This window comes from Haliotis cracherodii, unplaced genomic scaffold, assembly GCF_022045235.1.
Source record: "Haliotis cracherodii isolate W230 unplaced genomic scaffold, xgHalCrac1.p SCAF_9, whole genome shotgun sequence".
Taxonomy (NCBI): Eukaryota; Metazoa; Mollusca; class Gastropoda; order Lepetellida; family Haliotidae; genus Haliotis; species Haliotis cracherodii.
In genome coordinates, this window is record NW_027266343.1 from 1,648,867 (window position 1) to 1,793,045 (window position 144,179).

General features: G+C 41.9%; 5 protein-coding genes across 6 annotated transcripts; 3 read left to right on the forward strand and 2 right to left on the reverse strand.

Moving 5' to 3' along the window:
* Positions 1–9,825: 9,825 nt before the first annotated feature.
* Positions 9,826–29,088, forward strand: LOC139452869 (salivary peroxidase/catechol oxidase-like). The gene is made up of 13 exons (XM_071234509.1): positions 9,826–10,006; positions 11,037–11,166; positions 12,020–12,222; positions 14,502–14,684; positions 15,671–15,743; positions 17,512–17,618; positions 19,527–19,628; positions 20,215–20,328; positions 22,602–22,762; positions 23,706–24,250; positions 25,607–25,776; positions 27,145–27,238; positions 28,643–29,088. The coding sequence occupies exons 1-13, from the start codon at positions 9,826–9,828 to the stop codon at positions 28,956–28,958; spliced, it is 2,379 nt and encodes a 792-aa protein (XP_071090610.1). The 3' UTR covers positions 28,959–29,088.
* Positions 29,089–31,040: 1,952 nt separating this feature from the next.
* On the reverse strand, positions 31,041–52,568 carry LOC139452580 (stAR-related lipid transfer protein 7, mitochondrial-like). The gene is made up of 8 exons (XM_071234102.1): positions 52,061–52,568; positions 41,849–42,006; positions 40,537–40,586; positions 39,161–39,271; positions 37,760–37,804; positions 36,063–36,200; positions 35,466–35,550; positions 31,041–33,327 (listed from the first exon to the last, which is right to left on the reverse strand). Exons 1-8 carry the CDS (start codon positions 52,483–52,485, stop codon positions 33,182–33,184), a joined length of 1,158 nt encoding a protein of 385 aa, XP_071090203.1. The 5' UTR covers positions 52,486–52,568; the 3' UTR covers positions 31,041–33,181.
* Positions 52,569–52,834: 266 nt separating this feature from the next.
* On the forward strand, positions 52,835–101,561 carry LOC139452449 (cilia- and flagella-associated protein 43-like). Of its 2 annotated transcripts, XM_071233934.1 has the most exons (40): positions 52,835–52,944; positions 55,285–55,535; positions 56,133–56,226; positions 58,354–58,521; positions 60,368–60,623; positions 62,034–62,157; positions 64,040–64,122; positions 65,502–65,633; positions 66,049–66,165; positions 67,066–67,146; positions 67,701–67,849; positions 71,048–71,151; positions 73,045–73,188; positions 74,487–74,671; positions 75,877–76,026; positions 76,682–76,809; positions 77,983–78,157; positions 80,383–80,493; positions 81,150–81,227; positions 81,665–81,790; positions 82,246–82,350; positions 83,026–83,142; positions 84,567–84,611; positions 85,248–85,289; positions 87,910–87,982; positions 88,943–89,034; positions 89,795–90,001; positions 90,657–90,827; positions 91,105–91,233; positions 92,294–92,413; positions 94,106–94,213; positions 95,565–95,740; positions 96,173–96,398; positions 96,716–96,828; positions 97,793–97,952; positions 98,381–98,454; positions 98,833–98,923; positions 99,738–99,818; positions 100,128–100,281; positions 100,509–101,561. In XM_071233934.1, exons 1-40 carry the CDS (start codon positions 52,916–52,918, stop codon positions 100,676–100,678), a joined length of 5,139 nt encoding a protein of 1,712 aa, XP_071090035.1. In that variant the 5' UTR covers positions 52,835–52,915; the 3' UTR covers positions 100,679–101,561. The 2 variants fall into 2 exon arrangements, with proteins under 2 accessions (XP_071090035.1, XP_071090036.1); XM_071233935.1 differs by lacking the exon at positions 85,248–85,289.
* A 3,597-nt stretch (positions 101,562–105,158) lies between these two features.
* Positions 105,159–113,555, forward strand: LOC139453309 (aldo-keto reductase family 1 member B1-like). The gene is made up of 9 exons (XM_071234965.1): positions 105,159–105,242; positions 105,967–106,128; positions 107,923–108,039; positions 109,103–109,225; positions 110,233–110,339; positions 110,908–110,989; positions 111,507–111,590; positions 112,244–112,326; positions 113,522–113,555. The coding sequence occupies exons 1-9, from the start codon at positions 105,159–105,161 to the stop codon at positions 113,553–113,555; spliced, it is 876 nt and encodes a 291-aa protein (XP_071091066.1).
* Positions 113,556–115,637: 2,082 nt separating this feature from the next.
* LOC139453322 (vitelline envelope sperm lysin receptor-like) lies at positions 115,638–127,839 on the reverse strand. Its single transcript, XM_071234989.1, has 10 exons — positions 127,784–127,839; positions 126,105–126,156; positions 124,685–124,727; positions 122,936–123,117; positions 121,900–122,054; positions 120,171–120,319; positions 118,931–119,018; positions 117,434–117,587; positions 116,868–116,910; positions 115,638–115,708 (listed from the first exon to the last, which is right to left on the reverse strand). The coding sequence occupies exons 1-10, from the start codon at positions 127,837–127,839 to the stop codon at positions 115,638–115,640; spliced, it is 993 nt and encodes a 330-aa protein (XP_071091090.1).
* Between the last annotated feature and the right edge of the window lie 16,340 nt (positions 127,840–144,179).

Genomic DNA, 144,179 nt, shown 5'->3' on the forward strand with positions numbered 1-144,179 from the left:
CTCTATATTCCCAGTTGTCACACCCCTCCATATTCCCAGTTGTTACACACCTCCATATTCCCAGTTGTCACACACCTCTATATTCCCAGTTGTCACACACCTCCATATTCCCACTTGTCACACACCTCTATATTCCCAGTTGTCACACACCTCTATATTCCCAGTTGTCACACACCTCTATATTCCCAGTTGTTACACACCTCCATATTCCCAGTTGTCACACACCTCTATATTCCCACTTGTCACACCCCTCTATATTCCCAGTTGTCACACCCCTCTATATTCCCAGTTGTTACACACCTCTATATTCCCAGTTGTCACACCCCTCTATATTCCCAGTTGTCACACCCCTCTATATTCCCAGTTGTTACACACCTCTATATTCCCAGTTGTCACACACCTCTATATTACCAGTTGTCACACACCTCTATATTCCCAGTTGTCACACACCTCTATATTCCCAGTTGTCACACACCTCTATATTCCCAGTTGTCACACACCTCTATATTCCCAGTTGTCACACACCTCTATATTCCCAGTTGTCACACCCCTCTATATTCCCAGTTGATACACACCTCCATATTCCCAGTTGTCACACACCTCTATATTCCCAGTTGTCACACACCTCTATATTCCCAGTTGTCACACCCCTCTATATTCCCAGTTGTCACACACCTCTATATTCCCATTTGTCACACACCTCTATATTCCCAGTTGTCACACACCTCTATATTCCCAGTTGTCACACCCCTCTATATTCCCAGTTGTCACACACCTCTATATTCCCATTTGTCACACACCTCTATATTCCCAGTCGTCACACAGCCTGGGAGGAGGTCTGGGAGGAGGCCTGGAGGGGATTACCACTAAGCCCAAGGTACACATGCTGATTGCCAAGCTGGAGGTTTAGCACAAATGTTATTGTGAAATGTTATGATATGACTAAGAGGCAACTAATTTGTATTGATTGTATGGTTAATCTGTCTTACAACAGTATATATGAAACAATAAGATATGATGATTGTTAATATGTCTTACAACAGTATATATGAAACAATAAGATATGATGATTGTTAATATGTCTTACAACAGTATATATGAAACAATAACATATGATGATTGCTAATATGTCTTACAACAGTATATTTGAAACAATAAGATATACATTTGTTTGTGTATTTATAACTTTCACTTTGTGTGAGTTCAGTTGGTAATGACCGTATGGCAATCGCGACGACGTTCAGACAATGATGGGCTAAACCGTCAGTGTTTACGTCATTTCAAGAATTTCTCGTGTAAAACATATGAATGTACAAAATGTGTCGTTCATACGCTCATGAATCTCAGTTTCATGGTCATGTGTCCGTATCTCGTGTAAACTTCTCATAAAGAAATAATAAACATATCCAGCACAAGCGCTTAGATCCAGGGCACGATTCTCCCCTTGACATAATTTTGGAGCTATGGTTCATAAGATAATATAGATCCGAGGTGGATCACAATGTACGGTGGCCCATACCCGCCACTGGTGAGATCATTTCCCCCTGTAAGCCTCTATATTTTATCTCAGTGGAAGTATCTGGCGGTTGCCAAAACAAATAGAGGCATTCAGTGAAAAATGATCTCACCAGTAGAAGTTTCTGGCGGCCGCCAGATACAATATAGAGGCATTCAGTGAAAAATGATCTCACCAGTGGAAGTTTCTGGCGGCCGCCAGATAAAATATAGAGGCATTCAGTGAAAAATGCAGCAGGAAGAAGAGCACAGTTTGGGGATATCTATTCCCTGCCTAATGGTCCAGTAGGGACTGTCAATTACCCGGACATACAGTTTGGGTTTTCCTAAAGCTTCATTGCTAGTCCTATTGTTTAGCAAATTGGTTGTTGTACTAAATGTCCGGGTTTAATTGTAATCATGTCAATTTCTACTGTTTTATAAATGTCCTACCCCGACACATTACATGGATGTTATCAATGAGGAAGTTCAGAATTTTATCATATTGTTTTCTCCGAAAAAATCAGATGATTTGCTTTCGTTTTTGACAAACTGTCCTGAACCTCTGAAGATAAATGTGCATTTATATACTGTTACGACATTTTGTAACAAAGACCCCATTCATCCTTTAGTTTGTCATGTGGAATTGTGGTGTACAACGTTGAAAACGAAAATATTTTGACAGAATTGAACTTGGTTCTTTGCTGAGATTGCAAAAAGTTAAGCAAATCTTTTGACTTTTTAAGAATCCACATAGTATCAATTCCATTTGTCCAAAATTCTTTCTGTGAATATGAGGAAAGTCCTTCCCGGATTGTGTTTAGGATTATGGTTATTCATTGAGACAGGGATTTGTCGGTACACTCTTCAAATATAAGAAATGCACTGGTAGATCTTTAGTTAATTTATTGTACCTAATAAAGTCGATATATTTAATTTAATATCAAAGATACAAATATGACATTTTGGAGCTAGGCAGTCACATGTTGTCGTTGTACAAAGGGATTGAAAACTGTTCATTGTCATGTCACATAAGGCCACAAGATTGCGTTGAACTCAGTATATCGTGTGACAGCCCCGGGCAGCAATCACGGCTCTGCATCTCCTAGGCACTGACTGGATAAGTGTTCGAATTCTGTCCTGCGGAATTCTACGCCATTCTGCTTGTAACGCGTTGGCCAGTTGTGGGAGTGTCTGTGGCGTGTTCCGACGTTGACGTACACGTCGATCGAGTTCGTCCCAGAGGTGTTCGATGGGGTTTAGATCTAGATATCTCGACGGCCAGGGCAAGTCGTTGATGTGGCATTATGGAGGTTGTTTACCGTGACACGAGCTGTGTGCGATGGAGCGTTGTCCTGTTGAAACAGCTCCCTCTGGCGGTCAATGATTGGAAGAAGGTGAGGTTGAAGAATTTGATTTATGTAGCGACTCGCTGTCAAATTTCCCTGAACCACAACAAAGTCAGATATCGTGGTGTAGGATATGGCCCCCCCACACCATGACGCTAACGCCACCGAAATTGTCGAATTCAAGTACGCAATGTGGAGCAAAACACTCATTTCGACGACGATTAAAACGTTGCCTCCATCTCGCCGGTCAAGAAGAAATCGCGATTCATCGCTAAACCACACACGTCCGCAGTTTCTCAAATTCCTAGGCTGTAAGGTATGACACAAACGCCAGCATTGCTACAGTCTCCGTAGCTGAGGCATTGCGATGAACAATCGAATGTAGCGATGCTGTACAGGGGTGGTAACTCTTGGTCCATCGGTTCTCGGACGGTCTGCAGTGGAATTTACTGTGTGTATCGGCCCCAAAGGCATCAAATGTTCCTGTGGTGGACATTGAAGTGGCGTGCAACAGAAGACTGGGATTCTCTCTTTGGATACGCCTTATGGCGATTTTCCGATCGGCAGCGCTGGGTCTCGGCATTTTCGAACATGACAAATGTTGACAATTGAATGGCAAATTATTGGCTCATGCTTTCCTTTTTATAGCCACTAGCACAAGTTACGAATGACATAACTTTCACGTGCATTTTGCTTTACTGTTTTCCTCCATGACATTTTTGAACAAGTGTGAAAACAATGCCGTTTAAGATATAATAATTGCAAATCGACAATGACTGCGTTATGACGCACCGTCTGTCGAATATCAGGCCATTAACACTTTTCCAATAACATATATCCAATTTATATACCGGGTTTTTTGTGTAGTCAGGTTCAATGAACAACATACTACCTGTGCGTTTCTTTTTTTGAAGAGTGTATGTATGGAATGTGATAGCGCTTTGGAATCCAGTACAAAAGAGGAATGAGCATGTTTTCTGGAGTCTAGTCAACAGTCGATGGTACTGATGCCTAGTTATTAATCCTCAGTTAACATACTGGCCAAAGAAAGGACACAATAAATCCAACCTCAGTTTAAGATACAGTAAACTACGTTTATAACGAACTGACGGATACGATTTTTTTGTCCCGACCATTTGCTGTACATATGTTGTATATGCTTAAAACGAACTACGGTTATAACGAACTAAAATTAATGGTCGCTTTGAGTGATATAGATCTCCTCATTTATCAATGCCTTGATAATTAAATATCTTCACCGGATGTATCCAGCAGAGTGGGAAATCAAGGAAACAATTGAGAAACCATATTCAGTGTCCTATATGATCTATGTGTAGATATTTAAAATGATGGAAACCTCTGTACCTAGCTGCATGACAAGAGGAATGGTTCGGCAGATAATCAAGACTGATTATTCCCAGGCGTTGAGTATTGAATTGGCATGTGTTCGACAACAACCTGCTCGTTTGAGCAATCAATTCACAAAAAGGCACTTTCAAGTAACTCGTCAACACCATGCTCGTTCCTGTAGCTCAATAACCAGGACACTCGTCAGTTACTGGCAATGTTTTTGTTCCTTCTACTCCCCCAAGAAGGGCTTTTCAGTTATTCGTCAATGCCGAATTTTCGCCAGACTCTCCCCAACAGTAAGATTTTATCAATAACATAATAAGGACATATTTAACAATTAACTTTTGGTTAAGGAAATATAATCTCGGGAGCGATTAATATGACTAAAGGTAGAAACATCCTATAATCAACTTTCAAATCAAATAGAAAAAAATGGTTGAACCAAGTATGCATACAGTGTTTTTTATGTTCATGAATAATAATGGCGCTCAACTCGAATCCCTGTCTGTATGGCGTCGTGAGTAAATTGATATGTTTCGTGTTCATGGAGAGACGTAAAACCTGGTGTGCACACTTTGCATAAATCCGCTTCACTAGAGTGAACACTCGCTTGTCAGGACCCCGTTTATCCGAGAACCCTGCCTCCCGAAAACTACTCCGGGGAAAGTTTACTTGTGTACCAAGGGACATAACTCGCTTGCCGCGATTGTTAATCCGGATTTCGAATGTCCTCTGAAGTGTACTGAAAATACATTATGTGACTTGCTTGACTTCATCGTTGATAACATCTATGGGACATTTGGGGATAAGGTATGTAGGCAAGAAATAGACACCCCTTGTTGATGATCTGTTTCTTTATATAGTCAAACACCGATGTGTCGAAGTTGAAGGGAACTGCGTAAACAAATCGTGTTATCTAAAGTTCGACATAACCACAAATGGTGAATAAAGAAGGATTACGCAGAAGCTTTTACTTCGAGACAACCGTAAGCTCGACACAACCGTGTTTGACCGTACATATGAATCGGAATCTCCGCTCAGATTGGCATATTCAAAACAAGGGAATTTGGCCAAGAAGTTTACCATTGATAAGCTTCGGGTATTTCGATAATCGGATTTCTTCACAATGTCCATCAAGTAGCCAATTCCCTTCCACTGATTTACCTTTCTAAACTAGAAATAAAGGAGACACGTGAGACCGCCTCGTCTGTGTCATGTTAGATCTGTGTATAAAGATTCAGAGTGACAAAACTCTCTCCACAAAACTGTATGACAAGAGGGATGACTCCAAGTTTCCAATGGTCAACATTCTCTTTATGTTGAGCAATATTCCAGCAGCTCCAGCCTTTGGTTGTTTACATTTCACAACTTTTGAAGTACAGTTGCATGTGTTTACATGGCAGGACTCGGCCTCGCCGGGATCTGTGACCTTCCCGCCAGCAAGATATGACGTATGTCCGTAGCTCGCATGTATCTGGCCGCATACCAGTAGTCTATTTCAAGGTGAGGTGAAATGGGGTTTAACGTCGCGTCCAAGATTATTGCACTTATATAGCGACGTGCATGTACGTGTGTGTGTTTGTGTGGCTGCTTGTACTAGTCCGGACTGATGCCGATTTATAGTGCTAGCTCACTGAGATACCATGCCGCAGTTTAACATGAATACCCCGCTCGGACACAGTACACTGACTCAGAGCCGAACAGTCCTTGTTTAAGCCCCTTAATGCCGAGCGCCAGACAGGGTAACAACAAGTACCATCTTTTAACGTCTTTTGGTATAACGCGGTCGGGGATCGAACCCAGGACCTTCCGCTCTCCGGGTGGACGCTCTACCATTAGACCACGGAGGCGGTCTCTATTTGAAAATAGCGTCTTCGTGTAATATTTAAATCTGACCACAGTTCGTCTAGTCATGGAGTCTGCAAGTGATCTGTTATCACTAGATATGAAGTAGCGCTTGCACGGTCCATCAAAATATAGCATGCTATATTGATACATTTATCTGTCTACAGTACTTACAATTTAAACAAGATGTTCACCATATCCGTTACTTTCTTAACATGACATATTACGCATTTGATGTCTCAAAACTGATGAAAATAAATCTTTGTAAAACAAACCTCATTGTACTAAATATGTCATTATTTATTGTAGATGTACGTTTTTGTAGAATGTATACGTAGCTCTGAAAGTTATGAAGGCAAGTAACGGGATATTGTTGTTGAGATTTCATCATTTGGTTTTGTCAGTCAATAGGATGTCAAGTGTATTCGTCCAAGTAATTAAACATGGGTTTATCTTTAAATTACATCTAAAAACAGGGTTGACTTATGGATTTCAACTTCTTTATTGCTTTAATGCAAAAGAAAATGAAGTTGAAACACGTAATTTAAGCCTATTAAATGAAATCAAAACCGCATCAACAAGAAATAATAACGAGTTGGTCGTACATAACAGTCGAGTAAAGTATATTTCCGTGTAGATATATATTCAAATCTTAACGTATATAATTAGCAACATATACACAATATCTGTGATAATTCCCGTATATGTGGCACAGTACATAAGAGGTCTTGTTCAAAGTACACAAGCGAAGCAAATGTTAAATATGATTATTCTCGGGTTTTATTGAACATAAATTCTGTATAAAACGATATAGTCACTGCATCGTTAGAGGGGTGCGTTCATGTGTGTATTAAACACTGCGGGGAGCACAGCGTCAACGATCCCGTTACCAGTACTCTTATAACCCTTTCTTGAAGGAGCGTACACGCATCCGGGATGTTGATGGTCAATTTACACAGCAACACAAGGAACTGTTTGCTGAATTCATCAAAAACCAGTCTGTGCAGTGTTTGTGTTGAAGCTACAGAGAGTAGTGTTATTAACATAAAAACTGAAAAATTGTAAATACTTTCTTTGTGAAAAGGTTGCACACAACACCCGAAAAAGCATCTACAGTTTAAAAATGTACAATGGTATATTGTGTGCATATATGTCACTTAAAACCCAGGGAGGGTGATGAATATCCCCCTGTGATGTTTTACCTTGTTCTAGACCCATGAAGATCTGGGGTAGAATAGGTCTCCAGCAACCCATGCTTGCCGTAAAAGGCGTCTATGTTTGTCGTAAAAGGCGTCTAACGGGATCGAGTGGTCAGGCTCGCTGACTTGGTTGATGCATGTCATCGTATCCAAATTGCGTGGATAAATGCTCATGACATCGATCACTATATTGTCTGGTCCAGACTCGAGTATTTACAGACCGCCGACATATAGCTGGAATACTGCTGAGTGCGGCGTTAAACAAACAAACAAACCTTGTTCCAATTAATATTTCAACTGACACTATTATATGGTGGTGTTTGGATGGTTTCAGAGTTGCTTCTCTTACATATGTATACAGTTGTGTTCTTTAGACATTCTAGAATCCGATGATTGTCAGTTCGAATCCCAGATTAATCCTGATTTTCCTTGGTTTGTCGGCTCCATACCTGGGCTCGTTGATCCGTAATGAAGAAATCATGAGAAATTGTTGATTCTACCGGAATCAATATATTTGATGGATTTCTCTGACCATGTCATGGTTGATACATATTTTCTCTGTCATTTTGCATAATGACCTATAGTTGCGTCAGTTTTTAGTTAGCGTCTACACTTTGTATAATAAGAGAGTCATTGTTGTCACATACTAAAACCCTAGAAATGAGTGAGTGAGGTTTTACGGCGTTAAGCAATATTCCAGCAATATAACGACGGGGAACACCAGAAATGGACTTCACACGTACCCATGTGGGGAATCGAACCCGGTTCTTCGGCGTGACGACCAAACAATTTAACCACTAGGCTACCCCACCGCCCACTAAAAAGGAAGACACTACTAATGCAAAAAAATACCAACAAACATTTGAGCCAATTATATAAATATTACGAGGGCGTATACGTACACGACAAATTAAATTGACTGCGATGTTAGGGCGTCGCCATGAACTAGAAATGAATTGATATGAATGATGTCGTTTCTGATTGGGCATGTTTTAACAGAAAATGAACTATTGTATAAAAAGGCTTGAACACAATCGTTGAACAGTCTGGTTTGGGAAACACCATCAGGTAAGTCGAAGAAGTGCTGGCTATACCTGTATGATGTCCTATATGTCTTTACACAATGAGACAAGTTGGTAATACTTATGTACTGACGGACAAAAGAAAGTATACACCTAACTTTGATGACAGCTAAAAATTAAACAAACAAGAAATGGTTTTTCGATAATGATGTATTTGATACGGGTATCACAGTTGTGTTATAAACTGTTTTCAGCCCAGTAACGTTTTGATAACGTTACTTAATAAGCATTTCGCCTTGTGTGTTTATGGGACATATCTCGCAAACATTTATATGTTGGTCGTAAATATTCTTTCATTCCAAAAGGGAATAAACCTCTCGGGTACATTTTCGAAGATGTTCAGCTGATACGCGAAAATCAAGAGATACCTTTCTTCCGAACGTTCTGTATTCTACTGAGGTCTATGGCTTGTTTCAGAATGAATGGGGATTATAACATTTTATTATACAATACATCGTAATGCGCTTCCAATAGTAGAAACACCAAACTGTTTTTCAAGAGTGAGTGAGGGAATTCTGTTTAACGCTAAGTCAGCAATCTGTCATCTATATCACGGAGTCCTATATACAGTCGAACCTTGGCCAAGAAAACCAGTGACTGAAAGAATGAGTAAAGACCCACGCCATCGGATTTCACGGAATCAACCAAATTACCGATCCCACTGCACATTTCAGTCGTTTCTGTCGACAGCCATGAGGTAATGGCGACTTAGACGTGCATGTCCCACAGGATGCTGACTTTTATTACTCTGAGACTGTGAAATATGCACCAACAAAATGCGTCCAAGACGACTTGAATCATATTATTCTACGGACCAAAACACTAGACAGGAATATTTTTATAAACAAAGTCATGTCTGACATACACATATTTTGTACCGTTGTTACCCCGTTGATCTGACCGGTATCTACATGTTGCATAATAGTTTAATACATAAGTACATTCAACAGGATGACTTCAAATTACCTATAATCAATTTTCCCCTTATTTTCGTGCAATATTCCTGCAGCTCCAGCCTTTGGTGTCTACATTTCACAACTCTTGGGGTGAAGTCGAGGTACAGAGCGTCAGACAACGCTTGCTCAAAAGTTTTTTCATCAGGGTTACAGCTTTCAAGGCCTCAGTAAAGCTTTCAAAACATTTTATGGTAGACATGCGGAGGGGATTTTCAAATTTGAAGCATCGGTGACAAAAATCATGCCCGATGCAATTCCCTGTTCCAGTGGTATTTTCAATTGAAGAATTGCCTTGCCTTTGGATGTGTTTGTGACGGGTGCCTCCGATGGGTCATTTTCGCGAACACCTGATATCATCACTACCTGATAGTGATTCATAAACACATGCTCATGGTATAGTCAGAATCGCACAGCGGACTTTGAGCACAGATGTCTGCTAGCTCTGGTTGTAATCCTGGCGACAGTAGCCCTGGTTTTGGGTGTTGAGCCACGTAATGCTACATGACAGCTAATTCCGACTGTTCTATCTGCTGTAGACCTACAGGACGCCATGCTAGCTCTGGTTGTGAGTGTGGCGACAGTAGCCCTGGTTCTGGGTGGGGAGCCACGTAATGCTGCGGAACTAAGAGCCAAGTACTACATGACAGACAGAGACTGGCTCGTATGTGAGAGCCGGGCGTATGAACGCATGCTCATTGAAGAAGAGGAAGCGCGTGATTATTACAAATCTGGTAAGTGTTATGCCTAATCATTTACATTTACATGTACATTTACATTGTATACCTTCATTCAACTCTAGACCCAGTTCAACCAAGTTTTACAGTGTACATGATGGAAAAAATCATGACGTAAACCATTTTACGATTGAAACATAATTTCTCTATCATTTTGCATGTCATGGTTGATATATATTTTCTCTATCATTCTGTATAATGACCTATAGTTGGGTCAGCTTTACTTGTTTAAGAAGCACGTTCAGTGTGACGTGTGAATCATAACTCAGCGTCAACTGCAAGAACAATACCATGGTTTCACTTGAAATGTAATATGTTTTTTAATATTAATTAGTTCCACAGCTCAACATGTCCTTAGTTGAAATCGCCCAGTGTTATCACGTCCAGATAACGGTGGAGGTACGTTTAGTGCAAGTAGACAAGCAGAACATTATTAGAAGTTTGCAGGAAATTTTAAAATTACAAAATAATGTACTGTGAAAACTCGTTAAATATGAAACTTATATATGCATTATACACCCTACTTGTTTCGAACTACACGTAATTCGATAAGTGTACTTCGAGTCAACAATGTATTCCTGTACTGAGGGAGATGGTTAGAGTTTAATACAGTGAGTGAGCGGTTTTTACGCCGCTTTTAGCAATATTCCAGCAATATCACGGCGGGGGACACCAGATGTGAGCTTCAAACATTGTACCATGTGGGGAATCGAAACCCGGTACTTCGAGCCAACGCTTTATCCACAGGACTACCTCATCGACCCGAAAGTTTAATATATTCTGACATCTTAGTTCGTGTCGTGTTAGCGACAGGATAGTTTTACGATCTCATCACCTGGCGCTTGCTAGCCTGGCGCTTTTGACTGCTTGCCCACTCCGCCCTTATCTAGAGTGCCCCAAAATCAACGCCCCTTTTCACAAAACATACCGTGTCTAAATCGAGATCGTTCTTTCATGTTTTTAACCTATTTTTTTCGGATAGTCTAAACCAGACAATGAAGCAGCAATGTTCCTGTATTTGCTGCAGGTGTGGATGATTTGGTAGCGGGGTCGACCACCGCACAGCACCGACAGGTCACAGCTACTCTGGGGAACAGCATCAAGATGGCGGAGCATCAGCGCATTTTCACTCTCTCTGTCGTTGAAGCCGTGAAACTGTAAGCCAATAGGACATTTATAACAGTACTATTTCAGTTATGTCATTATCCATTTCTATTTACAATATAGGCGGATCAAAAGACAACGCAGGGTGCCCCTACCCCCCCACCCTTTTCCTTCAGCAACCCATGCTTGTCTTAAGAGACGACTAACGGGATCGGTGCTTGTCATCGTATCCCAATTGCGAGGATCGATGCTCATGATGCCAATCACTGGAAATTCTGGTCCGGATTCGAATATTTACAGACCGCCGTCATATAGCTGGAATATTGCTGAGTGCGGTGTTAAACAGCTAACAAACAAACAAACGTTTGAAACAATCTAAACATTTCCTTGGAAGCCTTATATGCAGTACGGAAAAGGAAGATGGCTCTCCGGATTGTGATCACATGATGTTGCCCTTCTATTCAAAGAAGCTGTGTACGTGCTCGCTAAATAAAATATGACCCTTAATCCTTTGGAACATAATTTAAATATAACGCGTTGTGTTCAGTAAACATACCAACTGTGCATTCACTATACAGTTGACGGGGCGGTCGGGTAGCCTAGTGGTTAAAGCGTTCGCTCGTCACGCCGAAGACCGGGGTTCGATTCCCGACATGGGTACAATGTGTGAAGCCCATTTCTGGTGTCCCCTGCCGTGATATTGCTGTAATATTGCTAAAAGCGGCGTAAAATCATACTCACTCACTCACTCACTTATTGTAGAGTTGTCATCCGTCGATTTGATAGCATTTTGAAATTCATGGTAGAATTTATTTTATTTCCCATTGTAGTTTATTTGTTTTATTCCGCTGTCTGGGTCTATCCCAAAATTGTCACGTTTCATTTCTGTCACGTTATTTGCTTCAGTCGTTCTGTTCCCGACAAGGATGTACGTGATCTGTTGCTTAGCGGGTTCGGACCCCATCTGGAGTGTGGGAACAATTCAGTGTGTTGCGAGAACACATACCCATTCAGAACGGCTAATGGACGATGTAACAACCTCCTCAACCCAAACTGGGGCGAGTCCTTCATCCCCTTCCGGAGATTCATGGAGCCGCGGTACGGCGATGGTAAGCGCACCTTCTGAATTGAAGGTTGGTTGGTTGGTTTGTTGTCTTACGCCGCGCTCAGCAATATTCCAGCTATATGACGGCGGTCTGTAAATAATCGAGCCTGGACCAGACAATCCAGTGATTGACATCATGAACATCGATCCACGCAATTGGAATCGATGACATGCATCAACCAAGTCAGCGAGCCTGACCACCCGATCCCGTTAGTCGCCTTTTACGAATTGAAGGTATGGGGCCATTGCATCATTAGCAGGACAAACTTAATATTACCAGGTTACTGACAGCTGTGTGCTGTTTGTTTGTTTGTTTGTGTACACTCAGCAATATTTCAGCTATATGACAGCGGTCTGTAAATATTCAAATCTCGGCAAGACAATCCAGTGATAGATATCATGTGCATCAATCCACGCAATTGGGATGCGATGACATGCATCAACAAACTCAGCGAGCCTGACCACCCGATTCCGTTAGTCGCCTCTCACGGCAAGCAGGGGTTGCTGGAGACCTGTTTCAACCGGGATCTTCACGGGTGGACTGACAGCTGTGCATTTGTTGTATAGATTTATGAAAGAGACCATTCGAATTTCTGTTCGTTTCGTGAATCAGCATCACCAAACCCCGCATTGTTCTTATTGACGAGGCGACTGTTACGGGTATGGCCTCTAACTGAAAATATATCCCTACTTTTAGACTGTGACAAAATTTTCTTTTGTGTAAAGTATCTGAAAAAATATTAGAACTCTATTAGTAGTGTGTATTTATACTGTGTGAGTGTTTATACTTTTGGTGATGCAAGTGAAATGTTCTGTGCAGCTGTTGCACATACACCAAGCTCCGTCGTTTGTTGTTCTCCACAATGAATGTCACAAAGGTCTTTGCAACTTCGTGGGGTCCTCAATGGATATTTGATCAATTGTTTGCACGTTTTAAAAACATCCTGACGTGGATAAGTAGACATCTAGAGCCCAGAGCAAGAAACGTATGTTAATCCTTTCCTTTGTTTTTCTCAAAAAAGGTTTATCTACTTTACATCAGTGAGTTTGGTTTAACGCCGCTTTTAACATTATTCCAGTTATATCGCGGCGTGTCAGCTTAATGTGGGCGGAAAGCCCGGAGTGATGCTGGTGTCAGATGTTTACCACTTCGGTGAAGCCCACGAGCACGGGTATGATGCTGACAAACCTAGAAACATAATCGGGGCGAACCGGGTTTCTGGCGTGCCCAAGTGACGCAACTCTGCACAGCTAATCGCGGCGCCTTCGACGTTTCGGCCACCCGTGCCCCCTTCTTTACTTTGAACATCGTGATGGGTCATATGATGTGACATATTTTCTAAGCTCTTAAGGATTCCATAAATATTTGAATATATTTAATAGTTAGTTTCATACCGTTCTGTCAACTGCTGCTGTAGCCGAGGTAGATTGTACATGTCCGCAAATCATACAATGCGGGCTCAAGACATACTAGCGATACATGTTTTCGGAAAAATAATTATTCACTTGAGTGTCAAAATCATAAAGAATAGTTCCTTCAATTCCAAGTATACATTAACTGAAATGTAGGCCAACAGTGTAGGCATGAATAAATGACAATATCAATTCATGAAAATTAATGGATCATTTAAAAGCATTAGAATGATATCACTAATGTGTTTTATGAAACGTATGACGTTTTTTTTAAATACGACTGCATCCAATCTTGGGAAAAAACTTCGAGCAGAAAATTGAATACAGTAAACTACATTTATAACGAACGGATATAACGAATAGATATTTTGGTCCCGGCCATATACGCTTACAACGAACTCGATTATAAGTAACTAAAATTAGTTGTCCCTTTGAGTTCATTTTAACCGTAGTTCACTGTAGTTACATTTTAATGGCGTGTGCTCCGTTTGACAAAGCGGCCTCAGCGTTACGACATTCGTTACCCCTTTACCTGTTAACATTAACATAAACCTATGGTATTTGTAGAGCTTTTCGAAACAGAATCCAAGTCAGAACCTGAAGACTACGTGAGACAGAGAACACCTCAGTTGCAGGCGCCATTAACGCTATCGTTCTATGTACATTTTTAATGTCTGTCCCGAAATCCAAATGTAACATCATTATGCTGAAATGTAACAAAGGGAACACGTTCAGAATTTGTTGCAGAGTGCGGCTATCAACTGAGAAAGCAGCGGATAGACCAATGGGGTTTTACTCGGATGGTATGAGAATCACACACACACTCTCTCGGACCTGTTAGAGTTTGTATGACCTCCTGTCTTTTTCCAGGCATTGCGTCCCCGCGAACCAGGTCCACGGACGGTGTTAGTGAACTGCCCAGTGCCCGTCTGGTCAGTACCACGATACACGAGGCCTCGACCCCGGCCACACTCAGTGACATGTTCACGCTCATGCTGATGACCTGGGGCCAGTTCCTTGACCACGACGTCACCCTCACGCCCGTGCAGCTGGGTAAGTCGGGGGAAACTGCTTGTGATACAGTCGTTGATCGTACAATGGAGCAGAGATTTCTTATGATTATTGAATTGATTTTTGACGCTTTTATTATCTAGTCTCCCTAGGCAAAAGGATGTCGTCGTCGTCATGTAAATGCTGACTGATCAACTCTGACCTTTGTTTACATACGATTTTCGAATTCGATTTAGTTAAACCCATCAATATTTGACACCTTTCAATATCATTAACCAAGCGATTTTGCTGAATAAAGTGCTTGATCTGTCTAGTAAGGGGGCTATTGACATGTTGAAATCATTATCGACCTGGTATCTGTATCAAGCCATGGTAGACATATTTACATGTTTACATGTTTACCTTTCCCCTACCTAATGCTGACCACTCGAAGTTGATCTACCTACAAGAAACTAAACTGTCAGGCAAAAGAAAGTATACACTTGACAATAGGATTTCATCAAAAAATAACAAATGTCAAAACGTTAATCGGCTGAAAACAGTCTAAAACACAACTATGATACCCGTATTAAATACATCACCATCGAATAACCATTTCTTGTTTGTCTCATATTTAGCCTCCAGCAGGCATGGGTGTATATTTTCTTTTGCCCGGCAGGTTATCTAATGATAAATATGGTTCAATCTGATTCAGGGGCGGTGGGGTAGCCTAGTGGTTAAAGTGGTCGCTCGTCACGCCGATGACCCGGGTACAATGTGTGAAGCCCATTTCTGGCGTCCCCCGCTGTGATATCGCTGGTATATTGCTAAAAGCGGCGTAAAAAATATACACACTCACTCAAATGATTCATATTTTAATCATTACACCTTATATTTATGACCGAATGTCAAGTCTTGATATTTACCGTGTTGTGGTGTATGCTCATCGGGAAATGGATAAGTGAAATGTATCGCAACATCGACCACTCGAACAGACGTAGTGTCCCACACTGTAGCCACCCATGTAACAACCATCCGCTGTCCTACAGGAGCCTACGATAGCGGCGTCAGTTGTTGTGCATCACCCAGGGTGGCGTTCAAACAAGCAAGACTGAGTGCAAGGTAAGGCGTCAGTTGTTGTGCATCACCCAGGGTGGCGTTCAAACAAGCAAGACTGAGTGCAAGGTAAGGCATCAGTTGTTGTGCATCACCAAGGGTGGCGTTCAAACAAGCAAGACTGAGTGCAAGGTAAGGCATCAGTTGTTGTGCATCACCGAGGGTGGCGTTCAAACAAGCAAGACTGAGTGCAAGGTAAGGCATCAGTTGTTGTGCATCACCCAGGGTGGCGTTCAAACAAGCAAGACTGAGTGCAAGGTAAGGCATCAGTTGTTGTGCATCACCGAGGGTGGCGTTCAAACAAGCAAGACTGAGTGCAAGGTAAGGCGTCAGTTGTTGTGCATCACCCAGGGTGGCGTTCAAACAAGCAAGACTGAGTGCAAGGTAAGGGGTGAGTTTTGGTAACGCCGCTCTGAACAGTATTCCAGTTATATCGCGGCGTGACAGCTTAATGTGGGAGAAAAGCCCGAAGTGATGCAGGTCTTAGATGTTTACCACTTTTCTGAAACCCATGGTAAGGCCATGGTGAGAAGGAAAAAAACTAATCAGGCCTGACCGAATTTCGAACTTGCAGAAATCGGTTTCTGGCATGCCTAAGATCGCAACTCTGCACTGTGAACGAGGACGACGCAAATAGACAAACTGAGAAAACAAGATGAAACTTATCCCGATTTGGAGAGTAAATGAATGAATATCTATGGCGTTTATGTTTTTTGTTGACATATTTAACTAAAAGTAATAAAATGTAATATACAACTGTGATGTTTGTATTAAATAATAGATGATGTTCGGGATTGTCAATTATAATTAGTTACAAATTGTGTGATCGGGTTTTCAATTTATTGAAGTAAATTTTTAAAGTCAAAGCAGAATAATTAAAGTTAGGAAGGACCCCTTTGCTTTCTTTGGGAACTATTTGGTAATACACTACAAAAAGGAAGCGAATAGGGGGTGAGAGGTGGGGGAAGATGTTTTCATTCCTAAATTTAACATCGACAAGCCTCAACAAAATCTCATCAGAATCGGCGCACTATCCAGTTAGTTCGTAAAAAAAACACGCATTTTTGCCTGAAAGGATGACCCAAAGGATTTTCCTAGTGTTTTCAAGAATTAATTATGCTTGTGGCTATGGACTGTAGTAATCCTTTGCATTATAACGGTATTACAACGGTAACAGCATACGGTATTATAACGGTAACAGCATTATAACGGTATTATTAAGGTAACAGCATACGGTATTATAACGGTAACAGCATACGGTATTATAACGGTAACAGCATACGGTATTATAACGGTAACAGCATACGGTATCATAACGATAACAGCATTATAACGGTATTATTAAGGTAACAGCATACGGTATTATAACGGTAACAGCATTATAACGGTATTGTAACAGTTACGGTAAAAGCACTAATACGGTATTATAACGGAAACTGCATCATAACGGTATTATAAAGGTAACAGCATCATAACGGTATTATAATGGTAACTGTATCATAACTGTATTATAACGGTAACAGCATGTTAACGGTGTTATAACGGTAACAACATTAATACGGTATTATAACGGATACTGCATTAAAACGGTTTTATAACGATAACAGCATTAATACGGTATTATGACGGAAACTGCTTTATAACGGTAACAGCATTATAACGGTATCATAACTGTAACAACATTATTACGGTATTATGACGGTAACAACATTATTACGGTATTATGACGGTAACAACATTATAACGGTATATTGCTCCCCCTCTCTACCCTCAGGCCCCAGTGTTTCCCGATCATGATCCCCCGTGGCGACCCGTCATTCAACAACAGCTGCATGGACTTCGTCAGATCCGTACAGGTGGAAAATGCCAACTGTCGAGCAGGTACACGAGGGCTGAGGTGGTACAGGGGATTGAGCGTTCGCTCGTCACAGTGACGATGTGTCACGTACAGGGAAAGAGGTTCCCGATGTTCACACCTGGTTATATGTTATCCTGGCTGACATTCTCACTTATCACGTAACTCATTCGTGTGTTGTCATATATACCTGTATAACAGTTAAGATCTTGTTGCTCTGGCAACAGATATATCGTCAACAGATTCGTAACGGTACTTTCAAATCATCACATAACCTCTGATAAAAAGATTCATCAATTTGTCCACCGTATTCATCGTCGTAAGTGCGCATCCCGTTAAGATCTAGGCATTAGTTGGTTTTCAGCAACCCATCCATGTTGTAAGAAGTGACTAAGGGAATCGGGTGGTCAGGCTCCCTGACTTGGCTGATGTATATCATCGTATTCCAATTGCGTAAATCGATGCGCATAATGTCAGTCACTGGATTGTCTGGTCCGAGTTGATTATTTAAAGACCGCACTCATAAAGCTGGAATATTGCTGAGTGCGATGTTAAACAACAACACACACGCACGCACGCACGCACGCACGCACGCACGCACACACACACGCACGAACACACACACACACACACAGTGACGAGACAAGGGCAGGATGTGGTCTGGCATTGTCATCTTCCAGTTCACAATTTCTGTTGATAATTCTAGCGAATGGAAAAACGATATGACGCAAAGTTTCATCAGCAATTTGCTGGCCAGTCAAATGTCCATCCACAATAACCAAACTAGTTGGCCTGTCATATTCGATACCGCCGGACAACATGATACAACAGCCCCCATACCGATAACGGTCAAGAATTGTTGCCCGGCACACCACTCGCCGCTACGTCGCCAAAAACGTTTTCTGCCATCTGTGAATCAGAAGCAAAACCTTGAGTTGCCTTGCCCAACCCAATCTTTGCTGCCTGTGGGAAGCTGTTTGGGTCCTCTCTATCGTCCCCACATCGCGTCACTTTGTCTGTTCATTAATATACTGTCTCGTAGGCTTTTTCAGTGTGTGCTTAGCTCAACTGCATTCTGTGTGCATGTGCATCACGTGCTGATCATGCATGATGTGAAATTTCATTGTGATTAGACATTGCGTTCAGATGCAATGCCACGGTATTGTAAATGAACCACATTCAAATCATTAGCTCAGTCGGTAGTACATCATCTGTGTCTCAATACGTATTACGTCAGAGACCCTTCATCGTCACAGATATCAATTCCACTTCCTCTGCATCAGTATAGGTGTCTTATTATCTCTTTTCATCAACAGGCACATTTTGTCACATCCTCTTCATCTTTTGACAATAACTATCATTTCATAACGTCATAACGTCATATAGTTTAGTGTCAACTGTACCCACAACACCCCATGTGTAACCTTGTTATTATTTTATTTCTTTTTGGAGTATACAAACAATAAAGTTTACCGAATAGTTCACATACAATCTTAAATACATACAAGTAACAAAGTATATATATATGGATAATAACACACAAAAATATTCCAGTGTCAGGATGGCAAGACAGAGTGACTAAACTTTTATTAACTGTGTGTATTTACGTTGTGAATATGATATATTTCTGTCGAAGTAATATGAGTTGCTTATTTTTTGTTTGATGTGTTGGACATTTGGTAGGGAGTCGGAAATTTTTGATTTGAATATGTTTTGCTTTGTTACGATTATAATATGATTTATAACATTATAATTTTAGTTTTTCTTGATATCCTAATAAATTGTCAATTTTGAACATTCTACTTCTGTTCCAGTTTTGTCTTTGATCCATTTTGCAAGGTTGTTCCGGACATGTTTTACAATTTCACACTCAAAGAACATGTACATTAAGGTTTGTTTTTCTCGTTTACAAAAATAGCTATCTCTCTTCTCAGCACCGGTTGAGCAGCTAAACCAGCTGACGGCGTACATCGACGCCTCACAGGTGTACGGCTCCACCCAACAGCAACAGAACAGTCTCAGGACGTTTCAGAACGGTAGGGACATCACTGTCGCCGTGACATCATGATCATGAACCATCCTGCACTGTGTTAAACATTGTACATCCTCACCCGTTTTATTAACACGTGGTGTCAATAAGCATACCTCATGCGTGTCGTGGAAGTTCTTGAGTTAATCACTCGCAGTTTGGACTTGGTGTTCGTGTGACAGAGACAACGACAATCCGGTGGATCGAATGTTTCCTCGGGTTTCCTCGGGTTTCCTCGAGTTCGAGCCAACTCAGATTAACTGTATACGTATGTAAATTCAAACGTCAACGCCAGAGAGAAACCAGTCTCGATTATCCGTCGAAACAGATTCCAGTTGGCGTAAAAGGCAAACGAGTAGTGAAAATTATATCAATAGATCAGTGATGACACCAGGTGTTCGCAAAGTTCACCCGGATACATAGCCTGCTTCAGGTCAAGACACTTTCGTTTACCCGGTCTTATATTTGTCTGTTTGTTTGTTTCGCTTGTAAATAAATACCCCTGTTGTTTCGTGCTGCTGTGACCTACAGAGCTATGTATACGTTCAGTTATTCAAGCAGCCTCACTGGAAACTGTCATGTCTGTTCTCTAGGACTGCTGCGAACGTACACCCCCACCACAGGTAGAACCCTCTTGCCCAAACAATCGGCCACAGATGCTCCTAACTGTGTGACCAACTCTGGGAATGCGTTTTGTTTCAAGGCAGGTGAGGAACAGGTTGTGACATTCAGTTCCATAATCCATGTTCTCAGTTCTGTATTGTTGCGATAGGGCCCCAATACGGTAAATTAGATGACTGTATTGTTGCGATAGGGCCCCAATACGGTAAATTAGCCGACTGTATTGTTGCGATAGGGCCCCAATACGGTAAATTAGCCGACTGTATTGTTGCGATAGGGCCCCAATACGGTAAATTAGATGACTGTATTGTTGCGATAGGGCCCCAATACGGTAAATTAGCCGACTGTATTGTTGCGAAAGGGCCCCAATACGGTATATTAGCCGACTGTATTGTTGCGATAGGGCCCCAATACGGTAAATTAGCCGACTGTATTGTTGCGATAGGGCCCCAATACGGTAAATTAGCCGACTGTATTGTTGCGAAAGGGCCCCAATACGGTAAATAAGCCGACTGTATTGTTGCGATAGGGCCCCAATACGGTATATTAGCCGACTGTATTGTTGCGATAGGGCCCCAATACGGTAAATTAGCCGACTGTATTGTTGCGATAGGGCCCCAATACGGTAAATTAGCCGACTGTATAGTTGCGATAGGGCCCCAATAAGGTAAATTAGCCGACTGTATAGTTGCGATAAGGCCCCAATACGGTAAATTAGCCGACTGTATTGTTGCGATAGGGCCCCAATACGGTAAATTAGCCGACTGTATTGTTGCGATAGGGCCCCAATACGGTAAATTAGCCGACTGTATTGTTGCGATAGGGCCCCAATACGGTAAATTAGCCGACTGTATTGTTGCGATAGGGCCCCAATACGGTAAATTAGCCTACAGTATTGTTGCGAGAGGGGGCCCCAATACGGTAAATTAGCCGACTGAATTAAGCACCGGGGGAGGGGGGGGGGGGGGGGTTCAGTGTGTTAGATGATTTGGCATTTGGCTCAACGGCGCACGCACGTGTCTGTCTGTATGTCTGTGTCTGTCTGTCTGTCTGCTTGTACTAGTCCGGACTAATGCTGGTTTCATAGTGCTAGCCCACTGATATACCATGTCGCAGTTTAACATGAATACCCCACTCAGACACAGCATACTGACTCCGAGCCGACCAGTTTTATCACCTTAATCCAAGCGCCGGCCTGGGTAACAAGAAGTACCATCTTATAACGTTTATATGGTATGATGTGGTCTGGGATCGAACACCGACTTTCCGCTCTCAGGTTAGACGCTCTACCCACTAGACCACGTAGGCTGGGATTCCAGTGTGTGTTCAGCAGGCTAATTGTGTGTGAGTCCCGATGGCTTGGGGGTTAACCACTGGAATGTCTGTCTTTATTTTCAGACTGCCATGATATAGCTGGGGTGTCTGTATCAGATTTTTAAGCGACCAACACTTCACTAAATTTAGCTGTTTTCAAATAACAAGGATTTAACACACTGGAACATAACCTGAATATCTTTCATTTTATTTCAAATTTTAAGCCCGCGAATCCAGTAGCTAAGCAAAAGCCATCTGGAGTTATTAGGGTTCCAATTAGGTTATGTTAATGATTATTGACAGTGGAGTTCAGATAGATTAAATATACAATATATAAACAGTGTTCGGGATACATAATTGCATGTTTGCCGCCGGAGCAGCACAAGGACCGGCTGTCGGGACTGCCCTCGGTGGTCGCTTTTGTTATCACTTCCAACCCAAAATGCTTCGTACTAAATTATAGAAGAAACGATGTATCTCAAGAAACTCGCAAAGCAGTAGCGGGACGACGTTGCCATAAAAGAACTCGCTTCTGCAAGTGTCAGTAAGGGGTAGTAACTCTAGCCACATAAGGTTACCCTGCTTTGTCATGTCAGAATATATTTGTTTTTTATTTTATTTCCCTACCAAACTGAATTTTGTGGGCGAAAATTCGTAAATCAACTAAAAATTCCTTACTATATGTCACGGGCTAATTTTGTTATTATGTGTTGATGTTCCCGTGAAGATCCGGGGTAGAATAGGTCTTCAGCAACCCACGCTTGCCGTAAACGGCGATTATGCTTGCCGTAAGATGCGACTAACGGGATGGGTGGTCAGGCTCACTGACTTGGGTGGTCAGGCTCGCTGACTTGGTTGATGCATGTCATTGTATCCCGATTGTGTGGATCGATGCTTATGATGTGAATCACTGGATTGTCTGGTCCAGACTCGATTATTTACAGACCGCCGTCATAAAGCTGGAATATTGCTGGGTGCGGCGTTAAACAACAAACAAACAAACCTGTCAACACAAAGACCAGCACCGATTGATATATTTGTGCAGGTGACGAACGAGTGAACGAGAACCCAGCCCTAACGAGCATGCAGACGGTGTTCTTGCGGTGGCACAACCTCGTGGCTACGGATCTGAAAAGGTTGAACTGCCACTGGGGAGATGAGAAACTGTTCCAAGAGGCGAGGAGGATTATCGGGGCTAGCATCCAGGTTTGTGCTTTTCTGCATTGGAGTATGACAGCTAGTGGTGAGGCGTGCTATCAGTTACAGACCCTATTACATTTCTTTTTCGTTGTTTAACGCTGCACTCAGCAGTATTCCGGCTACATGACGGCGGTATGTGAATAAGTAATCGAGTCTGGACCAAACAATCCAGAATAAACATCATGAGCATCGATCAACGCAATTGGGATACGATGACATGCATCAACCAAGTCAGCGAGCCTGACCACCCGATCCTGTTAGTCGCCTCTTACAACAAGCATAGTCGTCTTTTACGGCAAGCATGGGTTGCTGAAGACCTATTCTAACCCGGATCTTCACGGGTCTTCTTTTACATAATAGGTGCAGTCACGAATGTCCAGACTTTCTAGCTGTTGAATGACTTGTGTGGGGGAGTTGTCCGTTCTTGAATCCAGAAAGCAGTCTTGGAAGCAGGCAGAAATGTCGGCGCTTTCAGAGTTATCGCGTCCGCACTGGACACGTAGATAAGATCGTAGAAGGCCTCGATTCGTCCTCGTCTCCCTCTTATATAAATACAGCTAGTATTCTAGGAACGTCCTGAACAAAGTCTGTCCAAAGGTCTATACGCAAAGGTGCAGAACTCACAAGTACGCTGGTTGTCGTAAACCGTCAGTCAAAAAAAATCTGGATACAACGGTAATTGACATTTTACGTGCGCTTCAATCTGCTGCCTCTAACAATCATAGAAATATAACCTTGCCACATATACTGCTACTAACAGCTGCGTAAATCCCAACCCTAATGATCTTGCTTTTGTTAAAAGTATTCAGTTTGTATTTATTTATTATTTTGTAAAATGCCTTCATGAAAATAACTTTTCCTGGAGAGGTATTAACAAAAGCCTTCTTTGCTTGTTAACCGATCCAGATTCATTTGAATAAAAATATGTTTGAATGTAATGACATTTCAGGTTATCACATATACCGAATACCTTCCTATTCTGCTGGGCCCTACAATAATGACTCAGTACGGTCTAACGTCCACGACGTCGGGTTACGCCAACGTGTACAATCCTGCCGTTGACGCCAGCATTCGCAACGCCTTCTCTACTGCCGCCTTCAGGGTCGGTCATACAATGGTCAACGACTTCCTTGGCAATGCCGATGCGAGTGGCATGAATACTGGAAACACCGTCCTCAGTACCAGCTTCGGGAACACTGACATCCTCCTGAACCAGCCTGGCCGGACTGTGGGCAGCTTCTGTCGGGGTCTTGCACGTGACAGCACCCAGCTGGTTGACCGCTTCATGACCTCCCAGTTGACCAACAACCTGTTCCCTGACGACGCGGGGAACAAACTGGACCTAGCGTCCCTGAACGTCCAAAGAGGTCGGGACCACGGCCTGGCGGGATACGGGTACTGGAGGAGGTTCTGTGGGCTGTCGCCAGTCACCAACATCATGGCAATCACAGAGATACCATACGACGTGCGTCTCAAACTGGCCTCTATCTACTCGTGAGTAAAAAGCTGTGTGACACACCAGGAGACCAGGAACCTTATGGGTGGTACGTTACAATTGTGCTGTGACGTCATTAAGACGTTTGACGTCATCCTATTTAAGTAAAACTCGCCATGTTTGCGAACTGCACAAAAAATATCTTATTTCTCTCTCGTTAGTTCATTGTGTATTTAAAAAAATACTTCAAAACCTTTAAGCATAAATGTCTACTTTCAATTAATCAGATATATCTAAAGACTGCTATTATTACCATGGGCGGATACAGAGTGGTGGTGGTAATATAATGAGAAGTAAAAATGTGATTTTTCACCCATAAGGTCCCTTATCTCATGGTGGGTCATAGACAGTCATCGCCGCGTGAACTAGAATCACGAAATATCGCGATGATTATTTATATTATGAAAACAAGCCATTCCGCCGATAAGAATATTGCTTACAGTAATGGCAAAACTTGCAAAGTGCGCTTTTTAAGAAACATCCATTTTGCTTACGATAAACATCACCGAGTTTTCATCACGTGGTTACCATCCGGGTAAGACAGTCAGGTGACTGCGAGCGGTTACGTTGAGCAGGGAACTTGGTCAATAGCGCAATAAATACTACATCTGCATGGGTTGTTTTCTTTCAGGTCGTGCTGGTAATTTACGTACGTCACACACACGGCTAAATATAGCCTAAATATAGTCAGGGACCTGAAAGGACCCGTGAAGATCCGGGGTACAACAGGTCTTCAGCAACCCATGCTTGCCGTAAAAGGCGAATATGCTTGTCGTAAGAGACGACTATCGGGATCGGGTGGTCAGGCTCGCTGACCTGGTTGATGCATGTCATCATATCCCAACTGCGTGGATCGATGCGCATGATGCCAATCACTGGATTGTCTGGTCCACATTCGATTATTTACAGACCGCCGCCATATAGCTGGAATGTTGCTGAGTGCAGCGTTAAACCACCAACCAATATTTATGGAGGTACAATATGCGTACACGAAAAACCCGCGTGCAATTACGCGCACTGTATGTGCGCACCGGGTTTACCTGTACACCTCCATGATCGCAAAAACATTTTGAAGTCAATCATTAATATTATAAATAAAAACGCCAAAATTAAATTCACAGACTGCCTATTTATTCATTAACTGTTCGAAATCACTGACATTGTTCAGGGCAATAATCCAAAAAAAGCCCCGCCCATTCTATTTCCAGCCAATCAGGAAACAGTAGTCCTTTAGCGGGCCTAGTTCATTTCGATATGAACATGAACGCAAATATATCTTGATTAGCCAATCAAATGAAATGGAATCACTTGTAATGTATTCATATCAAGATATATCTGACGGTGATGTTTTACAGGTCTCCCAATGACATCGACCTGTTCACGGCAGCCATGTCGGAGACCCCTGTTTCTGGCGGGCTGGTGGGACCCACACTTGCCTGTTTACTAGGACGACAGTTCCAAGCTCTCAAAACTGGAGACAGGTTTTGGTTTGAGGAGGACAACGACTTCGTCAGGTTCACCCCAGGTACTGCATTTCTGCTTGTTTGTTTGCTTGTTTGTTGTTTAACGACCCACTCAGCAATATTCCAGCTGTATGACGGTCTTTAAATAATCGAATCTGGACCAGCCATGATGAGCCTCGATCCACGCAATTGGGATACGATAACATGCATCAACCGAGTCAGCGAGCCTGACCACCCGATCCCGTTAGTCGCCTCTTACGACAAGCTTAGTCGCCTTTTATGGCAAGAATGGGTTGCTGAAGACCTCTTCTACCCTGGATCTTTACGGGTCGCATTTCTATACGAGTTCGAGGTCTATGTAGTACCAAGCGGAAAACGATAAGCAATGATTATTCAGTCCTTTGCTCGGCACGCCGCAATCTTAGCCCATGTTGGTCATCTCGGGAAACGTTTGAAGGAATCCATGTCGAATGACGCATGAGGCAAGTAAAGGGACAGGGTGGTCAGTCTCCGTGACTTGGTTGATGGCGTACCCCGACGTCGTGGAACAGCGCTCATAGTGTCAATCACTGGATATTCTTGTCCAGATTCGATTAGTTACAGGCCGCCATCATACAGGTGAAGTGGTGTGCGGCGTTAATAAGAAAACAACACACGAGAGCTATCTTATGACACAACACATGAAACGTTTACAATTGTCTCACACAGTATACTGAAGTAACAATACCTGCTTACGTTCAGCATAACCTGTTTTCAAAAAACGGCCATCATGTTGTAGGGACTATAAGAGGAGGGATTTGGCGGTATGCGGCTTACAGTGACGACATGTAATATCAATAACCCCGGTTTCATGTTGTTAGCGGATGAATCAGCCGAATGGAAACGAGACACGTACAAATAGAAGCGACAAAACCCTTTCCATAATCATGGGTTTAACGTCGCGTCCAAGATTATTGCGCTTCTATAACGACGTGCATGCACGTGTGTGTGGCTGCTCGAACTAGTCCGGACTGATGCCTATTTATAGTGCTAGCACACTGAGATACCATGCCGCAGTTTAACTTGAACACCCCATTCAGACACAGTATACTGACTCCAAGCCGACCAGTCCTTGTTTTAGCCCCTTAATGCCGAGCGCCAGACAGGGTAACAACAAGTACCATCTTTTAACGTCTTTTGGTATGACGCGGTCGGGGATCGAGCCCCGGACCTTCCGCTCTCCGGGCGGACGCTCTACCACTAGACCACGGAGGCGGTCGATTACAGTAGAGTCCAGTGTACAATTGCGACTATGTCATGAGCATGTGTTTATTAAATGTGAGTGTACATTTAGTTAGCAGGATGAACGAGTCTTCACTTGATGTATGGTGAGTTCTGTTATGTCATACATATATTTTCCTATTGTCTTCCATGGTGGCTAACCTTTCCAGCCCAACTGGAAGAGATACGGAAGGTCTCTTTGTCTCTGGTCATTTGCCATGGCACCAACACAGAGCAACTTCAGGCCCAGGCTTTCATAAAGAGGTACTTGCACATCCGTTATCCTTTCGAGGTAGAGATTTGTCAACATTGAGTGAACGTGAAGTATTTTCCTTAATGAACTTTGACAGACATTATGTTCATGCCAGTTTTCACAGAGGCACGTGGTACCATGCAACTTTGTGGAACCAAACCTTTTGTGAGGTGAGGTGCTGATTTCGGTCGATTGCAGGATTTACAAAGCATGTGCATCACCAACTCGTTGTCAACAGATATTTTCCCTATCTTTTCATGATTTTAATCAAGGTGCTCGCGTGATTTGTTGCACTTTGCGATGTAAGACCCGTTTTATCACAATATAGATCTTGATTATCATCAGATCGTCTTGACTGGGCGCAGCCATTTTGTTTGAATCAAATGCAAGTGACACGAGAGGTGGAATCTGATTGGTCCATAGGAGAGGTTTAGAAGGGACATAACTCGTAATAACCACTGGTGGCGCTACGATCGCCTAGGAATTCCAGCCTTGTTTGGCAAGGATGGACACTTGACTTTTAAAGTCAGTTAACTCTCTTGCCTCGGGAAGATGGTACTAGTCCGGATTTATGCCGATTTATAGTGCTAACCCACTGAGATACCATGCCGCAGTTTAAAGGGCAAGTTCACACGGAAATGAACCATTTTTTCTTGTACTTTTTCCACATTAAAACTGTTAACATAGAAGTGTCATAGACAAAAATATAAAAACATCATATTTAATAAACATATTTTTTGCACTAAAACGATTTATATTTTTCACATTTACCAAGTGTTCTATTTCCATAACAAAAACACCATGGCTTATGCCCCTTGCAATATGACGTCATTGGTGCCAATTGACAAACATTATGACGTCATCATGCTTTGTTAGAGCCGCTTTACGTGGTGTAGGTACAGTTTTGTGATTCTAGCATCTCAGATGCCAGCCAGAATTGTGTTATGCTGAGTCACCCTGCGCCGGAGTGTGTCGTAGACCATATTGTTTCACCGCAAACTGGTCCTTGATATCTTTTGCGTTGAGAATAGACAGGGACCCAGTTGAATTGGCACCAATTACGTCATAATCTAAGGGGGATAACTCAGGCCTATTTCGCTCGTAAAACGAAGGCCTCATAACGGCATATCACTTTCACACTATTGTGAGCTTCCTACTTTCACTGTGAAAAAAATGAGTGTATATTTTCAAACACAGATACTAACTAATTCTAAAATTGCGTTTTGTTTAGAAAAAGAAAGAAAGTGATTTTTGCGTCTACACTTCCCCTTTAACACCCCAGTGAGACACAGTATACAGACTCCTCCACGGTGGAGGTCTTGAAAACATCCAGTTAAGCTGCATGGTGCAAACTAAATATTCGTATCAAATCCTGTATATTGCATTAATTCACCTCTTAATAATTTTCCTTCCAGTTCAACATTGATGGACTGCGATAGTATTCCCACACTCAACCTGGAGCACTGGCGGGAGGCTGACGGCAGCTGGTCAAGCTGGACACAGTGGTCACCCTGTCTGAACAACATCCGCACCAAGACCAGAACCTGCTCGCCCTGCTTTGCAGGATGTGACGGACTGAATGCCCACAGCGAGGCTTGTGGGGATTCCTGCAACTGGAATTCATGGGGTACGTGGGGTACCTGTATCAATGGTTCTGAAGAACGAAGCAGAACGTGCAAATGCTCGGGCAATTTTACGCAGTGGAAAACTTGTCCAAAGTCAACATTTTAAATTGGTAACCATTCTGTTTTGGCGTGTATCTTGATGTTATACCATTTACCAAATAATGAAATAATATACGCCAAAGATAACCACTCTTGGGCTTCAATTATAGTAAGGTTCAGATGAAAGCATATTAAAAAATAACCGATCTAAATTTAATATACAATCATATGGAATAAACTGTGTTGTGCATTAAGGGTAAAATACAAATTGTTTGTAGAGATTCACTTGAAAACGAGTCATCTCCAGGACATTTCTAGATGGTATTTCATAACTGTGTGGCTGATGTCGTATAAAACAGAACTTATTTCTAAAGTTTCTTCAGAATAAACTTAGTACTGTGAAGTAAATGTGTGTTTGCCTTAGTTTAGATTTTGAATACGATGGGTGTATAACGACTGGTCGTTGATGAATTTATCCACGAGCAAAGTTAGATTTGTTTGTAAGTTGTTGAATGCCGCACTCCTCACAGTATTCCAGTATATGACGGGGGTCTGTAAATAATGGAATCAGGACCAGACAATCCTGTGACTGACTTCATGTGCAATTGCAAATGGGACACGATGACATGCATCAAACCAAGTCAGCGAGCCTGACCGCCCAGTCCTGGTCCTGTTAGTCGTCTCATGACTTCGACAATCAGCTGTTTTAATCAATGCCGCACTGCACTACTTATACACCTAATATCATAAGTTGGGTTTTAGGCTGCTTTTAGCAATATTCCAACAATATCATGCGAAGGGAACACCAGAAATAGGCTTCACATATTGCACGCATGTGGGGAATCGAAACCGGGTCTTCGTTCTGACGAACGCTTTAACCACTAGGCCACCACAAGGCATAATAAAAAAATACTGCTTATCATTTACTTCAGCACCCCTATTACCAAAAAGGATTTTTCGGAATTTGTTCATGAATTATCCATCACTAATCAGTTACCCCCCTTTATACCAACACATTCTAGTACTAACAATACTGACCCATGAAGATCCTGGGTAGAATAGGTCTTCAGCAAACAATGCTTGCCATAAAAGGCGACTAAGAGGGATCGGGTGGTCAGACTCGCTGACTTGGTTGATGCATGTCATTGATCACAATTGCGTGATTGATGCTCATGATATCAATCACTGTATTGTCTGGTCCAGACTCGATTATGTACAGACTGCCATCATGTAGCTGGAATATTGGTGCGTTTTAAACAACAAACCAACCAACCAACAATACTATTGTACTAGTAGTACTGAATGGTACCACAGAAGTGTTTTCTTTCCTTGTTGTTTTCGCCCCACTAAGCAATATTCCAGCTATATGACCCTCATAAATAATCGGGTCTGGACCAGACAATCCAGTGATTTACAGGCTGAGCATTGATCCATACAATTAGGATATGACGTGCATTGACCAAGTCAGCAAGCCTGACCACCTGATCCCCAAAGTCTTCTCTTACGACAAGCATGGGTTGCTGAAGAGCTATTCTGCCCAGGATCTTCACGGGCCAGTAGTCTTTCCTGCACTGCAGCTACAAGTTTTCCAGCAACACATGGCCTGATCCAGTCTTGGCCATGCAAACCAGTGACTGAAAGCAAGACCATAGTTCCACACCATCAGGACAGCATAACATGCAATCGGGGAACAACTTGGCCACACAATCCCCATTTAGTTGGTTATTACAAGCATTAGGTTGAGTGAACCTATTCCGACCTGTGACTCTTCTACAAAGTGATCTTAACCCTAAGATGATCATGTCTCTAATGATAATCGATATTTGTATATGAACCCGTGAAGATCCGGGTTAAAAATGGTCTTCAGCAACTCATGCCTGTCGTAAGAGGAGACTAACGAAACGGGTGGTCACCTCGCTAACTTGGTTGATGCATGTCACCGTATCCCAAATGCGTAGATCAATGCTCATGATGTCAATTACTGGATTGTCTGGTCCTGACTCGATTATTTACAGACTGTCGTCATAAAGCTGGAATATTGCTGAGTGCGACGTTAAAAAACAAACAAACGATATTCGTATAGCTACAGTCAATCATAAAGCTACTTTTTACGTCTCAGCTCATTTCTCCAAGGAACACAAACACAACATTTAATCAATACCAATATATTTTATCAAAACATGATGCAAACAATGATCAGTGGTACCAGAGGTGGCCAGCTACCATTGCATCCATAACAACATCAGGGAAAACATGCTTCCTAACAACTTACAACCTACCAAAATCGGCAGACATCAATGCACATGGACTGAAATTCTGGTTCATCTTACACACAGATCACCTAAAACTCCACTCTTGAGAGAGACATTCTGAGTGTATAGACAGGATAAATCTGACTGCATGTTTGGTGGTGTTGGCCAAGGAATGGGATGCGATTTGGGCATGTAACTGACTTCACACTTCATCCAGTCAGATTTACCCCCCTCTGGCCCCACTTGCACAAAGCGATCTGAGCGCCGAGATAATTAAAACGCCCATACATTTACATAGGCTTACGATAATCTTAGCGCAAAGATCTCTTTGTGCAAGTGGGCCCAGGACCATCAGAACTTCCCCATCAAACGTTGTGAAGAGAATGTAGACAACAACTATTACAAAAAGTCTTGTGTTTCCAATAGCAACCCAACCATCATTTCAGTTGCATCCAGACATCTAATAACATCCATAATCATAAGGTGCAAAAAAAAACATTACCAATTTTACGTAAAAAAAAAGATTTTAGTACCTAAATGCTGACATCAAAATGTTAGCAGAAACATAGCTGAAGCATCAACATTTCTTGCCATGCAAAATGCTCTCCTACAAATATTGTAGCATGAACAATGTATTGCATGAATGTGACCAAAGCAGTTTCCACTGTATTGTCATATCAAATCAAACACCACTCTCCATCTAACACAGCTAACCTTAAGCACACCAGCATCTATATACATACATCAGTATATTCCAGTCATACAGTAATTGCAACTAGCAACAATTTCTGTACACAGTAAATAGGACTCTGTCATACACTACACCAATCCTTATCCCCATACAGACTAGTAATTATTTAAGTCAATTACCCTGTCTGTCTAGCTACATATTGAAAACTTCATTTCACATAATTGATGAAAAAATTGATGAAATTAAAGGATATCAAATATTTTCACAGTAACTCCCTGTACACTGGAGCGTTTTAGAGTCTGGATCAATCACATCTTAAAATTGCTATTTTCACCATGTTCACACTAAGACCGTAACTGCTGAGCATAGTGAATCTTCTTTTACTATTCATGTGGTTGAAAATATCTCTGCGGTGAGTTCCATTAAAAGATTGTCTAGTGGTCCATCTGTCCAGATGCCATCCTCGATAATTATGATAAATACTCCATGTACAGGCATAATGGGACAAAAACACACAGGATGTCTAGATGTATATTTGTCTTATAAAACTGTATTCAAGTCACTGACTTTAGAAATGCTCATTCTTAAATCACTTAACGTGTTAATATCAAATCTAGATTAGTTCAGTTTCACGCAAGGAAATAGAAACTGACATGGTAACTTCCTTTTGTAAAGCAACAAACAAATAGTGTGATAGTAAAACCCTTTGGGTTTGTGTGCACTGATCTGTTGAGGAAATACATAATTTATATATAATCATTTCAGGACAAAATCCTAATAAAGTCTTTAATTCATTAATTATCCAAGATAGCTTTGTACAATTTGGACATTAATCTTCATTAAGTTGTCTGAACAAGGTGAAACCAGACCCTGTCATACGCTCTCCGATCTCGGAGTAGGCAAAGCAAATGAAAACAATGTTCAATCATTTCAAAGAATCAATTCATATATACACTTTCACACAAAACATCCAAAACGTAACGTATCATGGAAATAAATGCTGATAGGTACACTCAGTTCAATAAAAACTTGCAAGCATCGCATTTTACGAGAGCAATGCCCCTTACACACACTAGGAATCAATGCATTGCATAGAAAGGGCTTATATCAGATTTGACATAGAATATAGAATAATGCAGAAATTAGATAATAGTTTAGTAGATATAAACTCAAAAGGGGACTACCTTCGGTGTAAATAATACAATGATGACAGAGATGTGAAAATTACAATGCACAAACATAATGTAATGTTTATATTTTCACAATGTGACTTTACCAAGAAAATAAAGCTGAAGAAAGAAGATCGAGAGCAATGCAATTGGAAAATAGTGTCTGGCTGAGCTGGCATCATGCATACTGTGTCTGGTTCAGTGTGAAGGTACTGTGGCAGCTCTGGTTTTGGTTTTGGTAGTATTCTGGCAGGTAGCCCTTCTGGGTGCGTTCGTGCATCATCTTGGAGGCCTTGTGTAGTTTGTCTACGAACTCGGGCACACCTGAAATGTGGGATGGTTGTATAGTTGGGCAGGGGATTTAACAAGTCAGTATTTTTCATAATGTTCACAAAAAAGTTAATTTTCATATTAACTTAAATCATATACATGACAAAAGTACCTTGAGAATATACATTGTTGCTCTTATGAAGGTAATGGTAAAAAATCGTTAAATATCAAATTATCAGTCAATTGTCTTTAAAATAAACATGAATGATTGCCATCTTACTTGTTGTAGCCTAACAGATGATTGTCATCTTACCTGTTGTAGCCTAACATATGGTTATCATCTTACCTGTTGTAGACTAACAGATGATTGTCATGTTATTTGCCTAACAGATGATTGTCATCTTACTTGTTGTAGCCTAACAGATGATTGTCAACTTACTTGTTGTAGCCTAACAGATGATTGTCAACTTACCTGTAGTAGCTAACAGATGATTGTCATGTTATTTGCCTAACAGATGATTGTCAACTTACTTGTTGTAGCCTAACAGATGATTGTCATGTTACCTGCCTAACAGATGATTGTCATGTTACCTGCCTAACAGATGATTGTCAACTTACCTGTTGTAGCCTAACAGATGATTGTCGTGTTACTTGCTTAACAGATGATTGTCATCTTACTTGTTGTAGCCTAACAGATGATTGTCAACTTACCTGTTGTAGCCTAACAGATGATTGTCATGTAATTTGCCTAACAGATGATTGTCATCTTACTTGTTGTAGCCTAACAGATGATTGTCATCTTACTTGTTGTAGCCTAACAGATGATTGTCATCTTACCTGTTGTAGCCTAACAGATGATTGTCAACTTACCTGTTGTAGCCTAACAGATGATTGTCATGTTACTTGCCTAACAGATGATTGTCATCTTACTTGTTGTAGCCTAACAGATGATTGTCATCTTACTTGTTGTAGCCTAACAGATGATTGTCAACTTACCTGTTGTAGCCTAACAGATGATTGTCATGTTATTTGCCTAACAGATGATTGTCATCTTACTTGTTGTAGCCTAACAGATGATTGTCATCTTACTTGTTGTAGCCTAACAGATGATTGTCATGTAATTTGCCTAACAGATGACTGTCATCTTACTTGTTGTAGCCTAACAGATGATTGTCATCTTACTTGTTTTAGCCTAACAGATGATTGTCAACTTACCTGTTGTAGCCTAACAGATGATTGTCATGTAATTTGCCTAACAGATGATTGTCATCTTACTTGTTGTAGCCTAACAGATGATTGTCAACTTACCTGTTGTAGCTTCACATATGGTTATCATCTTACTTGTTGTAGCCTAACAGATGATTGTCAACTTACCTGTTGTAGCCTAACAGATGATTGTCATGTAATTTGCCTAACAGATGACTGTCATCTTACTTGTTGTAGCCTAACAGATGATTGTCATCTTACTTGTTGTAGCCTAACAGATGATTGTCAACTTACCTGTTGTAGCCTAACAGATGATTGTCATGTTACTTGCCTAACAGATGATTGTCATCTTACTTGTTGTAGCCTAACAGATGATTGTCAACTTACCTGTTGTAGCCTAACAGATGATTGTCATGTTATTTGCCTAACAGATTATTGTCATCTTACTTGTTGTAGCTTAACAGATGATTGTCAACTTACCTGTTGTAGCTTAACAGATGACTGTCACTTACCTGTTGTAGCCTAACAGATGATTGTCACTTACCTGTTGTAGCATTCCAGTTGTAGCCTAAGGGATGAGTGTCACCTACCTGTTGTAGCCATCCAGCTGTGAACTGAGAGGTATGTCACCTACCTGTTGTAGCCATCCAGCTGTAAACTGAGAGGTATGTCACCTACCTGTTGTAGCCATCCAGCTGTAAACTGAGAGATATGTCACCTACCTGTTGTAGCCATCCAGCTGTAAACTGAGAGATATGTCACCTACCTGTTGTAGCCATCCAGCTGTAAACTGAGAGGTATGTCACCTACCTGTTGTAGCCATCCAGCTGTAAACTGAGAGATATGTCACCTACCTGTTGTAGCCATCCAGCTGTAAACTGAGAGATATGTCACCTACCTGTTGTAGCCATCCAGCTGTAAACTGAGAGATATGTCACCTACCTGTTGTAGCCATCCAGCTGTAAACTGAGAGATATGTCACCTACCTGTTGTAGCCATCCAATTGTAGCACACCGTAGGGAAGGTTGTCTGAGGATCATCATAGTAAGTCAGGACATACTCTAATCCATTCTGTAACCAGGAAAAACCTAAATGTACATTCTGTAATTGTACAGATCTTGCACGTTTAAAGAACGAAGTAGCAGTGAATGCAGTCACCACTGTCCACACTCTATCATGCTGGTCAGTGAATAACACAGCCAGGACCAGACACACCAGAGGTCACATATCATTAGTCCAATCAGAGTTTTACAAGATCAACATCCAGGTTCTGAAAACATGGACCTGCCATGACCTGTTAACTTTGCGCTGCAATTATTATTCAAGATGTGCAGTTTTACTTGATACTGTGTAGCTTCTATTACTGAAAGAGCGAAATGCAGCAGTAATAAGTATCTTTAATGTGGGATTCTGTCATTTTGTTTGTCAGGGATGAAAATTCAATTTTGAACAGCCATCTTGTGCCCTCTTACACAAGAAGGACACAGTGGACCCATTTGTCCTGGTTCTCCATGATGTACAAGAAACAAGTGAAAATACAAGAAATTAAACTCTCCGATACCTCAAATGGTAAGTTGTCTCACCTCATCAAAGTCGGTGTATGGTTTGATGACTAGAGCTGACTGGTAATCTGTCACTCGGACAATGTTGTCCTGGACTGGGCATATTGGATGGCTGACCGTTCGACTGTACAGTGCCATGATCTTGTTGGTGGGGTCAACCTGGAGATGCAGACACAATGAGCCATTAAAATTATAATATATATATATATACACACACACACATACACTAGGACTGAGTATCACCTGGCATCTTGCGATGCCATTCGTATAAAAACACGAACTGACGATACTACTGGTATCACAAAACACATCAAATAGTAACAAAATAATGAAATCACTGAAATACAGCTCTAATTTTCTGAAACCTTTCTTCGTACATTTATGTATCGATCTCTCAAAAACTTTAACAAAGAAAACCACAAGAACAAAACAGGTGTAAATGAAGGGATGGTTATTAAATGAAACAGTTAGTCAGCGTGTCCTCAGCTACCACGTCCTTGTGTTCTGCCATGCTTATAGGTGGTGCTATGCTACTTCTGCCATTATGGGAGATAACTCTATTAGTTCCTGTTCTATTTATAGCGAATCACTATCTCTCAAACTAACGATTCAAGTATTGTGTGTACTTAAGTATCGATGATACCGTAGGTATTGTTGATGGCAGATTGTAAATAACAAAGTCTGGATCAGACCTAGTGATTGATATTGTGAGCAACAATCCATGCCATCAGGGTACGATGACACACCATCAACTCAACCAAGACACAGAGTCTGACCACCATTAATTAGTCCTTATGACGATGACTGAATGAGTATGGTTTTATGCCGCTTTTAGCAATATTCCAGCAATATCACGACGGAGAACACCAGAAATGGGCTTCACACATTGTACCCATGTCGGGAATCGAACCCGGGTCTTCCGTGAGACGAGCGAACGCTTTAACCACTAGGCTACTTGACCTGGGGACATATTCTAACCCGGAATCCCCACTATATATTCAGTTGGTAAGAACACAGCTAATGTTTCACCGATGTATCACAAATTCACGGCCATTAAGATACAGCTACAAATGTATCGACTGAAAGTTTCATTCTGTATTGATTTGCAAAAAGTAATAATCACAAAATTTTGCAATGACCCTTGCCTGGTAACTACACAGGCTACCTAGCCATATGAACCAAAATAGTAAATCTAATTGCATGTTCTTGTTAGAACTGCCCTAATCACCAATCACTGAGACAAACGAATGAGTTGGTTGCCAGACAGCATCAGATGTATAAGCACACTCCGGCACAGTGTTGACGTACCATAACACCACGGCCACAGGCTAATTTGCATGTCACGTGACCAGACTTTCTTCTTGTTTGTAAACAAACACGATAATTCTGAAATCAGTACTGACTAGCATAATGCAAGTCTTTGTTGTGTATTGCAAATTGTTGTGCATAATAATATCATGACTATAGATATGCTACTACATATATCAACGACTCACAAGGTCATTTAGTTATCTTTGTCATAACAACATCTGTAAACTATTTCAAGCTGTTACCATGGTTACCATCAAAAAGAAAACTTTAAGCATTTCTTAATCTTACTCAGAAAATAATTGAATGTACTGAGTACTCAAGTAACATAATCAAGTGCATACAAGTCAAATACAGGCAAGTTAGGTGTGGGGCATACAACATTTGTCCAACAATTTGTACACACATACCGTATATCTTCTCACATACAGGTAGTCACGGCTGTACATCGGATACTGAAAACAACAGCAGATAAAACAACAAATTATAGACAACTATTGCTGTACTCATATGTTCATCATGGTCATGTTACAGTGAACAGGCATTGATTTGTTACCATGTGATATGGACCATCGGGACCTGAACAGGTCTCACGTGCATCAAGCTAAAAGGGCAAAATTATCCTCACACATTTGAGTGAGTAGTGTTTGAAGCCACTTTCAACAGCATTCCAGATGTACTACAGCATGTCAGATAAATGTGGGGGGAAAGCCAAAGTGATGCATGTCTAAGACATTTGTCATTTTGGTGAAACCCTAGAGCATGGGTATGATGCTGTAAATATTTGAAAAATATTCATGATACTTGGGGCATATTGGGAATTCAAATCTGTGATCATTGGATTCTGGCATGCCTAAGGGATGCAACTCTGCACAGTACATTACGACACCTCCAACATGTTAGACTGGGTTACCTATGCTCCAATACAATGAAACAGAAAAAAAAACAATTCCAAGGAATTTGTCATGGAAATGATCAAATCATGCATACAATTAACATGACAAAAGTCTGGAATTATCGACAATCACACCATGAAAATGTTTAAAATATTTACACAAAATGTTGCCATATTCAGCAATATTCCAGGTACATGAAGGCGGCGGAGTGAATATAACAGTCTAGACAAGATAATCCAGTGATTGATATCATGAGCAACAATCCACATCTACAAAGTATGCTAACAAGCCATCAACCAAAGTCGCTGAGCCTGACCACCCTATCCACCAAGTTGCTCAGCCTGACCACCCTATCCATCAAGTCGCTGAGCCTGACCACCCTATCCATCAAGTCCCTGAGCCTGACCACCCTATCCATCAAGTCACTGAGCCTGACCACCCTATCCATCACGTCGCTGAGCCTGACCACCCTATCCATCAAGTCCCTGAGCCTGACCACCCTATCCATCAAGTCGCTGAGCCTGACCACCCTATCCATCACGTCCCTGAGCCTGACCACCCTATCCATCACGTCGCTGAGCCTGACCACCCTATCCATCACGTCGCTGAGCCTGACCACCCTATCCATCAAGTCGCTGAGCCTGACCACCCTATCCATCACGTCGCTGAGCCTGCCCACCCTATCCATCAAGTCGCCTCGTACAACCAGCTAAGGTTGCTGGGGCGTATTCTAACCAGCAATGCCAATAGAGGAAATGGTTACATGAGCCAAGATATCGTAACAGAACAGGTTCATATGATTCTGTAACCATTTTAACTCAACAGCTTAGACAGGTAAAAGGAAGCCTTCATCAATGACGGGTCAATCAGCAAGAAAAGTGGAAGAACTGTTTTCATGGTAATCGTGGTAATTACCGGAAATTTCAGTGTCCAGTGGACTACCTCGGATCCACTATTCTCGTGTTTGTCAATGATCCTGATGTCGAGAGACAACTTGTCCCACTGCTTCCAGAATTCAACGTCCACCTGCAACACATGTATCATTCTAACAGATGCTTCACAAACTGTCATAATATTCTCATTCTTAAGATTTTGTCTGTTTTGTTTGTTGGTTGTTAAACGTTTGTTGGTCTGTAAATAGTCGAGTCATGCCCAGACCATCCAGTGATTGATATCATGAGCATCAATCTAGATACAATGCAATTCAGATATGATGACACGCATCAACCAAGTCAGCAAGCCTGGCCACCAGATCCAGTTAGTTGCCTCTTATGACAAGCAAGGGTTGCTGAAGATCTATTGTAACCCAGATCTTCACGGGTCTCATTCTAAAGAAGACACATACAGATCAGCAATCCTTGATTACTCAGTGCATAGTCTCTATTCTATTCTGATACATATCCTGGACAAATTCACCACCATGCTTTTTAACGGATATCATATCCCTAAATTAGCACAGAACTTCTGCTTGTCTTGACAGCTATTTACAGTATCTGGGAAAGCTCAAAACGAACTTATTTTAGTGAATGGGTTGGTTGGTGTGTTGTTTAACGCCGCACTCAGCAATATTCCAGCTATATGACGGCGGTCTGTAAATAATTGAGTCTGGGCCAGACAACCCAGAGATTGATATCATGAGCATCAATCCAAGCAAATGGGATTGATGACATGCATAAACCAAGTCAGCGAGCCTGACCACCCGATCCCGTTAGTCACCTCTTACGACAAGCATAGTCACCTTTTACGGCAAGCATGGGTTGCTGAAGACCTATTCTACCCCGGATCTTCACGGGTCTAGTGAATGGGTCCAGTGTAGTTACTGTAATAGCCTGGACACATAATGTGCCATCTGGATACGTTGACATGCAATCAACCAAGTCACAGAGCTTGAACATTCGATCATTTAAGTCACCTCATAGTCCTAATAGCATAAGCTGCTGGGGACTAATTTTGACCCAGAACCCCTTAGGAGTATCATAATCATAAAGTATTGTTTGTTTGATGTTTAACGCTGCACTCAGCAATATTCCAGGTATTACGGCAGTCTGTAAATAATTGAGACTGGACCAGACAATCCAGTGACTGACATCATGAGCATTGATCTACGTAACTGGGATACAATGACATGCATCGACCAAGTCAGCGAGCCTGACCACCGGATCCTGTTAGTTGTCTCTTACGACAAGCATAGTCGCCTCTTACGACAAGCATAGTCTTAGGGTTTATCATACAGTGTCCTACAACATGTACCAGTGAAGTTACATTCAATCCCAGTCTGGGAAATAGCTAACCTGAGTGTTGAAGAAGGCTCTTGCAGGAACGTCATCAAATTTCCCGTAAACTGAAACATAAAATGCAACATTTTCCTTAGTTTCAGTATTAGTATTAAAAATAAACACCACATCCTCCTTGTTTTTGAGAGAAACAATGATTTCAGAGGTTGGGTCAAATGGATGTTAATGTTGCATTCAAGATAATTGCAACGTGTGTGGTTGCTTTACTGGACTCGTGGCCGGTTTTAGATTTAGGGGGAGATTAGGGATAGGGGGAGGTCTTATTGGCGGATAAAAATATCACCTAAAGTGACCTCCTATGGACATGATCAATGGAGAGGTTGTCAAATCTTCATACTGAGAGGGGGGTGGTCGGGTAGCCTAGTACTTAAAGCGTTCGCACGCCACGCCGAAGACCCGGGTTTGATTCCCGACATGGGTACAATGTGTGAAGCCCATTTCTGGCCCCGTCCGGGATTCGAACCAACACCTGCCAGGGTGAGGCACCTAATCGCCAGCACACAAAGTCAGCGATCTAACCCACTCAGCCACCGAGCCTTCCACAAAAATGAAAGTCCGACAACTGGTAGCTAGATCACGTACTTTGAGTACCCCTCTGACAAGTGTAAATTGGCACGGCTCCCATGGCTACCCAAAAAAGTACTAGAATCTGTACTTTACTAAGAAAGTGTTATCCCAAATATAACATTAGTTACATTTGACCACTTTCTAAATGGCATTGTGTATTCATAGCTTTCAGCCATGGGAGCCGTGCCAATTTACACTTGTCAGGGGGGTACTCAAAGTACGTGATCTAGACTACCAGTTGTCGGACTTTCATTTTTGTGGAAGGCTCGGTGGCTGAGTGGGTTAGATCGCTGACTTTGTGTGCTGGCGATTAGGTGCCTCACCCTGGCAGGTGTGGGTTCGAATCCCGGACGGGACTCAACCCAAAAAAGTACTAGAATCTGTACTTTACTAAGAAAGTGTTATCCCAAATATAACATTAGTTACGAGTAATTAGTTGTTTTGCAATACCGAAATTCACTTTAAAATTTATGAAGCCTTTAAACCGTCCCCTTTCATTACAATAACCTAGCTGAGAACAGTGAAATGTTAGTACCCAACGGCATCACATTTTCTAGCCAACAAGGCAATTATTCATCATGGGACTGGTCAATACTGATCATGTGACGAGTTAACATTTGAGGTCAGAGTCAGTCACATGATTTGGGGGTCTACGTTGAAAGTTATTGTTTCGTCACATGGTATGGAATAACCAATGGAATTGCAAGATCCCCAATAGAGGAATAACAATGCTGTGCATTACCTTTATACTGGAACAAGCTGGTGTTGAACTCTAGAGGCCTTCTCCACACGATGAGGTGGGGTCTGTCAATGATTTTCTCCCACTCACATGACTGGTCGACAACCTGACTCCGAGTTTTTTGGACCAGTTCCTGGATGTGGACCATGTCATACACACACCTGAAACATGTACAAACTGATTAGGAAAAACACTTTAGTTTCCTGCAACCATGGTAACACGTGCAACCATGGTAACAGTACTAACACACCTCAAAGATGCCCAAACATATCAGGGAAAAACATGCTTGTCTTTTCTGTATGTGTCACCCTGGTAACTTAAATATTGCTGAACCGACTGATGATCTTACTTGTGATCCTGAAAGTTTCATAACATCTGTAACCATGGTAACCAGTACACATTGCAAAAATCAACATATATGTTGTTCTTCAAATTTCTGGGCTGTACCTTAGCTGCACCAGTGGCTATTATGAGTTATGTCCCTTCCATGTCTCTCCTTTTGACCAATCAGATTCCATCTCTCATCATGCTCATATCACTTGCATTTGCTTCAAAGAAAATGGCGGGACCCTGTCAAGGCGATCTGATCGATAATCAAGATCTATATCTATATCTATGTATATTGTGATAAAACAGGTTATACATCGCAAAGAAATGTCGATTTCATTGGACTGTGCATAGACTTGTCAGTCCAGCCAAAATATAACTCCATAATACCAGCCTAGTTCGACAAGGGTGGAAACCGGACGTTTAATGTCGGTTAACTCCCTTGCCTCAGGAAGATGTTATTAAACATGTTAAACGTGTAAAAACATTCTACGTGTAAAAGTCCATCAAGCGCAGCGGATAATACAGATAGCACATCTGATCTATAAAAACATTACAAATTATTTTCAACACCTAGAAAAAACAATGGTAAATAAACTTCAGTCAATAAAATTCTAAAAAAGCAGGGCAAAACACAAAAATGTGTGACACAAAAGGCCATAAAACTCAGGAATTCAACACTTTTAGAATTAATTGTTTTGGGGGGTGGGGTATGTTTCAAAACTTAAGGAATCGACATCAAACTTTTGAACTGGTCCCTCAGCATGGTAAGCCTATGAAATAAAATGCTTTGATGTTCGACAATCATGACATTATATATAATGTCCTTTGACATGTTTACAGGCAGGAGTTAACAATAGATGTAAAACCTGACTTAAGCTGTTAAAAAAGGTCTCATTATGATTTTCTTCCTTGTTAACATGATTACTATAGTTACAGGTGTAACCATGGTAACATGCTGTAACTTCTGACAAAACATCGGTTAACAAACATTGACTTTCCTGCACGTATCTTGACATATCTACTCTTTGAAGTGGAATTAACATTTAACAATGTTTAACAAAAAACAGGAGGAAGTTAATACATGAATTTTATAAAAAAAATGATAAAATATTGTGCAGTTATAACACTGTAACAGTAAGTGTGTGAGTGAGTATGGTTTTACGCCGCTTTCAGCTTTATTCCAGCAATATCAAGGCGGGGGACACCAGAATTGAGCTTCACACATTGTACCTCTGTGGGGAATCGAACCCGGGTCTTCGGTATGATGAGCAAACACTTTAACCACTAGGTCACCCAACTGCCCCACAAGTATGTCTATTAGGCCACAATAAATTAATTATTGGTTTTTCATCCAAATATTTTGAAATGATGGGTGGATGCATTTCCATCAATAAGCAGTCGGTCAGAGTATTCTTCTCATGAATCCTGGTTGTTTTGGATGTGGTGGATCTCATCACTGTTTATCAAGTGAGTGAGTTGGGTTTAACACCGCTTTTAACAGCATTCCAGTTATAACACAGCGTGTCAGCTTAATGTGGGAGGAAAGCCTGAAGTGATGCATGTCTCAGACGAATACCACTTCAATGAAACCCACGAGCACGGGTATGGTGCTGACAAACCTAGAAACATAATTGGGGAGAACCCAGGTTCAAACCAACGATCATAGGTTTCTGGCGTGCCCAAGGGACGCAACTCTGCACAGCATATCGCCGCGCCTTAGACAACTGGGCCACCCATGCCCCCTCATCAAGTGAAAACAAGGTGAAGAAAGAAGGAAACCCCCACACACAGTGACTTAACCCAAGAGTAGCTACGGAGGCAGGTGTCTGGTGGTGGTGAAAATCTAATAATTGATATATCATATCATATATCATGTATGTATCTATTATAACTATCTGTTATGCTATTTCATTTGCCCTTAATATACATTGCTTTTAAAATACAATGGAAGTGTCCAACATCTGCAAATGATCTGGCAGCGTTCAGTTTTTATTACCATGTTAACACATGCCTATGCACATCGATGAGTTCATCATGTTCATTCAGGATAGCTCGGTATACAAATGGAAAGATTATGTAGCTCACTGGCCTATATTACAAAAAAAGTTCAAGATAGTGTGTGACACTACGACATCTGTTTTTGTACAAGCAGCCACTAACATGACTAAGAACATGTAAGAAAGGAGTTCAATTCTAGAATCCACTTGCTCAAGGTTTTGGTTTGGTTTGTTGTCTAACGCTGCACTCAGCAATATTCCAGCTATATGACGGCAGTCTGTAAATAATCTAGTCTGGACCAGACAATCCAGTGATTAATATCATGTGCATCGATCCTCGCAATTGGGATCGATGACATGCATCAACCAAGTCTGCGAGTCTGACCACCCGATCCCGTTAGTCGTCTTTTACGACAAGCATAGTCACCTTTTACGGCAAGCATGGGTTGCTAAAGACCTATTCTTCCCCGGAATCTTCACTAGTTTTGCTCAAGGAGAAGTGAAAAAGATATAACCGCTTTCCGTGATAAAATTTCTTGTTAAGTCGAGCCTCTCTATTGAATGAAATGAAACTCACTGATGACTTAAGTGCCCTTGATACAGGAGACCCGTTAGTTCAGGGTTGTTTAAGGGTTGAACTCTCAGTTATTTGGGGCAATGTGTCATGATTATCAGAATATTGTTGATCAAGTTGATCAGCCTGGCTGAGTAAAGTATGATGGGATGTCTTCACAATGTTAACATTGGAAAACAATCTCTTACAAGAGAAACACTGAATGAAATATGAATTTGGAAATACAAAATTGCTGGAGATGATAATTAATAATTTTAACAGGTACCACCAGTTATCATGGTTATGCTATACATATCATGTTTACATGTAATTAAGTTTATCACCATGATCATGTTTAATTGACCCATAAATACACCGGATTCAACATGCTGAAACAGTTGTTCTCGCATCCATGATCTACCTGTGATTAAGTTACAAAAGTACACATTGGTTTAAAGACATGCCAAAGAGGGAACAGATAGCGGAAACGCATCTTCCTTCGCGGAAATAAGTATTGCATTGCACGGGCTGCCCGAGCACGTGCGGAGCGAGGAGATTGGAATTGCTTGAGTTATCGTCACTTTGGTTTTGAGATGTCGTCGCGACAGGACGTACATTCGTCACTTTGGTTTGATAGTTCGGCTCGATGGGAGGCATATTCGTCAGTTTTGGTTTTATATGTCGTCGCGATAGGACGTACATTGAACAGTTTCGTTCTATAGCTCGTCAAGGTAGGACGTAGTAGAACGTGTTAGTGGGCACAGGATGTCGCAATCGGGCGCAACAATGCTAGCCAAAATAGGGCTGGACTGATATAGGTTGATAGCAATAGATTTGAGAATCATATTAAGTTAATTTTGTCACATTTACATTTCTTCAGCTGTTTTAAGAAGAGAATCACGTTTAGTTCCCCGAATTTATTATCTGAATTATTTCATAACAAGATAGTCACGTTTAGTTCCCCGCATACAACAGTGAGGAAATTCTCATTTTTGTTAATACTTAAAATTCCACTGCGCAACAATGGTAGCAGAGCGTGGTTTTCTGTTACATTTTCATTTGAACTAAAAGCTTTATTAGAATTGTATTTAGATATCAGATAGAATATGTCTGAAACTGGAATAGATAGCCAGTGTAGAGCAGATATGTCGGAAACTGGATCCCTCTCGGAGAAGGCGGAACGAGTTCGTGTGTTGAAACAACTAAAGGCAGCAGCCAAATCTAGTTGTACCAAAGCTAGGAATAAGCTTACTACTTTGATAGAAAGTCAGGATCAACCATCACGGAAAGAGGTAAGGGATGGTGTCGATCAAATGAATGATCATTTTGTGAAAGCAATGGATGTTATGATAGAGCTATCAAGGGTTTATGTTAAACTGGAAGAACATGGTAATGTTAAAAAGTTGGATCAAGAAATAGATAGTTTGGAGGAAGAAAATAACTTTGCTCTTGAATCTGTAAAGGAATATCTGCAAAGCAGATCAGGGTCTAACAGATCAGGAAATAGCTCTGTGTCCAGTAGAAGGTTAGGCAGGCTATATAGTATACCAAAGAGATCCCAGATTAAACAACAAAGTGTTGTATCTCCGCCGCAATCTGAAGTAGCCGACCGTGAACATTTGGTCTCTGAAGGACACAATCATCGTCAGAAGGATGAGCTAGCATTGCATGTTGGTAGGACAAAATGCCCAGGTAAGTCATATAATAAGGCCATAGGGAACGACATGTGGAAACAGTTGAAACGTGTGTCGATACCTGTTTTCTCAGGTGATATAAAAACATATCAAAGTTGGAAGGCGGCTTTTATGACCTGCATTGATCAGTCCCCAGCCACACCTGAGTACAAGTTGTTGCAATTACGCCAATATCTCTCGGGTGAAGCGTTGAAATCAATTCAGTCTTTAGGCCACAGCTCAGTAGCTTATGATGTTGCACTAGAACGTCTTGAAAGAAAGTTTGGTGGGAAGAGGCGGCAGATTGCAATCCAAAATGAGGAAATTAGTAATTTCAAACCAATTCGTGAAGGCCATGTTCAGGATCTAGAGAAATTCGCGGATATTTTGGATGTTGCAGTCGCAAACATCAGAGAATCTGACAGGGTAGAGGAGTTGGGTAATGGCCTGCTTTATGCCACTTTGTTGAAAAAGATGATGGTCGCTCAATATCAAAGGTGGGTGTATGAAAGGGACAGACAGGAGTCAGTAGAGACTCTCAGAGAATGGATAATGTTAGAATCAGAATTTCAGATTGTTGCAAAGGAATCAGTACATGGATTGACTACACCAGGTAAGAGATCACAGGCAAAACAGAAAATGTCTAGCACATTTGTTAGTGATGTTAGTATCTGTGGTGTATGTGCAGAAGAGCATGACATTTGGAACTGCAAACTTTTCAAAGGTATGCTTGTTTCTGATAGATGGAACGAAGCCAAAAGATTGAAGCTTTGTTTTCGTTGTCTTAGGGGCAATCATCTGGGTAACAGCTGTCGTCAAAATAGGCTGTGTGGTATATCAGGTTGTTCAAAGAACCACAACAGACTATTGCATAATGAAAACTCTGGAAAGAATGAGTTCATTGATAAGACTTCGCGTACCTACCAAAACAGAGATATAGCTAAACCACAAGTTGAGTCAGTGGTAAATTTGGGTCACGATGCAGAAAAATCGAAATCTCAAAAACGTGATCAAACTGAAACGTCTCATGCAACAATGCCACTAACGTCAAACACTCACTCATAAGGATGGTCGATATGAAATAGGTATTCCTTGGAATGAAAATGCTCATTCACTGACTGACAACTATCTCATGGCTGTTAAACGTCTTAACAGTACGGAAAGGAAGTTGACAAAACATCCAGAAATAGCCAAGGCTTATGATGATATTATCTCTGAGTACTTGTCGAAAGGATACATTCGCAAAATTCAACAAGATGAATCATTTAGTGAAACAAGATGGTATCTTCCTCACTTTCCCATTTTGCGTCCGGATAGGAGTACCACAAAGGTTCGTATTGTGTTCGATGCATCAGCTAAACATAATGACCTATCTTTAAATGATGCAATACATGCAGGACCAAAGTTGCAAAGTGAGTTGTTTGATGTCTTACTCCGCTTCAGAAGACATCCAGTGGCACTTATCTGTGACATAGCTGAAATGTTTCTTCAGATCAGTATATCACCAAGTGATCGACCTTATCATAGATTCTTGTGGAGGTCAATGGATATGACTAGAAGTCCTGACGTGTATGAATTCGGTAGGGTTGTATTTGGAGTTACATCCTCTCCATTCTTGGCCCAGTTCGTGGCACAGGAAAATGCACGAGTTCATATCAAAGAATTTCCACTGGCTGCAGAAACTGTCATCAAATCAACATATATGGATGATAGTATGAATTCTGTTGAAGATGAAAAAAAGGGTCTAGAACTCTATGAACAGTTGAAAAACCTATGGTCTAAGGCGGGTATGCATGCCAGAAAGTGGATGTCTAATCACCTTGAGGTATTAGATGGCATACCTGAGGGAGATAGAGTAAATGAGGTTGATCTCAACAGAGGGCATTTGCCATCATTGAAAACTCTTGGTTTGTTATGGATAGCCGCAAATGATTGGTTTACGTTTAGGGTAAACTTCCCTATAACACATGACAAAATCTCCAAAAGAGGTTTCCTTAGATATGTTGCCAAGGTTTTTGATCCGTTGGGTTTCATTGCACCATTCATTGTCACTGCTAAAGTAATCCTACAAGAGATGTGGATGGCGGGATTCGACTGGGATGATGAAGTAGATGAGGCATTGAGAAACAGAATAGAACAATGGCTAGTAGATCTAAATGGTCTAGAGACAGTACAGGTTCCCCGGTGTCTTTGCAGTGATAAAGACATCAGTTCTCTGACTTTACATACCTATGTTGATGCCTCGCAGATTGCATATGGAGAGGTTGTGTATGCAGTAACTGCTTATCCAAATGGTAACAAATTGAGCAGAATAGTAGCTTCAAAAAGCAGAGTTGCGCCACTGAAAGCTGTCAGTATACCCAGATTAGAATTAATGGCAGCGATTCTAGGGCTACGATTGGCACTGAATATCACGGAAGCACTTGATGTTGACTTGAAACAGGTGATATTCTGGTCAGACAACATGAACGTGTTATGCTGGATTAGAAATAACAGCAGAATTTTCAAACCTTTCGTGGCCAACAGGGTAGGTGAAATCCAGGATGTCACAAGTCCTTCACAGTGGAGACATACTCCAACAGAAGCAAATCCTGCTGACTTGATTAGTCGAGGAGCAACAGTTCAACAGTTGGTAGCTAGTTCATTGTGGTGGTCAGGTCCCTCTTATTTAATAAGAGATGAAACTGAATGGCCAGAAACTAAGCTGAAATCTATCAAGGTAGATGAACAAAGGGAGGTGAACAGAAACAGAATTCTATCTGCAAGTTTTGTTTCGGTGCCCTGTGAGTCATGGCGACTAGAACCCTCCAGATTCTCCTCGTGGAGAAGACTCACACGAGTGAATGCATGGGTTTACAGGTTCCTTCACAATTGTATAGCATCAAAAGATGATAAAGTTGAAGGAGAATTATCACCAGATGAGATAAGTGACGCTGAAAACAGAATCATCATGGATGTGCAGAGGGAATCTTATCCAAAAGAATATTCATCATTAGTGTCCAGAAAGCCATTACCATCAGGGTCGAAAATCCTGAACCTTCATCCTCAGCTGGATGACAACGGGATCATGAGGATGAAGGGACGTTTGGAGTATGCTGAATACTTACCTTTAGATACAAAATTCCCAATCATTCTGCCCAAAAACAGCTGGGTGACAACGCTTTTTGTCAAGCATTATCATGACGAAGGTAAGCATGTTGCTGGAACGAACCAAACATTAGCTTCAATTTCAACAAGGTACTGGATTATCTCTGCTAGAGAAGCGATTCGGTCATGGGAAAGGAAATGTTCACGGTGCCTATTGAATAAGGCAAGGCCAGTTCAACCAGTTATGGCTCCTTTGCCGAAAATGAGAATGGGAGTTTCACTTCGAGCCTTTACACAAACTGGGGTAGATTATGCTGGGCCATTCATGACCGTTCAGGGTCGAGGTAAACATCGACAGAAGCGTTACCTCTGTCTGTTTACATGCTTGTCGACCAGAGCCGTTCATTTGGAAATGGCCTATGGATTGGATACGGACTCTTTTCTAAATGCCTTTTATCGGATGATTAACAGAAGAGGTCTTCCTGAGTTGGTAGTATCTGATAATGGTACCAACTTCGTTGGTTCGGTCAAGGAATTGAAGGAGCTGCTCCTACTCCTTGATGAGAATGCAGTGAGACGTTCACTTGCAAACAAAGGCATCAAATGGCGTTTCAATCCTCCTCATGCATCACATTTTGGAGGGGTGTTTGAATCCATGATAAAAGCTTCTAAGCGTGCCATTTTTTCAATCCTTAGTGCCGGTGATGTCACAGATGAAGAGTTGATGACAGCTTTCACTGGAGCAGAGGCTCTTATCAACTCTCGTCCGTTGACGTACCAATCTGCTCATCCACAAGACAGTACACCTCTCACGCCAAATCACTTCTTACATGGCCAGATTGGTGGCGTGTTCGCACCTGACACAGTTGACACAACAGACTTCAATCCACGCAAACGGTGGAGAAGAATTCAAGAATTGGTTCGTCACTTTTGGCACCGGTGGATGAGAGAATGGCTACCAAGCCTCAACACCAGAAGAAAATGGCACACTCCTCAGAGGGATTTACAAGTTGGAGATGTTGTCTTAGTAATATCTCCCGACACGCCTCGTGGAAACTGGCAACTTGGCAGAATATTGAAGGTCTATCCAGGAAAAGATGGCCATGTTCGTGTCGTTGATATTAAGACAAGACAGTCAGTAGTGAAAAGACCAGCAAACAAAGTATGTCCACTAGAATGGGTTTCTTCGAGTGAAACAAATGGTCTTGATTAGCTTTCAGGATAATAGTTTTCAATCTATGATTGACAGGTGTCAATCATGGAAGGGGGTATGGTTTAAAGACATGCCAAAGAGGGAACAGATAGCGGAAACGCATCTTCCTTCGCGGAAATAAGTATTGCGTTGCACGGGCTGCCCGAGCACGTGCGGAGCGAGGAGATTGGAATTGCTTGAGTTATCGTCACTTTGGTTTTGAGATGTCGTCGCGATAGGACGTACATTCGTCACTTTGGTTTGATAATTCGGCTCGATGGGAGGCATATTCGTCAGTTTTGGTTTTATATGTCGTCGCGATAGGACGTACATTGAACAATTTCGTTCTATAGCTCGTCAAGGTAGGACGTAGTAGAACGTGTTAGTGGGCACAGGATGTCGCAATCGGGCGCAACAATGCTAGCCAAAATAGGGCTGGACTGATATAGGTTGATAGCAATAGATTTGAGAATCATATTAAGTTAATTTTGTCACATTTACATTTCTTCAGCTGTTTTAAGAAGAGAATCACGTTTAGTTCCCCGAATTTATTATCTGAATTATTTCATAACAAGATAGTCACGTTTAGTTCCCCGCATACAACAGTGAGGAAATTCTCATTTTTGTTAATACTTAAAATTCCACTGCGCAACACACATAAATAACTCAAAATAAGTTTCATGAAGTATAAAAGAAGTGAAATCGGAAGCTGTTTTGTACCAGAGAGAATATATTCTAAAATCTTCTTATTTTAGATGCTGTTTTTACTGTATTAAAATAAAAATCTCCACACATGTAGCAGTAGAGTATGTTTCCAGTTAGTTTTTACATATTATGCATATGATCATAATCACGATGATGGCATATCTGCTTATGGAACTGTTTGATGAGTCACCACAATCAGTGATAGCGACATTAAGGAATCCGACCGTGAAGATAAGGGGTAGAATAGGTCTTCAGCAAACCATGCTTTCCGTAAAAGGTGACTGTGCATGTCGTAAGAGGTGACTATCGGGATCGGGTGGTCAGGCTCGCTGACTTGGTTGATGTATGTCATCGATCCCAATTGTGTGGATCGATGCTCATGATATTAATCACTGGATTGTCTGGTCCAGACTCGATTATCGACAGACCACCATCATATAGCTGGAATATTGCTGAGAGGGCCGCTAAACAACAAACCAACCAAAGCATATGGTGTCATGAACTGTTATACAATGTATATAATACAATGTATATACTACAATTAATGTGACACAATACCAGTGGCTAGAATTATTTAAACATCATTTATGTAAATATAAAATATGATGTGGAACAAGCAAATGTATTCCCCTGTTGTTACGGACAAGTATCCGGCATACTGCAGTCAAGACTACAAACCTGTTGATGACATCGTCTCCTATTTTGTTCTCTTCCCACGAGAAGAGTGTTGCTGCCAGAACGCAAAACAAGGATTTCTTGTGAAAACGACGCAAAAGTGAGCTGCCGACTTGATCGATCAACTTTTCTCCATAGAGTCTATTGTAAAAAGCCATAATTTGAGTTGCTCTTTTCAGTCTTTGAGCAACTAAGAAACTACATTGCTTCTCAAAACATTCTGCGATCACTGTGAATTTGTGATTACAATTAGCCGACAGTTCTTTAAGCACTGTCGACCAGTTTTGTCCGAATAACGCCCTTGCACATTCACTTCCTAAACGGCCGGCAGTTTTCTGAATACAGATTTCCTTTCCTTTGGTGTTACTTGTGCGCAAAATGTGTCTCATGATAACCCGCAGGTTCTGCAGTGTTAATTCTCTTGCCATTATTAAATTAAATCGTTGTGATCACTCAAACACCATTTGACATCATGTCCTCCAAACTGTTGCAGACGCATGGACGAGGTTCAGTTTCCATAAACGCGAACATCGATAAAATGTTATCGCTATATTGATATATCATAACAAACAATATACATTTCTTTCATGAAGGCCGTATTAAATGTACAATAATATAATAACAGAGCAAATCAATTGCAGTTTAGTTGCCACTGTTCATGTTCATATAAGAAAGATAATCTTATTACGTTTTATCGACTAGTGGTTTCTCACATGACCTTTGCAACTTCCTTTCTCGCAGCCGATATCTCGCGAGAGGTCACAGCCTTGGCAACCACACACTCACAACATGGAGGCTTGAGCATCATTTGATGTCGTATGCATCTAAAATCTTAAACGGAGTCTGACATCTTGCATAATGGATCAGTTTGGAACCTTAGAACTCGCGTAAGTAATTATCCGAAACGAATAGGCAATCATACAAACAAGACATCTTGTTTGAAAAATGCCAGAAATTCGTTATTCAACGGAAAAATACAAAATGTAAACATTGGATTTGTGACGCTAGTTCTCCACACTGGGCCTGTCACAAAATAATACGGTTCATTTATTGGTTCTAGGTCGTACTTTGATCTGATAGTATGCATATGTTTATTGTATAATTCCAAAGTCAAAAAGTATTAATGACTTTGTGAACCATGCAATAGTTAAGTTCATAAAATGAATTGGCGACAAGCACCTGTGAGCAAGCATCACATTCTCCTGTTTACCAAATTGTAAAATATTATGACAGCGTTAGAATTTGGCACTAGTCCTAAAGTCCTTGTCAATGTGTCCAATAATTAAGGTATCATAAGGACTAGTAGAAATTGGCCAATGTTAAGGGTTTTTCTATATTTTATCATTATCATATAAGGACTAGTGTACTACAACTGTTTGTTTCTACCCCTGTATGATATGTATCCGTAAACATAACTGCTTTGCTTTCCATCCAAACCTTGTTTTCAGCCTTTTTAAATTGTTTTGAATCTTCAGTCAATGCAAAGGAATGTAACAGAAGAAAATATTTCCTTCAAGCAATGGCAAGACATACATAATGAAAATGTGACAGGTGGTTGTAGTACTTATCCTGCTAATTTCCAACACCCTGACTATTCAAATGACAATATCGATAGGAATTTAATATTTGCAGAAGTATTGTCAATAGTATGCATAACAATCAATAGTTTCAATAGATGTAATTGATTATAAATAAAACATGAATTATGCGAATTTGAAACCAGTCTGTGTGTTGGTTGGCAAGTATCATGACAACTTTGGGAGCACCTTTAGAATACAGTACCACTTCTCGTTAGGAGGATCTCTGCCGTAGGTCACATGTCTCAAAGACAAGCAACCAGTTTTTGTGAGAATCCGTCGGACGCGAACTCACGGCCTTCAGATTGTTAGCCGGACAGCTAACCGACAGAGCTACGTCCACACTGTGAAACTTAGTGCAAATTTACCTAGTCGTGCCTACGATGTTACGGAGCAGAAAGAGAAGGGTTGAATAGGTGACGGACACTTACGAAGGTTACGGGTAGGCCTGGTGTCTCGTGACTTTAGTCTATGAACATTTACGAATGATTGCAATCCCATTTGGCACAAACGTGCCATTCCATAATCTACAAGATACCGAGTGGTGAGGAATGAGCCGATATGGTGCGAACTGAAAACGGCTCCAGGCGTCAGACGTCGACTTCGCGAGAACGCATGAATGACGTGTTTTTTAATAATTTTTCGGGTGGATTTTGTAACAGAAAAGTGTGGTAGGGAACACTGTAAGAATGATGTGGATAATAGAAAGGAACGAGGGAGGCATGTGCATGGCTAGTGACAACACAACGGTGAGTTTGCTTTTGAATCAGTACTGAAAAAATGTAGCCGGTGAAAGTGGCTTATGTGAATGACGCAGGACAGTTTCCAGTAGCCAAGGTATTCGACACAAAACCATTTCATTCTTTTTACTCAACATTTTTGTGTGAAGAATATTAGGAGCCGCTATAGAATCTATAATAGCCACGAAACGGGGTGATCGTAAAGGGGTGATTGATCGTAAAGGGGATCCAAGGGCTAAGGATAGAGTTTGGTATAGCCTACCCTAACACTGGCGACATTTCGATGTGTTCAGCGCCAATATAATATCCCCAATAAACTGCATTCTTGTGCATAATAATGAAATTAATGAACCGAAAAAATAATATATGTAATATTTGTTCCCATTTATAACCATTTTAGCCACTTAAATTATGAGAAAAACGAAATAAAAAATAAATAAAAAATAAAAGTGCTTTCGTGAACTAGCGTTTGTTATAAAATGCACCACCGCAGGCTATATTTAGTAAAGAAATATTCAAAACTCTCAACACCGCTGGGCGTCTTCATTAACATTGCGTGTAGAGATGATAAATCACTGGGAGGAGCTTATGCACACTTGATGACCCCTGACGTCACAGGGCATTGTTTCACTGGTGTCACTGGCAACAAAATACCACAAATTACGTCATAGGGTATTGTCACGTGTTTGAAAAGTTTGTGGTACTGTATTCTAAAGGTAGGCCCAACTTTGGATTACAGTTACTTCCCCTTGGTTTGAGTCACACCAGGGAGGAAGATGGCCAACTTTAACATTGTCAACAACACTTTATATATTTCTATTACATATCAAGCCTTAAAGGTTTTAAGTAAGTACTATCACAATACTAGTGCAATAGTCACCCCTAATAATGAATGTGTCCTTCCTTCCAGCTGGAGTCAAGGATATGGAGGGTCTGAGGCTCATTTTATCGACCACGATGTCATCTGCTTCCAGTGTGGCAAAAGCATCAAATTTGTGTCTGAAAGTGGCATTGAAACCGTGTTTGCCTTCAAGGGCAATGGTCAGGGTCCCTTTACAGCTCACAAAATCAACAAGTATTTTGCAGTGGCAGAACAGTGTCTCAATCCCAAGATATATGTGTTTGTGTTTCCAACATTCAAAGAATTCAGTGTCCTGGAAGGTGAGTGAAGTTTACATCAATGCAAAAATCAACGATTGCTTCAAAGATTAGAGATATATCATATTTGTTGTATAATAACTGCTTTGCCTTCTCAGAGTTTGAAATTAGCATAAATCCGCTAGTCTGGAAGGACTAGTGACATTTCATTGTGGGATACTACTTTTACTATTAGTGAGATGGCAACTCTGTAGCAGATCCTTTTTGTGGACTAGTGCAAATAAAACTTAATTCCTAACCCGGCTTCTATGAAACATTGATGTTTTCATATTTCAACTATTTTTCTATAGCATTATTTATTAACTCATCATCCGTATCCATTATGTCTGTTCTGCTAATAATAGGGGCGGTGGGGTAGCCGAGTGGTTGAAGCGTTCGCTTGTCACACCGAAGACCCGGGTTCGATTCCCGACATGGGTACAATGTGTGAAGCCCATTTCTGGTGTCCCCCGCCATGATATTGCTAAAAGCGGCGTAAAACCATACTCACTCACTCACTCACTGTTCTGCTAATTAACAAGGTCAAAGTGAGAATTTCGGAGAGCTATAATATTACACGATTGTAATTCAGATATGTGCATCATAATCTTTTTATTTTAGGTGGAGCACAATTGGAATTTCAGCAGCTTGTGTTCTCAGCCAGTGAATTCCTTCTCAGCCTCTCAGGGTTGCCAGGTTATCAAATGACTCTCTGGTACGTTTTCTTACGTAGTTGTTCCTCATTACGATCCATTATATCTTTTCTTACAAAGGCACAGACAATTTTTTCGTTTTACACTTTTTGCAATGTGGACATTGTGTCCTATTTCTTTCTTTTCCCATGAGGAGAGGGTTGCCGCCGACTTTCCAAACAAGGATTTGTTGTGAAAATTAGTAGATTGGCCCTTAACACCAGGAATAAAATCACAATCATATATTATGTCGTGTTTCAATGTAAACAATCAGCGCAATTTGGAATAATATGATCTATATATGAATTTGTCTCTGCAACTGCTACTTTATACCCACTCAGTACCCCCTTTGTGTCTTAACTGCACAGTCCTTTTAGGGTTACACATAATTTTTGTCAAGTTGAAGAATCCATGACGTGGTGACAGCCTCCGTGGTCTAGTGGTCAAGCGTCCGCCCGGAGAGCAGAAGGTCAGGGGTTCGATCCCCGGCCGCATCCTACCAAAAGATGTTAAAAGATGTTACTTGTTGTAACCCTTTCTGGCGCTCAGCATTAAGGGGCTAAAACAAGGACTGGTCGGCTCGGAGTCAGTTTACAGTGTGTGAGTGGGGTATTCATGTTAAAACTGTGGCATGGTATCTCAGTGAGCTAGCACTATAAATTGGCATCAGTCCGGACTAGTACAAGGAGCCACACAAACACACACACGTACATGCACGTCGCTATGTAAGTGCAATCATCTTGGACGCAACGTTAAACCCCATTTCACCTCACCTCACCATGACGTGGTGAAGTCTCAACATTATCAACACACAATAATCTGAATCATTTGATGATGAAAAAATGGACAGTCCAACACCATCAACAATCTGTCTGCGTGAATTTGGAATGTTTTGAATTTAACTTATATTTACTGTGTGAGAATGAAAAATGGTTAATGCTAACAATGGACACATATCTTTCTCTGTATATGCTACCGACAATAAATAAGGGCACTGATGATGTGAATGTGGCTGTCCTTGGGGTGTACATTTACAATACCATGGCATTGCATCTGAATGCAACATCTAATCACAAGCAGATGTCACGTCATGTGTGAGCATGCAATGCACATGCACACAGAAGATAAAGTGTGTGCCTTTAGGGGAACTCACAATCACTAATGCAGTTGAGTCGAGCACATGCTTAAAACTGCCCCAGAGACAGTATCTTAATGAACAGACAAAATGGCGAATTGTGGGTTCGTCATCACTATCGCAAGTTGCCTGAATGATTGGCAAATCAAAAGAGTAATTTCTCAACTGTGGGACAAATACCGTCAAACGGTTGCTAAGAGACCGGGGCGTGCCAGGCCTAAAAATGCAACACCCAGACAAAGACGTCTCGTTACATTAAGTGCACTACAAAATAGATTCAAATCTGCTCTTGTTATCAATAGAGAATTTCGTAAAATAACAGGAAGGTGAATTTCAACATCTACCCAAGGGTGTGACCCTAACAGCTTTTCATAGGCAGCAAAGATTGGGTTTTGCTAGGTAACACAATGACAAGTTGAGGGCCAATGGCGCTACACCATATTTACAGATGAATCAAGGATTTGCCTCCGATTCAAAGATAGCAGAAAACATTGTTGGCGACATAGCTGCAAGCAGTATGCCAGGGCAACAATGCCGAACAAGGGTCGGTATGGGGGCGATAGTGTCATGGTACATGTGGGGCGGTATCACACATGATAGGCGAACTGATTTTGTGAATAGATATATGACTGGCCAGTGATATGATGACGAAATTTTGTGTCCTGTCATTTTTCCATTCGATAGAATTAATGACAGAAATTTTGAACTGCAAGATGACAATGCCAGGCCACATGATGCCCAGGTCAGCAGATATTATCCCCGACGAGAATGCATATGTACATTAGGCTGGCCGCAAAGTCCCTGAAAAGTCGCCAATAGAGCATCTGTGGAATGTTCTTGGGGGGCGGGGAGTGTACCCCAGATCTCTGCCAAAAGATAGTATCCTCCTTTTTCACTGATCACTCTAGATTGCAACAAATTCAGTTAAATTCTAAAGAATTGCTGTTGTAGTTTTAGGAATTCCTTTCAGAGGCAATAAAGTGTATTATATATATATTATTCCTGTTTCTCTCAGGAAATATGAGACGGGTATCAAGTTGGCTTCAGTTAAGATCGGGGCCACACCCCCAACAAGTATTTGCTTCAATCCTGCCAACTGGAGACAGGTCTGTGTGACCAAAGACAAGGAGATCACTGTCTGGCAGACGGAGCAGGCAGATGACAAATACATCTTGTTGCCACAGTAAGTACAGTTGTTTTTGAATTTTTATCAGAAACAATGCTATTGCCTTTATAAGAGTTATAACGTCTTTGTGATTCTTTTTCTTGATACGAGGGGCGTTCAATAAGTTTTACAACTTGGGCACTTGTGTTGACACACATAATATCAACTTGTGGCAGGTGTGACACTAGTCATAACATCAGGTTGACACATGCCATAACAAGTTCCAGACAACAATGAATTAGATGTGATGGCTTCATTCACCTAAGGGTGGTCACAATATTGGATTCTCTCAAACATGAACAACACGCTGTAATCATGTACCAGACATGCTCCGGTTCACAAGTCGAGAATTGCTTAGGCCGCCATACGTGAATGTTGATTTGAACAGTTAAATAACCCACCCTACAGCCCAGATTTAGCCCCCAGTGACTATTTCCTGTCCCAGCAAATGAAATCTGCCCTACGTTGAAGACGCTTCCAGGATGACGAGGACATAAAGGCTGCCACAGAGGCGTGGTTAGAGAGCCAATCTGTGGATTTCTATAAAAGTAGTATTAAAAGCTTGAAGGACAAATGGAATAAGTGTATTCGGGGGAAAGAAAATTATATTGAAACATAAAAGTGCAAAAGATATTCTGGGACTTGGTCTTATATTGGAGTTGCAAAACTTATTGAACGCCCCTCGTAGCCACTCCACTGTACCTCTGTCATCGATACATGTACAGGGATAGACTTTGCCATTAGTTTGAGACTTGTGAACCACTGAGCTGTGGACTTGTTGGATATGACTAATGGTGTCTACCCATGCGTGTATCCACTTCTTGAAAGATGTTAGCACTCCAGGGAGTCCAGCAAACACCCAATAATGAATTTTGAGGGTTCTTTAAAGTAATGAAATAGTGTACTGTACTGTAATATTTGATAAATTAATTACAGAACCTATATATTTCTTGTTGAGAATTTGGTACAATGAATATTATTGTGCATTCTTTGGAATGCAAGATATTTTTTTGGGGGGTCTATTTTATTTTAGTGCTTATGGGACGCATATATCTATGTCATTAAAATTGAAAAACAGTCTTTAGGACATTTTGGATGACAATTAGTCAATGCCCTAGAAAATCCACCGATCTGACACACTGACTTGAATAGGGCAAGCCTCTTCCAGAATGTACAATACTGATCAAAATCAAACCAACTACATTGTATATCTAATCATGTCATCATTATGACAACACTATCTCATATTAAAAACCTACAGCATATTTAACAATGTTCAAGTTATGGTAATGTTCCATTTGTTCATTAATGTTAAGTGACCAGAGTACAGATATGATATGACTGTATAGCCGCTGGATCCCCAATAATTTATAACAAGGGTCGTTTTACAGGAAATATGGGGGGCCTGTAAAGTAATGGAATGGGGAAGTGTAGTGTACTGTAGAATTTGAGACTTACTTTACTTACAGGACCTTTATGTTTCTTGTCAAGAATTTTGTGCAATGGATATTGTTGTGCTTCGTCATATAATGTATTTTGTCTGTGTTGATTCTATACAATTGTGGGGGCAGTCAGGTAGCCTACTGGTTAAAGCCTTTGCTCATCATGCTGAAGACTGGAATTAAATTCCCCACATGGGTACAATGTGTGAAGTCCAATTCTGGTGTTCCCCGCCGTATTATTGCTGGAGTGTTGCTAAAAGTGGCGTAAAACCTAACTCATTCGAATCAATCACTTTACAATTGTGCGTACATTTCTGGGTCCAAAAGTAACCAACCGGTTTTCAATAAAGAATTGCAGAATACTTAGTTTTTACCACGTTTCAGGCAGCAAAAGTTGACATGAATGAAATGTTTTCTTTCAGGCATGTCAAACTACCCCCCGAAGACCCCAACATGGCGGAAGATGAGAAGGAGAGGGATGTGTTGACCAGGGCGTCGACCAGGATGACCCAGTACACAGTGGACGTGCCCAAGGCGGCCATTGCTGGACTGGTAGGGGAGATGGCCGAGAGGTTGTCGGAGATTCAGGATGAGACCGTGAGGGTGGCGCCAGTGTCCCAGACTTGGACCCCCACAGGGGACATCTATGTGGGGTGTAAGGGTGGACAGCTCTTAAAGGTAGGTTATACAAATAGAAATAAATTGCTAGTGATTCCGTGCCATTTGATACCATGCAATATTGTTAAACTGACAAAAAATTAGGCAATGCCCACTAACAGCCTACTGCTTTCTGATTGGCCGATAATAGAATGGGTGGGGCTTGTGTTGCATTATTGTCCTGGATGATGTCACCGATTTCGTACTGTTGTCGACAGTTCTTTTTGTTTATGATTAAATAAGCAGTCTGTGAAGTTATTATTATCAACATATTTACTTATAAAAATTTACTTTAATATGTTTTCGCATACAGTGTATTGAGGAACTGCTGCATTATTATGTCAGGACAAAGAACTAAATACAATTGGTTCACACGATATGACATTTTGAAAATTGTGTACATGGATGATTATTTGTGTGGATGATTGTTTGTTTAGTTTAGCAGTGTGTAGTTTCCTATTGTGAGAGGAAGTGTTTTGTGTCTTATTTTGCTAAAAGCTGAAATAACATGAAAGAATGTAATACAGAGGAGCCCGAGAATTTATATTTTGTTAACCTTATAAAGTGTTTTGTTAAACATATGTATTTGACAGGGAAACAGCCAAGTATAACAGTAGTATGAATCCTGTCAATTATATAAGATATCGTTCCTCAGAAAAAGACATTGCAGTGACAGTGAACAACAAATGCTGCTGATTAACATGTTCACATTCAATTTCATCTAAGAAAGTATTAATTGTCATCCTCCCGAGGCAAGGGCGTTAAGTGACGATAAAAGTCCAGTTTCCACCCTTGCCGAACTAGGCTGAAATTTACATGCTCGATCATAGCGCCACCAGTGGCTATTACGAGTTATGTCCCTTCTATGTCCTTCCAACTGACCAATCAGATTCCACCTCTTCTAACACTTGCATTTACTTCTAACAGAAATGGTGGCGCCCCGTCAAGACGATCTGATCGATAATCAAGATGTATATTGTAATGAAAGGGGTCCTACCTCACATTGTGTATTATATCACTTGAGCACCTTGATTAAAAACATGAAAAGATGGCGGTACACATGCTTTGCAAATCCTACAGTCGATCGAAATATGCACATTGAAATCCATGTTGTTTGCGAACCGGATGTCTAGTTCATCACACGATTTTTATTGGACAATGCATAGACTCGTCAGTCCAGCCAAAAACGTAACTCCGAAATTCCGAAGTTCAGCAAGGATGGAAACTAAACTTTTATAGTCAGTTAACTTGCTTGCCTCTGGAAGATGATTAATTGTGGGTACTCAATGTGTTCTGGTGACATGATGGTAGCCATGTAAATCACGGATCACACATTGTCTGATGGTTGTATCACATGTTCAGCTATCTGCTCCCCTTCCTCAGAGTATTTGTGACAATTAACGAGATAATGTGACATTTCTTGGTGTCCAGATTGACGGTGAGCTGATGAAGGCAAGGGTGCTGTACTATCCCCCCCCTCTGGCGGAGACCCCCCAGTCCCGCGCCACCAGTGCAGGACACAGCAAGACCAGCATTGGAGACAGTCAGCCAATAGGTGAGGAGGCAATGTACATCCTCTGGGGTGATCAGTGTTAAAAGCTAGGGACTGTATCCATGGTCTAGTATCCATCAGTGCAGGATGCACCAAGACCAGCATTGGGGACAGTCAGCCAATAGGTGAGGAGGCAATGTACATCCTCTGGGGTGATCAGTGTTAAAAGCTAGGGACTGTATCCATGGTCTAGTATCCATCAGTGCAGGGTGCACCAAGACCAGCATTGGGGACAGTCAGCCTATAGGTGAGGAGGCAATGTACATCCTCTGGGGTGATCAGTGTTAAAAGCTAGGGACTGTATCCATGGTCTAGTATCCATCAGTTCAGAGGCCGGAGGGTGGTGCAGGGCTTCATTTAGCTATATAACACATGCACCATTGCAGCCTATTATAAAAAAATGCATGCTAATTTTTATGTCTACATGCAATGCATGTAAAAGAAATTCATTAATTTATATGACACTGGCAGCAGAACGGTCTATGTTTCAACTTTGATAAATTACTGGGACCAGGGTGCAACCTGGTTTTGTTTGGTGCAACTTGGTTTTCATGTCAGCAGGTAGCTGGTGCAAGTTAAATCAAGTTCATTAAATCGAGCCCCGTAGATTGATCACCAACTTCATCATACCAAAAGAGGGTACTTGTTGTTACCCTGACTGGCGCTCGGCATTAAGGGGATACAACAAGGACTGGCTCGGAGTCAGTTTAATGGATCTGAGTGGGTGTTCATGTTAAGCTGCGGCATGGTATCTTAGTGGGCTAGCACTATAAAACCAGCATTACTCCAGACTAGTGCAAGCAGCCATGTCGCTATGTAGGCGACTGGAGTTCATACCGGTATACCCCACTTCACCTTACAGCTAAGGCAGGATTCCTGTACTTGAATTTAAATGTTATTGCATTTTAATTAAGTGTTCACCTAGATATTTAGTTTTTAACATTAGTGTTATAGCAAGTACCCCTTGACTCATCCTCGATTATCTATTTTGTTATAGCAAATACCCCTTGACACATTCCCAAGGGGCGGTCGGGTAGCCTAATGGTTAAAGCGTTCGCTCGTCACGCCGAAGACCCGGGTTCGAATCCCGACATGGGTACAATGTGTGAAGCCCATTTCTGGTGTCCCCCGCCGTGATATTGCTGGAATATTGCTAAAAGCGGCGTAAAACCAAACTCACTCACTCACTCACTTGACACATTCCCCACCCTAGCTTCATTTTGAGGATGATGCTAAAAATAGCCATCCAATCCACTCCACGTGTCACTGAAATTCCATGATGACTTAGAGATAGGAAAGATTGAGGTTGAAACTTCCGAAGGGAATCAATTATGGTAAATATTTATTAGGGCTGGGATGATACACCAGCTGTACAATCCGATACGTATCATGATACATGCATGTGCAATTTTCTGTGGTGCGTGAGCCATCTTTTTCATAGACAGTATGGCTAAATACCTGGCACTCTGATGATTTACAGTTGGCAGTGTCAAGTATGGCACATTGGAAGAGAATATTTACCTTTTCACCACTAATTTTCTCTGCTAATTAGTGTTGAGTGTAGCAGTTATTACAGAAAACATTTAAAGTATGAATCAATATTTTGTTGTGTGCGACTGTGATCAATAATTGTATTGAGAAGTAAAAAATCACCATCCATCAATGCATCGGTGTATTGTCCCCCCACTAGTATTTATCAAATAAAAATGGAGACATAATACACTAAATAATCAAGAATGTCCTTGACTGGGAATCTGGGATTCCAACCCAAGTTCATGGGTGCCTGAAATGTCTAAGGGACACAACTCTGCACAGTGATTTGCAGCGCCTGAGATGACAGGCTCACCCATGACTGTTATGAACAAGACTGGTTTCCTTGTTCCAGCTGATGAGCTCAGTGCCATGGTCCTGGAAGGATCACTCAACTGCATTGCTTTACACAGGAAGGGACTCTATGCAGTAGGAACGGTAAGCGTTATTTTGTGACCGTTTAAAAATATGTAGTTCAAACAGTATTTTTTTTTAATTCTTAAAGTGGATTGACCAAAGTATGTTACTCACCATTGCTCAACTGTCAGAATTCTTTTTATTAAAATCATAAAATAAGATGAACAAATATACCTGTAAGCTATGGCTGGGACGAGACCAAATTTACTACCCAGCTACCCACCCCCCTATTACACTACCCTACCCAGATACCCGCTGTTGGTCTCAAGAGGTGGGTACAAAATGTTCAATGAGGAATATCGTGATGTGACAGGAAGAAATGTGAACATTAGGGACTTCTAGAGTAGCTATGTAGTTCTAGATCATTTTTGTCATTAAACAATATATCACATGACTAACCACGGGCACGGGTAATCCTGTGGGTACCCAGGTCCTGCTCAGTACCCACCCAACCCATGTACCCGAGTTACCCGTCCCAGCCCTACTGTAAACAGGTCCTGCCTGAAAATAAGATTTTATCTTGTCCGTTGTAAACAATGTAAACAGTTGCATTATCTTTAGATAAAAAGACCCTTGTCATAAATCTGCTATGACATGTTCGCACAGACACAGCAATTTGAATATAGCTCACTCTAAATGATGTGTCTCTGCATTGATATTCAACTAACTCTGACGGATGGTCTGATACTACTGATTAACACAGATGTTTGGAAGATGTCTTAAATGAAAGTGTGAAAATGGTCGCCAATTATTCCTGGGACTATCCCAATATTTTTAATAGGTAGTTTGCAAGCAAGGATGTGTGCAGTATATGATACTTTTACATTAGGCAGTGCCACCCTCACCCCTGCCAATATTTGGATTATGCCACTCATTTAGTTAGGTCACAAATCACAATAGTTGGTTGGTTGGTTGTTGTTTAACGCCGCACTCAGCAATATTCCAGCTATATGACAGCGGTCTGTAAATAATCGAGTCTGGACCAGACAATCCAGTGATGGACAACATGTGCATCGATCCACTCAATTGGGATATGATGACATGCATCAACCAAGTCAGCTAGCCTGACCACCCGATCATGTTAGTCGCCTTTTTACGACAAGCATAGTCGCCTTTTACAGCAAGCATGGGTTGCTGAAGACCTATTCTACCCCGGATCTTCACGGTTCAGGTCACAACGGAGGCAGTCTGCAACTAAATCCAGTATTCTGAAGCCTGAGTCTAGTAAAATTCTGTCAGCTCCAAATTATATCACTAAGATATAATGAGTCAATTAAGTTCTGGCTATAAACTTCAAGTTTTCAGACTGTGGGTCTCATTACTCTTGTGTGTGTGTGTGTGTGTTAATAATATCTGTTAAATGAATGGCTTGATGTCTAACATCTTCCGGTTGTGTACAGGATGGTGTTTTGAGGAGAATCGAGACAGGCGGAGATGAGTTCAAGGTGGCAGAGCAGTGCAATGTGGGAGCACCCATCTCGTCTCTGGCCTTCTCTCCCAACTTCAGCAGAATGGCCCTGTGCTCTCCCCTGGTAAGGTCACCTACAGAAGTTGCTATGCCCAGATTGTCCGTGGAGACAATGTTTGGACCATTATCCCAAGCAGGCAATATCTGATGTCAGACTGTAAAATTAAGAGAACAAAGAAAAAATCATTAAGTTTAATCATAAGTTGCCGCAAGCGATAAACATTACAAAATTAATATATACTACTCAAAGAAGTTTAAGAATTCCCGATTCTTTCCTACACATGTATTACTGGAGTGAATCTGTCATGGTGACGGATCAGGGTTATATGAAAGAAGTGGGTGTTCTTGACCTTCTTTGAGTAGTATATTATTATGAATATTTATTTATCATATATATTTAATATTACTTATATGTTATTTCTACTAGTGTGTCCAGGTTTGATCCACAAGGACATGTCTAAGTCATTATTACCTTCCAGGGAAGCATCCATCTGTATGATTCCGGCCTGCCGGAGAGCTTGTTTCTACTTCGAGATTTCCACCATGGGCAGATTATTGCTGTTTCTGCCATGGCAACAGGATCGGAAACATTTGTTGTAAGCATTGCTCTGTTGTTTTGATTCTTATAATTTCTGAAGCTCCGTCAGCGGCATTAGCATCCGGTCGAATTTCCGTCAGTGGCAAAAGCCGCAGCTGTAAGCTCTGTCAACGTCATTAGCGGCAGCTCTAAGCTCCATCAGCGGCAATAGCTGCAGCTCTAAGCTCCGTCAGCGGCATTAGCGGCAGCTCTTAGCTCCATCAGCTTCATTAGAGGTCCCTCAAAGGCCTCTCAAAGTTCTGTCAGTGGCAATGTCGACCGCTCAAAGCGCTGTCAGCGGATATGGATGCCGCTCAAAGCCCCTTCAATGGCATAAGCGACCGCTCAAATTTCTGTCAGCGGCAATGGAAACTTATCTTGTAAGCATTGCTCTGTTGTTTGGATTATTATAATTTCTGATTCACAATCAACACAGCAGGTTTTTCCTGATCAAAGATTTTATACCAGAGATTTGTGTATTATTTGAAGAGTTATCTATACCGATTGTATATAAAGTTATTAGTCTCTACAAGAAATCATAATCATGGACTCAATGAGGATTCAGGGTTAGAATAGTTTCAGAACAACCTCTACTTGTTGTAAGAGACGATCCAATGAATCGGGTGGTCAGATTTGTTGACTTGGTTGATAGCATGCCATCGTATACTGATCACATAATTGATCACTGGATTGTTGATTATTTACAGGCTGCCGTCATATTGCTAAGATATTGTGGAGTGTGGCATCAACCAACAAACATGATCATGAAAAAATGGTCTACTCTTTTGTTGGAACAATTGGTCTTTTCGCAATATGCATTGTATTTGGTAACAATTTCTGTTTCTTATTCTGAAACTGTTTGTATTAAGTTGTGGACGTTTGTTACAACATCTGATGACTGGCATTATCTGTGTTTAAGAGCGTCCGAGAAGATGGGGAAGTTCAAGTATGGAAAGTTGACAATGGAAAGCTCCTGTCTTCTGTCAACTTAGGAGCTCAGGTAACAGAACCATCAGTGTAATCACGTGTGGTTGTTGACAGGAAGTCCCACAAGTCTGGAATTCATTTGAAGCTCGTGACAGCGACGTATTTGTGATCATGAAAATAAGAGGAAGCACTATCGCGTAGCATACTCTGCAGTAGAGTATATAACGGTTCTAAATATACACTTGTTTTTCATTTAATGCATGTGTTTCTGTATGCAAGTTAATTGATCATAATTTGGAATATTTTGGGGGGGATTTTACACAAATAGGTTATGTGTAACTCTGGTGCCGTCCGTCCGTCACGTTTTGTTTCCTGAGCAGAACCCCAAAACCATGAGAGATATCCTAACCAAACTTGGCACATGGATAGATCTTGTGGTGAAGTGGTGCCTTTTGATAGTTTCGGATTTTTAAAAAGTTCATTTTCGAGTTTCCATGGCAACGACTTTGACTTAGACTGAAAATGGCAGTAGTGCTCCTTTCCTTCATGTTGGTGGGGGATATGAGTATTTTTTACAGTGCTTCATATTGTGTGCGTAACTGTATCCATATATATCTGTTGGTTCAGGCAACAGCCCTGGCCTGCAGTCCCCTGGCTCACATTGCCCTGGTGGGCACCTTGACGGGGCACATCTTCTGTGTGGACCTGGCGGACATAGGGAAACTGAGAGTGGTGCACAGGTTCCGGATGTATGGCGGCCCAGTCTCTCATCTACAGTGAGTTACTCTGCTTACATTCTCCTGCAAACAATAGAAGTAGAAGAAACTGCACCTCCTGGTGCAGAGTTGTGGCCCTTAGTTGATGCACAGATCGCCATTGTATAAAGGGATCTTAGTGCTAAGGTGATTGTATCTCCCAAACCTTAACATGGACGTACAACAGTGGTATCGCTAAGGTGATGGTATCTCCCATACCTTAACATGGACGTACAACAGTGGTATCGCTAAGGTGATCGTATCTCCCATACCTTAACATGGACGTACAACAGTGGTAGCGCTAAGGTGATCGTATCTCCCATACCTTAACATGGAAGTACACCAGTGGTATCGCTAAGGTGATCGTATCTCCCATACCTTAACATGGACGTACAACAGTGGTATCGCTAAGGTGATCGTATCTCCCATACCTTAACATGGACGTACAACAGTGGTATCGCTAAGGTGATCGTATCTCCCATACCTTAACATGGACGTACAACAGTGGTATCGCTAAGGTGATCGTATCTCCCATACCTTAACATGGACGTACAACAGTGGTATCGCTAAGGTGATCGTATCTCCCATACCTTAACATGGACGTACACCAGTGGTATTGCTAAGGTGATCATATCTCCCATACCTTAACATGGACATACACCAGTGGTATCGCTAAGGTGATCGTATCTCCCATACCTTAACATTGACGTACAACAGTGGTAGCGCTAAGGTGATCGTATCTCCCATACCTTAACATGGACGTACAACAGTGGTATCGCTAAGGTGATCGTATCTCCCATACCTTAACATGGACGCACAACAGTGGTAGCGCTAAGGTTGTTTTGTACAACGGCACCCTGGTTGTTTGTTTCTGTTGTGAATACGTCATCATGTATTTTGCCTCTCTCCTACTCTGAGTTCCTTGACTTCAACCTAGTCTCTATGCCACAGGCCAGCACGATGTGATGATTTGTCAAATCTTACCCAGTTTATTCAACAAGTTACATACGTTTTTCATCATTTTTTACTATACACAGTAAAAAAAGTGTTGCACCCCCTATACTTTTTCATGGAGGGGTGTTTTGAAAGGGTGTAAAGATAACCGAATTAATATTATAACCAGGATTTCGTGTATACCAACAAACCAGTGTATTGTCTATACAATGAACTTAAATGGGGTATTCCATGACCTTATGGCATGTAATAATCTCATGCTGAACTTTTACGAAAAATGAACGAACAACGAAGACGCATTAAGTATGGTGACATCTCAATAATTTTTAGTGACCAAATTCATCCAATAGGGTAAGAATGTCATATGGAGATTTGACGAACACAGTAAGTCAATATCGAGAACTTCCACCAAGCACTTGGATCACAGCTTGAAGTCTTCGTCTCATACCCCTCACCAGACGTTGGAATTGCTCCATGGGCAGCTGCTGCCACTCCTCGTGTAATGCTGCTTCATATTAACGCAAGTTCTGTGGAGGAGGGTCCCGACGATAAATCAGGCGTCCCACAATGTCCCATACATGTTCCAGAGGATTCAGATCTGGACTCATTGCTGGCCATGGAATCTGCGTCAGAGCATTGTTGTGGATAACCTGGGTCACAGCTCGTGAACGATGTGGTCTGGCATTGTCATCCATGAATATCGGTCTGGTGGCCAGTGGATGATTGTCAAAATGGGGCACCACAACTGGATTCAGCACCTCTTGGATGTAGCGCTCCCCTGTCAAGTTGCCTCGTATGGTCACTAAATCAAGCTTACAATCAAATGAGAAGCATCCCCAGACCATAACAGATCCACCTCCATATGGTACAGTTGGCATGATGTTTCTTGCAGTATAAGCTGTTCCAGGACGCCTCCATACTCTCACTCTGCCATCCACAACATGCAGAAGGAACCTGCTTTCGTCCGACCAGTGGACTCTTCTCCAGGACCTCAAGTTCCAGTTCTGTCTCAGTCTACACCAGGCTAGACGTAGTCGTTTGTGGTTGTCTGTGAGTTTAGGTCGCTTGATAACCCTTCTGGACTTCAACCCTGCAGCTTTAAGACGATTTCTCACGGTCTGGGTACTGAACTGTTGACGAGGAAGCCAAAGACGTTTCAAGGTTGTGCTTGTAGCAAATGGATGACGCCTTACCACCCTCAACAACGCTCTGTCATCTCTAACTGTGGTCTTACGTGGTCTGCCAGAGGGTCTGCGATTCCTTACATCATTAGTTTGTGCGTGTTTTCTGACCAAACGGCTTATTGTTGAGTAGTGATGTCCGGTTCTTCTGCCAATCTCCTTGAACGAAAGACCTGCTCCATGAAGGCCAATAATCTGCCACTTGACTGCTTCTGACAATCGTCTACCCGGCATTGTGGGTTACAATAAACTGGGCTGTCAGAGAACATCTTTTATAGGCGATGTTGAGCTTAAGAAGATACTGCAATCTGCAAATGTCATGCACCATGCAATTCACGTGCTGATTGCTACGTTTTGGTGATCATCTTCCCTCCGAAAACATTACACATTTCACATCAGATCCCCAAGGAATACCTACCATTAAAACCAGAGTCGGGCGTTTTAAATGTTGTGATGTATCAAACGTATTAATGTGGGGGTGCAACACTTTTTTTACTGTGTATGTATTAAAATCTACAAATTTAGATAAATGTATGTCATATAATGTTTCACATTCATTGAAATATTATTGTTAAACTTGAAAAACTAGCAATACATTCACTTTGATGTGTAAAGTTATGTTGTCATAAGAGGCGACTAACGGGATCAGGTTGATGTAAGTCATCGTATCCCAATTGCATGGATCGTTGCTCATGATGTCAGTCACTTGATTGTCTGGTTATTTACAGACCACTGTCATATGGCTGGATTAATGCTGAGTGTGGCATTAAACAACAAACAAACAAAGCAAACACCATCACAGCTGGTGTATTTTCATTATTATGCTAGACAATCTATAAAGCACACTGAAACGCTTCCATTGGACCGGACTGTTGAGTCTGGTCACGTGATATGCAAATTACATGTGGCAGTGGCGTAATGCCAGGTCATGACTGCCGGGACTGTGGTACTTTGCTTTGGACATCTGCATATTGTGTTCTTATCTAGTCTGAATTATGCCTGACAGATTGTTGTTTGGCATTTTGAAGTGATGATAACAAGGTGCAGAAATATTGATCCTAATGATGCATGTTGTGGTCTTCAGGTTTGATCAAAATGGGAGATATATCCTGAGTGCCCCCGAGGGAGACGAGGTGTTTGTAGCAGATGGAAGACCATCCCAGAACTTCTCAGTGCTGGGCTATGCAGGTAATGCATGGACGTCTGTCACATCAGGGGGCTGGGGTATACAGGTAATGCATGGACGTTTGTCACATCAGGGGGCACGGGTATACAGGTAGTGCATGGACATTTGTCACATTAGGGGGCTGGGGTATACAGGTAATGCATGGACGTTTGTCACATCAGGGGGCACGGGTATACAGGTAGTGCATGGACATTTGTCACATTAGGGGGCTGGGGTATACAGGTAATGCATGGACGTTTGTCACATCAGGGGGCACGGGTATACAGGTAAAGCATGGACGTTTGTCACATCAGGGGGCACGGGTATACAGGTAATGCATGGACATTGGTCACATAAGGGGGCACGGGTATACAGGTAATGCATGGACATTTGTCACATCAGGGGGCACGGGTATACAGGTAAAGCATGGACGTTTGTCACATCAGGGGGCACGGGTATACAGGTAATGCATGGACGTCTGTCACATAAGGGGGCACGGGTATACAGGTAATGCATGGACGTTTGTCACATCAGGGGGCACGGGTATACAGGTAATGCATGGACGTCTGTCACATAAGGGGGCACGGGTATACAGGTAATGCATGGACGTTTGTCACATCAGGGAGCACGGGTATACAGGTAGTGCATGGACATTTGTCACATTAGGGGGCTGGGGTATACAGGTAATGCATGGACGTTTGTCACATCAGGGGGCACGGGTATACAGGTAGTGCATGGACATTTGTCACATTAGGGGGCTGGGGTATACAGGTAATGCATGGACGTTTGTCACATCAGGGGGCACGGGTATACAGGTAATGCATGGACGTTTGTCACATAAGGGAGCATGGGTATACAGGTAGTGCATGGACATTTGTCACATCAGGGGGCACGGGTATACAGGTAAAGCATGGACGTTTGTCACATCAGGGGGCACGGGTATACAGGTAATGCATGGACATTGGTCACATAAGGGGGCACGGGTATACAGGTAATGCATGGACGTTTGTCACATCAGGGAGCACGGGTATATAGGTAATGCATGGACGTTTGTCACATCAGGGAGCACGGGTATACAGGTAATGCATGGACGTTTGTCACATAAGGGAGCACGGGTATACAGGTAATGCATGAACGTTTGTCACATCAGGGAGCACGGGTATACAGGTAATGCATGGACGTTGGTCACATAAGGGGGCACGGGTATACAGGTTGTGTATGGACGTTGGTCACATAAGGGGGCACGGGTATACAGGTATTGCATGGATGTTGGTCACATAAGGGGGCACAGGTAACAGAATTCCCTGTTGCTTCCCGTAGATATGCCAGAAATCTATGATCATGGGTTCAAATAGTGCAGGATGTTCAGCAGGGCTGGGACGATTGTTGTGCACGATACACCGATACGTACGATATATAATAAAATGAATAGTCGCTCTCTGTGGTTGAATGTCATCATACCTCATGATATCAGTCTCTGGATTATCTGGTCCAGATTCGACTATTTACAGGCCGACATATAGCTAAAATATTTTGAGTTTTGTGTTAAATAAATATTGCATTTTGCGTTTTTTCAGTCATTTATTACAAAATCTACATACCTTTTAAAATTATGTGATTAATGACTAAAAAGAACAAACACTCATCGCATTGGTTCTCTCTAGATGCTTGTTGACAGCCAGTGAGCACTGTAACAGATCTGCACATCCGCACTCCGTTTCGCGTGATTTTGGTTGGGTTCCATTGAAAATATGGCGGGTTTTAATCATTATGATGCAGATTTTATGGGGATTGTGTCTCTGTAATTTGTGTGGCTAATTCTATTTAAAGTGTGTACATAGTCCCTAGTTTGGTAGCTCTCTTATGTTTTTGTTTGGTAGGGTTGTGCTTATCAATGTCTGTTGTTTCCTCTTCAGTTGTGGACGGCAGCATCAACACCATCACCAACTACACCAGCGGCCAGAACGTGCAGGTTGTGGTCACAACCAATGACAAACATGACAAGGATCAAGGGGCAAACAAGCTCACTGTCTTCAGCCTCACAGACAAGCTGATCAACGGTAAACACAAACTGTTACCTTCCTGTGTTTCTGTATGTAAATTTCATCAAAATTGTAATCTGCGAACCATGGCATAGTGCATATTTATTACTTCCATATGATACTGACAATATGAAAACACATCAGGGTAATAATCTCTTCACCATGTAACAGACCTGTAAACATCTGGCTGAGAACTGGTCTTCAGAAACCTATGCATGTCATAAGAGGCAACTTGCAGGATTGGGTGGTCAGGCTCGCTTGATGCTTGTCATTGTATCCCTATTGCGTGGATCGATTTTCCTGATATCAATCACTGGATTGTCTGGTCCAGACTTGATTATTTACAGACCACTGTCATGTATCTGGAATATTGCTGATTGTGATTAAACAACAAACGAACAAGTCATCATATATATATATATATATATATATCCTATGATGACTATGTATATACTCAAAAGACATTAAGAACCACAAATCATTCAAATTACTACAGTTGATCTGTCACTCCTCCCACTGAAGTTACTATATATACTGTGGTGTCCACTACATGGACAGAGTTAAGTAATCTGCCCTACTTCTCATATGATTGTGGATTTGCTTACAGAAACGCAGACAATAGGGAGACTTCTATCTACTTAAACTTACCTGAGCGTTAGATGTTAAAGGAACATATCCCTTCTGAAACTTGTTTCAATTAACTAAGTTTGAGGATATTTGAAGGGTTACTATTTTGTCACTTGCCTTTGCTGCATCATAAGGTCAAGGTCAGCATTCCTCAGAGTTTTAATTTTTACAAAGTAGCCATATAGATACAAGTATTTTTTTCTGAATTTTAGACAGTAGACAAATTGAAATTTAGGTCGCATTGGCGATCATTTCAGTCGCAACTTTGAAGCCTGAACAGGCTGGAAATGCTTGGATTTCATGGTCTGGCCTTAACCTGAAATTTTAAATTTGAATCTCAGAGAAGGACTCAGAATTTTGATGGAATTGCCCATCGGCTTTACATTAAGCAACCATTGTTAATTCACTTTGCAGAGTTACGCCCCTTTGGCCTGCCAAAAACCTATTATCGGGCTAGGGGTTGGAGGGGGCTGGGGGGATGGAACACCAAATTTGCCCTGATTATGTTTTTGGGTTTCTTAGCCCCATGTCCATGGTTATTATTTCATGAATGTGGTAACATCTAAAACCTGCCTCATTTCGTTTTTCTCCCACATCAACTGACGTGCATGCTGTGATATAACTTACATGCCGACCACAGCAGCAATAAACCTAACACTCTCACTGTGATTATGATCATCATTGATTAGATCTGAAGATCAGCTACAACAGCCTGAAGTGTGACTTCCGAGATGAGGCAATCAACAAGATGCAGTTCCACCTGACTGTGCCAACTGAGGGGGCAGCGTTCGGTGAGAACAACACTCTGTACGCCATCAACAAACACACCAAGAAGATCTACAGTGTTGCTGTGCCTGAAACTAAACCCAGGAAGGTAGGTAGCTCTTGCATAGGTTAAAACAAATGATGGTCTTGGTTCTCAGGCACTGCCCACACCTTTAGTTTGTATGCTTGTTTATGTAGGGAGGCCCTTTCCCAGGTTGAAGGTACACAACTGTTTATTTGGTTACATACTAGTTTGACAAGCAACAAAAACAAAACAAAATAACGCCCACCCCCCCGCCTGCCTACCAGCCCACCCGCACTTTATCTTTTTAAGCCTAATTTGTGTGTCTTGCAGTTCCTTAAAATGTAATTGTTGGAAACGACTTGTATGTGTATTAGGAGTTGTATCACATGTGAATTGCTGGAAGTTTACAATGGACTAGCCACCGGAATGTTTGTTTGTTTGTTTTTTAATGCCGCACTCAGCAATATTCCAGCTATATGACGGCGGCCTGTAAATAATTGTGTCTGGGCCAGACAATCCAGTAAATTGATATTGTGAAAAACTATCCACTCCGCTGGGGAACATGGACACACAGTCAACCAAGTAACCGAGCCTGATCATTGCTCACAATATCCCTCACTGGATTGTCTGGTCCAGACTCAGTTATTTACATCTTCTACTTAGTTTCTACCGGTTTCAGTTATTGGGAGATGACACACACCAATGGAGTGTTTGCAAAACATATTCCTTTCTAGTTAAACAACCAATGCCAAAATTCAATTACTCGGGACTAAGGTAGAATTCTACTTGCATGTTCTTTTTACTTAAAGGACTCTTGCTTTAAATGATGATGAATAAATATAGAGAAGGATGCAACAAAAGTATCTGCGTATCCATTCTTTCTGGTTGCCCTGTTTTTACTTAACGAGATTCAACTGAAGACTGTTTCATTGTGATTTGTCAAACACCTGGATATCATAGAGTAAAAATCAGATTACTAATGGATTTCAAACAATGACTTTGAAAGAAAATCGGCATGATGGAGGGTGTTGCCATGGTTTCAGACGTCTAGTTATTGGTCAAAAAGCATATCTGCAAAAGGGATGTATACTGATGTGGGCAATACCACAACACTTTCCCCAGAGAGTGAATTTAACCTGAAACAGAATAGTGATAATGTAGAAAGGAGGCCCCCAAAAGCCTGAAATTTTACAAGTCTTTGGGATGCTGTTAACATTAGAAAAACTTACTCCTTGATCAGTTCATTATGTACCATACATGATGTTTTCATGGTGTAACCTATATTTCAGATGACCAGCCCTGAGGCGTACTTGTCGGCTGAGACGGAGTTCACAGGTCATCAGCTGGCTGGAGCAAAGATCATGCTGTCCCCTCACAACAGGTGGCTGGCGTCCTACGGCACTGATGGCTGCATCATGCTCAGAGCCAAAGGCAGCATGGTCAGTTATAGGGGTCAAGTGCATGGTCAGTTTCGCATTCACTTTAGGGGTAAAGTTCATGGCCAGTTTCACATGTACTGTAGAGGTCAAGTGCATGGTCAATTTCACATACGCTGTAAAGGTCAAGGCCATGGTCAGTTTCACATACACTGTAGAGGTCAAGTTCATGGTCAGTTTCACATACACTGTATAGGTCAAGTTCATGGTCAGTTTCACATACACTGTAAAGGTCAAGGTCATGGTCAGTTTCACATACACTGTAGAGGTCACGTTCATGGTCAGTTTCACATACACTGTATAGTTCAAGTTCATGGTCAGTTTCGGATACACTGTATAGGTCAAGTTCATGGCCAGTTTCACATGTAACGGAAAGCCTGTGAACCAAGAACACATTTTTAAAATGACAGTTATATTTGAATAATGAGTGGTGACAGTCAGCATAGTTATAGTTGCATGTTGGGAGATGGGAGTTATAATACTCTTTGTCAAGTAGAAATGAAATGGTTATTTGCTTGTACATGCAATCCTGAGACCCAAGATTATATAAGCTACTCAAAAGTAGTTAGCGAACACCAAGTTCTTTCATATGACTATATAGTTACTATGTCATGGCATGTATGATAATTAGTCACCCCAGGCCCATGTGTCTCTTCAGGACCGCCATGTCTCCATCATGCCCCATGAGTATCATCTAGACGGGGTCCACACCGCCACATTCTCCGAGGACTGTCACTACCTCCTGTCCTCGGGCTACGATGGAGTCCTCATCTGCTTCGCGTGGAAGTGAGTACTAGTCGTTTTTGTCATTAGACCTGTAAGTATGATTAGGGCACTTTTTGTTCTGTCCCATAGGATTTGAGGGACCAAAATTATAAATGGACTTATTATTGTACATGTTATAAAAAACAGAAACACACCATCTTCTTCTCTTTACAGCTTCACATCGACGGGAATTAGTAAAGCCAAATCAGCTATAGACATAGCTCGGGCAAAGAAACTCACCATCTTCTTCTCTTTACAGCTTCACATCGACAGGAATAAGTAAAGCCAAATCGGCTATAGACATAGCTCGGGCAAAGAAACTCACCATCTTCTTCTCTTTACAGCTTCACATCGACAGGAATAAGTAAAGCCAAATCAGCTATAGACATAGCTCGGGCAAAGAAACTCACCATCTTCTTCTCTTTACAGCTTCACATCGACGGGAATTAGTAAAGCCAATTCGGCTATAGACATAGCTCAGTCAAAGAAACTCACCATCTTCTTCTCTTTACAGCTTCACATAGACGGGAATAAGTAAAGCCAAATCAGCTATAGACATAGCTCGGGCAAAGAAACTCACCATCTTCTTCTCTTTACAGCTTCACATCGATTGGAATAAGTAAAGCCAAGTCAGCTATAGACATAGCTGGGGCAAAGAAACTCACCATCTTCTTCTCTTTACAGCTTCACATCGACAGGAATAAGTAAAGTCAAATCGGCTATAGACATAGCTCGGGCAAAGAAACTCACCATCTTCTTCTCTTTACAGCTTCACATCGACAGGAATAAGTAAAGCCAAGTCGGCTATAGACATAGCTCGGGCAAAGAAACTCACCATCTTCTTCTCTTTACAGCCTCAAACCGACAGGAATAAGTAAAGTCAAATCGGCTATAGACATAGCTCGGGCAAAGAAACTCACCATCTTCTTCTCTTTACAGCTTCACATCTATTGGAATAAGTAAAGCCAATTCGGCTATAGACATAGCTCGGTCAAAGAAACTCACCATCTTCTTCTCTTTACAGCTTCACATCGACAGGAATAAGTAAAGTCAAATCGGCTATAGACATAGCTCGGGCAAAGAAACTCACCATCTTCTTCTCTTTACAGCTTCACATCGATTGGAATAAGTAAAGCCAAATCGGCTGTAGACATAGCTCGGGCAAAGAAACTCACCATCTTCTTCTCTTTACAGCTTCACATCGATTGGAATAAGTAAAGCCAAATCGGCTATAGAAATAGCTCGGTCAAGGATGGCACGGCTGATTACCTTACAGCAACAAGAAGATGACTTTGTTCAGAGTCTAACTGAATGGAATGTACCAGTGCCTGTGTCTCGTTCTGCATCTGTTCTGCAACAGGAAGAGAGGGTAAGTTAAACCAAGGCACATATGACCATTCAGAACAGTCAGTGACAGACTCGGACATAGACAGACTCAGACATTCCTTGTAGATGAAATTATGCATGGAAACTGATCAGACAAGAGTCTTTAATTTTGTGATCATATTAATGTTGTGTTGTATCCATCCTTAAAGGGGAAGTGTACACGCAAAAATCACTTTCTTTCTTTTTCTAAACAAAACGCAATTTTAGAATTAGTTAGTATCTGTGTTTGAAAATATAAACTCATTTTTTTCACAGTTAAAGTAGGAAGCTCACAATAGTGTGAAAGTGATATGCCGTTATGAGGCCTTCGTTTTACGAGCGAAATAGGCCTGAGTTATCCCCCTTAGATTATGACGTAATTGGTGCCAATTCAACTGGGTCCCTGTCTATTCTCAACGCAAAAGATACCAAGGACCAGTTTGCGGTAAAACAACATGGTCTACGACACACTCCGGCGCAGTGGTGACTCAGCATAACACAATTCTGGCTGGCATCTGAGATGCTAGAATCACAAAACTGTACCTACACCACGTGAAGCGGCTCTAACAAAGCATGATGACGTCATAATGTTTATCAATTGGCACCAATGACGTCATATTGCAAGGGACATAAGCCATGGTGTTTTTGTTATGGAAATAGAACACTTGGTAAATGTGAAAAATATAAATCGTTTTAGTGCAAAAAATATGTTAATTAAATGTAATGTTTTTATATTTTTGTCTATGACACTTCTATGTTAACACTTTTAATGTGGAAAAAGTACAAGAAAAAAAGGTTCATTTCCGTGTGAACTTGCCCTTTAAAGCATGCTCATGGCTCATCCACATGACCATCTCATCCTACCTGGTACCCAGTTACTGCTGGTCAAAGAGGGGCTAGTTTCGAGACTCCACATGTTTCTTGATCCTTGATTCGGTGTTAGGTAGAATTCAGTGTTGCCCAAGAAACTGTCAAGCATCCATCCTGCCAAACCCGTCCTACTCCTTGCTGATGGCATTGCTTAGCGTCACCTGATGAACTGTAAAATACCCCTATGAAGACCTGGGTTAGAAATGGTCTTCGTATCTCGTAGCTTAAAATGCCAAGCAGACTTGGATGCCTTTCGCTTACTTAATCTGGATAGGACACTCCCATGAAGGTCTGTGTTTGAATTGGTCTTCAGCAACCCATGCTTGTTGTAAGAGGCAACTAATGGGATCAGGTTATCAGACTTGTTGACTTGGTTGAAGCATGTCATCATATCCCAATGGTGTGGACCAATGCTCATGATGTCAATTATCTGGTCCAGACTCCATTATTTACAGACCACCGTCATATAGCCGACATATTGCAGAAACAAACTAAAAACCCAGACATGTTAAATAAACACGGACCTTGTACCACCAGTTGCTGGTAGTTCTGTGGTTACCGTGGTGACCAGATCCAGTGTTTAGCCCTTATGATATATCAGAGAGTCACCAGAGCCAAATGCCACATGGGTACTGGTATGACACCCTGGAAAAGAACTTGCGGAAAAGTTAAGATACAAAGATCTCCAGGTTGAGGTCGCATGTTTGATAAGTCTGCAGTCATAGCATGCATGGCCTCATCACATCATGAGTTGTCTACCCTTGGTTAAAACTGTTTTGAAATGCAGTGCAATAGTTTGGACATGGAACTATTATGTTCTGCTGGTATTGAAACTGGGGGCATGTGGTTCATTAAATCTCTATGCACCCTTTCAGATTCAGTGTTTATGATTTGTTCTTAATTTGAACATATAAGACTTTAAAGAGAAAATAATATGCACTTAGAAAAAAACATTATGTAGCTGTTATATGTTGTCAAAGGAGCATTTATGAAGCAGTGAACTGAATATTGATAACAGTGAGTGAGTCAAAATCTCTATTACTGAATGGGATAGAATTATGATGGTGACCGATTCTTCATTTAACATTTTAGGCTCAAAAATGCTCCTTTGAACAAATTCATATTTTTCATAGAAGGCATGTGTTTTAAATAATCTTATAAGTTTTACTTATATTCTTAGTCATTTAATTTATATAATTTGGAAATATACTTTTTAATCTATTTCAGAACTTAATTTGCATAATCGTAGTTGCATGAACATGCACATGTCATTATTATTTATAGAGGAAATGAATTTTATCAAACCATTGTAGGAAGGTCACTGTTAATGCATGAGTTTGATCACCATTTTGCACACAGGAGAGGACAGAGAGAAAAAAGCAGGAGGCAATTGACCAAGATATTATCTACAAAACGCCTACTCCTACGCCTAAGGCGGATGCGACTTGGTTAGAGGAGCGCGAACTCGAGGTTTGAAAACTAGTTGTCACTGACAACGCTATGCTGCTTAATCTTGCCTTCGCTTCACTGGGAATACATTTTCTGCATATTGAATGTATCCTGTCAATTTCGTTGTCAAATTGGAATTTTCATGATTTATAATCTGCATTGTAATGTCTGCACTTATTCTATTCCGTCTGATAATGAAAAATTTCTTTTCAGTACTAAATATTTGATTATATTTAGACATGACTGCGCTACCTGATTTCAAGTGCATTGTAATTGTCACTTCACTGCGAATAACTTCGGACAAACTAAAGCGCCTAAATCATATCACGCTCTATTTATATCACTGTTGAATATATTATACTTTATATTGTTTCCATATTGTGTTAATCATGATTGTTAATATCAAAATCATTTCGACAGATATTTTCATTCTTATTAATATTAAATGTTTAATAATTTGTTTATCCCATTTTCAGTTTTCACTGAAAACTTAACAGCCCCCTCCCTCTGGATCTACGTATGGTCCATACCTTCCCTTTGGGAGTATGTTGTAGGCAGTAAATATATCTGAGAAAAGATTTTGATATTTTCACCCCTCCATTTTAAAAATGCTGGATCCTACAAGGACCTACAAGGATTGCATGTAGCATAATCCTTGTATTCCTCCCCCTTTGTAGGCTCTAATAGATGAAGATCAGCATTATGCGGAAACCAAGACAGGGCTTCGGACCCAGATCAGAGACATCCGGAGAACTGTGAGTTTCAGGAACTATAGTACACACTCAGCAACCTCTCAAACTTTTAACTTAAGTCAATTGTTTTCTTTAAATTAATATTTGTTGGGTTGATGATATGCAATCAGCCTAAAAACTAAATCCATCTATGCTACAAGAAGTATACACTGACAGGGAAAAATTACAACCTAGAATTCCATAGATTTTAGTAAAATTTAGGAACAGTTTTTGTTATTAATGCAAAAGACTTATCATTATGAAAAGTAATGTGATTGGTGGTATAAGTTTGTGAATGACTTTTTTGTATTCCCTTTAAACTTTTTCCTTGTCTGTTGTTGAAGCACAAACTTTTACTCTTTAACTGTGAATATGTAGACCTATGTTTGATCTTCTTATGTTGTTGTGGTGTCCTTGTGTAGGATCACTGTGTTGACATAGATTTGTGTGTGTTGCAACAGATTCAAGACATGATGAAGGATAATGAGGTTCTGCCTGACATTGAGAAGCTCGGCCGACATGAGTTTGATCTGGATGTAGACGAACAAACCAAACTACAGAGTCTTGGAAACACCGAGATAGCCAGGGTAGGCATCAGCAGGGATGTTACTAGATGAGCAGGGATGTTACTAGATGAGCAGGGATGTTACTACATCAGCAGGGATGTTACTACATCAGCAGGGATGTTACTACATCAGCAGGGTTGTTACTAGATCAGCAGGGTTGTTACTTCATCAGCAGGGATGTTACTTCATCAGCAGGGATGTTACTACATCAGCAGGGATGTTACTCAGGGATGTTACTACATCAGCAGGGATGTTACTACATCAGCAGGGTTGTTACTAGATCAGCAGGGTTGTTACTTCATCAGCAGGAATGTTACTACATCAGCAGGGATGTTACTCAGGGATGTAAATAGATCAGCAGGGTTGTCTGGCACATCAGTGATGTGTATGTAATATTGTATTTGTAAACCTTGTTTTAAAAATTCATTTGAGTAACAATGAGTGACTTTACTCATTGCATCTTTCTTGTTTTCCAGGTGAGAGAAGAGATCGAGTTCGACAATCTGGCCAAGATGTACCTACGAGACATGATCAAGAAGGAGTGCTGGGATGAAATGAAGGTCAAGGGGAGAGCACTCCAAGTAAGAAACACTCGCCAACAGGAAAGTTTAAATGGGTCCCATAACAATTAATTGTCCAGAAGCAAGAGAGTTAACTGACTAGGAAAGTCCAGTTTCCACCCTTGCCAAACTAGGCTGGTATTATGGAGTTTGGCTGGACTAACGAGTCTTTGCATATCTAATCAAAATTGCCTAACGAAACCAATATCCAGTTCGTAAACTGCCGTCCAGATTTGGTCGATTGCAGGATTTGCATAGCATGTGTACCACCAACTCGGCATCAACAGATATTTTCCAAATCTTGTCATGTTATTAATCAAAGTGCTCACATGATTTGATGCACTTCGCGAAGTAAGACCCATTTTAGAACAATGTAGATTTTGATTATCGATCAGATTGTCTAGACTGGGCGTGGCCATTTTATTTGAAGCAAATGCAAGTGATAAGAGAGGTGGAATCTGATTGGTCAATAGGCGGGACTTTGAAGGGACAAAACTTGTAATAGCCACTGGTGGCTCGAGTCTGGAAATTCCAGCCTAGTTCGGCAAGGGTGGAAACAGGACTTTTATGGTCAGTTAACTTCCTTGCCTCGGGAAGATGATAGCAATGTTTTTGACAATGGCAAACATGATAACCTGTAAAATCAATTTGTTGAATGTTTTCAAAGTGAAATTGTACACATGGAATCTATTGCAGGCTTTCAACTCGAACCTCGAGGTGTCCAACTTCCCCATGAAGGAAAGGTCAGAGCCTGTAGTCCAAGCTCTTGAGACTGTTACTAAGAGAAGGCAGATTGAGATAGCTGAGCTAGCTGTAAGTATGATACAGATGAGATGTTGGAGAGATGCTCCAAGGTGTCGGGCACTTTATCAGCTTGTCCTTTTAGCTCAGGACACATTTTTATTTAGCTTGCTTTATGGATTTTTTTAAGGAAAATACCTGATGGTAGCGAAAAACAAGCAATTCTCATTGTTTAAAATAAACATTCTTTTCGCAAAACATATTACTTCGACATGGAAAACATGTCTGATGAGTTGTAACCATGGCGGATTGGTAAAGGGAATTAGAGTAGCCTCCCTTCCCTCATATAATAATGTTTACGATACTTCTTCATTTTAACAGTAGATGTTAGGGAGCGGAGAGTCGGAGTAATGTCCCTATCAGATTGCTAGTTAATAATTCTTGCAAACACTTAGAGCTTGTTTATGTTTGTTTTGTAAACAATTTTGCATCAATGTTTATAAAACAAACATAAACAAGCTCTACATACATTTCGATACAGGCATAATTTATATTGTACGATATCTCACTGACACATAGTATCAGAGTTAAGTGATATATATAGAATACTAAACGAGCTCCCGTGTAATACCAATTTTATGAAACGAGTGAATAGTTGTGGTATCTGACGAGCGGAAGCGAGTCAGATACCACAACTATTCACGAGTTTAGTATTTTATTTATTACTTGTCATTTATAATGTTTTTATAATTATACTGTTGAGTGTAAATAGGCTGACACCTACACGATCCATGGCATAATCCAATTGAGTTTAACAGAATAATACTTCAAACACGTCAAAAGTTGAAACCTATGAATTTAATATCATACAATGGTCCACCTTTAGAATTCAGGCGTTCGTCCCACAAAATTATCGTAGTGCTAAGGCTGTCACAACTCACATAATTTAACTTCTAAGGGTAATGACTGTCGTTGCGCTAGAGTACGATCGCCTTGTGGAACGGGGCCTTGCACCTCAAAGTTTACAATCACGTCACAATACCCGATGACGTAATTTGTTGAATTGTGTTGCAAGATCCATCGGCGAAACAATGCCATGTGACGTCAGCCTAGCAACAAGGTTGCTGGGGTCATCGAGTGTGCATAAGCTCCTCCCAGTGACCTATCATCTCCACACACAATGCTGTTGAATAAGCCAAGGGATGTTGAGAGCTTTCAATATTTGTTCGTGAAACGTGTTCCGAGAGTACATAAGCACGCGTTTTGGTATTACACAATGTGTAATAAAGCTGTATGTTTATTAAACGGGTCATCTCTTCACGGGCAAGTAATAAATGTATATATGTATGCATACAATATAATTTTTTTGCCAATACACATCCTTACTGAATATATCACTGAACTCTCCGAGTGTGTGTCAGTGAGATATCATAAAATATAAATTACTGTTACTCTTGACTTTTATAACTAACTTTATTTTTGTTTCAAAATTTCAGGTACGGAAACAAGAAATAGAACAAGGCCAAAAACCTTCATCTCACGTAAGTAGAGTTTTATGTGCTGAATTCATTTATATTTCCCAGTGTATCATTAATTGAGCAATTCCCAAGGTGTGGTTGGGTAGCCTAGTGGGTGAAGCATTTGTTCATCACACCTAAGACCCGGGTTAGATACCCACATGGCTACAAAGTGCAGAGCACATTTCTGGTGTCCCCCGCCATGATATTGCTGGAATATTGCTAAAAACATGGCGTAAAACCATACTAACTCACCCATGAGATTATATGGAATCTGTCACATAGCGGGTGAAGAACTATGTGTTGAATTAGGAAAGCACAAGTACCACTCTTGTCCTTTCTTGTGTATTACAATCTATTTCAAGCTGTCACCAACCAAATGCACTTTTCTAACCCAACTGACTTTTCAATCTGGTGAAAAATACTTTTTCAGATGTTTGATGAGAGATTATTTATATTTTTAATTCGTCATGTTCACATCTTCAATATGAACATGACTAATCCCTAATCATTAATATTTCTTTATAAATGAAACAAAATGATTTTACAATCTATTTTTTGATTAAGCTAGAACCAGAATCAGTTGAAGATACTAGAAACGTATTATGTTTTTTTCATCTCTCATCACTTGTCAATCATCTGTCAATTTTTATCATGAAGGCAAAATACAGACAAAGTCCTTATTCCGGAGCATCAGAGTTTGTGAGTCAATGTTCAGACAACTTTGTTTGTGAGATTTATGTTATTTTATTTACATCTTTTTAGATTTTTTTCACAAGCATGTATCATTTCACTGACTTCAATTTCATTCCTACTAATTCTACACAGTATTTTCCGGATCTTTATTTTTCTGTATAGCAATGGTGGTTTTTACAGGTTTATTAAACAATTTTTTCTTTTTTCATATTGCATATTATATTTTGTTATTGTAAGATTTGGGAAAATGAAATATATGAGCACAGGAGGTAATGTTAGATGAACTGTCTAATCAGCTAATCAGCCTTGAAGCTTCCAACATTTTGGTAGGAGTCAGCAAAGCAGTCAGACAATCATGTCTGAATTCAGTGTCTTGAAAACGAATATTATTGGGGAGTTCCGGATGCAAAAATATAAAGCTCAATTATTTTGTTGTGGATATTTTATACATCCTGTCGATTCTAAGGACCCTGGCATCTACACCCAAAAGGGTTTACTATCAAGGGTGTACTCTCGAGGGTGTACTATTGAGGATGTACCATCAAGGGTGTACTATTGAGGATGTACCATCAAGGGTGTACTATTGAGGATGTACCATCAAGGGTGTACTATTGAGGGTGTACTATTGAGGATGTACTATCAAGGGTGTACTATTGAGAATGTACTATCAAGGGTGTATTATTGAGGATGTACTATTGAGAATGTACTATCAAGGGTGTATTATTGAGGATGTACTATTGAGAATGTTCTATCAAGGGTGTACTATTGAGGATGTACTATTGAGAATATACTATCAAGGGTGTATTATTGTGGATGTACTATCAAGGGTGTACTATTGAGGTTGTACTATTGAGAATGTACTATCGAGGGGAAACTATTGAGGGTATACTATCGAAGGTGTACTATTGAGGATGTACTATCAAGGGTGTATTATTGAGGATGTACTATTGAGGGTATACTATTGAGGGTGTACTACCTAGAATGTACTATTAAGGGTGTTCATCTGGGTTCACCTGACTCGACCTTCTATGGGGTGTCCTCAAATCTTCATGCAGAGAAATTGTATTGATGCTTTACATTATTGATTGAACACAATTTTTGAATACCTCTGGATTTAAGAAAATAAGAACTTTTTCCCGATTTTGAACGAAATAAGTTATGTTTGGCCTTTTTGCCTGCCAAGGAAGGGGGGGGGCTTAGTTTGGAACCCTAGATAACTGCCTGGACCATGTATAACTCAACACCTAGGAGATCAGCATGGCTCTGTTGTTATGTTTACATTGTGTTTGCATGTTTTATTTCATAGTTATGTTATCTTTTGGTCAGTAGTTTACTATTTCAAAATGTTTGTAATAATCCAGATATTGAAAATGATTATATCTTAGCATTCACTATATTGTCACAGCCAGAACAATGCCATTATTTGTTTGTCAAAATGGCTGCCTGTTTTTTCATGTGATGCTTTAATGGAGAGCTTCTGTTACTATACTGACCATGATAATGTATAACAATGATAATGAATATACCGTATTCGACGTAATAAGCGCCCCTCTCTAATAAGCGCCCATGGCGATAATTGTTTACATATTGACTAGTGAACAATCTCAATTAGCACCCCTTCTGATTGATCAATGTAGACAAGACTTATTTATCCGCGTATAATACGCACTCGTGTGTTATGTGCACCCTTAATTATGGGCAATGAAATTCTGGAAAAATATATCTGTCGTACATAAACATTTCAGGCTGTCAGCATAAACCACGAAATTAATCTTTCATCTCTGTTTTTTCCACCCAAATAATATTCTAATAAGAGCCCCCTATTTCTAATTTTGAGAGCGCCCTGGGTGCTTATTACATTGAATACGGTAATACAGATATAAATACGATTGTCCTGCATGGAAAGAAATTCCCTACAATGTTGTGAAAGCGAAAAAAGTGCAGACTCTTTGAACCCTACTTTTTGAATATCTGTTCAAGGAGCAATAAGTATGAGATACAAGGTAGACAGCATTGACTTGCTCCTATGTTTGCGAGGAATTAGTCACTTTATGTTTTTCTCAGTTCCACACTTTTGACCTAAGTGTCTGGCAAACAAATAATCACTTTATTGTTATTATGATAATGTCATCCTCTGATTACCTTGCAATGTTCATACAGATCTTCAACCTAAGTAGTTACACCTTTAACATGGAATTCCCAACATAACGTCGGTTAAGGAAGTTGTGTTTAGCATCGCTAATTTGTAGGGTGAACCTAGTTTTCAAGAAGTATTGTTCAGTTTAAAGTGGAGGGAAACATATTGTCCTCCAGATAGTAAACTGTCAGATTCTTCTTGTTGAGGGTTAATGGTACTTGTCCAGATTTTCACGAACACTTATTTTGTGGATTTTCGTTGTGGCAAAGCTATGAGTATACATTTTCCTTTCCGATCACAAATTGGTCCACTTTGGAACACATGATGGACCTTTGATATAATACATCTTCTGTGATTCACATTGAAGTTGATGATGAAGAAGTAATTCATCATCCTGTAGTTGGTACATTAGAAACACTGCCTTGTTAAGACCCAATCAAGTGCATGGTGTTATAGGTTGAGAAGCTGATTGTGAATTGTATATCACAGGATGACGATCTGGGAGAGGGAGAAGAAGGAGAAGAGGACTCTAAGGAGCTTCCTTCCACAACGGGCAGTCTAGGTTAGTACTGCCGACACTGTGTAAGACTGTCTGAGGGAGTGAGTGAGTGAGTTGGGTTTAATGCCACTTTTAACAGTATTCCAGTTATGTCACGGCCTGTCAGCTTAATGTGGGAGGAAAGCCTGAAATGATGCAGGTCTAAGACGTTTGTCACTTCGGTAAAACCCATGATCACGAGAATGGTGCTGACAAACATAGAAACATAATAGGGGCGAACCGGGATTCGAACCCACAATCATAGGTTTCTGGCGTGCCCAAGGGATACAACTCTGCGCAGAGAATCGTGGCGCTTTAGACAACTGGGCCACCTGTGTGGTGATAACTGCTCGTCAATTATAACATTAAGAAAAAAGGAAAAACATAAAACTTATCGATAACAACTTCTGATTATTGCATATGGCGACATTTTGATGTAGATTCTTACAGTTTGATAATGGTGTAAAAATCTACATCGAAACAATAATCCAGAAGTTGTTATCCACAAAGTTGAATGTTTCTCTTATTGTGCTCACCAATTTCTAGAATGCCAATCAAACAGTCAAATATTTCACTGACAGCAGTCATATTTATTATTCATATTTTCTGTTGAAATTTTGGTGTGTTTTTCAGGGATATCAAATGTAACCTTCCCTTTTGTGTGAAAATTGTGAAGATGCCTATCTTTAGGTGCGTGACTGTGTTCTTTCTTTGATAAGAGTACTCCAAGAGGATTCCAGGTTAGAATAGATCCCCAGCAACTTATGCTGGTTTTAGGAGGCTTTTGTAGATCTGTGGTCACGCTCAGTGACTTGGTTGAGGGCTTGCCATCGTTATCTGCTGGCGTGAGTCATTGCTTATAGTATCAAGCCGGGAGTGTCTGTCCAGACTCAATTATTTACGTCTTATACTAGTAGCTGATATATTGTTGAGTGTGGATTTAAACAACACACAAACAATCAACAATGTGTTCTTTCTGTGCAGGTGCACAGTTCGGTGGAGGAAGTGATCTGTTCTACAGCCAGTTTGAACTCCACACTCGGGAACAGAAGACAACTCAGATTATTCTACTGGAGGCAAGTAATGGGGCAGTGTGAAGCTGGGTATCACTGGTGTCGTTAAGTGAATGGCCAAGTCACATCCATCTTCCCCAGGCAAGGGAGTTAACTGACTATAAAAGTCCAGCCGAAGTAGGCTGGGATTATGGAGTTATATTTTGGCTGGACTAACGAGTCTATGCATAGTCCAATCAAAATCGCGTACCGAAATCGAAATCCGGTTCGTAAACTGTCGTGCAGATTTTGGTCGATTGCAGGATTTGCAAAACATGTGCAGCACCAACTTGTTGTCAGCAGATATTTTGCAAATCTTTCTGTGTTTTTAGTTCAGGTGCTCACGTGATTTGATGCATTACGTGATAAAAGACACGTTTTATCACAATATAGATCTTGATTATCAATCAGATCGCCCTGACTGGATCCCACCATTTTGTGTGAAGCGAACGCATATGATACGAGAGGTGGAATCTGATTGGTCCGTAGGAGAGGCTTAGAAGTGGCATAACTGGTAATAGCCACTGGTGGCGCTACGATCGAGCCCAGTAATTCCAGCCTACTTCGGCAAGGGTGGAAACTGGACTTTTAAAGTCAGTTAACTCCCTTGCCTCGTGAAGATGAGTCACATCATGACTTAAAAATTGTGTGCACCCCACCATTTTCAAAATCCTGGATCCATCTCTGTATGCTGTCATTGTCCAAGAACAAAAGGTGTATTTCTTATAGCAGTTGGTAAAAGTGTGAATGTTAATCTATAATTCCATTTTTCTGTTCCTTTCAGGATGCCATCCACCGTATCAAGAATACGTTCAACAAGGAATTTGATGAAGTTTTTGGCAAGAAAGAACAAGAAATCAGTAAGATCAAGGAAAAGAACAAGCGTATCGTAAAGATCATGGAAGACTTGGACATAAAGGAAGAGGTCATGGACTATGAGCTTAGTGCCCTCGAGAAGCCCGAAATGCTTCTAACAGTGGATGACAGTGAGGTAAGGAATCACCTTGAAGTAGCTATTACATGCCACATTTCCTATAAACAATACAATTAAGGCATAACAGTACCTCGACAGTGAAGATCCGGGGTAGAATAGTTCTCCAGCAACCCATGCTTGTCGTAAAAGGCAACTATACTTGTCGTAAGAGGCAACCAATGGGATCGGTGGTCAGGCTCGCTGACTTGGTTGATGCATGTCATCATATGCAGCGTTAAACAACAAACAAACAAACAAAAAAGTACCTACAGATTAGATACGAGAAATGCCTATATATTTATGAATAAGGATGCAAATGGATCAGTGTGCACATAAATGTCATTCTCAACTTCCTGGGGATCATACATGTTGCCTTGAACCATTCATACTGATGTAAATGAAATACTGTTTCTATCGGCTTTGTAGGGCGGTGGTTACAACCTTCGGTCGTCACGCTAAAGACCCTGGTTTGATACCTCACATGGGTGCAATGTGTGAAGCCCATTTCTGGTGTCCCCCGCCGTGATATTGTTGGAATATTGCTTAAAAGTGGCGTAAAACCATGCTCACTCGCTCACTCACTCACTCACTCACTCACTCACTCACTCACTCACTCACTCACTCACTCACTCACTCACTCACTCACTCACTCACTCACTCACTCTGCCTGCAGGTGAAGGTGGAGAAGTTCCTGACAGCCGCACAGCGCAAGAAGCTGGAACAGGAGGAGAAGGCTGAGGAAGCGCGGAGACTCCTTGAGAAGGGGGACAATGCTCGGGACCGAGCCCTGGACATGATGATGGGAGGTGTCCTCGAGATCAAGAAAGAAGATGAACTCAAGAAGGTTGGTCCAGACCGATGACAAAATAATGACGAATCATCTTGTTGGTGGATCTTTCTTTGTCAGTCACATTGCTGTTCACAGCTAGCTGTTGACGTGTTGTCCTCTTGATGTAAGATACTCTACCAGTCACTTCATCAATAGCTAAGCTTTTTGATCACTACATCAATATCTGATCTACCCTACATCTGGAATATTGCGTAGTGTAGCATTAAATAAATGAACAAACAAACAATCTGTAGTGATAGTTCCTAACTCGGTCCGTGTTGCTTCTATACAGGATGTTCCCAAGCCACACTTCATGATTAGCAAGGCAGAGGAAGAGTGGTCCGAGGATGAGAAGAAATTGGTTGGTGATTATGAGAAGAAAGTCAAGGATCTCACCGAGGAGAGGGAAAAGTACAGGAAGGTGGGCAAACAGCTAGTACAGACTTAATTATTTACAGGCCGCTATCATTTAGCTGGAATATTGCTGAGTTCAGCGTTAAACAACAAACATATACATATATCTATTGTAACTGACAGAGTTAACTAACGGTGATTTTTCAAACCTCTGATAGCATTAATTAATAAATGTCTTCCTTATCATCATCATCATCATCATCATCATCATCATCATCATCATCGTTTTCACTGACCAACCAAATTCCGTAAATTGTTATACTCTTTTACTAAACAGTACTTTATCTTTTAGTTCTACAACAAAACATAGAATTGGTATTATCAGTTCTATGTTTTGTTGTTTAATAAATAGAAAGGAAACATCATATTATAACCCTTTCTTGCTGAAACTGAACAACAGGTGACAGTTGTTGTTGATTGGTTGTTCGTGGTATCTATTCCGATGAGATCCCTCTATTGTCCATGTTAAACCCATGTAGTGCTGCTAATGATCGAGTTACAGCCACACTCCGGCCCAGTGGTGACTCAGCATAACACCACTGCCACATGCTAATTTGCATATCACATGACCAGACTTTTCTCTTGTTTGTAAACCAACACGCTTTTTCAGAAATATAGAATGGACTAATGCAAGTATTTGGGGGCATATTACATATTGTTTTGCATAATTATATAAATATGCTACTACAACTGCGACAGTGGGTTGCATGACAATATATATTTACACATGAAAGTGACCATAGGGCTTCAATGACAGCACGTGGAGCCGTACAACCAATGTAAACATAGGATAACTACGCAAATGGAAATAGTGTTTCACGATTTAGAATATTTTCTCAATGAAAGTGAACCATTCTATCATACGTTTTTATAGATCTGTAGACTTGTCAAAAATGAAACAGATGAAAAACATATGCAATATCTTGAATGGACCGTGTATGATGTGACGAATCGTCACATGGCGCTGGCCTGTGGCAGAGGTACTATGCTGGTTGCATGGAACTCTGGGTAGGAGAGTGAGTGACTGACAGCTGGATGGTGTACATGCACTGCTCCATGTGTTCCAGCAACTAGAGACGGAGCTGCGGAAGCTGCAGGGCATCATCCAGGACGGGATGGCAGGCTTCGACGAGACACTCAATGCTCTGTTCCTCAAGAAGATCAAGGTCATGATGGTCATCTATCAGGTCAGTGGACGACATACTGGACGACATACTGGACGACATACTGGACATGTCTTTAGGGACTGACCCCCCGAAGAAGTTGAGGCTAGGATGAATCCACATTGACTACTCTAGTACCTGTCCCTCTATTACCCAGCCCTACCCATGTACCTGCTATTTGTCTCAGGAGTTGGGTACAAAATGTCCAATTGGGAATTGTTTTACCAGAGACCTGGCAAAAACTATTTAGATACACGTAAAAAACGATCTGATCATGCATACACTGAATTCGATTGAAGCTTTATCTTAACTCAAACATAAAAATTTGAAGGAATGCGCGCATTGTCAGAAGGAAATGCGATCATTAGCGACTTGAAGTGAAACCATAGAGTTTTGTTGTTGTTGTAATTAAACAATATGTCTGGGTGCTGGTAGTCCTGTGGGTACTCAGTATCCACCTGACCCGAGTACCCGAGTACCCGACTTACCCGACTTACCCGACTTACCCATCCCAGCCCTGAAGGAAATACATTGACAATACATGTGGAGACAGGGGAGTTGCTTGGAGTTACATGTTCACACTTATAAGGGACCAACAACTAAATATATGTTGGGGAGGGCTGTTTTTCTTGTTTGGATAAGAATATATTTTCAGTCAAGGCTTTAAGACGTACAATTTTTTTCACCTACAAAACTATGTCTATTATTAATGTGCCATTCCATTCCTCCAAATGAAATACTCATGGTACCACGTTAATATTTATTATCAATGGATCAGTGTGCACTCAAATTTCATTCTCAGCTCCATGGGGAGTATACAACCCAAGTCACCTCAATGTTTACAGTGACATTTGTTGAAATGTTGTGTACAAAGAATACACAAGTTATCCACACATATTGTCTCTATCAACCACAAAGTGGCTGGCACTGGATATTCTTGGGGCCCTGGGATTAGAAGTTTTGCCCCAGGGATCTCCATATTTTAAGAATTGTAGAACTTGTTACTCACGTTATCAGAAATGTTCATATGAATGAGAGCTAACTTTTTTCATTACAATAATTGTATGTTTGTGAAATATGACAACATTCAATGCATAAGTAAGGATAAAATGTGTCAAAAATGTGTTTTTTTGAGATTTTCATGTAATACTTTTCATGAAGTGCTTTTGTAGTATTTCAACATGAGCAAGTCTTTGACCTGATCTGATTTTCACAGATGTTCACAAAAACATTATAAACGTGGTAAAAATTCATTTTGTATCACAGACTTGCTCATACTTAGATCTTCATTGAAGTTCCCCAAATCTGCCTTCTTTAACTCATATTGGCAATCTGATAAACAATTTATGTACTAAACCATTTCAGAAGTCCAAAACTTTGCAAATGTAAGAAAAACAAGTAGCTAGTTGTCAGCCATTGGAACACTGATAATTTTCATTCCAGTCTTTAAAAGTCGCTACTTTAAAATGTGACATTTCCAGTGTGCCAATGAGGGCCCTGAGCCTTGAAAAGGCAGTGATCGAAATTAACACTAGCCCACTAGCCTGGGGATAGGACAAGGTTTCCAATTTCCCCATTGTTTTAACATTACATGGGTATTTTATCTTTACCTGGGCTAGTAAAGCTTTTCAGTTTAGTCCTAACCCTGAAAAGTCGTTTGTTTTGAGGTTTGGCTACGTTCCTAACAAAGCCCTGCGGTGATGTTGTGTTGTGCAGGAGGAGCTGAAGATCCAGCGTCTACGGTTCGTGCTGCTGAAGGAGGAAGAGCTGGAGGTGAGCGAGAGGGAGCTGGTCCGGCTGCAGCAGCACAAGAAGATACTGAAGGTGAGGAGGCAGCTAGCTCATTACACTCAGACTTTTCACTCCGATACGATACCTCTCTGCATGATGATCTGGCCACATCCCCATAGGTGTGGCATCAGGTAGACTGTCTAGTCAGTCAGTCAGTATCAAGGCTACAGTATGAATATCTGAATTCTTAAATTTGAACTTCAATGGTCAGTTCCAAATGTAAATAGTTATGGCCACCCCATTATCTCAGTGTTATGGGTTTTCGGATGCTTAAGAAACATTTGTGTTTTTCTCTCTTAGTCACATGAACAACTGAAAAACATAACGCTCACTTATAAAAGACAATTCATCTGAAACACAAGCCATCATCTGGGTATTTACAATGTCAGTGTGACGCCACATGCCTCGTTATTGTGTGAGTAATCGCAATAAACATGGCCGTCTGAAATCATATGATGTCTGAAACATATAATCCAATGATATATGTCTTTGTGGATATCATATATTTACACCAACATGGGAGTATCATCAAATGAATGTTTGAGTTCTGTTTTGTATTTCTTTGTTAAAATGGAAATTTCCAAATAGAAACAGTTAGGAAGTGAAGAAGTTTCTTAGAAAGTTGACATTTGATTGGCTCAAGAACCAGGATACCCTAATGTAAACTAGATCAAAGGTCACTAAGAGTTCACCTGACATGAGCGACCTTCTATGGAGATCTTAATAGATCTTCACGCAGAGAGGTATCGTATTGGAGTGTGATGCTAATCAGAATGGATGAGGCATCATCACACTAACCTACCTGTCCGAACATGGAGCAGCTCCTGACTGTCTGACTGAGCTCATCAGTGAACACACTCCAGCAAGAAGCTTGGAGAATCAACAACTACGAGCCACAACAGAAACTCATATCCTCTGGTTTCAGATCATTCACTCCTACATCACATGTACTGTAGAGTTGGCTCCCTTCATCCATCCTCTGGAAACCAATCTTTTCAAGCTTCATCATAGTTGATGACCATCTTTTAACTCTCTTTCTAATGTGCATGAGTAGGTGGATTGAAAATGTCTGTCATTATTGTCAAGGTGGTAGAGATAGGTAGGTAACTTTGTGGTTTGGAATAGGACATTTAGCTGGGCAGAATTTCTGCATGACCGTTTCTGGTGGAATTCTTTGGGCATTGCTGTTTTAAGGTACATCAGACCTAAATTTACATTTGTCCGATATACTTCTTTTTAATAAATACTGAAAACAGTAACAAAATGTTGACAGAAAGAAATTGTTTTTGATTACCACGACAATGAGACAATATTGAAATGTACTGAAAAATAATTCCAAAGTTTAGAGATTAATATTTTAACATGCTTGATATAATGCTTGCAGCAACTGTCAAGTGAGGCAGCCTCCGAATCATCAAAGAACCTGGCCAGGTTTAAGGATGAGTACGACATACTGCTAGCAGAGGACAAGGTCATGGACCGATCCTTCAAGCGAGAGTTTGCTGACGTGTCGGCAATCATGCAGGATCAGCTGTATCGTCTCTTCAGGAAGAGACCAAGGTAAAGGTCACAACTCTGTCATCCCATGGGGATTCCGGGTTAGAATAGGTCCCCGGCAACCTGTGCTGGTCATAAGAGACGACCAAATGGATCCGGTGGTCAGGCACACAGACTTGGTTAATTGCGTGTCGTCGTACCTCACAATATTGATCACTGGATTGTCTGCTCCAGACTCGATGTATATACAGGTCACCATCATATTGCTGGAGTTTTCTGAGTGTGAAGTTAAACAACAAACAAATAAATACAGTTCTATCCATTTAATGACTCCCCAATGTTAAATTATCATGTTTACAACTTTGTCTTCTCCTTGTGTATTTTGTCTTAAACTGTGTACATATGGAGATAAATTAAACATTTTTTGACAAACTTGTGTCAAGCCTTAAGGATTTTACTGATGATGATTTGATGTTAACCATTGCCCATTTACAGAGGACAAAAGTTCAAAGGAGCTGACACCCCTGTACTTGATGTGAACTCCTCCAACCCGTTCGCAGAGAGGCCGTCGACCGCAAGACAGAACTCAGCGGCCCAGGCCTCCATCGATGTGGCGGTGGAGGAGATGGACCGGGAAGGGAACATGCCGGAGGGGCTGGAGCTTCATGTTTGGAAGAGGATGTGCACCTACAGGAAGGACAAGATGGACAGTGAACAGTTGGTAGGTTATAGCGCTCACTGCAGCCCTGGGGGTACAGCAGTAGAGTTATCTCCCTTCCATTCCTTATTGTACATACATAATTACGGCTATGTTGAAAATGTATTTGATTGCTGCGGATACTAAGGACTGAGATGTTATGTAAATCTAAGACAGTTGTAAGTTTATCATCATGAATCATGCTAAGATTCTTTGATATGGTAGTAATAATTTCAGATTCAATGAATGTTGGATTGATACCTGACTATCTGGTGAGGTCGTGCTGTATTTTCTGTCCCATGGTTTATCACAGATTATAAGACAGTTGTTCCTGGTTTCAGGTGAAAGTGAAGTCCCTGGTGTACGCCGAGATGACAGATTTTGAGCAGAGGAGGAAGAATGAGGATGTGGCACTGGAGGAAGAGATTCGTGACATAGAGAAACAGATCAAGAGGTGGGTGTTTCTTAGCTCTAAAGGGCATATCAAACATGCTTTTGATCTTTCTCACTTATTATATGTTTTATTCTCTGGAATGTTTTCATCCCATTTCAAATCAAATTGCATAGAACTAGCTTTGATAAAAACAAATATTAATGCTGTTGTGGCTTCAAGCAATATGCTTGCAGGGTTGCGTCCCTAGGCATGCCAGAAACCTAGGATTGTGGGTACGAATCCCGGTTCGAATCCCGGTTCGCCCCGATTATGTTTCCAGGTTTGTCAGCACCATACCCGTGCTCGTCGGTTTCACCGAAGTGGTAAACATCTAAGACCTGCATCACTTCAGACTTTCCTCCCATGTTAAGCTGACACTCCGTGATATAACTGGAATACTGTTAAAAGCGGCGTTAAATACAACTCACTCACTCACTCAAGCAATATGCCCTCACTCTCTATGGCATCACAGCTTGCTGTGCAGAGTTGTGTCCCTTCATCCATGCCAGCTTCTGCTGATTGTGGATGCAAATCCTTGATTAAATACAATTATGAACCTTGGTTTATTAGCATCACTGCACTGCACTTTTTAGACTTGTAGCTCGAACATTGTCCCAGCACCATTTTCGGTAGAATTTACTGTTATTATATTGACTAATATGAGGTGAGCTTACTTTATTGAACAGAATTTTACTTGACTCAGGCTTTGGACTAGTTGCTAAAGTTGTAGACTGTCATTGTATGTGTTGGTTTCTCCAAAGAGATATCCATCTATCCAACTAAGTTAAGTTTGAGTTTAGCTGGCACACCATGACATTACCGATATACTGTGCAATGCAACATTAATCCCCTACTCACTCCTTCCTGACAAAAATAGAAGTCTTTGTTTTCTGTCTTCATTCACCTAGACAGTAGGAACCAACATTTAAATCCAGGTGAACATGTTCCTGTTTGAACTTATCACCACCATCTCTGTTGTGTTCAGTTTGAAGGAGGACCGTCAGCGCTTCACTCTCAACCTGGAGGTACAGCTGTTGCTGAAGCAGGGACAGGTAGAGGTGGATGCTGGGTCCTTCGTCCACAACTACACCAACAGCGTCCTGACTCACAGAACTGTGGTAGAGGAGCTCAACAGCACCATCAAGGTAAGCTCAACAGCTCTGGACAGCCTCCATGGTCTAGTGGTAGAGCGTCTGCCCGGAGAGCGGAAGGTCTGGGGTTCGATCCCCGGCCGCATCATACCGAAAGACGTAATAAGATGGTACTTGTTGTTACCCTGTTGGGTGTCAGCATTAAGTGATTAAAACAAGGACTGGTCGGCAGGGAGTCAGTATACTGTGTCTGAGTGGGGTATTCATGTTAAACTACGGCATGGTATCTCAGTGTCTAGCACTAAAATCAGCATCAGTCCAGACTAGCACAAGCAGCCACACTTGATATAACTGAAGATTGTCTGGTCCAGACTATGTACAGGCCGACATCATACAGCTGGAATATTGCTGAGTGCAGTGTTAAACAACAAACGATCTAACTGAAATACTGTCCACTCACAGTCACTCTGTCCCTGTTCCAGCAACTGGGTGAGAGCAAGATCACCAGCATGGTGGAGAGTAAGGACTTCCGGAAGGGCATCATCCAGCTGGAGTGGTGAGTGGGTTCTAATGCACACTACTTGCCTTTCAGAACTCGGCACATTTTCAGAAACACTGCATCCACTCTTCAATATGACGTAGTTTGTTTCCATATTCAGGATTAATTTCAAAATTTGGAGAAAAGAGTATCACTTTTTAACACTTGAAAATCATGCTACTCAACTGCATAATATATTCAAAAGCCGTTGCCTCAGAAGCAAATGTTTTGTGGGTTTTTTTTAAATCTTTCGACTTGATTAGAAGGTTAGGACTTCTCCAGTGGTCCTAGTTCAGTGTCGCCTAGTCCTGTGGAGGAGGTGACAGCAGGTTGTGAGTGAAGTCTTGGGCATGTTAGATGATATCTTGCCTTCATCCAGAATGTTGTCATGTACAGGGAACACAAGAGGATGCTGATGCAGATGACTGACCTTCAAAACAAGATGAAGGACATTCAGTTCATCAAGGTCACCAGGGAAATACAGGCTGTGAGTATCATAGATAGAGGTGGCATCTCTCTCCAGTCTTCCAGATCACTCTCTCTACAGATCTCAGGCTATACGACATACAGATTTCAGGCTATACAACATACAGATTACACTCTCTACAGATCTCAGGCTATACAACATACAGATTACACTCTCTACAGATCTCAGGCTTTACAACATACAGATTACACTCTAAACAAATCACAGTCTATACAACATACAAATCACACTATATTAGACACAAGTCCGGTCACACTCTATACATTATAAATACAAATCACACTATATGAGATACAAGTCAAATCACACTCTATACAAGTCAGGTCACACTCTGTACAAGTCAAGTCACACTCTATACAAATCAGATCACACTCTATACAATATACAAATCACACTATGTTAGATACACCTTATACAAGTCAAGTCACTCTATACAAGTCAAGTCACACTCAATACAAGTCAGGTCACACTCAATACAATATACAAATCACACTATGTTAGATACAAGTCAAGTCACTCTATACAAGTCAAGTCACACTCAATACAAGTCAGGTCACACTCAATACAATATACAAATCACACTATGTTAGATACAAGTCCGGTCACACTCTATACATTATAAATACAAATCACACTATATGAGATACAAGTCAAATCACACTCTATACAAGTCCATTCACACTTTATACAAGTCAGGTCATACTATATTCAAGTCAGATGATAGGCTGATGTCAAAAAGATTTGCTACAAATGCTAGGATAGCTCTGAGAGTACATGTACCATGTTTGACATCACTCTCTTGTTTGTGTTCCAGTTCCTGAATGAAGCTGATTATGATGCCAAAAAGCAGCAAGAAATAGCCATACTTGAGCAGACCATATTGTTACAGAAGAAAGTAGGTTTTCCTGTCATTATTTCTGTGTTTTACCCAATGTTATAACACAATACTACACACTGTTTACAACTGAAGGAACAAACTTCAATCTGTCTTCCAGAGAAATGAAAATGTTGATGATATAACTTTAGATTTATGAAAAGTTAGGGCCGTTTATAATGTTGCAATTTTTCAAAGAATACTGTTTTTTTTAAAATAATTATATAGTTTAAGATGATGTGTATGGTGCCCTGAGTCAGGCTCCCTGGAGACAAGTCAGTGATCAGGATCAGGAGGTGATGTTTATCGGAATATGTTCTTCTTATCCAGCACCATGACAAGAACATGAGAGAGAAGAAGCGAACGTTTAACGATTTACAGAACACAATACAGTCTAAGGACAGGGAGAACTCGGGACTTGACCTCGACCTCAACGAGATCAACGTGTGTGTCAATGAGAGGAATCACATTGATCAAGTCAATGGTGAGTTGTGTGTATCAGTTGTGTGTCAATGAGATAGTTTATATTATCAAGTCAATGGTGAGTTGTGTGTATCACTTTTGTGTCAATGAGACAGTTTATATTATCAAGTCAATGGTGAGTTATATGTGTTGATGTCAATGCACTGACACATATAGATCAAGTCAAGAACAAACAAACAATCCAACTGCCTAAACACCATCACTAACTCGGATACTTGCATGTTTCAGCTGACCGGCGGATGGACACAGGGGCAGAACGACGATACCAGGAGATCGTACAGAGGCGGAAGCTTGTTGACCTTGCCAAGGCACAGGCCCAGGAGGTCGCAGTGTTGCGGGCGGAGGTGGAGAGGCTGAGGATGAGGACGTTCCCTGCTCTTGTGCAAGTGGAACACTGATTCATGAACAAATGTACAGGAAAGACAGACAGACAGACATTTTGATGACCAAACCAAAGTGACTGCTTGGAACAAAACAGATAAAAGAATTGTTTCTGGGTTGACAAGTGCTCAGGTGGTGAAATATTTGGACAGGTTCTTGAAAGGTTACAGGTGTTTAGCAACAGACTGATGCTACAACTTGTCATTCAGTCTAGCATTTCTCCAGTTGGGAGGCCCCCCTTTGATAGGCCATTTTTATTACCATTTGTAGTAAGAACTGAAATGTAAGTCAAGAAATTGAGTTTATTTATCATATTTTCCGTCTTATGATTCAAATGAATTCTTTAAAACGAGGAAAAGTGAACTACATATCACCAATGAGTTCTAAAGTTAACATTGAAGCAAACTGAATCTATGGACCATTTCTATCATCAATCAGTTCTAAAGTTAACATTGAAGCAAACTGAATCTATGGACCATTTCTATCATCAATCAGTTCTAAAGTTCACATTGAAGCAAATTGAACATATCCACACAAACTAGAAAAAAATATTATATGTACCTATGACTAATATATGACTGTTCACTTACAGTATGACATCTTGCTATGTTAGTACTGCATGCCCTGGCTTTGCATGTGTGTCTGTGTGTTATACCTGAGATTCAGGACACATAGATAGATGTCTGGTGTGTCACACTGACCTTCCGTCCGGCCACATTGGATATAGCATTATTGTCATGTGCTTTTGCACCAGGTTGTGATGAGTTTACATATGCAATGTTCTATGACCAAAACTGTGATGTTTATTGCCATTCCATACCAATGTTATTTAATGCTGTTATTATACTGCTTGGTTTGTTCATATTTAAACTGAAATTACAATGAAGATCAATAAACTGTTTTATACATGTATCAGATATATTTTTGAATTTTTCATTCATCTACAATGTGTGGGTGGTGCAGTCGTCTAGGGTGGCACAGTTATGTCCCTTTGGCCTGTTACACACCTGTGATCATGGGTTCAAATCCCAGATTTCTTGGTTTGTCAGCACCATATACCCATGCTCCTGGGTTTTGTCTCCGACCTGCATCACATTGGGCTTCCTCCTACATCAGGGTGGTGGGGTAGCCTAGTGGTTAAAGCGTTTGCTCATCAAACTGAAGACCCTGGTTCGAATCCCCACATGGGTACAATGTGTGAATCCCATTTCTGTGTCCCGTACCGTATTGCCGGAATATTGCCAAAGTCGGCATGAAACCATACTCACTCAGTCACTTCTCCTACATCATGCTGACACTGGGTGATAAACTGAAAATACTGCTGAAAGCTATATAAAGCACTTACACACACCACTAATAACACTTTGTTGTTCTTGGTGTGTGTTGTGTGTGTAGTGTGTGCTGTGTGTGTTGTGTGTGCTGTGTGTGTTGTGTGTGCTGTGTGTGTTGTTACTTGGGTGTGATTTGGTTTTTAAGTTAGGGAGATCTGGGCAAGGAGGCAAGAAGATGCTGAATGCTGTAGACAACCAGGTGACCTTCATGCCAGCACCAGGCCCTCATCTTTCCACAAAATTGAGTTAAAATGGGGTTTAACATTGTATTCATGCTTATTACATTTATATCGCGACGTGTATGCATGTGTGTGTGTGTGGCTGCTTGCACAAGTCCAGAATGATGCCGGTTTTATAGTGCTGGCCCACTGAGATACCATGCCTCAGAGTATTCTGTTACAGTACTCAAGGAAAATATGGCATTTTACAAACATTTGTCAAGAAGAAACGTGAAAACACAGGGAAATCGTAATACTAATGCACACCTGATTGAACAACCACAAACATATTTAAAATGTGTTCACCCATGTCCACCCCTATGTTTTACAGAATAAACATCATCTGTCTTTACAGCCAATACTATTTGTGTCAGTTATCGGTAATTGCAGACAAATATGTGAAACAACTAAGCATGCACAAATCCTACATGTTCTAACATATATTTTGGCTTTTTCGAAACAGAAACACTTTTTCTTGAGGTTATCGAAGATAGTGAGTGATTTGACGTCATGAATGAAAACAATACTTGAAAGAGTAAGTACATCTGTATTTAATGGCGTGTCAGATTACTTTGAGGGGGAAAGCCCGAAGTACTTCAGGTCCACTTCGATGAAAGCACAACGTAAAATACCAAGTAAAATACAACGTTAGCACAACGTAAGAACGTTACCACAAAGTAATATACAACGTCAGCACAACGTATATTACAACGTTAGAACAACGTATAATACAACGTTAGCATAACGTAAAGTACAGCTTTAGCTCAACGTAAAGTACGTTAGCACAAAGTAAAATACAATGTTAGCATAACGTAAAATACAACGTTAGTAAAACGTAAAATACGTCATCACAAAGTAAAATACGTTAGCATAACGTAAAATACAACGTTAGCATAACGTAAAATACGTTAGCACAACGTAAAATACAATGTTAGCATAACGTAAAATACAACATTAGCATAACGTAAAATACAACGTATATTACAACGTTAGCATAATGTAAAACACAACATTCCCAAAACGTGACGACGTAAAATGTCAACGTTGAGGCAACATAAATGGGAGCGCACAGAACCACGTTTAATGGACGTCTATTAACATTGTGACAAGGTAAAAATAGCGTTACCACAACGCTGTGACAACGTGGGATTTTGGCAGGGCTCGGCCCATCGGCTCCTCACATCGCGTACAGCTCACTATTGACACATGTACTCATTGATGTGAGCATGTAATGTCGGCCAGGGGCGGCCGGGGAGCCTTGTGGTTAAAGCGTTCGCTCGTCACGCCGCAAAATCCGGGTTCGATTCCCGACATGGGTACAATGTGTGAAGCCCATTTGTGGTGTCAAACGCCGTCATATTGCTGGAATATTGCCATCAAACACGGGTGTACACTTTCTCTTGCCCGGCAGCTTAGATCGAAACATTTTGATGTAGATTTCCTTTGCGCTTTTGAAGGTCGATGCACCAAACTATAGGACCCTAACTTAGTGCCATTCGTGACAGGTCAAGGTCGGAATGTAAATAGAGAGCAGATGTCGAAGGTGAAGGGCGCGCTCACGCAAACAGGGATTAAAGCTTCGGATCAAATTGCAACTCTAATCTACTTCTGTTACCACTCTCACGCTATCTGCCCAAGGTGCAACGTCTTAGATGTCCTGACAAGCAAAATGAAATCATAGCCACATTTTCGTGAGATTATCGTGTTCATCAAGTGATAAGACAATTGACGGACACAGACACTATGCTTATGTAGGGGGAAAGTGAGTTGATTATAGTCGTTTAACCACTGACCAACACAGGTCATTTAGTGGCCGGGATCGGATGGTCAAGCTCGCTGACTTGGTTGATGCATGTCATCGTATGCCAATTGCGTGGATCGATGTTCATGATGTCAATCACTGGACTGTCTGATCCAGACTCGATTATTTACCGATCTAACACAGGCCTTCTGCGTGACGCCATAACCACTAGACTACACAATGGACAGTAGGATAACAAAAACTGCATGGTCTTTGTTATGTAAATATGTCTGATTCAGACAATTTGTATTCTGGTTTAAGTGTCAGCTTGTGGAGCATCTTGCTAACTGCACCCACAACGACAAATTCAGGAGCAGGACATGCTTACCCTTTTCACGAACACCAGGTGTCATCACTGATTAATGTTCATCACTATTTTGCATTTTACACCCCATGGAATATTTCGGCAGATAATAGAGATTTTATTCAATTCATTCAGTACTTGTAGGCCACGGGCCTTTTTGTACAGACGAAATACAATTAAGGTGCAAACAGTATAAGATACAACACACATTTTTTTTTTTTTTTTAACAAAAGCAGTTTTAACATAATTGCTCATTATACATGTTATAAGTATTTGTGTTCTTACAGCATTGGCATAAAACAAGTACTTTGCTGTATTCATATTGATAATAGGGTCTTGCGATGACAGTAGTGTATTCAACTTCAGAATATTTGGAAAGATGTAAAATTTAGATTTTATGTAATTTTTTGAAAATAGAGATATTCTCTGGCGTTCACGTTTTATAATAACCATCTGTATCTATCTTGTATTAACATAAACGTGGATGTTTTACACCCGTACAGACAAATCGTCAGTCAAACTTCTTTTTGCTCTTACAACTATATTTTGTCAACAATATTATTGATGCATTAAGGTTATTAAAATCTGTAAAATGATTTTTTCTTACTTTCACTTCAACATGTACTTTTAAAACTAAAGTTCCAGGTTCCGCTTTATATGAGAATTCTAGTTCTATCAAGAAGCGGATTTGGTATCACACAGATTACCTCAACGTCGCCCCATGAATAAAATTTACAGTCCTTTAATCTTTAAGAGGCAAACGGTGATAAGACAATGGGTTGTTACATGTCAAGGTCATGTTATCTTATGACCTTGAGAAAAGGTCACGTCTGTTTATACAACATGGCGTCTGCTGTACCCAGTATACGGCTCAACACTGGCTATTCTTTTCCAGTGTTAGGATTCGGGACGTTTGCAAACAGGAAGGTAACATCATATTCTGAATAATTGAAATTATATAACAAATGTCACATGTCAACTGTTTGTTTGAAAAACGTTTTTTGTAGACTGATTAATAATTAATTGTATAAACCCTCAATGTTTATATTTATAAACCATTCCAAATGCATTAATGTAATTTGATGTACTGGACCGATTAGGCATGACATCAGGCAATCTCATTAAAATCAAGTCTCAGCTCTCCCTACTACGAATCAATGATCTGAGGACATCCCATTACGGGTCACGTTAGAACGACCTTTCGCGGACTTTGACCAGGAAACGACTAACAACAAGTCCACATTAGCCAATCAGAAAGCAGCTTTCTTGATCGTTAAGACACTAGTTTCAAACTGGCGACTTCCATTCCAGACTACGCCTGAAAAATATGACAATTCACTATTTAGACTTGTACCATATGTTCGCATATTTACCAGCTTGTGTTGGTAGGAAGGCGGGACCACGACTGGCCCAGACGACTACGGCGCCGCAAAACGCCAGAAACCTATGACCGTGGGTTCGAATCCCGGTTATCCCCGATAATGTTTCTAGGTATGTCAGTACCATACCCGTGTGTTTCACCGAAGTGGTCAACGTCTGAGACCTGCATCACTTCAGGCTTTCCTCCCACATTATGCTGACACGCCGTGATACTGGAATACTTTTAAAAGCGGCGATAAACCCAACACACTCACTCAGTTACTCACTGTAGGAAGGCGTGATGTTGTCTGCAGTTAAAGCTGCTATATCGTGTGGCTATCGGCATATCGACACAGCTTGGTACTATACAACGGAACCGGAAGTAGGTGGCGCCATCAGAGAGAAGATAGCGGATGGTACAGTGACGAGGGATCAGCTCTTTGTGACATCGAAGGTAAGTCAATTGGTACAGGGTACGTCATCATGTCATGACGTCATGCGACAATGTTGTTGGTGGCACAACAAGGGAGACAAACGTGAAAGGGGCTATCACGAAGTTCAACCCATATCCTCATAATAATATATTCTTGTCGAACATCGATGAGCCGAATTCGATTATCTCGAATGCTTATTATCTCGGTACATGTGGTCGTACTTATTGTAGACCGAAATGTTCAGAGTGAATAGTCGTGTATAGACCAGACAACCCAGTGATTGATATTATGAGCACCGATCCATGCTACCGAGGTATGATAAATATATACTCTTAAAAAAGGTAACGCAATACGGATATGTTTGACCATATAAGTAAAATTAGCGGACCAAGAGGTGCAAAACGAAGAGGTTTAATGTGTTATGGTGTCGGTAAAAAAGATTCCGGATCAAAATGATCACACAGGGACAAGCCATTAGTCGGGAAACACGTACGGTTCGGGATAACGCACCTAGTGCATTAACAAAAGGGCCATGGAGCTGCACGTACTGCACGTGCAGCATCACTATGAACGGTATTAAAGTGCAGGGTTTATGATGACCTGGCATCTGCGTCAATCGAACAGTGACAGTTCAACAACGTGACAAGATTAACAGAAGTGCAAAGAAACAACGTCATAGGCCCCTTGCAGGCAGGAGAATCCCGATCAGCTGTAGCCAGGGTTTTCAATGTAGCGCCCAGCACCATCACAAGGCTATGTGATCGGTTTCAACAGTTTTGGTCAACACGTGATCGGCCAAGGCCAGGATGACCAAGAGGAACCACCCCGCCAAAGATCGCTACATCCGACTGCACCAGTTACGTGAAAGGATGGCCACAGCCACCTTAACCGCATCCCAAATACCCGGACTGCGCAAAATCACCGAGCAGATCGTACGAAACCGTTTAAGAGCAAGACAAGAAAGACGTCTTGTTCGACGCATCATATTGAGTCGACAACATCGTCAACAACGACTGCATTGGTGTCGTCAACACCTGATGTTATGACTAGTGTCACACCTTCAACAAGTTGACATTGTTTGTGTAAACACAAATGCCCAAGTTGCAAAACTTATTGAACGCCCCTCGTATGTTGGTCGTGGGAGATGACTTCATGGATTGGACAGTCAGACCTGTATGGTTGCTTATAATATACATGTAGATCACCGGATTGCCTTTTCATGACGACCTTTGAAGATCCGGGGTAGATTAGGTCTTCAGCAACCCACACTTGTCTAGTCCTGCACCATGACCGTGGACTATATTTATCTTATGAAAATAAATAAATCTATATACGCATACAAAAGCAAGTCTAGCCAGCTCAAACTAGCTCTATATCTGAAATCAGCATAGGGATTATTTTTTTAATTTTTAGAGTCAAGAAGGATAATGTGTAATGCAAGATTTCAGAGACTAAATGTTAGTCTAACACTTGTCGGAAGAGGCTACTTACTATGCCTGTTTGTAAGAGGCGAATAACGGGATCGAGTGGGATCGGGTGGTCAGGCTCGCTGACTTGGTTGATGCATGTCATCGTATCCCAATTGCGTGGATCGATGCTCATGATGTCAATCACAGAATTGTCTGGTCCGGACTCAATTATTTACATACTACCGTCATACAGCTGGAATATTGTGCGGCATTAAACAAAAAAACATAATAAAACAGTATCAATACATCTACTGAAGCAAACTTCACAGAGGACTACAGCATACATGTATATTCACGTTGTTTGGTACGTTTGCAATGATTGAGTGTTATAGGTGTCCATTGCAGTTATGGAATACCTTTCATGAGCCTTCCAAAGTTGAACGCATGTGCAGAGATTCACTACGTGACCTTCAACTTGACTACCTTGACCTTTACCTCATGCACTGGCCGATGGGCCATGAAGTAAGTTTGGAACCGTCCATTTGATGTGAGGTGTGGATGAAGGGTGCGGGTGGTTGTTTCGTATGTGGTGACATTGAAGCAGCGACAGAAAGGGTAAATATTGGGGGAGTGGCATAAAGGGTAAATATTGAAGCATCGTCCAAAAGGGTAAATACTGAAGCAGTGACATAAAGGGTAAATATTGAAGAATCGTCCAAAAGGATAAATACTGGAGCAGTGACATAAAGGGTAAATATTGAAGCATCGCCCAAAAGGGTAAATACTGGAGCAGTGACATAAAGGGTAAATATTGAGGCATCGTCCAAAAGGGTAAATACTGGAGCAGTGACATAAAGACCTACATGGAGACCTGGCGGGTGAGATCCGCGCACGCTCTCCCACTGGTTGAGGTGGGGTGAAATGGGGTTTAACGTTGCGATAAAAATCACTGCACTTATATAGCGACGTGCGTGTGTGCGTGTGTGTGTGTGTGGCAGTTTGTACTAGTCCGGACTAATGACGGTTTTTTAGTCCTAGCCATCTGAGAAGGCATCCGAGCCGTCCAGTCCTTGTTTTATCTCCTTAATGCGTCAGTACCATCTGCTGACGTGTTTTGGTATAACGCGGCAGGGGATCGAACCTCAGACCTTCCTCTGTCGGGGCGGACGCTGTACCACAAGTTCACAGAGGCGGTCCCATCTCACTCGGAGATGTGTCAAAGTCACAACTGTAACAATTTTAAAACAAAACCCGAATGATAACCTCTTCATCATATACTATCGTTGACTTCATTTCTATAATAAAAAAACATATTCTCATCTCTCACTTAACGGAAGATAATTTAAAAGGGTCACCTTTTCGCGAACACCTGGTGTCATCACTATTTGATAACGAGTCATACACACAAGTTATGATATAGTCGGAATCGTACAAACGACTCTGCTTTTAGTTGAGATTTCTAATCATTATGGAAAAGATTCTGTCGCAGACGCAGCTCATTATTTATTACAGGCTTATAACACTATGTACCTTTTGCATTCTACCACCGTACATCAGTGCCTATTGAAACTACTGTGTATTACAGGCAATGGAAGATCTGATTGACAGGGGTCTGGTAAGGTCTATTGGGGTTGCCAATTTCAACCTGGGGCAGATGGAGCGTCTCCTGAACATGTCCAGCATCCGCCATCAACCGGCTGTGCTGCAGGTTTGTAGACTTGTTAGTTGCAAATTGTTTGGGTTTTTTGTGTGTTTTTTTAACGCCTGAGCAAAATTCCAGCTATAAATAAACGTAAATAATCGAGTCTAGACCAGACAATCAAGTGATTAAACATCATGCGCATGTAATTGGGATACCATAACATGCATCAACCAAGTCAGCGATCCTGACCACCCGATCCCGTTAGTTGCCTCTCACGACCAGCTTGGGTTGCTGAAGAAATATTTTAACACGGATCTTCACAAAGTAATTCGGGGGCATGGATGGCCCAGTCGTCTAAGGCGCCGCGATTCGCTGTGCAGAGTTGCGTCCCTTGGGCACGCCAGAAACCTATGATTGTGGGTTAGAATCCCGGTTCGCCCCGATTATGTTTCTAGGTTTGTCAGCACCATACCCGTGCTCGTGGGTTTCACCAAAGTGGTGAACGTACAAGACCTGCATCACTTCAGGCTTTCCTCCCACATTAATCTGACACGCCGTGATATAACTGGAATATTGTTAAAAGCGTCGTTAAATCCAAATCACTCGCAAAATAATTCAGTTGCTGAAATGGTATGTGTTCTTCCCTCTTCAGTCATGGCTAGACATCGTCATCTAAGGCGCCGCAAATCGCTGTGAAGAGTTGCGTCTTATAGGCATGTCGGTTGCTAAGGATCATGTGTTCGAATCCCGTTTCGCCCCGATTGTTTTTCTTGTTTTCTCAGCACCATGCGCTTTCCATGGTTTCTTAAAATGGTAAACGTCTGAGAACTGCATCACTTCGGGCTTTGCTCCCACATTAAGCTGACACGCCTTGTTATTACAGGAATACTGTTAAAAGCGGCGTTAAACCCAACTCACTCACTCATGGTGAGAACAGACCGCCGTCATATATGCTGGAATATTGGAGTGTGACGTCAAACAACAAACCAACAACAAAACTCCCTACTGTTCATCCACGTTTCTTCCTGTGTTTATAATGCGACCATGGTGCCACAGAAGATGTATGTTTTCAGATCGAAGTGACGCCATATCTCACCAACGAGGAACTCTTGGAATTCTGCAGTGCTCATGGAATTACAGTAACGGGATATTCCCCACTTGGCGGCCCGAATATGATATAGTACGTTACCTCAGTAGGTCTCATATTCCCATTTTCTTGCATAGTTCAATGCTGCTAAATTGAAATAATGAACGAGTCTGGGTTCATATCTCTTTGAACAGTCATATGGCGGTGGTCTGTAAATAATCGAGTCTGGACCAGAAAATCCAGTGATTGATTTCATGAGCATCGATCTACGCAATTGGGATACGATGATGCATAAACAAGTTAACGAGCTTGACCATCCGATCCCGTAAGTCGCCCCTTACGACTAGCATAGTCGCCTCTTACGTCAAGCATGGGTTGCTGAAGACCCAGATCTTCACGGGATCGTTGAACTATGAACTCATTGAGTCTGAATTAGGAAATTGCCACCTGATATTTTTAGTAACATCCGAACGGCATCAACAATCACAGTGACATCCACACATGAAACAAATCCCCATTTCAACGATCTTAGAGACCAAAATGATATTACTTTGGATCTTTTCCCTCCATAATTTCAATGTTGTCATTCACACGACAGTCTTTATCTTGATTTGCTACCTGTTTGGGTGTTCATACTTCTGTGTTGTGTGTTGGCATGCAGTACACCATCAAATGCGCCAAGTCTGATGGAGAACCCAACGATTGTGGAGACTGCCAAGAAATGCGATAAAACACCTGCTCAGGTAAACGTTTAAGTTTCTACAAGTTTGTTTCATTCTACTCTGGATTTTCCGCTTCATTCTGTGCTCATGTGACAAAGACAGGCGAAATGATTACTATCAAATTCCTCACAGAGTGACCAAAATGCGTTCGTTTCCGTTCTGTATATCACGGCGACATCTCACAAGTATACTAAGTGTACATCCCCCGATAAAAAACTGTTTACTGAAAGAGAATGCGAGTCAAGTTGTCTGGTAAACAATAGACGCCATTTTCGTTGGAAAAGCATGTCCTGTGTCACGTGATTATCAACAGTGAGAATCGCGGGAGATCTCGCGGACCTGAATATGGATTATTAGTCGCCACAAGTAAATCTTCAAAGAACACCAAGGAGGATTTGAGTAACACGCTTCTAAAATCACAAGATGGTAAATAAGCATATGGTCACATTTATATTTGTTATTTCAGTATAATTGACACAGCAGTAAAACCTGTTTCCGAGTTCCCTATTTTATTCCTAAGTATATTTATTTCTTGTAGATTCTTCTGAGGTGGGGGATACAGCGTGGCTATGCCGTCATACCCAGCAGTGTGATACCCCAATACATCACAGAGAATATGCAGGTGGGGGACCCGGAGTTGGAATTTAAAGATAGACGAAGCATCATGTTCCGTTTACGGGTTTTTTTTAGGGACTGGTGGGGATGACTTTTTTTAATGCCCCTCGTACACGTTCCTCCCTATAATAAATTTCTGGTCCCTAAATAAGGTTGCTTGTCGTAAGAGGCGGCTAACGGGATCGGGTGGTCAGACTCGCTGACTTGGTTGATTCATGCAATCCTATCCGAATTGCGTAGGTCGATGATGTCAGTCACTGGATTGTCTGGTTCAGACTCGATTTCTTACAGACCGCCGTCATATAGCGAGAATAATGCTGAGTGCGGCGTTTAACAACAAACAAACCAATTGTGAGTGTTCTTTAACTTGTTTTGAGTAGTATTGTTATCATTTGGGTGATGTGTACATGCACACGGGCTTCGTGCCGGGAGATTCAAGGTTCATACTGACACACAAGTCAACCTGAAGCAAACTTATTTTGGTCCATCATTTACTTAAACAAATTTTATTGTATTCAAAACAATCACAGCCAGCCAGTGGATCCCCATCCCCATCCTTGTATTGAATATGTTGTGTTTGGTATGTTCTTGCAATGTCCTGACCTTGAATGTCGCCATGGTTACTGGATCCGATGTAATATTTCTTTATCTTGATTTCAGGTGTTCGACTTTGCTCTCAATGGCGAGGATATGAAGAAGATTACTTCTCTCAACCGCAACTACAGATTCAACCCGACTTCCGTGTCAGTATGCTCCTGTCGTGTTGTATTGCTGCTCGAGTGAGTGAGGGAATGTCATTTTGTGCCAGTCTGCAATACTCCAGCTATATCACGGCAGCTTGAAATTAATTAACCCTGGGACAGATGAACCAGTGGATGATATCAGGAACGTTTCACGCCATCAGGATGTGATGACACGCAAACATCAATGACTAGGCCCTTACGGTCGAGGGACATGGGATATACATGTAATCTCTCGAGGAAGAGAGATCTCAAGTGTCATGCTGTATATATTCTAATCAGGTTAGATTAAAAGGGCTTTAACGTCGCGTCCAAGATTATTGCACTTATATAGCGACGGGCATATGTGTGTGTGCGTATGCGTCTTTTAGTCCGGACTAGATCCGTGAAGATCCGAGGTAGAATAGAACTTCAGCAACCCATGCTTGCCGTAAAAGGCGACTATGCTTGTCGTAAAAGGCGACTAACGGGATCGGGTGGTCAGGCTCGCTCACTTGGTTGATGCATGTCATCGATCCCAATTGCGTGGATCGATGCTCGTGATATCAATCACTGGATTGTCTGGTCCAGACTCGAATATTTACAGACCGCCGTCATATAGCTGGTATATTGCCGAGTGCGGCGTTAAACAACAACCAACCAACTCGTCCGGACTAATGCCAAATTTATAGTGCTAACCCATTAAGAGGCCATGCCGTTGTTTACCATGGATACCCAACTCAGACACAATATACCGACTCCGAGCCGACCAGTCCTTGTTTTAATGCCGAGTTCCAGGCAGGGTAACAACAACTACCATATTTTAACGTTTTGGGGATGACGCCGGGCGGACGCTCTACCACCAGAACATGTAGGCGGTATAAATTCTAATCAAAATAACTTTATGAACTCTCACAACTGGAGGCTGTGTGTGAGATACGCACCGGCCATGACATTAGCTGGTTCTAGGAACATATCTGGTGTTCTTCAACTTCTTTTGAATTGTATTTTACCGCTTTCATCTGAAGATAATGCGTGGCCATACGAGACTTTACGAGACAGTTTGCATTGCAGTCATATGGACTGTACTGTCTGTGATACATTTATCTGAATGAAGTGAACTTCAGTTTAAAAGAGCCTTATATTTCTTATAACATTTTTGGTCATGTTTGACTTTGTAATTTTATAATGTTGGATCACATACACTTTTTTCTTACAGATTCAAAGATCACCCTCATTATCCTTTCAAATGAGACTGGACATCACATGGAAGTTCGCCTTCCCCTGAATACTGGTTCACGCCTAAAAGGAGTATCATATATACTTAGCAAAATAAGTTAGGGATCATGATGATTTCGCCGGATATTTTTGTGTGGTGAGTTTCTTTACATGTGTGAGGTGTATAAAAACATTTCATGATCCCTAACTTGTTTTGTTTATTGATATCTGATTAAAAACAAACCGCATAAATCTTCATACGAGTTTCAAAATTCCAGCTACATGACGGTGGTCTGTAAATAGTCGAGTCTGGACCAGATAATCCAGTGATTGACATGAGCATTGAGCTACGCAATTGGCTGACAATGACATGCATCAACCACGTCAGCAAGCCTGACCACCCGATCCCGTTAGTAGCCTCTGAAATAACACCAATATTGAGACACAGCCGGGTTTAACGCCGCTTTTAACAGTATTTCAATTAATTCAGTTTGATGTGGGAGTAAAGCCTGAAATAGGTCTATGACGTTTACCATATTGTAAAACTACGAGAACGTGTTTTCTGCTAAATAACAACTGATAGAAAATCGCGGCGAACAGGGATTCGAACCAATGATCATACACAACCGGCATGTTAAGGGACAACTCTTCACAGCGACGTGTTGCCCCTTGGACGACCGAGCCACCCGTGTCCCCGCCAACATTGAGAGGCATTGTTTGGTGGCAGGAAAAGTTGCAAGCCAATCGCAGCCCATGTGAGTAAATTTCGGGAATCCGAACAGGTGAATATTTTTAACGCCACAGTCAGCAATATATACCGCGAATCACGCGAGCCTGTATATTGACCACCCTCGGTCAGGTCGACTCCGTGAAATAGCATGAGTAATGGTATACGCCACCGGGAACAATGACACGCACATGGCCAAGTAACCGAGTCTTGAGGCGAGGTGAGGTGAAATTGGGTTTAACGTCGCGTCCTAGATCATTGCACTTATATAGCGACGTGCATGCACGTGTGTGTGTGTGTGTGTGTGTGTTTCTAATGGTCCGGACTGATGCCGATTTATAGTGTTAGCTCACTGAGATACCATGCCGCATGAATACCCCACTCAGACACAGTATACTCTCCGAGCCGACCAGTCCTTGTTTTAGTCCCTTAATGCCAAGCGCCAGACAGGGTAACAACAAGTACCATCTTTTAAGTCTTTTGGTATGACGCGGTCGGGGATCGAACCCCGGACCTTCCGCTCTCCGGGCGGACGCCCTACCACTTGACCGCGGCGGCGGTCTCGATCCACGGTACCTCAACAATGAAACCGAATCTTGCAGACCCGTGATCTGGGTCGGAGATCGTCAACAAACCATCCTTGCCGTAAATAAGGCGGCTGTGCTTGTGGTCAGAGGCGACTAACTGGATCGGGTGGTCAGGCTCACGGACTTGGTTGATGAATGTCATCGTAGTCCGTAGATCGATGCTCATAATGTCAATCACTGGATTGTCTAGTCCAGACAGTTGTGTACAGACCGCTGTCATATAGCTGGAATATTGCTGAATACGGCGTTAGACACAAAACCAAACCGTACCCTGCAAGCAACCCATCTTGTTACAAGCTTCATCACTTCATTTGTCGCCATTGGTTTCCTCTTGGTATTTTTGTGTGCTAATCTCTAACTCTTGGCTATAACCATGTCCTTCTCTGCTGCAGATCACTTGCTGACAAGACACGTGTTGGTAAGCCTAATGGTTAAAGCATTCACTCGTCACGTCAAAGATCCGGGTCGATTCCCCACATGGGTACAATATGTGGAGCCAATTTCTGGTGTTCCCAGGCATGACATTGATGGAGTATTGCCAAAAGCGGCACAAAACCATACTCACTCACCCTATACTCATATGTACCTAAACGTCGCTGACAGAATAAAGAAGTTTGTAAGTCAACTTCACAACGAACAATGGTTGACCATGACGAAAGAACTTGAACCTTTGGCCCAGGTGACCTAAATATCAGACTGCATAATGTGTTTCATATTTTTTTATTTCTCGCTACACCCACAGTTTGAATTCCCATTGTAACTCCTTAGGATAGCGTCGACCTGACATTTTTAGCTAGAGTACGTTAACGCCTTGTTTCAACCTCAAAAACTCTCGTCTCCATCATTACTTGTTGCTCCGCGCCAGTCGCAGGATCTGCAAGAATAAAATTGTTTTCAAATAAATATAATCGAATCCCGAACAATCGTTTCCATATTACTTAGGTGAGGTGAGGTGAAATGGGGTTTAACGTCGCTTCAAAGATTATTGCACTTACATAGCGAAGTGCATGCACACGTGCGTGCGTGCGCCAGACAGAGTAACAACAAGTACCACCTCTTAAAGTCTTTCGAAATGACGCGACCGGGGATCGAACCCCGAACTCAATCATAGTCTACTTAATGTTAGATCCGTCAGCTGGGAGAGTGGCCGGGGACCGAACCCCGAACTCAATCATATACGTCATGTTAGATCCGTCATCTGGGAGAGTGGGGCGTACAAGTGAAGTGTGAATCCGTCGCTTCACTGAAGGACGCATTCTTGTCATTCTTCAATGCTGTGGCAAATACTGGCATTGAAGTGTGTATTTCGAAAAATAGACGCGCGGGCCAGTTGATGTCAGTGTACCTGGCAGTGTCCACAGATGAAAATCAACATGTATTGCGACAGTGATAATCAACACTTCCAAAATGCATAAGAAATCTTTGCTAAATGCAATGCCCATTGTACAATTCCGACAAGATCATAAGCATGTGTTTATGGATCAAATACCAAAGATAACATGTGTTCCAGCAAGACCACGTGCTGTTGCTCCCCGAGTCAGCATGATCTTTGTCATAATGAACTCGTGGGTCATTACTATGTGATGCGAATGTGGATCGAGATGGTGTGTCTGTTGTTTAACGCCGCACTCAGCAAAATTCCAGCTTTATGACGGCTGTCTGTAAATAATCGAGTCTGGACCAGACAATCTAGTGATTGGCATCATGAGCATCGATTCACGCAGTTGGGATACGATGACATGCATCAACCAAGTCAGCAAGTCTGACCACCCGATCTGAAGATGGTGTCCGAGTTATGTGGTCTGTGAGACGTTGCCCTGCGATGTGGCCAGTGCCACGCGGTCTCCGTGTACTCCAAGTATACCAGTTGTAAATATTCCATCGCTGCAACATCGTCCACATATAAAGACAGATACCTCTCGGGTTAGTTACAGTTTACATAATCATTTATCTTGACAAATCGACAAGCTCGGTCGCCCAAAATTCATATTTCAGAAACAAATTTCAATGTTATATATATTTCGAATTCCTACCCTCCCGTGTTTCTCTGCGTCTTCGGGCTGCTTCACAGGAACTCTAAAAAATTAAACAATAAAACTTCATACTGGTATTTTAGATCTCTAGAGCAAACTCATGCGGTCCAAAGTACCACAGATATCCGACAAAACAACTCTGCAGAGCGAATTGCGGCGCCTTGGACGACACACCCACCCGTGCCTTCCCCCCACCCCACCCCACCCCCACCCCACCATCACCACACCCCCACCACCACAAGGCTACCCCACCCCACCACCACCACCACCCCCCCACCCCACCCCCACCACACCACACCCCCACCACCACAAGGCTACCCCAACCCACCACCACCACACCCCACCCCACCCCACCACACCACACCACCACCACAAGGCTACCCCAACCCACCACCACCACCACCCCCCCACCCCACCCCCACCACACCATCACCACAAGGCTACCCCACCGCCCCATGCACTGACAGATTAACTTCAGTCTTATGCAAGAATCGGGTGGTCCTTAACTTCTTTTGAGTAGTATAGGTGAATTGGTTTTGTGTAGGTGACTTAATCTTTCATCTTACCCCATCGCACTTCTCCGAACACAGAGTGAAGTTGCACTCGAATTTGACGTCCGTGCTGCCGGCTATACTCAACGTTTTAAAAAACGGACTTGATGCAACCAGGCCAGATGTTGAAAAACCATCGTCCTTCCGAAAAACAATTCCGTCTCCGCACCTGTAAAAATATGCAATACTTAATCCTGTTAATATACTCCTGTATTTGAAGTAGGTACATTGTATATACCATACAATAATCCCTATTAAGAGTTATGAAGTTAAGTGATGCTGTACACCCCACCCCGATCGCCCCCACTCAAACCATAATCACACACACCCTCAATAAGAGAAAATCATGCCAGAGTTAGGCACAGACATCCCGTCAATAAATCTTTTCTTTTCTTTTGTTCTTTGTTTAACACCACCCTCAGCAATATTCCAGCTTTATGACTGCGGTCTGTAAATAGTCGAGTCTGGACCAGACAAGCCAGTGGTTGATATCATGAGCATCGATCTACGGAATTGGGATACAATGACATGCATCAACCAAGTCAGCGAGTCTGACCATCCGACAAGAACAGTCGCTTTTTACGGCAAGCGTCGTCGCCTCTTACGGCAATCATGTGTTGCTGAAGACGTATTCTAACCTGGACATTCACGGGTCCAGTAAGTCAAGGGTGTGTAAATTCATTGGCAATACCTTATAAGTTACATAACGAATTTGTGAATAAAGTTGTCGACCTTGCTTTCGAGTGAGTTGGATTTAACGCCGCTTTTAACAGTATTCCAGTTATATCACGGCGTGTCAGCTTAATGTGGGAGGAAAGCCCGAAGTGATGCAGGTATCAGACGATTACCACTTCGGTGAAACTCACGAGCACGGGTATGGTGCTGACAAACCTAGAAACAATCAGGGAGAACCGGGATTGGAACCCACAATCATAGGTTTCTGGCGTGCCCAAAGGGACGCAACTCTGCACAGCGAATCGCGGCGCCCTAGACGACTGGGCCACCCGTGCCCCCAACCTTTCTTTCGAATTTTACCGTGTGAACAAGATTCATGTGGTACTGGGACCTATTCTCCCAGGTATGTGCGAATGGGAACAGTGGTAAACTTAACGAGGATTTCACCTCATTTTGAGGTAGTGAGTGAGTAGGGTTTAATGCCGTTTTGAACAATGTTCTAGTTTTATCACGGCGTGTCAGTTTAATGTGAGAAGAACACTCGAAGTGATGCAGGTTTCAGACGTTTACCACTTTGGTGAAACCAACGAGCACGGGTATGGTACCGACAAACCTTGAAACATTATTGGGGCGAACCGGGATTGTAACCCACGATCAGAGATTTCGGGCGCGCCCTTTGGGATGCAACTCTGCACAGCGAATTGCGGCGCTTTAGGCAACTGAGCAAACCATGCCCCAACCTCATTTTGAATAGTAAACTGCCAAACATCTTTCAGATGTGAGTTTTCATGTCTCAGTGTCCATGTCTCAAAGTAGGGCTCATGGGTTAAGTCATACCCTCCTCTCAGAATGGCGTATCGTGAACCAGGCGCGGACCCGACTGCATCGCACGACGTTGGTTGGAAACCTTTTTCTCCCATCCCGCCTGAAATAAACAAACAAAACAATGGTGAAAGTATAATGGGAGCTGAGATTTATTTGTTGTTTAACGCCGCAATCAGCAATATTCCGGCTTTATGATGGCAGTCTGTAAATAATCGAGTCTGGACCAGACAATCCAGTGATGATATGCATCAACCAAGTCAGCGAGTCTGACCACCCGATCCCGTTAGTCGCCTCTTACGTAGTATAGTTGGTTCTACAGCAAGCATCGGTTGCTGAAGACCTTTTCTAACCCGGATCTTCACGTGTTTGATATTAATTTAGTATAAGCACACATGCAGCTTCGTGTATTAATAATTGCGAGATGTCGTGATTCTGTTTCAAGTGGGAAGCTCTAGAGTACGGCATTCATCATATTCCTGCGATAAACGTATTCGGCCTAACGACGGGCACAACTCTGCACAGCAAACTGTGGCGCCTCGAACGACGGGCGCAACTCTGCACAGCAAACTGTGGCGCCTCGAACGACGGGCGCAACTCTGCACAGCAAACTGTGGCGCCTGGAACGACGGGCGCAACTCTGCACAGCAAACTGTGGCGCCTGGAACGACGGGCACAACTCTGCACAGCAAACTGTGGCGCCTGGAACGACCGGCGCATCTCTGCACAGCAAACTGTGGCGCCTGGAACGACCGGCGCAACTCTGCACAGCAAACTGTGGCGCCTGGAACGACGGGCGCAACTCTGCACAGCAAACTGTGGCGCCTGGAACGACCGGCCCAACTCTGCACAGCAAACGGTGGCGCCTCGAACGATCGGCGCAACTCTGCACAGCAAACTGTGGCGCCTGGAACGACGGGACCACACTCATGTCATAACTAAAACTTTGAGTGAGTTGTGTTGAAGACCGCTTTTAACAGTATTCCAGTTATATCACGGCGTGTAAGCTTAATATTGTAGGAAAGCCAGACGAGTCGTAATGCGGGTCTTAGACGTTTAGCCGGATATGATGCTGGCAAGCTTAGAAACATAATCGGGGCGAATAAATTTCGCAAACTTCGCAACACCTTCCGGCACCTAAGACGACTGGGTCACTCAAAATTCAGAATTTACAAACACACGAGAACTCAGGTTAAGAAGTGGTGGTTAAGAAGACAGACATTCCCATGCATGATTTAACCATCACAATACAAACCGCTGCTTTTTGCTATCAGCTGAACAACCCGACCAAGGCCGACTGGGTCTTTTATTGGTCTGCGAAGGATATCGGTCAAAAGCAGTGCAAACGATGTCTTCTTCGCTTCCGTGCCCATGTTCTGCTGCAGAACTATAGGACCAATCAGACTGTAACAGAACACAACGAGTGAGTGAGTGAGTTGGGTTTAACGCCGTTTTTAACAATATTCCAGTTATATCGCGGCGTGTCAGCTTAATGTGGGAGGAAAGCCCGAAGTGATGCAGGTTTCAGACGTTTACCACTTCGGTGAAACCCACGAGCACGGGTATGGTGCTGACAAACCTAGAAACATAGTCGGGGCGAACCGGGATTCGAACCCACAATCATAGGTTTCTGGCGTGCCCAAGGGACGCAACTCTGCACAGCGAATCGCGGCGCCTTAGACGACTAGGCCACCCGTGACCCCAGGACACAACGACAGGGCTATGAAGAATGTTACCTTAGGTGAAGCAGTGAATTAGTTGAGGTGAAATGGGTTTTAACGTCGTGTCCAAGATTATTGCTCTTATATTCTACGTGCATGTGTATGGCTGCTTGTACTAGTCCGGACTGATGCCGATTGAATTGTGCTAGCCCACTGAGATACCATGCGGCAGTTTCATGAATACCCCACTCAGTATACTAACTCGGACCCGACGAGGCCTTGTTTACGGCCGTCAATACCGAGCGCTTGGCAGGGTAACATCAAGTACCATCTTCACGTCTTTTGGTATGACGTGGCCGGGGATCGAACACCGGACCTTGCGCTTTACCACCAGACCACGAAGGCGGTCCTAAGGCGAAGTAAACTGGGGTTTCAAGTCGCATATTATTTCACTCATATAGCGAGTGAAAAGATCGTGTGTACGTGTGTGTAGTTGCTTGTCAGGACGTATTTCGGTTTTATAGTGCCAGCTGACTTAGATAGTATGCCGCAGTTTAACATGGACACCCCACTCAGACAGTTTACCGACCAGGCCTTGTTTTAGCCCCTTAATACCAAGCACTAGGCCGGGTAACAACAAGTACCACCTTTTAACGTCGTTTGGTATGACGCGGCCGTGGTACTGCTGAAAGGACGTGAAACTTTTCGGTTTTCGGAATACTCTCGAAATCCAGCTTGTCCATGGTTACCACCACCTTGGCAACACTCCAAGCAATATCACGATGGGCGACCAAAGAATCGAGTGTGACCTGCGAAAGGTGGAACCACCAAGCTAGCCCACTGCCCCTGTCTTGGTACACGTTATTTGTTAACGCCGCATTCAGCAATATTCCAGCTATATGACGGCGGTCCGCAAATAATCGAATCTGGAGCAGACACATGAGCATCGATCCACGCAGTTGGGATACGATGACATGCATCAACCAAGTCAGTGAGCCTGACCATCCAATCGCATAAGTCGCCTCTTACGACAAGCATAGTCGCCATTTACAGCAAGCGTTGGTTCCTGAAGACCTATTCTACCCAGAATCTTCGCGGGTCTATGCCCCAAATTAACCTTTTGTTTTGAGGAAACCCAAACCCATATGTCAAATGTTTTGTGTTAATAGTTAAAAGGAATAGATTGTTCACAGTAAATAGTTTCTTGAATACGGCTGGCTAACAACCCCGATTGTTCTGAACTCTTCCCTCCCATTCAGTACAAGTCAAATGGATCCTCCCTTATATTGGAAGCACTGACACATTCCTGATGTGCACACAAACCTGTCTGTCATTTTCTGTGAAGGACTTGTGTCTTTGCCTTTGGAGCCAAACGAGCAGGTGAAAGTGACCTCTTCAGTTCTTTGATGAACAAGGCTGCCTGGCTCGCCGTACGCCATCACGACGTCGACCGTGTACACCTTGGCCCCGGGGCGTTGCTGAAGGCGAATTATTGTTTTTATAGTTGTGTCCTCCGGTATCATCACTTGTTTCTTGTACCCCCCCCCCCCCCCCCCCCCCGTACAGGCGACTAATGGGATCGGGTGGTCAGGCTTGGTTGATTGATCTCATCGTATCCCATTTCCGTGGATCGATGCCCATGATATCAATCACTGGATTGTCTGATCGGGACTCGATTACATAGTGCGGCGTTAAACAACAAACAAAACGAACACGAAACATTGACTTAAGGTCTGATCAGACAATGGTGGGAGGGCGTCGTAGCTGAACGTTGTGACATACTACTCAAGCGAGTGAGTGAGTATGATTTAACACCGCTTTTAGCAATATTCCAGCAAACTCGCGACGGGGGACACCAGAATTGGGTTTCACACGTGGTACCCATGTGGGAAATCAAACCCAGGTCTTAGGCGTGTCGCAAGAACGCTCTTAACACTAGGCTAACCCCAATGCCCCACTGCTCAAAAGATAAAGAGCATATCGCTATATAAAGTTAATCTGTCATACCAAAACAGTTTCGTTGTAATAAAATGAAAGAATCGGGTGGCCCTTAACTTAAAGTAGTCTTGTGTAAGTTTGTTTATTTATTGTTATACGCCGCACTCAGCAATATTCCAGCTATATGACGGTGGTCTGTAAATAATCGAGTCTGGACCAGACAATCCAGTGATTGACATCATGAGCATTGATCAACGCAGTTGGGATACGATGACATCCATCAACCAAGTCAGCGCGTCTGACCACCCGATCCCGTTAGTGGCCTCTCGACAAGCACGATCGACTTTTACGGCAAGCAACCCAGGATCTTCACGGGTCAACTAGTGTAAGTACACTGATTTAACTTTAAAAAAGGACTTACCTCAAAGACGCATTTTGATGTCCCGTGACCTGGGTATGACACAGAAAGTTGAAGGTTGGCAGAGTCAAGGTTTCCGAAGTCCACCAATCCGCCAGCACACTTAGCCGTGGCCTTCACATCTAAGTCCGAGGTCACCGTTATTGTCGCATCAGCAACCCCGTCGCTGCCACAGGCGGGCTTCACTGAAATCATTACCGTATCAGATTGAAAAAATGTTAAGCACTATCCCTTCTTAAACAAGAGTATAGTCGACGAAGTCATCTATATCCCCCGCCATTTTAACACGTTATGGTCCCAAACCAGGTAACTGACCCAACATTTCTCTTAGGCCATGTCAAAATAGCTGCAATGGAAATTCTAAAATAAACATTTATAAAACTCCTAAATAGCAAAAGGCACCAGTGCAGTATGTGCCTAGTAGACATGCAAAGGTTTGTAAGAAAGTATTTAATGGTTTTCGAGTTACGCTCCGGAAACGAACAGCATCCTTATAGAACCTAAGTCCAACTTGTTGCCATGGAAACGTTAAAAATAAAAATTTATAAAACTCCTAAATAGCAAAAGGCACCAGTTCATCATGAGTCTGACAGACATGCAAAGTTTCGTAGAGAAATATCTAACGGTTTCTGAGTTATGCTCCGGAAACGATCTCGGGACGCACACACACACGGACGGAACCCAATTCTATATCCCCCGCCAACTTCGTTGGGGCGGGGGATAATTAGTTTCATATATCCACGAATCCGTAAGAAATATTTATAAATTCATGTTGATAATTTACCACCGACACCACCGACACCCCCTGAAACGTTGTGCACGAACACTGGTTCCCTAGATGGTCGCCAACTCAGGATCCAATCCAATGGTTTTTAGGGTGAGTCAGTGGGTTGGGTTTAACGCCGCTTTGAACAGTGTTCCAGTTGTCTGACGCGTCAGCTTAATGTAGGAGGAAAGACCCAAGTGATGCAGGTCTAAGACCTTTACCACTTTGGTTCGCCCCAATAATCTTTCCAGGTTTGTCAGCGCCATACCCGTGCTGGTGGGTTTCACGTCTTGGATCTGCATCACTCAATTACATCACTACACAACTGAAAATATATTATGCGGAATTTAAATTGAGAATGTGTATGCATATTATGTGTATGCATATTAAACAGGGAATTGTGTCAATGTCTATTGCTGAAGCAGTGGTAAACGTCTGAGACCTACATCACCTCGGGCTTTCCTCCCACATTAAGCTGACACGCTGTGATATAACTTGAATATTGTTAAAAAGCGGCGTTAATCCAAACTTCCAACACTCAACACATTGTTTTGCCAAACCAGCCCGAATGTCCCAAACATCTTCACGCAACGGGGCGGTCGGGTAGCCTAGTGGTTAAAATGTTGGCTCGTCACGCCAAGACCCGGGTTTGATTCCCGACGTGGGTACAATGTGTGAAGCCCATTTCTGGTGTCCCCTGACGTGATATTGCTGGAATATTGCTAAAAGCGGCGTAAAACCATACTCACTCTTCATGGCCCAACAAATGAAATAAAGAAATATTGGAATACACACATTTAGTTTTATTTTGACAGACCCAAGCAAATGTTAGCAAAAGTCCTTGCACCATAAAATGAAAAGTGCCCCAAAACAAAATATGGATGCTGGTGATTATAACTATGGTATGTAGTTAGACCCTAATATTGCTATCTCCCCACACATTTCGTATTTGAAACACAAACATGAAACACTAAACATTTTCCTACCTTTCAAAATGTAGCCTTTGGGAATGGCAGCCCAGACGGTTGACTGAAATGTTGAAAAATAAGGTAAAGAGTTGCGCCAGAACGAGTAAGCTGGGTTTAGTGAGTGAGTGAGTGAGTGAGTATGGTTTTACGCCGCTTTTAGCAATATTCCAGCAATATCACGGCGGGGGACACCAGACATGGGCTTCACACATTGTACCCATGTCGGGAATGGAACCCGGGTCTTCGGCGTGACGAGCCAACGCTTTAACCACTAGGCTACCCGACCGCCCCTGAGCTGGGTTTAATTCAGCTTTGTACAATATTCCGGTTATATCACGGCGTGTCGTCTTAATGTGGGGGAAGACCGAAGTGATGCAGGTCTCAGACGTTTACCACTTTGGTAAAACCCACAAGCCCGGCGCTGACAAACATGGAAAATTTAATCGGAACGAACCACTGTCCGAACCTGCGATAAGATGTCTGGCGTGCCACGGGGACGTAACTCTGCACAGTGAATTGCGGCACCTTAGACAACTTACTGGGCCAGCCAAATTAGTCACTAGATTTTCTTCATACGAACCTACATAACTGATCAACGACCATGGACAAGTCAAACTTGTGACGTCACTTTGATCACAAATGTTAGAACCACGATCATGGCAAAATTCGATACCATGATTGTTCTCCGGGTTAGAATAGGGTCTTTAGCAACCCGTGCTTGTCGTAAGAGGCTACTATGCTTGTAACAGGCGACTTAAAACGAAAACGATAGGTCAGGTTGATGCATGTCATCGTATCCCAACTGCTTGATGTCAATCATTGGATTGTCTGGTCCTGACTCGATTTTTTACAGACCGCCGTCATACAGCTGGAATATTGCTCAGAGCGGCGTTAAACAAACCATGATTGTTCCGTGTCTGTCCACCCGACCGAACTGGTCGCCTCTGACGACAGCACAGGTTTCTGGGGACCTACTCTAACCCGGAATCCCCACATGACCTATCATCTGTTTCATAGGCAGTGTTTGTTTGTTTGTTGTTTACACTGCACTCAGCAATATTGCAGCTATATAACGGCGGTCTGAAAAATAATTGAGTCTGGACCAGACAATCCAGTGATTAACATCATGAGCATCGATCAACGCAATTTGGATACGATGACATGCATCAACCAAGTCAGCGACCCTGATCCCGTTAGTCGCCTTTGATGGCAAGCATGGGTTGCTGAAGACCTGTTCTACCCCGGATCTTCACTGGGCTCATATGCCGTGTAACTGGTTGCCGACCTTACACTGTTCACATCTAAGTCGGCTTAAATAAAAATGCATCAAGTTATTTTAATAAGCAATAAGTAGCAAAGGGGCTGCCTCTTATACACAAGACATGTATACAAAACATGCGTGGAGTAAACAGCTCTAGTTATAACTAAGTCCACTCACCGCGCAGAGAAGGGTGAACAGGGCGTGCGCCGCAACCATGTCTGTCCTGAAACTGAATGGCGCAGTGTATTGCTATTGTTTACTACATAGTATTAAAGTCACTAGCGTCAGATTAACCTTCACAGAGTTCTGCCCTCTCCCCCCAGAGGACCTATGGGTATAGCATGAACCACTCTCCCCACACCACTCATTTACTCCCCCTCACCACACACAGCCCAATACCACCACCCACATCCAACACACAACACACAACGATCATAATTGGTTCCTTGGGCGCAACCCTGCACTTACACTGGTACGTGCCACGCCGCATATTGACAAGTGATTTAACAATTTAAGTTTCATATCGTACTGTCGGAACCATCTCCTCTACGTTAGTAGGAGAGTATTTTTTCCAAAACGCTTTTGTTCATGGTATCCCTATCACCGTATAGTATACTGAACAAAAAAGCTAGGGATCATGAATATTTTTAGAGATTTTTTTTAAAGGCAATTGTGTGCTCAGTCAATTAAAAAAAAAACAATCTGTCAATTTAATATTTTCAGTAGTTATGTTTCGCGATGTCAATTGTTTTTTTTTAAATTTGAAGTTAACAATGAATCTTGGATGCGTTTCCTCAATGAAATAGATTCAAAAGTTTATAATAGTCCGATTGGGTATGTCGAGGTGAGATTATTTAATATTAGCAAGGTCTCCCTGGGTGGATAGTGAAAAGGCCCCCATTCCAGGATTTGGGAAAATGTTTATATCTTGAACGACCCAAATGTTTAAGCTAATTTCTGTTGAAGGTGATACTTTGATACATTTAGATTTATATTTGTATGTACAGGGTTGTTTTTTGCCTGGTTCAGACTCGTTTGGTTGCCGGCCGTCGTACGGCAGGTGTAGTGCTGTGTTCGGCGTTAGGGAACAAGCTAGCGCATATCTATGCAAATCGTTTGAGTGCCAGGTGTTACCATTAGGGCAGGACTGCTTTGTCGCGAACACCTGGTGTTATCACTGAAGTTCAGAGATCCATTCATATAATTTTCATCACTTTTTTTCTCTTTTACGCCCAATGAATCGGTTTCGACAGATACTCGATACTTATGTTTCTGGCTTCGACGTTCTGAATTCATAGTTGATTATGCAATATTAGGGGAAGGTCCCGAAACTTCAGGGAGACTCGGTGGATTTGGTAGCTTCAAAATATGCAATTTCATATTTCTAAACAAGTCTACACGAGGGAGGGGCGGTCGGGTAGCCTAGTGGTTAAAGCGGTCGCTCGTCACGCCGAAGACCTGGGTTCGATTCCCGACATGGGTACAATGTGTGAAGCCCATTTCTGCCCCCCGCCGTGATATTGCTGGAATATTGCTAAAAGCGGCGTAAAATCTCACTCACTCACTCACTCACTCACTACACGAGGGATAGATTGCAGCCCGTAACTCATGCTTCAAATTTTTCCAATATAAATGACTCTTAAATGCTTTTAAATTCGAGGGAGGGTTACGGGCGGACGTTTTACCGACAGGAGAAGCGCGCAACGATCATTGCTTTTACTATGAAGTTTGATGTAGTGTGTATGCCGACCGGACAGGTTCAAACGGTCATTCATGTAAACACTAACTTCCCCTAAAATAATAAACTTTCGCGGAAACAGTGTATTTCAATGACCACGCATACAAAGAAAACGTACCGTAGCGTCTTGCTTCTTAATGAACCAGCTACACAACCGCACAGATCAGGGGACATCTACGATCTGTCACCTGCACGTGCGTCTGTTGCAAAATGCCCGGATTTACAAATTGAAATCTCCTCGCGCTGACCTGCTCATGACCTAATTGCACCTGATGTGATGCGACAAGCAACGTAGTTTTAGTCGGAGATGGGGTGTCATGGACAAACGACGAGACACAATAAGAAGCACGGAGGCAGGCGATGAATTCATTTGAGATAATTTAAAAGTATTTGTTTTTCAACTTTAATTTTTCTTAACCAAATATGATGATCTGTTTAAGCTACAGTCCCTGCACACCAGCTTTGTCGGGATATGGTACCTTTTTCCAGCTTACAAAACCAGAAGGGGCACGGGTGGCCCAGTCGTCTAAGGCGCCGCGATTCGCTGTGCAGAGTTGCGTCCCTTGAGCACGCCAGAAACTATGATTGTGCGTTCGAATCCCGGTTCGCCTCGATTATGTTTCTAGGTTTGTCAGCACCATACCCGTGCTCGTGGGGGGATATAAAACAACATTGCACTTGTATGCATGCACGTCTGTTGAAATGAACATACATGTATTTTACAGATAAAAAACAGTTGTTGTTTAACGCCGCATTCAGCATTATTCCAGTTATACGACACGGCGGTCTGTCATAATCCAGTGATTGACATCGTGATCATCGATCCACGCCATTGGGATACGATGACATGCATCAACCAAGTCAGTGAGTCTGACCACCCGATCCCGCTAGTCACCTTTTACTGGGTTGCTGAAGACCTAATCTAACCCGAATCTTCACTGGTCTACACTCAATTACTCAAGTGACACTTTGTCCAAAATTATCATGTGTTACATATCACGTTACATTGAGGGGAAATTGGGTTTAACGTCGCGTCCAAGGTTATTGCACTTATATAGCGACGTGCATGCACGTGTGTGTGTGGCTGCTTGTACTAGTCCGGGCTGATGCCGATTTATAGTGCTAGCACACTGAGATACCATGTCGCAATTAAACATGAATACCCCACTCAGACACAGTATACTGACTCCGAGCCGACCAGTCCTTGTTTAAGCCCCTTAATGCCGAGCGCCTTAATGCCGACAGGGTAAGAACAAGTACCATCTTTTAACGTAATATTAAACTATTTCAACGAAAATGCGGTATAATTGATGTTATTGACATTGTAGATATGTTGCCAAATGATGACGATGTTATATCGCCCTTGTTATATTGATAACGTACCCTTCACCATGTGGACGGAATGCATGATTAACCATAATATTTTTCAGGACATCCCGTGTGTTCACCAAACAATTAATTAATTATTTTTTTCCAGCGTTGTCTAGAACCTAATGTTTTAAACTCCAAGTAGCAACTAATTGCCATTTTTTAGAAACTGTATTTTAGGTTGAATCCAGTAATTGATATCATGAGGATCATTTGGCATACAATGACATGCATCAACCAAGTCCACCCGATTCCGTCAGTTGCCTCTGACTAAAGCATGGCGATATGGCTGAAATATTGCCGCTGTGACTTAAAATCTTAACTCACTCACTAAAGCATGGGTTGCTCAAGACGAGTACTAGCCCGGATCTATCTTCATGGGTATTCACTCAAAGACTATTATGGACATGGAAAACATTTTGGCCACAGATAAAGGGTACATCTAACTTTACTGGTCCAATTATTTACAACCCGCCGTCAAACAGTTGAAATATTGCTAAGGGTGGCGCTAAACAAACAGACAAATATAATTTAATATTAATTTGATTTTTTTCTGTAAAATATGTTCATTTTAAAGACTTGTTTTGGGGAGCTCAAAACCTCTTTGAGCTTTGAGGAACTGTAGTTGGTTGGTTGGTTGGTTGGTTGGTTGATTAACGCCGCACTCAGCAATATTCCAGCTATATGACGGCGGTCTGTAAATAATCGAGTCTGGACCAGACAATCCAGTGATTGACATCATGAACATCGATCCACACAATTGGGATCGATGACATGTATCAACCAGGTCAGCGTGCCGGACCACCCGATCTCCTTGGTCGCCTCTTACGACAAGCATAGTCGCCTTTTACAGCAAGCATGGGTTGCTGAAGACCTATTCTACCCCGGATGTTTACGGGTCGGAGGAACTGTAATTCCAGGTGGGAGCCATTTACGAGGTTTGTGCAAAAGGTGTGTCCCTATGGCTTATCCCTAAGACTTTTCATTGTCTACAGAAAGCTCCTAGGTAGATAACACATGACTTCAAAATCCCGCGGGTATCGTTTCAATGAAAAACTGACAGCTCTACTATTTCAGCTTGGACAGATAAACTTCTCCCACATAGGGCAGCGTAACAACATCGTGACAGATGAAAGAACTGATAGTTCTTGGACGTATCAACTAACTTCTTTGGTCCAGATCAAAATGGTGATAGCAGAATATTGGAGCTTTTGAAACGGAAAGCTACCTAAAGGTGTCCGCATTCAACAATCAACATGGCGCCTCTGAAGACGCTGATGCTTGGCCTCTGTAGACTTGTAGCATGCCCTCTCCATGTGGCGGCCTTTACTCCAATTGTTGATTCTTCATTGTCTGATGCAGCATCTCCTTCTGTAACAGCTTCCCAAACATCGTCTACGACTGGCTCAGGAGGATTTGGAGCTTTCCCTTTTTCAAATGCAGGCTTCGCATTGCCCACTGGGAAACAGAGTCAGCAGTCACGCCTGGATAACTCAGATGGAGGGCACCATAGCAGATATGGACACACTCTTGCAGGGACTGGAAGATACCGTTACAAACCTCACCGTCTTCCACAACACAACAGAGGGTAAGTTCACTTGATTTCCTTCTTGGCATGGACAGAAACATCATATGTTTTCGGCTCTGTGTCTTTTAAGGCTTATTTTACTTGTGTCTGGAAACCGACGACTATGTGAACATGGACTAGAATTCATGCACTGGCCAGTCTAAGATTTCCAATCACAAACTAGATATTCAGGTTACTGCAAAAGAGGATTTTATTTGTTTGTTGTTTAACACCACACTCTGCAATATTCCAGCTAAGTGACGTCGGCCTCAAAATAATCGAATCGGACAGAACAACCAGCCCAAGTACGATGACACTCAATCAATCAGGTCGCGGAACGTCAACACCGATCTATTTAGTCCCTTTATACGACCAGCATAGCTTGCTGGGGACTTTTCTTATCCGAAACACTCACGGGGTGCAAGGGATTATTTGGATACCATATTTAAGTATTTGATTTAATTCTACACAGCAAACGACTTAAAACATTAGTCTCTACCAATTCCACATTACAATAACTCAGACGAGTGTGTAATTTCGTCATGGGTGGTCCAGTCGAGTTGCGTCCCTTAGGCTGTAAGGATCCTATAATATTGGGTTTAAATCCCAGAGTCGCTCTGAATATGATTTGTGGTTTGTCAGCACCATGCACGTGCTCTAGGGTTTCATCAAAGTATTTACATCATCTGCAGCACTTACTCCACGCCGTCATATAATTTGAATATTAATCCTGATAATATTCATAATAACTGATATACCTCTTCGTTTTGTCCATAATGTTTTAACGTCACCTCCTTTTTAGGCGATGTCGCTACACTGGGGAGTGATGTGAGTACCTGCAGTCCAGGATTGCATCCATTACCTCAGACATAACGGTGATCCAGCAGTCCCAAGCAGCTGCTACAGGTGAGAGTGTTCTTGCTCTACTCATAAACCTAGACCGCCTCCGTGGTCTAGTGGTAGAGCGTCCGCCCGAAGAGCGGAAGGTCCGGGGTTCGATCACCGGCCGCGTCATACCAAAAGACGTTAAAAGATGGTACTTGTTGTTACCCTGTCTGGCGCTCGGCATTAAGGGGCTAAAACAAGGACTGGTCGGCTTGGAGTCAGTATACTGTGTCTGAGTGGGGTATTCATGTTAAACTGCGGCATGGTATCTCAGTCGGCTAGCACTATAAATCGGCATCAGCCCGGACTAGTACAAGCAGCCATACACACACACACACACACACACACACACACACACGTGCATGCACGTTGCTATATAAGTGCAATAATCTTGGACGCGGCGTTAAACCCCATTTCACCTCTTATAAACCTATTGTGACGTAACATTACTGGGTGAGTAGGTTCTTTAACGTGTTGATAAACTGCGAATGTATTCATTAACCAGGATACACAGGGCATTCGAAAGGAAATTACCCACCTTTACGTGAATTGTAAGACCAGGATTTTACAGTTGAATTTTATAAACAAGCATTTTGATATGAATCTAATGTTGATGTTTGATTGGTTGAAATCACAACATTGCCACATGAAAATTCCATGCAACCTCACATATCGTGTTTAGTTTTGTAACCCATTGTTTTCCCACTGAGCCACCGGGGCAGATGATAAATGGGGGTTCAATCCTACATGTCATGACTTCAATTGTGTGCAAGCTGCATGTGGTCTTTCTCACCCTTTCATCGAGCTCTTTTCATAACGCGACACACTCTATTGTTTCACTATTAGGTACCCGGATGTCTTATTCTTTCTGGTATGTCTAGCATTAAGCTTTATAAGTTAGATACCAGCAGATTGATGAACACACATACCAATAACTAAGAACATGACAAACGTAGTTCACATTAAGTGTGGCACTAGCGAATAGATGCTCAGCAATTATTTATCACCATACTTTTATAAAACGTGGTGCTAGCTGGTATGAATGAATTCCGGGCCCTGTGTGTACTCAGCATCGGCAATCGTAGTCGGAGGCCAGAAGAAGGAAGGTGATCCTCCGAATGTATAATAATGTGAAATAAAGCTAGATATTTTATTTGCTTTATTAACTATTTGCTGTTCATGAATACTGCCGATGTCCTGGAGAGAGCAGCCAATGATTATATTCGCCAACTTACAGATTTTGAAGAGTTTGTTTTTTGTTGCGAACAAACAGGCTCCTGTAACAACTAGGGAAAACTTAAAATATATTTTTTAAATATTATTTATCATTGACATGATCGTAAAGTCATGTTGAATATGTCTTAAACGACGAAGGAAATACAACCTCTGTTGACCCTTATATTCATTTTTATTATGCCTAAAAGTGAGATTGACCAATCAGAGAGCAGAACTACTGACCCCACATGAACCCCTATACCGTCAGTAAAAGTCCAAGATAGTTGTAACTGACGTAATATTAGGCCGTATACCGTCAGTAACAGTCATTTAGGATTTTCCAACACCCTCCTCACATATTTCACATGGAAATTCTGGTACAGAAATTCGTTATTCGACACTGTTCTGTGTTTTAATATCATTAATTTTGATGTGCAAGACGTTAATGTGTTTTTTTATCACCTTTATGTTTGATAAAATTGTCAACATGCTTTGGCCTCTGAGGTTTGAAGAGTAGTCTCCCTTTGGCCCTTAACGTCTTAGGTTGTAAGTGTGAAGTTTTGAGTTTTAAGTTTTGACATGACGTCGATTAATACATGCGTTATTTTCCCTCATGTTCTTTGTTTTCTTGACATTTAAAAATAATTAATTATCCTTAAACCAAGATATAAAATTAGAAATTTAATGTATGTACTCCAGTTCTGAATCATCTCTATATTGTACAGTTAAACAATTGACAAAGCGGCTAATGCCGTCGTCGGTGTGCCGATTATAATATAATGGGCCAGATGATACAACCTTGACGGGCCCCTTTAGAAGAGCGACCAAGCGATGAGCGGGAGCCGTTAACACGGGAGAACTGTGGCCTGTTTACACTAACAGATTTGGTCCATTTGCCATTTGAGTTGACGAGTATGTCATGCATATGTCTTATTTTGCTCAGCTCCACGTTAGGCACCAGCGTAGCGGCATAAAGTTCCGATTTCCTTGATGGGATTCGAACCGTGGACCTTCTGATCCGGACGCCTTGTCCACATACCCAAAGAGGTAAACCCCGTCAGCAGGCTGACACGGTAAGGATGTCATTTATGGGATGACTCCACGCCCTAATACAAGAAACAAACATGTATTAAATTACATATTTGGAACAATGCCAAAGCCTGACCTAAACACGAGGTGTAGCTCACGGGGTGTAGCTCAAGAAGTAAACAGTAAAAATGTCACCAAAGAAGCCCCTTTAAACAGAAGGTACCGTCAGCTTTGATATTCAAATATATTGTGCATAAATAATGACGACTTACACAAACATGAAATGATCTGAAGAAACATATATGTTAAAGTTCAGCCAAATTTGCTTTCTGTGGGAATTAAAAGGGCGTGGCTAACACGAGGTATAAAGTTTAAATACCGCTGATGAAGACGGACATATGTGTTGAATCGCGACACTTATCAAACCCAAACCTAATTTCATTTCATTTTTACAAAAATGGCCGAGTAATGGTCATGAATATCTTATTATTATGGCTGTTGTGGTGGCCATATTGAAAATCGTCAAGGGACAAACACACACTTACTTTGAGTGGCGAGTGCCTTTGGTGGGTGGGTGAAATGGGGTTTAACGTCGCGTCCAAGATTATTGCACTTATATAGCAACGTGCATGTACATGTGTGTAAGTGTGTTTGTGTGGCTGCTTGTACTAGTCCGGACAGATGTCGATTTGTAGTGCTAGCTCACTGAGATACCATGCCGCAGTTTAACATGAATACCCCACTCAGACACAGTATACTGACTCCAAGCCGACCAGTCCTTGTTTTAGCCCCTTAATGCCGAGCGCCAGACAGGGTAACAACAAGTGCCATCTTTTCACGTCGTTTGGTATGACGTGGCCGGGGATGGAACCCCGGACTTTCCGCTCTCCGGGCGGACGCTCTACCACTAGACCACGGGGGCGGTCGGTGAGTAATTTTGTAAGGGCAGGACATGCTAACCCATTTCGCGGAGACCTGGTGTCATCACTGATTTTCAGTGATCCATTCATATAATGTTCAACTCTATTTTGACTTCTACGCACAATGGAATCTGTTTCGGTGGATAATCGAGACTGGTTTTTCTCTGGCGTTGACGTATTGTTGTAAAAGGCTGGCTCGACGTTACGCATAACGTCGTTAATGATGACCTGCATCAGATGAGGTACCTGCTTTTTGTATTTTGTGAAAACTAACCCGAAAGACGACAAAATCTTCATACTGGGTAGTTGAACACGGCGTTCGCTAGCATCAACGGGATATAGAGCAGTAATAAATTTCAGACTATGACGTCATAAGATGTTGTTTTTTTATTTAATGTCGCTCAAATTACGACGTGTCAGCTCTACAAATCTAAAAAACACAATCAGAGCGACCCGGGATCATAGGTTTCTGGCACGCCAAAGGGACGCAACTCATAGTGAATTGTCGTGCCCTAGACGACTGGGCCAGCATGTCCCTGATGTACTATGATCATTTAATTAAAAGTAAATATGAATAACTATTTCATTTTTTTGCTTCACTCTCAAATATTTACAGAACCTGCCACTACCATTGATTACAGCCCTGAGATTGAGGCTTTGAGAACAAGAATCACCAGTGTCACGGATGAACTTGCAACTGTCCGCAGCACCTTGACCCAGTCCATAGCAGATGGTAAGTACACAGGGACGAGCGTGGTGTGTCAGCACCATACTCGTGTCTCCTGCGTTTCACCAAAGTGATAAAATGCCAGGAAATCTTATGATTTCTCACGTGCAAATATCTGCTTTATCACTAACATGTATGTACGGAAGCCCTTTATGGCCATGTCACACAACAACGTTTTAGAGTAACTTGCACCTAGCGTGTAAAAGAGTCATACGTCGAGCTTTCATCGAAAAACCATGATTTTGGCGTATCCATACCGCATACATGACAACTTCATCGTGTATATAACGCATGTCTAATGTATTAGTAGCGTAACACTGACTTTGCATGCATATGACAGCGTCCTAAAAGCGTATTGCCAGCGTGTGTCTGGCGTATGAGTAACGTATATCTAGCGCGCTCAGCGTAGGGGAAAGGTGCCTAAAACGGGCCCCGCGGTAGTATAACTAGTGGTGTACGACCATTCATCAAATTACTTCATTCAAGCAGCAGTCTTCGCGCTGTGAACATCATCAAGTTGCCTCCCAAGTAGAAGAAACCTGCCAGGGGCCGAGCAAGAGCCAAGAACACCATACCTGCACCTGCTGCAGAAGCTCCTGTGGACGAAGCTGTAGAAGCTCCTGTGGACGAAGCTGTAGAAGCTCCTGTGGACGAAGCTGTAGAAGCTCCTGTGGACGAAGCTGTAGAAGCTCCTGTGGAGGGAGCTGTAGAAGTTCCTGTGGAGGCAGCCGTCCGCTCGCCCTCACGCCCTCACTTCTCTGAAGAAGAGGGCCAAAATGACTGTGTACTGCTTGACAATGCCAGAGGAAAAGACCATGTTGGAGTCCGTTCATGAGAATCCAGTCTCTGGAATGTCAAGATGGCCAATTACAGGAGAGTCGACAAGAAAGCCAATCTTTGGGCGGACCAGGCCACGGATGGGCAAGACCTCGGAACATCTCCAGGGATGGTTCAAATCCCTACGGGGCACCCACTCCCGCCTGGACAAGAGTGAATGAGTGAGTATGGTTTTACGCCGCTTTTAGCTATATTCCAGCAATATCACGGCGGGGGACACCAGAAATGTGCTTCACACAATGTACCCATGTCGGGAATCGAACCCGGGTCTTCGGCATGACGAGCGAAGCCTGGATAAGAAGAAGTGTGGGGATGGTACACCTGAGATGACCGAGCGTGACGTTTGGATCAAGGCCAGGTTCGTGTTCCTGAAGACTGTGACCAGACACCGTCCTGAGTCCTGCTCCAGTGTCAAGGTCACTATTGAGGCGCATGCGGGTGACCTAGATGCTGCTGAGGCTGCCTGCACCGAACAGCAAGTTGTTCTTAAGGACGGTGATATAATGCCCTCCCCTTCCACATCCACAGAGCGCAAAGGCAAGCGACCTCCTGCAGTCACTCCAGAAGGGAGTCCACGAGTCTGGTGAGATACCCAAGAGCATCATTAAGTCCCACCAGCAGCCCCTCACCGAGCGGAGCGCCTTCAGACTGACAGACTGAGGATGCTCCCCCACCAGCGCCTCTTTCTAACACCTGCGGACTTTCAGGGCTACTTGACATGTCCCCTGCCCTGGGATGGATGTGGCAAACCCGGACTTGGATATGCCACAGCCAGCGAAGAAGTAGGCCGTTTTGGAGTGTTGTGTTGCAGTGTTCTGTAGTCCAGGTTGTGCAGGACCATACAAGCTTTGACGATGGGGGGGAAGGGGGCATCCACATGAAGTCTTCGTTACGGAGCTCCACCAGAAGTTGGTCATACAAGCCAAACTGCCGTCGCCTCCATGGTCAGACCCAGACCCTCCTTCGTTGACCTCGTCTCCTCCTATTTTCACTTATGTGTTAAAGTGTCAATTGGAGGATGTCATGCTGATGTTGGAGAATGGCTATTCTCAGGATCCTTCACCTCCATCTTCTATGATGTCTCCATCAGAAGTGATGAGGAGGTACCCCCCCCCCCCCCAAAAAAAAAAAAAAAAAAAAAAAAAAAAAAACAAACAAAAAACGCCTGTACTACGCTAGCTGAACGTTAGAAACACGTTAAATAAGCTATATTGTCGTCAGACATACGTCTAATATGCCATATACTTTGGATGTATACGTTAGACATGCGTTAGAAGTAAGTTACGCATACGTTATCAATACGTTAGGTGTACAGTACACCTCATCCAACCTATGTCGACGTAGATCAGCATATCGGTAACGTATATCTGGCGTATGTAAACGTATGTAGAGCGTACCTCTAACGTATGCCTAACGTATAATCCATACGCTCGCTTACGCCGAAAATGTTGTGCATGCACAAAAATGGTTTTAAGCCTCGGCGTACTACAACGTATACCAGCGTGCTTTTAACGTATACACCTTACACCTAACTTATCCATAGCGTGTTTCAGCGTTGCCGGCGTTTTGGCAAAAATTCTCATACGTTGCCATACCTTACTGCTTTACGTTTTAGTGTGACAGGGCAGTTAGGGCCATTACTTTTTTATATTTTCTTGTTATTTCTAGATACTAAGTTGAAATTTCAAGATGCTATGTTAAAATTCCAAGATACTGAGTTGAAATTTCAAGGTGAATACAAAGTCGAACTTTTAAGATAATGATCTTGAAATTTCAAGACAATAAGTTGAAACTTTAAGATTTTAACTTGAAAGTTAGTATTTTAAAATTTTAGCAGAGCATCTTTAAATTTCAACTTCCTATCTTTAAATTTCAAGAAAGACAAAACAAACAGGTGGCCCTAAAATGCTTCCATAGGTTATGTGTTTGGTTGAATGCCACTTTGAACAGTATTTCAGTGAGATCATAGATTCGTACAGTTTAATGAAGGTTTCCCAAATGCTCCCAGGTACTGCTGGTGTAAGGTTATGCAGAGTTGCGTCCCTTAAGAAGTGTCAGGATCCAATGGTGCCTTCGAGGATTCGATCGAAGATTATCAGGGCGGCTCTAAGATTCGAACACACGATCATCGGATACTGGCAACACTAAAGGAGGCAACTCTGCGAATTGCGGCGTCTTGCACGTCACTCGTGCCACCAGCTCTAAATAATTTGCAGTGCACGCGGTAGAGTAGACTGTTACGTCTTTTAGGGTTAAGTAATGGGACTCACCGCGCAGGACCGCCTCCGTGGTCTGGTGGTAGAGCCTCCGCCAGGAGAACGGAAGGTCCAGGGTTCGATCCCCGGCCGCGTCATACCAAAAGACGTTAAAAGATGGTACATAGAGGTTATCACGCGAGTGTGTTTGGGGATGGTAAATATCCTGCATTAGGAATAAACATTGTATTTAGCGAGCCTTGGCGAGCTAAATACATAGTGTTTATTCCTAATACAGGATATTTACCATCCCCAAACACACAAGCGTGATAACCTCTTTATCATATAATGTCTTTCTTTAATTCTGTGCTTCAAAATCGCTTTCCCTCTCTCACAAACATTACCGAAACATTGCGAGTTTTCCTGGAATGCGCGCATTAATATATATTACGTCATAGGGTAAGTGATGTGTCAGTCGGACAGTGACAGTAGCCAATATAGTTATACAGTGGCGAAGCAACATATACGCAAAACAACAATGGTTTATATTTTCCTTTCGCGGCAATCCATCGGTCTGTCCGCTGGAGTAACTGCCCTTTGTCAAAGGGAAGCTACTCTAACCCTAGTCTATGAGACGTCACGGCCACGGTCAGACGTTGTTGACAGTCGGTCTGTCATAACGTTAAGAAGTGTAGTCAGATGTACACACAGCGACAAAACGAAACAAGGTAACAATTCAAAAAATATTTGGTTCCAGATCCAACTATTTTAATTTGTAGAGAAGGTTTCAAGCCGCAGAGGTCTACAAGCACAGATATTGGCTACTGATCCCGCTTGGCTAGGCCTCGTGCCCTCGCAAAATTGTTTCGAAATTTATATCTCCAAAGTTGCCAAAACTTATAAAATGCCTTAGCTACGTCACAGTTAGACACTGATTTTCAGTATATTAGACTGTTCTTTTGATAATGATAGCAATTATCCCTGTAGTTTATCCAGATTCCCGATGGTTAATTCTGACTCGATCGCCAGATGACGAGGGCGACGCCATGTTTGTTTATAAACACTGAAAGTAGTCCCTACTTGACCTTTGATATTTGCATCTTTATCCGCATATGACCCCAACGGATATCGTTTTTATCCGTTGGCTTTATCCTGCCGAGAAACCTACCCATTATATGATAATTATTGTTACCCTGTCTGGCACTCGGCATTAAGAGGCTAAAACAAGGACTGGTCGCCTCGGAGTCAGTACACTGTGTCTGAGTGGGGTATTCATGTTAAACTGCGGCATGGTATCTCAGTGGGATAGCACGAGAAAATCGGCATCAGTTCCGACTAGTACAAGCAGCCAGCCAGACACACAGACACATACACACACACACACACACACACACACACACACACACGTACATGCACGTCACTATATAAGTGCAATAATCTTGGACGCGACGTTAAACCCTATTTCACCTCGCCTCACAGTGCAGATAATAGTTTTAGTATTATCTCCGTCAATTTACTATCTTCTTCTTGTTCAGTCGACGGTAAGGTTGTCACGCTCCAAGGTCTGGAATCTTCATTGGCGGTGCTGGAGAACCAGGTGACGGGCTACAACAGTAGGTTTTAATTCATTCTAGTCCTGTTCGAAGACAAAATGAACAAATGTTAGAGAACGGGTTCTTACTGACTCGAAAATAAAACAAGGCATAAATAGTCTGTGAGTATGGTTTAACGCCGCTCTAAGCAATATTCCAGTAATGTCACGACGGGGGACACCAGAAATGGGCTTCAGACGATGAACCCATGTGGGATATTGAACCCGGGTCTTCGGCGTGACGAGCGGACCACAAGACTAATAGTTGAGATCGGTGTTAACACCATGATGTTGGGTTTAACGCCGCTTTGAACCGTATTTCAGTTGCATCACGGCGTGTGTGTTTAATGTTGGAGGAAATCCCGAAGTGATGCAGGTCTCAGACGTTTACCACTTCGATGAAACCCACGTGCACGGGTATGGTGCTGACAAACCTAGAAACACAATCATAGGTTTCTGTCCCAAGGGATGCAACTCTCCCCAACGAATTGCGGCCCCTTACGACTCGGCCACCCGTGCCCCCAGATATCAGAACAAAAATATATACTTCATACCATAGAAAACTTTGTTTGACACATTGATCAGTCATATGAAGGGTCAAGGTCACCCTCCACAGGTTACTGCTTGAAGAAAATTCCTACTCAAGATGGATTTACTCTTGGTCAATGACTAGGTCGTGAAGGGACGTATATCACTCGTGAAGGTCGTTTGTTAAGTATGAGGGCGCCACCCTCTCTTTCCCCGAATCATTAAATCCGTATGTGTTTTTAACGTCTTCATGAAGCAGCTGCCATTAATCTTAAGAAGAATCTACAAGAAAAACGAGTTTTCAGGATTGAAGGTGATCTGATAGAGGGCAGCTAGTGTGTGACGTGTTGCACGTGGAGTTCGTGCATTTCATGAAATCCGTAATCTACGGGCACTCGTCCATGTGCACCGACTCGTCACACGCATTGTTGTTCATATTACTGAACTGATTTCAATAGTTTTGCTGTCTTCGACCAGTTAGATATTAATCATTTATCATTCAAAACTGGCTCCCACAGGAGATATCGCTTGGATGAGATCAAGCGATATCTACACTGTAGATATCGCTGCAATGAAATTACATCACAATGCTTTGCAGACCATTGTGACATCACTGGTTACCATGACGTCACAATCAAATGACATCACTAATGGCTCTGCTACTGAAGCTGTTAGCAGTACTTTTTACACTGAAGACACTGCTAATTACTGTCTCCAAATTGAAAAAGTTGGAAGAATGATGTTGGATGATAAATAAAATCTCACCCTCGTGTCTTTTGACATGAAATATATCAACACGAGTTGATAAAAGTGGCAAAAATCCTCGGCAAGCCTTGGAATTTTTCCACTTTTATCAACTCGTGTTGATATATTTGATATCAAAAGACACTCGGGTGAGATTCTCTATATATTTGTTTGTCACGGAAATCGGCATCGGAAATATCAAACCTTCAATCCTGTTATAATGGACGACACTGATAGTGCAGATCCGCGGGTTCCTTTGTCAGGTGCAATACATACTTTCTGGTTTACAATTGTATACGACCAGTGGACCGGGTAGTGAATAGATCTTCATCAACCATGAAGCGAAAAAGCAACAATATTCCCACAAGAGTCGTGTATACATGAGTCCTATGCCTCTAGGTAACTTAAAATGATGTTAGGGGCACTGATGGCCCAATTCGCTGTGCAGAGTTGCGTCCTTTGGGCTCGCCTGAAATCTATGATTGTGGGTTCGAATCCCGGTTCGCCCCGATTATGTTTGTAGGTTTGTCAGCACCATACCCGTGCTCATGGGTTTCACAAAAGTGGTAAATTCTGAGACCTGCATCACTTCGGGCTTTCCTCCGAAACAAGCTGACGCGCCGTGATATAACTAGAAATAACTGGTGCTATTTCCAAGTCTGGATTTACACCAAACTGTTTTTAGGTAATATATATATACTGGTTTCTCGTTATACCCTGTTTGACAACAGAATGGTGAACTTATTTGTGTATGAGAACAAGGAATATGTTTAGACTATCATAATCGTATAAACAAAAGTGTTCAGTAACATTAAATGACAGATGTTTGCAACTCATTTATTCATGTAGGTCATGATGACAACTGTTCAGATTCACATTTGCACTTGACTCGTGAAGATCCGGGGTAGAATAAATCTTCAGCAACCAAGCTTGCCATAAAGGCGACTATGCTTGTTGTAACTTGACTTGGTTGATGCATGTCATCGATCCCAATTGCATGGATCGATGCTCATGATGTCAATCTCTGGATTGTCTGATCAAGACTCGATTATTTACAGACCGCCGTCATATAGCTGGAATATTGCTGAGTGCGGCCTTAAACAACAAACAAACAAACAAATTTGCACTTACACTCGCACTTGCACAGACACGTAAACTTCAAGACAAGCGCTTGCACGAGAAATACTAGTTGGCTTTTCTGCTAGTGGAGTGCCAGAATCGTATTTTCATGGTTTCAAAACCAAGACTTCCTCTTGTTATGCTTCTTGGTTTGTCAGCACTGTAGCCATTTTCTTTGGTTTCACCTAAGACATAAACACCTTAAAACATCGGCAGCACTTTCCCCCAACAAGAAACTGACATGACATATAACTGCAAAAAGTTTCAAAGCAGTGTCAAACCTTATTCACTCACACAATTGAGTGACTTCACAACCTTTTTTGGAGATGTCATTGGTAACAAATGTCATCAACAGGCTGAAACCAGGGTAATATCCCTCTGCAGATAGATGGTTCTATTGGTTTTCAAAACGTATGAATGACTGACGGCTGTCCAGATGTTCACGTTAGAGTACTCGCACATGTTATGGGGGAGGGATCCTCTTGACTGGGTTGCCTGGCACAGACTCGATTATTTATATGTCACTTTGATATAGCTGGACAATGTGTTGTATATGTTGGTGTTCGCTAACACATTCTGTCATCACTGATTTCAGTCAACCATCCGTATAATCTTCATTACTATTTTGACTTTTGCTCCCAATGGAATCTGTTTCGTCGGATAATCGAGACTGATTATTCTCTAGCGTTGACGTTGGCACTGACGTTGGCGTTGACGTTGACGTTGGCGTTGACGTTATTCATTAAACAACAAGAATATCGAATTTAGGTGTTTTATTCGTCTTTTTATTCAACAATTAATAACCATTTATGATGTTTTTAGGATGCTATATTGCTTGCAAGGCTACAAAGTTCACGTTCCAAAACCAATTATTTCACAGACTCTCGTCTGTAACCAATCTGACTTTAATCAACTGTAACAACATTTCACAACTTTTGAGATACGATCAAAACTTGTTTGTTCGTGGTTACAGCAGCCAAGGCCTCCGTAAGCTTTCAAAGGTTTTATGGTAGACACTCGTTGTGGTCATTTGACGCATCGAATGACCAGTCTTATTTCCGATGCAATCCCCCATCTTGACTTGTTTGTTCATGTGAACACTTGAATTTCCTTTGGATGTGTTAGGGACAAGTGTCACCGGAGGCGCAGGATATGCTCACCTTTTCGCGAACAGCTTCTATCATCACTTTTTGATAGCGAATCATAAACACACCCTTTTTTCTATAATCGGACTCGTACAATGGTCTCAGTTTTAGATTTCTAAATAGACTTTTATTACCAGACAGCGCTTTTCTATATTATGTGAATCTATGTTTCAGAACAGAATACGGAGCAAGTGAGCCAGTCAGTTGTAGATGGTCTGGAAACACGTATTGGTGACTTAGAAAATGCTCTGAGCAGCATAGGTACATCGGGGGTCAATGGTGAGTGGAGGAGAGGCGGAATGGAGGACCGATAATTTCATAATTTCATAATTTCATAGTGTGTGTGTGAGAGAGAGAGAGAGAGAGAGAGAGAGACACTTCTTTCAGCGTTTTACAGGCCGCGACAGACTATGTCATATTTAGTTGTGCACTTCTGCACAAGACTGTATCACAAGAGGGATGAATTTCCATTTATGTTGAGCAATATTCCAACAGCTCTAGCCTCCGGTGTCAACATTTCACAACTCTTAAAGAGCAATCGAGCATGGTCTTTATGCAAATATTTAAAAGAGTGTCATACGACTTTTACTTAAAAATTGTTTGATCAAAGTGACAATATTCAAGGTCCCAGTAAAGCTTCATCA

What these genes read in the sequence shown, in the direction of transcription:
- LOC139453309 (XM_071234965.1), top strand. Translation starts at nt 105,159, where the DNA reads ATGGCGTCTGCTGTACCCAGTATACGGCTCAACACTGGCTATTCTTTT. An exon ending in AGCTCTTTGTGACATCGAAG is followed by an intron (nt 106,129 to 107,922) that starts GTAAGTCAATTG and finishes TGTCCATTGCAG; the next exon opens with TTATGGAATACCTTTCATGA. An exon ending in ACTGGCCGATGGGCCATGAA is followed by an intron (nt 108,040 to 109,102) that starts GTAAGTTTGGAA and finishes TGTGTATTACAG; the next exon opens with GCAATGGAAGATCTGATTGA.
- LOC139452580 (XM_071234102.1), bottom strand. Translation starts at nt 52,485, where the DNA reads ATGGCAAGAGAATTAACACTGCAGAACCTGCGGGTTATCATGAGACAC. An exon ending in ACTGGACACTGAAATTTCCG is followed by an intron (nt 37,805 to 39,160) that starts GTAATTACCACG and finishes TGTTGTTTTCAG; the next exon opens with TATCCGATGTACAGCCGTGA. An exon ending in CAATTGGATGGCTACAACAG is followed by an intron (nt 33,328 to 35,465) that starts GTAGGTGACATA and finishes CCCACATTTCAG; the next exon opens with GTGTGCCCGAGTTCGTAGAC.
- LOC139453322 (XM_071234989.1), bottom strand. Translation starts at nt 127,839, where the DNA reads ATGTCCCCTGATCTGTGCGGTTGTGTAGCTGGTTCATTAAGAAGCAAG. An exon ending in CATCAAAATGCGTCTTTGAG is followed by an intron (nt 122,055 to 122,935) that starts GTAAGTCCTTTT and finishes ATTCGCCTTCAG; the next exon opens with CAACGCCCCGGGGCCAAGGT. An exon ending in ACGCAGAGAAACACGGGAGG is followed by an intron (nt 115,709 to 116,867) that starts GTAGGAATTCGA and finishes TTATTCTTGCAG; the next exon opens with ATCCTGCGACTGGCGCGGAG.
- LOC139452869 (XM_071234509.1), top strand. Translation starts at nt 9,826, where the DNA reads ATGCTAGCTCTGGTTGTGAGTGTGGCGACAGTAGCCCTGGTTCTGGGT. An exon ending in GGAGCCGCGGTACGGCGATG is followed by an intron (nt 12,223 to 14,501) that starts GTAAGCGCACCT and finishes GTCTTTTTCCAG; the next exon opens with GCATTGCGTCCCCGCGAACC. An exon ending in CTTCGTCAGGTTCACCCCAG is followed by an intron (nt 25,777 to 27,144) that starts GTACTGCATTTC and finishes TAACCTTTCCAG; the next exon opens with CCCAACTGGAAGAGATACGG.
- LOC139452449 (XM_071233934.1), top strand. Translation starts at nt 52,916, where the DNA reads ATGGATCAGTTTGGAACCTTAGAACTCGC. An exon ending in TCAGAGCCAAAGGCAGCATG is followed by an intron (nt 76,027 to 76,681) that starts GTCAGTTATAGG and finishes GTGTCTCTTCAG; the next exon opens with GACCGCCATGTCTCCATCAT. An exon ending in AGCTCAACAGCACCATCAAG is followed by an intron (nt 97,953 to 98,380) that starts GTAAGCTCAACA and finishes TCCCTGTTCCAG; the next exon opens with CAACTGGGTGAGAGCAAGAT.